This window comes from Hyperoodon ampullatus (assembly GCF_949752795.1).
Source record: "Hyperoodon ampullatus genome assembly, chromosome: 10".
In the NCBI taxonomy this organism is placed as follows: domain Eukaryota; kingdom Metazoa; phylum Chordata; class Mammalia; order Artiodactyla; family Ziphiidae; genus Hyperoodon; species Hyperoodon ampullatus.
The window spans coordinates 97,308,535-97,452,713 of NC_136923.1; the positions used below are offsets into that span (position 1 = coordinate 97,308,535).

The 144,179-nt window shown below is 41.4% G+C and overlaps 1 protein-coding gene and 1 long non-coding RNA gene across 3 annotated transcripts in view; one reads left to right on the top strand and one right to left on the bottom strand.

Annotated features, from left to right (window-relative positions):
* TMEM170B (transmembrane protein 170B) overlaps positions 1 to 3,182 on the bottom strand; it is a gene marked incomplete at both ends in the record, with an annotated part of 26,472 nt that extends 23,290 nt beyond the window's left edge. For both annotated transcript variants that reach the window (XM_079713420.1, XM_079713419.1), the window contains one exon: positions 3,086 to 3,182. In XM_079713420.1, coding sequence (XP_079569546.1) covers positions 3,086 to 3,182 — 97 coding nt within the window. The remainder of the gene's footprint in view (positions 1 to 3,085) is intronic.
* Positions 3,183 to 55,864: 52,682 nt separating this feature from the next.
* Positions 55,865 to 114,504, top strand: LOC307058865. Its single transcript, XR_013811106.1, has 4 exons — positions 55,865 to 55,967; positions 93,034 to 93,084; positions 97,617 to 97,743; positions 114,154 to 114,504. It is a non-coding gene; the product is annotated as an uncharacterized lncRNA (long non-coding RNA).
* The last annotated feature ends 29,675 nt before the right edge of the window (positions 114,505 to 144,179 follow it).

Sequence of the window (144,179 nt, forward strand, 5' to 3'; positions counted from 1 at the left end):
GAAAAATAAGGCAACTAGAATGTTTTAATCATGCAACTGTTAAGTATTGTTTTAAAAGCTCAATTCAGTAAACATGCATTGAGCATATACTACGTGCCAGATACAATATGCTAGGATTCCAGAATTTCATGATTACAACAATGACTCCACCCTCAAAAAGCTCAATCTAGAAGAGACAAATAAAAATTATAATGTAATTGAAAAATATAACAACAAAAGCATGTATAAGGAGCAGAAGGAACAAGATGAAGCACTTAATTCATTAATTCATTCTGTTTACAGAGAACAGAGAAGAAGTAGCTAAAGCAGCTTGGAAGGGGGGAAAGAGTAGTTCTGTAGGCAGAGACGGGTTTCAAGGCTAGCTCAGCCATTTCAAGCTATTTGATGTGGGACAACTTTACCTCTCTGAGCTTCTTTGTAAATCTGCTTTGGAGAGTTACTCTGAAGATTAGAAATAATATATGTAAATTGCCTGATACATAGCAGGCATTCAATAAATAGGAGTTATCTTGTTTTAGAAGTTGTGTGTTTGTTTTTAATAGACTAAGTTCTAAATGGCACTGCAGATGCAAGAGGGAGGGGATATGAGGATATATGTATACATAAAGCTGATCCACTGTGTTATACAGCAGAAACTAACACAACATTGTAAAGCAATTATACTCCAATAAAGATGTTTAAAAAATTAAAAAACAATTTTAACTTACATCTTAATTATGAAGCTGAAAAAAAAATGGCACTGTAGGAGGCATCACTTAACTAATGATCAAGCTGCATATGGGATCGCGAAGGTCACCAGCATGGAGAAGGCCATAATGAACCACATCAGAATGTTACCACTTACGGCGTCTACTTTTTAGCAGTGATGGGGTTCCTAACGTGGTACATTCACCTGCTGGTGAAGCCTATTTCTAATCTATTTTCTCCATTTTTACAGAATTTTGCGTACTCAGACTCTGTTTAAATTTCCTAGAAGAGGTTCCCATGCTCCTCAGTCCCCCCTCAGTCCTGGTTTTGGATGTTCAGCATATCCCATATCCTTTATAAAATGGCAAGTCCAATGAGCAACAGCTGATTATTAAGATTATGTTAGGAGATAATTAGAACTAACCCTGGGTTGAAACTACTATTGTTAGCCTAACGGTTGACCTATGGGAACTGGAAGCCACTATAATGATTCAGAATGTTAAAGTAAATATTTTAAAATATTGTTAAATCTGTCCAAGAGGTAAGTTACATTTACATTTACTCTATGGTTCCCAAAGCTAATTTTCTCTAAATACCCACCGATGAGCTAAGCCAGTCATTAACATATACAAATACACATTCTTAAATCCTTATTTTTCATTTTACTCCAATAAACATAATTCATACAACATTTGAAATATTAACAGTGGAAAACACAGGGAAAGCCATAAGTAAGATAAAGTGGTCTATCTCAAAATTCAATTGAACAATGAAATGGTTCTTATGTCAGTGTAGGTTTTCAGAACTAAAAACATGTTCCTGACCTGCAACCATCATGTAAGGTCAGTGTGCTCCAAGTTAAATAACCACAGATTAAAAGTGAGGGCACCATAAATCAATCCAGAATCCATGTTAATTTTATTTATTTATTTTTTGCGGTACACGGGCCTCTCACTGTTGTGGCCTCTCCCGTTGTGGAGCACAGGCTCCGGACGCGCAGGCTCAGCGGCCATGGCTCAGAGGCCCAGCCGCTCTGTGGCATGTGGGATCTTCCCGGACCGGGGCATGAACCAGTGTCCCCTGCATCGGCAGGCGGACTCTCAACCACTGCGCCACCAGGGAAGCCCCCCCCCCCCATGTTAATTTTATATAGCAGTTTCCACATTCAAGGCACACAGCGTCTTTAAACTCAACCTTGTGGTAAATAATCCCAATTTTTCTCTATGAATATCTGAACTCCATGTAATGCTAGATCTTATAATATCTTGTACCCTATCAAGACAGGTTATATTTGTAAAATACTCTCCATAGTCTTAACCAGTTTAACATAATGCATTTTGAAATGCTAATGCTCTATCAAAATTAGCTGTCTTATACATTTTCAAAAATTAAATCCTGAGTATGTTTTTAAGATTTTTCCCTGAGAAGCACGCACTGAGGAGTCATCAAACTGCAACTGAAATCACTTTCTTGTAAACACTAATCTTTAGCGAGTATTTTTTAATGTCAGGGTATAATACAAGCATTTCTGCATTAACCAAGCCAGAAGTTTCTCCACAAACCAGACCTACAAATTTGATTTTTAAAGTTTATGAGTATTATCGCTCACTTTTACAACCAGAAATTGATGTTAACTACTATAATATATTAAGTCCAATTCCCTCCTGATAGCCTTGACGTATGAAGGGAAATACACAAAATTATCAAATGTCACAGAAGCAGCAGCTTGAGGCCAGAAGGAGACAGACAGACAAAAGGAAATAGGAGAGGGAGGAGATATATGGTTAAAGCAAAAAGTGCTTAGAATTCACTAGACCTTGACCCAGCCCGTGACCTAATATAATCTACTTAATGAGTCATTTATATCGCAAAAAACCCCCAAAATTAACAGTTGAAGCAAATTGATCATTGTGAGCAGGGAATTTAAGTTCTGCATTCGATTTGAGATTTGCAAGAAAGAAATAGAGCTAAACTAGAAAAAGACCTAAAGAGCAAGAAGCGCGCGCACGCGCGTGTGCGTGTGTGTGTGTGTATGGAGGTGGGAAGATAAATAAAGGCTAACTGTACTCAAGTCTCAGCGCTAAAGCTATTCCACGCGTACTACAGAGGCAGGGCGGTCGCCGGCCCTCCCCATGCAGGAAGGGAGGGGAGGCGGGGGTCGTGGATTCTCCCCCAGCGCTTCTGGAGCCGGGGTCTCGGGGGACTGGCGTCGGCGCCCCCAGAACAGGAGCGGAGCAGATCCAATTAACACCTTCCTCGCCAGGACTTGGGACCGCGAGCTCCCGAGCGGGGCGCGCACGGGGGTGGGGCGGCGAGGAGCGCTTCCCCTCCGAGGGAGGGAGAAGGGAGGCGAGGGGCGGCACCGCATCCCGGTCCCCACCCCGGGCGCGTCAATTACCTGTAAGGTTCCTCAGCACCGTCCCATGGGCCCAGAGGCTCAGGACCTGCTGCACCGACAGGTTGATCATGGAGTGGTCGCCCCCCTCCGCCTTCATCTTCCCTGGGGGGAGCCCGCCGCCCTCTCCTCCGGCGCCGGGCGGCGGCGGCGGCGGCTGCGAGGCTCCGGGGGCGGCGGCGGGTGCGCGGCTCCTCCAGGCCGCCGCCGCCGGAGGAGGCTTCGGGTCGCCGGGCTGGTCGCTGCTGCTGCCGCCGACGGGCCTCCGGGGGGGGCCGCTCAGCGCGTCTCCCAGGCAGCCCCCTCCCCGCCGGGGAGACATCGAGGACGGCGGACTGGGGAGGGGAGGGGGCCGGGCGCTCTCCCCGCGCGGCCCCCGAGCGAGGACTCGGGTCGGAGGAGGCCGCTGCCGCTCCCTCTCAGGGGCAGCTCGGAGCCGCGGGGGCCGGGCACGCGAGGAGGCCGAGGTCACGCCGGGAGGTCCGGGGTGATGGGCAGCCGGCAGGTGCAGCCCCCGACGGGGCTCAGCTCATCACCGCGAGAGGACGAGCAGACCCGGGACTCGGAGGAGGCGGAGGCGGAGGCGGCGGCGGCGGCAGTGGCCGCGGCAGCACCTGCCGCCAGCCTGCCAACCCTCCTGCCGCCGACACTCGAGGAACCGCCCCCTCCACCCGCAGCCGCCCCGGGCCGATCGTGCGCGCGCGCACGGGTCCCCACCTCCCCCGCTCTCCCCGGAGCTGCTGCGCATGCTCATTCTCCCCCTTCCCGCGACCCGTCGCCCTTCGACAACCAGCCGGCCCCAAAGCCCTCCTCCTCCTGCTTCTCGCGCGCGCGAGCTCGCGAGGCTGACGGGGCTGAGCCTCGGCCCGCAGTGGGGCGGAGGGAAGCGAGGCCTACGTCACTAGCGCCACCGCCGGGCCTCGCTGCTGACTGGGCGCTCCAGGGGAACCAGCTCCACGCCCTCCCTGCCCCCGGCCCCCCGGCCCCGGGCGCGCGCCCTGGGAGAATCCGGGCGGAGCTGGAGCTCCAGGCTGAGGTGCAGCCGCCACCTTACGTGGCGGGGAGCGAGGTGTCAAACTCCGTCAGGTGGATGCTGTGACAGTTCACATCTTTGGCTTCGAATGAAATACATTGGATAAAAAGGTTTGAGTACAACTTTTACTAACAAGTATAAATATCTCAACATTGTAGATTTGTCAGTTTGTGGGTTTGGGGTTTGGGGGGTTTTTTTGGGGGGGTGAGTCACATGACCTGGGTACGTTACTACTTGGAGAATATATCCGAAAGCCATTAAAACAGAAACAGACCCACTTTACATCCAGTCCTACCCACAGCAAGAACCTGGGCCTCCCGTGGTTCTGGCATCTGAAATCACCTGCAGTCCCGGGGCTGGGCAGGTGTCCTACACCTCAGGGCCATCCTCGGGGTTACCTCTTTTTTCGTTGCAGTACTCTCTTTACCTAAATTGTAAAAGTCGCCGTTATCTGCCCCCCGCCCAGCTCAGGACTTAAACTAGACCTCTCTTCCCGTGGTTTGCTGCCTTTCTCCATATCCACCGTTAGCCCGAGGAACTGTCTAAAATTCAGCCACAACAAAGTGAACTCCTCCTTGAAGTCTGAAACCTTTTATCTTGAAAAATAAGAATTAAGTTTTGGCAGTGACCACATATGCACCAGTCAGCTGCCTCTCCCCATCCTTTTTCAACCGCTTTACTGTCTGAAGAGAAAATCTGCAAAGGACGCCGAAGTTCATGCTGTAGCTAAATCATCAAGTACTTTGGGCAAAACGCAGGAGGGTTGGATCACCTGTAAAGGGTGTTCTTGGGGACCACCTTAAAATATACATATGTATATTTATATACGTATGTATGTGTCAGCGGAAAAAATGTACAGCGCGAGAGGTGTGAGTTAAGTTTTATTGGGGGCAGAACGAAGACTGTAGCTGGGGATACAGGCTTTCAGGCAGCTCTGAGCAGCTGCTCTGGGGAGGTGCGGAGGAGGTCAGTATATATGTGACTTTGGTGAAGGGGGCGTATGTGCCCTTAAGCACACATTTTGGCAGAAAGTTGCTGCTGGTCACAAGAAGGTTGGTGCTGGTCACGAGGAGCAGGTGTCTCTGTTAATGATTTTAGTGCTTTTCTAGATGTGAGAAGATGCAAGAAATTGGGCTCATAAATTCTTCTCCTGAAAATACCTAACTGAAGACCTGTTCTGCCAGTTTTTCCTGGAGCACAGGAGGGCCTCATTCCTGATCTCCACCCTGAACTCCTTTCAGGGTGTGGGGAAGGTTAGCGGCTGCAGTGGCTACTGACTTCATTCTTATAGAACCAGAAGGCAAAAAACAATTTTTAGTTGGCATATGTATTGTCTGTTTGATGTCGCAACACAGGAGGAAAGGGAAGAGTCTGCATCACTAATAAGAACTGAGCCAAAACTCATAATGTGGAGTTATCGTCTTCTGAGGATTTAGAATTAATGAGATCTTAATTTAAGATTATAAAATAATCAGACTTAAAAGAGGCTTTACCTTTGCCAATTCACTTTATTTTACAGATAGGGGAAACTGATTCTGCAGAATTAAGTGCCTTAGAGAGGTGACACCACTTCACAGCCCAGTTTCTGAATTCCTAGTCTGCTCATTCTTTCCAGTAGCCACACCATCTTCCTTACCTCACTATCAACTCCATACCTTTAAGGTTCTGGATGGGGAGATGCAGGTTACCTAATGATTACCAATAAGAGGTTTGACATTATATGATTAGCGGTATTAGAGAATATGACTACATTCAATGAAGGGTTCATATCAAACTCTCTAAGCAGCAGCTGATTAAACTCTCACATCAGGAACTTTTAATTAGTTTACACGGAATCAGTGGGTTTCTTATTATTACACACTACTGTTTACAACATGATAGCATGCATTTAAAACATTCAGAACCTGGGACAATGCCTAGCACATGGTGTTCATCAAATATTTGTTGAATGAATAAATGAATAAACTTCATAGAAAAGTCAGCATTTTTCTTGTTTCACATAATTTTTTTAATGGAACCTAAGTGTTGATTTCTGGAAATGAGAAAGTAAGACACAGCAAGGAAGGCCCAAATCGATAATGCACTTTGATAACCAGTCAATGTTTCCCTTGCTATTCAGCTCAATTCAGTAAGCATTTATTTGGCATCTGTTATCTGTAATAATGTTCTGTGCTAGGCATTATCTACAGGATTTGAAGATTCATAAGGTCTCAGTTCTCTAGGCTAATACCTTGCATTCAACTTGTGTTTGCCTTGATAAAGCTAATGATAAACATAATGATATGTTGGAAGTGTATATTCTTAAGTGAATTGAACATTTCCCAATGGCCAAGGTTATGAAACTCAAAACTGAAATAATGCAGGTGGAAATGTGTAATTTCTTTCCTTGCAGGTTTTCAGTATTGAGTTAATACACCGGTCAAGGAATGGTTTAGTCACATTCCTGCCAGAAATCAGGGAACACCCCAAATAAATCCTAGAGGTCTCTTTTAGCCCCGTGCCCTTGCATGTGAAATAAATAACAATTCACAAAGAGTTCCTAGTTTATTTCTTACACACAAGTAAGGGAACACCCATAAGTCTTAGGAATCCTATTAATTGTCTAGAGAGGGCCCAGAAGAAAGCTTTTAAAGTCAATTAGAATATAAAATGATATTGATCCTTTGAGAAAACCGTTAACTATGAGGACATCTTTCTCCTTTATTATCTTCCTTTCTCGCTGTACGGTACTATATCACAGAGTCACATTACATAGGCAACCTAATTTCATCTCACGACACATTTCAGCAGCTCCAAACTCTGCGTGATGGGGCAGGTTTAAAAGATTCATTATCTGGAAAATATGGTTTGAACACTGGCTGCATCACTTACTAGCTTTAAAATGGGAATAATAATGGTACCTCTTCAGATTTTTGGCGTCATTTAACTAATAGTAATAATCAACACATAGCTCCTTCCTCCTGCCAGACCTTGTGCCAAGTACAACATATTAGCTCATTTAATTTTCACAAGGATGGGTTGAAATTTCGTAACACTAATTTAATAGTGTTAAATTTTATAACACTATTAGACAAATTTTTTTTTCAAAATCTATACACAAAACCTCACTTCTGCCCAAATCTTGTATCTTCTTCTTATACACGTGCGCGCACACACACACACACACACACAAAACGAAAGCACTGTTGGTTTTTTGAAGAAGAATATAAAATTCTGTTGGAAGAAATGACAGAAATAAGAGGAAGAAATGGTCGTGCATATTATTTTAAAATAGGTACTGCACTGAAATTTACTTGTTGAAATGTTTCTCAGAACACCTGTTTAGAGTCAAGAGACATTTCCATCACAGTAAATCAGAAGAACAAGGTATGTCCTATTTTGTCTCTGCAGTAAGATATGGCATACCTAGGGTGCCAGGTCACCATTATGGGGCTGCTGAGGGGTCCAGCCCTGTGCAGAAAAGAGCAGAGAGATGATCCATATTGGCAGTGGGAAATGACATCCACCCACAGTCATGGAGGGTTAGGAGCATGTTTGAGATGGAAGGACAGGCAGGTAACTGCCCGTGCCTCTAGCTCCATTTTCCACCTGATCCTTGTTGTTTTCCCTCCACCTGTGCATACAAACCACCTACCTTCCAATTTCTGCCAGATGCTGCACAGCCCACTCCCCACTGCCTTGTAGCTCCTTGTTTATTATCCTAAGTCTTTAAAAGAGATAATACATGACATTTGAACTCTAAGAATTCATTCTTTGAGGCCTGAATGTGAGTGTAAAGAAAGACTCTGCTAAAATCACACGCATACAAAATCCTGCATTTGGCAATACAGGAGACTCAGTTTCCCCCCTAAAAACCAGTGTCTGAAATTACCCTGCATCCAGTCTGGTCATATTATGGATGGAAGGCCAAATATAAAACACATAAAATGGTGTGTTGATTAAATGCCACTTGTAGATTCATGATGCATAATCCACACTAAACTCAATTCTTAAAGTACTTAATTGTTGAGCTAAACATCATAAAACATTGTATGCCAAGAACAAAATGGTGAAAATGGTATTTCACTGTATTTTATTAGCGATTTTCTGATTTTAAGTGAGGTGACACATTTTATGTGTGTGTGAAGGAACATATCGATTGCCTTTTCGAGGCACTTCTGCCCATTTTTCTTTTGGGTAATTTATCTTTTAAAAACTTACATGTAGGAGCTTTTAAATATTTAACAAATTAACCGTTTGTGATATGTACTGTATACATCTTTTTCAGTTTGTCAGTAGCCTTTTAGCTTTAACAAAACTCTTTGGTCATGTAGAAATTTCTGATACTTATGTTGTCAGCCTTTTCTTTTATGGTATCTAAGTCTTCCGCCATGCTTTAAAATGTCTTCCCTTCTCAGATTTGATTTTTTTAAGTCTCATATCTTTTCTAAAAATTTTATGGGTGTCTTTGTTTACACCTTTGGTCCACTTGGAATTTTTTTAATGTGAAATGTTTAGTAGAGATCTAATTTTGTTTTTCCAGATGGCAACTGAATTGTCCCAAAACATTTATTCAAAAATCCATCATTTTCCCACTGACCTAAAACACCAGCTAAATCATGTGCAAATTTCTATGTATACTTGGATTTATTTCTGGACTTTCATTTTTGTCCTATCTATCTATTCATGTGTCAGCACCACACTATTTTTATTTTCTTTAACTGTACAATATGCTTCAGGTTGTTCTAAGATAGATCTTCCTTTTCTATTCATTTTTCAATTTATTCCTGATTAATCTTGAACGTGTATTATTCTGGAAGAACTTTAAAATCAGTTTCCTAATTCTAAAAATATTACTGGTTATATTTTCACTGAAGTCGTGTTACATTTATAAATAAATTTAGGGGATGTTGAGATATTTTAATGTTTTATTTTATTAAGAAATTTGATTTTGAAAAGTTGTTGAATATGTCTCTTTTTAGCATCTATGGATATGACAATGTGATTCTTCCTTTGATCCTAGATATATGAGGATTATATTAAAATTTTCCTAATACATTTTCTTTGAGTTTCTAGAGTTGATGCCACTTAGTCATGATCTCTCATTCTTTTAATATGCTACTTAATTCCATGTCTTAATCTTTTATTAGAATTATGTCATCAGTATTGTGAGTGAGATTGATCTGTACATTTCTCTTTAAAATTGTGTTTAATTTAGTTTGTGGGTTTTATTTTTATTTTTTATTTTTGCTGATTAATGTTGTGTTGGCTTTATACAAAATATTTAGAAGCTGTCCTTATTTGGATTTTTCTTTTCCTTCGGTGTTTGGTGAAATTCAACTGTAAAACTGCTGTCAATGCTTTAGGGAAGCAGCTCTTTGTCAATTTTTTTCTAGGTATAAGTATTATAATAATACAAGTATTTAACTTTGAATTTGCCCTGAGCACTGCTTAGGTTGTATCCTGTAGCTTTTGAAACATGATGTTCTATTAACATTTTCTGTTGTTATCTTCTAGAAATTCTGCCATCTTACTTTTGATTTCTACTTTGAAGTTATGTAAAAGAGAGATTCTTTTTTAACTATCAACTTTCAAAGGGAGGCGGTTCTATATTTTTTAGCAGTTCATAGTTTAATTACTGTGTAGCCAAAGAATGTTATTTATACCATTTCCACTTTGAGGGATTTACTGATGTTTTCTTTGTAGCCCAGTATATGATTAATTTGGGGAAGTGAGTACACAGTTAAAGAAGGTGTATTCTCTGTTTTTAGGGAATAGTGAGGTCTATATGAATAAGATCTACCATATTTATTATGTTACTAAAGGTCTTCTATAATCTTACTTATTTTTGTCCACTAGATCTGCTTTAGGCTATACCTTAGGTTTCACTAGACCATGCTACATAACAAAGAAACTTAAAATCTCATTGGTTTAAACAACAAATTTTATTTCTTGCTGGTGTTGCATGAGAGCTGCAGCCCTGTTGCGGTTCCCCTGGGATCTACCTGGATAGTAAATATCTGGGGTAACTGGGAATGAAATGAGAACATCTGGCCCACTGTAAAAGTATAAGTTTGAACTGAAGTTAATAATTTTCATCACTTTTCTTTCATTATACTAATCATATGTGTTAAAAAATAAGAAAAACACTGTTCCTTCCCTTAAAGACCCTAGCATTGGTTTAAGAGAATAAAACATGCATTAGAAACAATAGAAGACACTTAACAACAACCTGTGACTGAGTATACACTAACATTGTATAATTATGTATATGTAAATGTATGTTTATTATGTATACATGTATAATGTAATGCATAATATGTGTTATTATACATGTATATAGTATACAATAATATTATTTTAATATGTATTATATATAATGTATAGTAATATGTATAATAATATACATATATGTATTGTATATTGCAGGAATAATATATATTATATATTTTACATATGTTACATAATATATGTGTGTAGTCAGTAAATATATTACATATATGTATATATTTATATATGTAATACAATGTGTATACTCAGTTACGGACATATATATTCACTATATATATATGTATATATATATATATTCCATAAGTGCTGAGGGTATTATAAGAATAAGATAGGATGAATTAGAGCCTTCTTCATAGCCAAGGTCATGTGACCCAGTTCTCAGTTGGGGAAAAGGTTGTATCAAGTAGGGCACTCGGCTCCTTCTCTTAGTTTCTCCATCACTCCTGATGACCAAAGGAATGGAAGACTGTGTCTTAAAATCAAATTAACAGGGGCTTTCCTGGTGGCACAGTGGTTAAGAGTCCGCCTGCCAATGCAGGGGACATGGGTTCGAGCCCTGGTCCAGGAAGATCCTATATGCTGTGGAGCAACTAAGCCCATGCGCCACAACTACTGAGCCTGCTCTCTAGAGCCCGCGAGCCACAACTACTGAGCCTGCGAGCCTAGAGCCCATGCTCCACAACAAGAGAAGCCACCATGATGAGAAGCCCACGCACCGCAACGAAGAGTGACTCCCACTCACCGCAACTGGAGAAAGCCCACACGCAGCAACGAAGACCCAACGCAGCCAAAAATAAATTAAAAAAAATAAATCAAATAAAATTAACAGATGTTGATTGAGCGAGGAGGAAGTTGTGCAATTGTTGAACAGATGTCATCTCTCACGATTAGGCCAAGAGTTCTGCGTAACCAAAAAGTTGTACAACAAAATGCAACTTCCTCTCTGCAACCAGGGCGCATTTCTTGCTTCTCAGAGTCTGGCCTCCAAGGGAGCCTCCTCTTTTATTTCAACCTCCTTATATTTGTCCTGGATTTCCAAGCTCAAATAAAGTGCACGTTAGTATTTCACTGTGAAATATGACACAGAATGCAATAGAAGGATGAATAAAGAATTTAATTTACTCCAGCGTGAAGATGAGGCAGTGAAAAATTTGTGTTTCATGTGAACTAAGAGTCCCATTTAAAAAGATCTCATTTTAAGCAAAGTGACTTTTTATTTATGGAAAGACATTTTATCTTAAATATAGCAGTGCGTACATGTCAATCCCAAACTCCCAATCTATCCCTCCCCCAACCGTTCCTCACAGTAACCGTAAATTCGTTCTCTAGGTCTATGAGTCTGTTTCTGTTTTAAGCAAAGCGACGTTTTGTTAATGATCTTTTTTTCTCTCTGTCTGTAATTTCTGGGAAAGTTAAAGTGGGGGCAAGTTAAAGATGACCCTTTTTCCCTTTGCTTGTCCTTCTTCCTTTCTGAAAATCTGAACATGATATGAATAGATTATTAGGCATTTTGAAATCATAGTTTATTCCTTTCTGTTCTTTGTAAGCCTTTGAAAAACAAGGCCATTTCCTTCTCATGCATATTGAGGTATAAGAAATAAGGAGGAAAAAATAAAGCCATGTATTTAAATGTACTTAGAAATTGCTGAGTGGACCTCAGTTGGAAATTCACCAGTAAAAATACCATCATTGCTTCAGTGAGTAGCCAGTTAGGGCTTAACTGTTGAAGTATCTGGGGAAAAATTGATATATAATATGTACTTTAAAAAACTTTTGTCAAAAGCCTTGCCTGGTTTGAAGTCATCAAGCATATATGCCAACAAGATTGATACTCTATTTGAAATCAGAATGTTTTCTTTCACATTTGGGTATTTAAGACTACTTTGATAAATATTTGGCACACTTTTTAAAAATGCCCTCAATGGTGCTAATGTTTATAATTTAAGGGTGGACTTGGCATTTGGAAATAGTCAGAAGTTGCTTAGTGTAATGTCAGTTGAGTGGCCAGCCTGGCAAGAAACGTCTTTTGAGTAAAAGTGAGGTGTGTCATGAGTGGTGAAACCTTTGTGTAGTTTGGAGCTACCTGGTTTGGAAGAAAATTAAAATGTATTTGAAGTAATGGCAACACCATTAGGATAACAATCTACCTTCCAGAGTGTCTTCTCTGAAGAATTATATCATTTTGGAACTATAAATGGTAGTAAGTCATTAAACATGCAATCTATTACTTTATAGTCACATCTCATGAAATCTTTCATTTACCCTGGATTTGGTCTTTGATGAAGATATATATTATCTCTAAATTCTTTAGTCTGTTCCTCTCTCTGGAGATTTTATTTATTTTCTGTGTTTAAATATGCACACATAACTCCTATTTAAAGAGAAACAATTGGCCCTGAACCAAGATGGTGGAGTAGAAGGACATGGTCTCACTCCCTCTTGTGAGAACACCAGAATCACAACTAGCTGCTGGACAATCATCGACAGGAAGACACTGGAACTCACCAAAAAAGATATCCGACATCCAAAGACAAAGGAGAAGCCACAGTGAGACAGTAGGAGTGGCGCAATCACAGTAAAATCAAATCCCGTAAATGCTGGGTGGGTGACTCACAGACTGGAGAACACTTATACCACAGAAGTGCACCCACCGGAGTGAAGGCTCCAAGCCCCATGTCAGGCTTCCCAACCTGGGGGTCTGGCAATGGAAGGAGGAATTCCTAGAGAATTGACTTTGAAGGCTAGTGGGATTTGATTGCAGGACTTTGACAGGACTTGGGGAAACAGAGACTCCATTCCTGGAGGGCATACACAAAGTAGTGTGCGCATTGGGACCCAGGGGAAGGAGCACTGACCCCAGGGGAGACTGAACCAGACCTACCTGCTAGTGTTGGAGGGCCACCTGCAGAGGTGGGTGGTGGCTGTGGCTCACTGTGGGGACAAGGACACTGGCAGCAGAAGTTCTGGGAAGTACTTCTTGGCATGAGCCCTCCCAGAGTCTACCATTAGCCCCACCAAAGAGCGCAGGTAGGCTCCAGTGTTGGGTTGCCTCAGGCCAAACAACCAATAGGGAGGGAACGAACCCAGCCCCACCCATCAGTAGTCAAGAAGATTAAAGTTTTACTGAGCTCTACCCACTAGAGAAACAGTCAGCTCTACCCACCACCAGTCCCTCCCATGAGGAAAGTTACACAAGCCTCTTAGATAGCTTCATCCACCAGAGGGAAGACAGCAGAAGCAAGAAGAACTACAGTCCTGCAGCCTGTGGAACAAAAACCACATTCACAGAAAGATAGACAAGATGAAAAGGCAGAGAGCTATGTACCAGATGAAGGAACAAGATAAAACCCCAGAAAAACAACTAAATGAAGTGGAGATAGGCAACCTTCCAGAAAAGGAATTCAGAATAATGATAGTGAAGATGATCCAGGACCTCGGAAAAAGAATGGAGGTAAAGATTGAGAAGATGCAAGAAATGTTTAACAAAGACCTAGAAGAATTAAAGAACAAACAAACAGAGATGAACAATCCAATAACTGAAATGAAAACTACACTAGAAGGAATCAATAGCAGAATAACTGAGGCAGAAGAACAGATAAGTGACCTGGAAGACAGAATGGTAGAATTCACTGCTGTGGAACAGAATAAAGAAAAAAGAATGAAAAGAAATGAAGACAGCCTAAGGGACCTCTGGGACAACATTAAACGCAACAACATTCACATTATAGGGGTCCCAGAAGGACAAGAGAGAGAGAAAGGACCAGAGAAAATATTTGAAGAGATTATAGTCAAAAACTTCCCTAACATGGGAAAGGAAATAGCCACCCAAGTCCAGGAAGCACAGAGAGTACCATACAGGATAAACCCAAGAAGAAACACACCGAGACACATATTAATCAAATTGGCAAAAATTAAAGACAAAGAAAAATTATTGAAAGCAGCAAGGGAAAAATAACAAATAATATACAAGGGAACTCCCATAAAGTTAACAGCTGATTTCTCAGCAGAAACTCTACAAGCCAGAAGGGAGTGGCATGATATACTTAAAGTGATGAAAGGGAAGAAACTACAACCAAGATTACTCTACCCATCATATTCGATGGAAAAATCAAAAGCTTTACAGACAAGGAAAAGCTAAGAGAATTCAGCACCACAAAACCAGCTCTACAACAAATGCTAAAGGAACTTCTCTAAGTGGGAAACACAAGAGAAGAAAAGGACCTACAAAAACAAACCCAAAACAATTAAGAAAATGGTCATAGGAATGTACATATCGATAATTACCTTAAACGTGAATGGATTAAATGCTCCAACCAAAAGACACAGGCTTGCTGAATGGGTACAAAAACAAGACCCATATATATGCTGTCTGCAAGAGACCCACTTCAGACCTAGTGACACATACAGACTGAAAGTGAGGGGATGGAAAAAGATATTCCATGCAACTGGAAATCAAAAGAAAGCTGGAGGGCTTCCCTGGTGGCGCAGTGGTTGAGAGTCCACCTGCTGATGCAGGGGACACGGGTTGGTGCCCCGGTCCGGGAACATCCCACATGCCGTGGAGCGGCTGGGCCTGTGAGCCATGGCCGCTGAGCCTGCGCCTCCGTAGCCTGTGCTCCGCAATGGGAGAAGCCACAACAGTGAGAGGCCCGCATACTGCAAAAAAAAAAAAAAAAAAAAGCTGGAATAGCAATACTCATATCAGATAAAATAGACTTTAAAATAATGTTACAAGAGACAAGGAAGGACACTACATAATGATCAAGGGATCAATCCAAGAAGAAGATATAACAATTATAAATATATATGCACCCAACATAGGAACACCTCAATATATAAGGCAACTGCTAACAGGTATAAAAGAGGAAATCGACAGTAACACAATAATAGTGGGGGACTTTAACACCTCACTTACACCAATGGACAGATCATCCAAAATGAAAATAAATAAGGAAACAGAAGCTTTAAATGACACAGTAGACCAGATAGATTTAATTGATATTTATAGGACATTCCATCCAAAAACAGCAGGTTACACTTTCTTCTCAAGTGCACATGGAACATTCTCCAGGATAGATCACATCTTGGGTCATAAATCAAGCCTCAGTAAATTTAAGAAAATTGAAATCATATCAAGCATCTTCTCTGACCACAATGCTATGAGATTAGAAATGAATTACAGGGGAAAAAACATAAAAAACACAAACACATGGAGGCTAAACAATACATTACTAAATAACCAAGAGATCACTGAAGAAATCAAAGAGGAAATCAAAAAATACCTAGAGACAAATGACAATGAAAACACGACGATACAAAACCTATTGGATGCAGCAAAAGCAGTTCTAAGAGGGAATTTTATAGCTATACAAGCCTACCTCAAGAAACAAGGAAAATCTCAAATAATCTAACCTTACACCTAAAGGAACTAGAGAAAGAACAAACAAAACCCAAAGTTAGCAGAAGGAAAGAAATCATAAAGATCAGAGCAGAAATAAATGAAATAGAAACAAAGAAAACAATAGCAAAGATCAATAAAACTAAAAGCTGGTTCTTTGAGAAGATAAACAAAATTGATAAACCATTAGCCAGACTCATCAAGAAAAAGAGGGAGAGGACTCAAATCAATAAAATTCGAAATGAAAAAGGAGAAGTTACAGCAGACACTGCAGAAATACAAAGCATCCTAAGAGACTACTACAAGCAACGCTATGCCAATAAAATGGACCACCTGGAAGAAATGGACAAATTCTTAGAAACGTATAACCTTCCAAGACTGAACCAGGAAGAAATAGAAAATATGAACAGACCAATCACAAGTAATGAAATTGAAACTGTGATTAAAAATCTTCCAACAAACAAAAGTCCAGGACCAGATGGCTTCACAGGTGAATTCTATCAAACATTTAAAGAAGAGCTAACACCCATCCTTCTCAAACTCTTCCAAAAAATTGCAGAGGAAGGAACACTCCCAAACACATTCTATGAGGCCACCATCACCCTGATACCAAAACCAGACAAAGATACTACAAAAAAAGAAAATTACAGACCAATATCACTGATGACTATAGATGCAAAAATCCTCAACAAAATACTAGCAAACAGAATCCAACAGCACATTAAAAGGATCATACACCATGATCAAGTGGGATTTATCCCAGGGATGCAAGGATTCTTCAATATATGCAAATCAATCAATGTGATACACCGGATTAACAAATTGAAGAATAAAAACCATATGATTGTCTCAATAGATGCAGAAAAAGCTTTTGACAAAACTCAACACCGATTTATGATAAAAACTCTCCAGAAAGTGGGCACAGAGGGAACCTACCTCAACATAATAAAGGCCATATACGACAAACCCACAGCAAACATCATTCTCAATGGAGAAAAACTAAAAGCATTTCCTCTAAGGTCAGGAACAAGACAAGGATGTCCACTCTCACCACTATTATTCAACATAGTTTTGGAAGTCCTAGCCACGGCAATTAGAGAAGAAGAAGAAATAAAAGGAATACAAATTGGAAAAGAAGAAGTAAAATTGTCACTGTTTGCAGATGACATGATACTATACATAGAGAATCCTAAAGATGCCACCAGAAAACTACTAGAGCTAATCAATGAATTTGGTAAAGTTTCAGGATACAAAATTAACGCACAGAAATCTCTTGCATTCCTATACACTAATGATGAAAATCTGAAAGAGAAATTAAGGAAACACTCCTATTTACCTTTGCAACACAAAGAATAAAATACCTAGGAATAAACCTACCAAGGGAGACAAAAGACCTTTATGAAGAAAACTATAAGACACTGATGAAAGAAATTAAAGATGATACCAACATATGGAGAGATATACCATGTTCTTGGATTGGAAGAATCGATATTGTGAAAATGACTCTACTACCCAAAGCAATCTACAGATTCAATGCAATCCCTATCAAATTACCAATGGCATTTTTTACGGAACTAGAACAAAAAATCTTAAAATTTGTATGGAGACACAAAAGAACCCGAAGAGCCAAAGCAGTCTTGAGGGAGAAAAACGGAGCTGGAGGAATCAGACTCCTTGACTTCAGACTATACTACAAAACTACAGTAATCAGGGCTTCCCTGGTGGCGCAGTGGTTGGGAGTCCGCCTGCTGATGTAGGGGACACGGGTTCGTGCCCTGGTCCGGGAGGATCCCGCATGCCGCGGAGCAGCTGGGCCCGTGGGCCATGGCCGCTGGGCCTGCGCGTCTGGAGCCTGTGCTCCGCAGCGTGAGAGGCCGCGGCAGTGAGTGGCCCGCGTACCAACAAAAAAAAAAAAAAAACTACAGTAATCAAGACAGTATGGTACTGGCACAAAAACAGAAACATAGATCAGTGGAACAAGATAGAAAGCCCAGAGATAAACCCATGCACCTATGGTCAACTAATCTATGACAAAAGAGACTAGGATATACAATGGAGAAAATACAGTCTCTTCAATAAGTGGTGTTTGGATAACTGGACAGCTACATGTAAAAGAATAAAATTAGAACACTCCCTAACACCATACACAAAAATAAACTCAAAATGGATGCAAGACCTACATGTAAGACTGGACACTATAAAACTCTTAGAGGAAAACATAGGAAGAACACTCTTTGACATAAATCACAACAAGACCTTTTTTGATCCACCTCCTAGAGTAATGGAAATAAAAACAAAAATAAACAAATGGGACCTAATGAAACTTAAAAGCTTTTGCACAGCAAAGGAAACCATAAACAAGATGAAAAGACAACCCTGAGAATGGGAGAAAATATTTGCAAACAAATCAACGGACAAAGGATTAATCTCCAAAATATATATAAATAGCTCATGCAGATCAATATTAAAGAAACAAACAACCCAATCCAAAAATGGGCAGAAGACCTAAATAGACATTTCTCCAAAGAAGACATACAGATGGCCAAGAAGCACATGAAAAGCTGCTCAACCTCACTAATTATTAGAGAAATGCAAATCAAAACTACAATGAGGTATCACCTCACACCAGTTAGAATGGGCATCATAAGAAAATGTACAAACAACAAGTGCTGGAGAGGGTGTGTAGAAAAAGGAACCCTCTTGCACTGTTGGTGGGAATGTAAATTGATACAGCCACTATGGAACACAGTATGGGGGTTCCTTAAAAAACTAAAAATAGGACTACCATATGATCCAGCAATCCCACTACTGGGCATATACCCAGAGAAAACCATAATTCAAAAAGACATATGCACCCCAATGTTCACTGCAGCACTATTTACAATAGCCAGGTCATGGAAGCAACCTAAATGCCCATCGACAGATGAATGGATAAAGAAGATGTGGTACATATACACAATGGAATATTACTCAGCCATAAAAAGGAACAAAGTTGGGTCATTTGTTGAGACACAGATGAATCTAGAGACTGTCATACAGAGTGAAGTAAGTCAGAAAGAGAAAAACAAATATCGTATATTAACGCATATATGTGGAACTTAGAAAAATGGTACAGATGAACTGGTTTGCAGGACAGAAATTGAGGCACAGATGTAGAGAACAAACGTCTGGACACCAAAGGGGGAAAGCCATGGGGGGGGGGTATGGTGGTGTGATGAATTGGGCGATTGGGATTGACATGTATACACTGATGTGTATAAAATGGATGACTAATAAGAACCTGCTGTATAAAAAAAAAGGTGCCTTCTTGATAAAATGTTTAAAATAAAAATGTAAAAAGAAGCAATAACAACATTTACCTCACCATATGTATGGTTTTTCTAGGACCACTTTTTCCTTTCTTCCACACCAAATTGTTCAAAGAAAAAAATAATATATGACAACATATATCTGAGCTCTTCCAGTGGGGCAGACACTGTGCTAAGCATTTTTCATATTATATTGCTAACCCTTCCTATACGGAGAGTGTTAGTATCCTCACTTTAAGGATGAGATTACCAAGAATATTAGTTTACTGGAGCTGCCATAACAAAGTACCACAAAATGGGTGGCTTAAAACAACAGAAATGTTTTTTCTCACAGTTCTGGGGTCTCAAAGTCCAAAATCAGACCTGTTAGCAGGGCTGTACTCTCTCAGGTTTCTAGGAGAGAATCTGTTCTGTGCCTTTCTCCTAACTTCTGGTGTTGCCAGACATCCTGAGTTTTCCTTGGCTTGCAGTTGCATATTAATTCCAGTCTCTGCCTCCCTCCTCACGTGGTCATCTTTCCTGTGTGTGTCCTTTCCTCTTCTTATAAGGACATCAGTCATATTGGACTAAGGGCCCACCCTACAGTAGTATAACCTCATCTTTACTAGTTACATCTGCAACAACCCTATTTTGAAATAAGGTCACATTCCGAGGTTCTGGGAAGGACATGAATTTGGGGGGATGCTATTCAATCCAGCGCGTGGAGACTTAGGTCAACTTCTGTGTGTTAAGTTGCCCAGTCTGGATGGAGCCAGGATTCAGGTAGAGTTGCCATCAGAGCCTGTCCTCCTAACTGCTTCATTATTCTGCACATGTCCACTCGCTCATTACCTCATAGCTCCTTCCCTCCCTTGTCTATGTGATCTGGTTTCCAGTCCCAGATCACTATTAACTCTTCTCCTAAAGTCCTCATCTTCTCGCTCCTTCACCTTCTTCCAGCACTGGTGACAGCATCCTCCTCCTTAACCACTCCGCTGCCTTATTTCTCTGGCAACACTATCTGAGTCTCACCTACATCCCAGGCCACATGTTCCCTCTTGCATTGGCTCATTTTATTTGTCCTATGCCCTAAATGTTGGTGGTTCCCAACTTTCATTTCTCTGTTCTCTCCTCCACATTCCTTCTTTGATGAATCCTCCCTCATTCTCTTGGCTTCAGCTGTCGCTTCTGTATCATTGACTACTACTAAATCTATGTCAATCTACTTCTTCATGCTGTCCTCTTCTCTAAGTTCCAGCCTCATACCTCCCAACTCCTTTAGACAAGAAGTTCTGCCATCATCTCTGACTCAGATTGCTCAAGATCAGGTAGTTTTCTTTTTTGGAAAGCTCTTATTGGTCCTTCGTATTTGTGATGACACTGCCCTCATTGCCTCATGGAAGGATCACTACAGCAACGCCCTGGTTACCTTGACAGATGCCAGTCTCCACCCTTCCCAAGCACCTTTCATAACCTTGCCCAGCTAATCCTCCCAAACCAATTTTCATCCTGTTATCCCTCTGCTCAGCAGTTCCCTATGTTCTTCATGTTTAAAATCCTTTGACTTCTCTTTTTTACCATGCTCACCCAGTATTATTTCCTATGGCTTCCAACGCTAGTAAGGTTAATTGCTCCTCTGCAAACCTGAATGTATTCTCATCTCCATACTTTGGCTTATGTTGTCTACTTAGCCATTTATCCTTTCAAATCCTGTCTCTTCCTTCAGGTCCCAAATCAAATCAACTCTCTAGGAGGTTCTCTCTGACCATTTCAGCTTCAGTTCATTTCAGTGGAGCCCCAAGAAGGGAATGACAGAAAAGTTGTCATAAATGCAAGATATGCTCTCTCTCTGTATCCTCTGTTCTTAGCTTCTTTGTTTACTTTTTTTTTCCATTTCTCTTTCCCCCATCTCAGAACTTCTAAAAATCAGCATACGCATCACTCTACACTGTCTTGTTTTATTACTCTTGCTCTGTATCTCTTCCCAACTACGTTACCAGGTAAAGGAGGGCAAAGGCCACATGTCTTTTTTTTTGTGTGTCTGTAACACCCATATCACCTAGCAAATGTTGAATATTTATTGAATAATTTTTGTTTGATTCACTTAATAAAGTTTTACAATAGTTTGAGAGTGTGAAGAAACCAAGTTTCTAAAACTTAATATGTCCTACAGACTGGTTTTCTAAGCTAAAAGTATTTCACCCAAGTTAGAGTCTGCAATATGAATAGTAAAGATAATTTTCTAAATCGTGTGATGAAAAATTAATATCAGGACATTTTAGGGTTGTGTTAATTCTCTGCTGTCTTTGGTTTTCTAGACATATCCTTAGAGCTACACTAACCAATAGAAATTATATTGGTAATACTGGAACTTTTTTATTAGCAATGTGAGTGAATTTTCCCTCAGTCACTAAAAATATGTCGTGAAAATTTATGCTTCACCCAAGGCAAATTTCTGAAAACAGAACTCATTGACATTCAGAAGCCAAAAAAACTCAAGTGCTTTATTCTCACAGTACTAAAATTATTGACTACCTTGGAAATAACAGTAAGACAAATAAAACTTGATTTCCTTTCTAAGAACAACGCAAAGGAATTAGAATTAAAAACATCTGCAGGAGTCACTGAATATCAAATCCTATGCATTTTCTGACAATGTGCTCTCTCAAATCAGGAAACTATACATAAAAGTTTGACATTGATGTTTCAAAAGAGCAAAGATGATCTAGGTAACTCTACAGTCAGCATCGTAGTGAGTGAGCAGGGAACACTACAAGTTTACATCTAACATGGACCCTCAGATGGAGGGAGTAGATCAGAGAAAGGCCATCATCCATGGGCAAAGCCAAAGGATATACTGATCATGAATATGTTAGTTGTTTAAGGGATAAAACTTCCCATAGTCCATACTCATTTCTGTATTATTTGGGCCTCTTTAACAAAAACTTGATTCAACAAAAAAAAAGTTAGAAGTTGGTATTACAATGATTGAGGGGTTTCACGGAACCCAAAGGCAGGAACGCAACTGGAGTTCTGGAAGGAAGTGAAACCAGCAATTAACAGCTGGCAGAATCCAGGAAATGCTCTTGGTCCATATCTGCTTCTCCTTTTTGCATTTCCTCCTGTCTTCTTTCTCTTTGAAGACTCTGTTTCTCTGGCCTTCAGTCCACAGTGTGCGCTACAATTGCAGGCAAACTTTCCTCTGGACTTAATTTCGGAATTCCTGTGTGAGAGCGTAATTGGCCCGTTTAGTTCAGGTTGCCAGAACTTTAACAATCACTTGTGGCCTTAGAACAGATTATCTACTGTAAATTTGGCTGCCTAGAGATTGCTTCTGTGGTTTTTCTGTAACAAGATACTTAAAAATAATTTTGAAATGCTAAGTTTTGTGACCTGCCCTAAATTTCATCAGGGGCAAGAGAACAACTAAACATATGAAATAAATTTAAAGTAACAGTTTAAATTTAAAATAAAATTTGTTCCATGATTGCTTCCCTGAGTCATGCTTGTTCAATAGTACAGTTACATTTTGGATAGGGGATTGTGAAATGGACAGTTGCCATGGAAGAAGAGTCATTATGAGTTTGGCAGATACTCCAGAGATAGATGTCTGATGGAAGTGCAGTTTGGATGTTGCTTACAGTTAAAATTTATGTCTTCAGGAAATGCAATTACAAGTGTCATAAAAAGATGTTAAAATGAAAGCTAATATCATCATATTACATGCAAACAAAATCTCAGAGTCTTGTAGAAAGAAAATTACATGCAAAATAATATTAGGTTAAAAATGCAATATACAATTTTATGACACTATATACAGAAGATTAGAAAGACCAACCCAAAAGGTAAACTTGGGTGATTTCTGGTTTTCTTGTGTAATCATGGATAATTTTGCTTACTTTATACTTTAACATATGAGTTGTCATAAGTGAAAAACTATTGCTTTTAAACCTTTAAAGTGTTATTTTTATAAAAAGAAAAATAACATTTTTGCAGTAGGAATATTATAATAGTGGGAAAAGTGCTTTGATAGGCTAATGTATAAATAGAAAAGAACAACACATCAGATTAGTGTATTGAACAAGAGTAAAGCTGAAGAACATCCAGGTTCCTTTTTTTTTTTTTTTTTTGCGGTACGCGACGCGCAGGCTCAGCGGCCATGGCTCACAGGCCCAGCCGCTTCGCGGTATGTGGGATCTTCCCGGACCGGGGCACGAACCTGTGTTCCCTGCATCGGCAGGCGGACTCTCAACCACTGCGCCACCAGGGAAGCCCCAGGTTCCTTTTGAATAAACATTTCCCAGTTGAATATCTAATTATTCCAGTAACTTTCATTAGAAAGATTTTCCTTGTCCCCCAGTGTATTGCTTTGGTACCTTTGTTGGAAATTAGTTGATTTTATGAGTGTGAGTCTATTTCTGGGCTCTCTACCCTGTTCCATTGATGTTTCTCAGTCCTTATGCCAGTATCATCACACTGTCTTGATAAATGTAGCCTTAGTAAATTTTGAATTCAGATAGTGTAAATCCTCCAACTTTGTTCTTCTTTTTCAGATTTACTTGTGTCTTCTAATCCATTAACATGGTACATATGTCCATTTATTTGGGTTTTCCTTAATTTCTCTCATCAATGTTTTGTAATTTTTAGTGAAGAGGTCTTGCATGTTTTCTTTAGTTTACTTCTAAATTTTTATGTTTTAGTTGCTATTGTAAATGAAAATTTTTAATTTTATTACCATTAAATCAGTAAGTTATAAAAGAACAATTGATTTTAGAATATTGACAATGTATCCTGCAACATTTTAAAATTTGCTTATTAGTTCTAGTAGTTGCTTATAGGTTCCCTAGAATTTTCATACAAATACATTACGCTCTTTACTTCATTTTCTTGCCCTAGTCCACTGGCTGGGGACTCCATTACAACATTAAGTGGAGATATCTTTGCCCTGTGTCCAGTGTGAGAGGAAAAACTCTTATTCTCTCACCACTGAGCATTATATTAACTGGAAGGTTTTCATAAATATCCTTTTTCTTTTTTTTCTGGCCATACCGCACAGCATGCGGGATCTTAGTTCCCCACCAGGGATCGAACCCATGCCCCCTGTGGTGGAAGCATGGAGTCTTAACCACTGGACCACCAGGGAAGTCCCCCATAAATATCCTTATCAGGTGAAGGAAGTTCCCTTCTATTTCTGGTTTACTTAGAATTTTTTGGTTAATATCATGAGAGTTTTTTTAATTTGTCAAGTACTTTTTACACATCTATTGAGAAGATCCTATGATTTTGTTCCTTTTATCTGTCAATACAATGAGTAATATCGATTGACTTTTAAATGTGAAACCAACCTTGTATTCCTGGGATAAACTCTACTTTGTCATGGTATATCATTCTTTTAATATATTCCTGGATTCCATTGGTGAATATTTCATTAAGGAGTTTTGCATCTATGGTTATAAAGGATTTTCTTTTAATTTTCTTTAAAAAATAAAATTTACATTTTATTTAGATTAAAACACATTGTACAAAATTTTTCTCACCAAAATAACAGCAATAATTTCTGTATTATTTTTATATAAGCAAAAAAATTCCTATTTTTTGCAGGTAATTTTTATAAATCAAAACAAGGCAGGGCTTCCCTGGTGGCGCAGTGGTTGAGAGTCCGCCTGCCGATGCAGGGGACACGGGTTCGTGCCCCAGTCCGGGAAGATCCCACATGCCGCAGAGCGGCTAGGCCCATGAGCCATGGCCGCTGAGCCTGCGCGTCCGGAGCCTGTGCTCCGCAACGGGAGAGTCCACAACAGTGAGAGGCCCACGTACCGCAAAAAAAAAAAAAAAAAAGAAAAGATAAAACAAGGCAGTAGTAGGTATGGTCATGGAGAGAAAAAAAACAGTCAAATAGATGGTCAGTAGCCTTGGCTATCTTGACCATGAGACAAAAGTGTTCAATGTACACCTGCTAGAAGACTATACTCAGCTAAGGAATAAATTCGACAAATGATTGTAAGTAACATCCAGAAGAAGAACCACAGTGGATTGCTTTCTATTTGAACTTCAGTTTTCACTTAATGGAGACAAAATCTACACTGCAATCTCTGCTTAGTGATCTCAAAGTTTATTATACTTGTTGGTAATTTCCTTAACTGCCCATTACAGATTTTTAACCACATACTAAAACACCTACTAGTCAATGGTCAGTCCTGAGCTTTATTGCAGTATTTTATGAAATATATTCCTTCTCCCCACACCTCTCCAACATTTATTTCCTCAAAGAACTGGAAACTAATACCTAATAATTTGATTCATGGCAATAATAATGTTCTATTTCAAGTGACTCAACTAAAATTTCCCCGGAGTACCACCAAGAGACATCACAGAGAAATGAAATGTTCTTTCAATGCTGTGTTCTGAAATGAGAAGTCTTCAGAGAATAAAAGTTCAGACAGCAGCCATTTAACCGGCAGTTTATCAATGTTTAATGCATTCATTGGAAGGCTCAGAAGCAAATAGTCAGTGATTGAATGGCTGACATACACCTTAGAGCTTTTCTTACAAATATCAACTGTAAGGATAAAACCACTTTTTAAAACTTCTCTTAGGTATTTTCAGTGTTCTTTTTAAAGTGCTTGTAGGAAACTCTGGCTTAAATTCATAGTTTGATATATGTGTCTACCATTAAATTAAGATCATATTTTATATCAAGATTTATGTTAAACAAAGTAAAGTTATTTGACCTCTGGTCTGTTGAAATATTTCTTAATTATGCTTAAGATGCTTTCATCTAATTTCATTGCTCTCATTCTCAAACTTCATCAAGGAAGAATACACAGGACCTTCAGCCATGCATAGACATTAAGAAAAAAAATTGAAGTGAGACAGGTAGGGGGCTTTGTACACGGTTAATGGAAGCTCTGTGTCCTTTTCTCTGTGTTTTGTTTGATTCTCCAACAATGAAGGTTGGCAGAGAGTGTGCTGGGAATGGATAAGTCACTTTGGTACATGTTGGCATGGTGTTGAATGTGAGCTGTTCCAGGACTGGTGCTATAAGAGATAAGCATTTAAGAACTGTGAGGTGCCCATACATTTGTTCTCTACATCTGTCTCTATTTCTGCTTTGCAACTAAGATCATCTGTACCATTTTTCTAGATTCCACATATATGCATTATTATACAATATTTTATTTTCTCCTTCTGACTTACTTCACTCTGTATGACACTCTCTAGGTCCATCCACGTCTCTACAAATGATGCGATTTCATTCCTTTTTATGGCTGAGTAATATTCCATTGTACATATGTACCACATCTTCTTCATACATTCCTCTGTTGATGGACATTTAGGTTACTTCCATGTCCTGGCTATTGTAAATAGTGCTGCTATGAACATTGGGGTGCATGTGTTTTTTTGATTTATGGTTTTCTCTGGGTATATGCCCAGTAGTGGGATTGCTGTATATATGGATACCAATGGGGAAAAGGGGGTGGTGGTGGGAGGAATTAGGAGACTGGGATTGACAAATATACATTATTGATACTATGTATAAAATGGACAACTGATGGGAACATGCTGTATAACACAGGGGAACTCACCTAGTGCACTGTGGTAACCTAAATGGAAGGGAAGTCCAGAAGGGAGGAGAGGGGATATCTGTATGCTTATGGCTGATTCATTCTGTTGTGCAGTGGAGGCTAACACAACATGGTAAAGCAACCATACTCCAATAAAAATTAATTTTAAAAAAACCTAAGAAAATTTAGAAAAAAAAGAACTTGTGAGGTGCTATTGTAAGAAAATATCTTTAACGTCCTGAATAATGTGTTTCATTGTTGGGATACTAAGTATATGTTTATACTAATTCTCAATGGTTAGTTGAGATTATCTTGCTGAGCCCAGAGGAAGTTCCAGGAAATTTCATTTAAATATCAAGTTTGGTGCTGAATCATGGCTTTCTCAAATCAAAATTTACAATAAACATAAATATTTTCCATCTCTTCATAGAGTGCAACTCTGCTGCAAAGAAATATTGGAAATGCGGCCCTGGAAAGTTTTTCCAAAGGCTATTTTAAAAACTAGGATATTTTTATGAATAACAATAATAATTAAAACAAAATCTGTTAATGCACTACAGAGAACAAAAGCTCAACCAGCTATAAAGTTATTCTATCTAACATTCGTATCATTATTTATACCATCTAAACACAAAACAAGTATTTACAGGAGTTCTACAAAATTTTCAAAAGCATCATACCCACCTATTCATTGAGACTGGCAAATTTCCTTCAGTTCATGGGCCTTTTATCCTTCACTGTTCTGAAAGAGGACAGATATTACACTGTTAGGTTCTAAAGTAGTTGGTGATCAACAGGAAAAAGAACAAACATCTTTAATTTCTCCCAAAGCAACAGATACTCCCACAGCAGACACTGCTTTTGACAACTACGTATTTAAGGCAGAGGAAGAATAGACTGTGTAGATATTTTGGGGTTGTTTCTCTAAAAGTCTAGTTACCATGAGTTGCGTTTAGGAGAAAGTCCACTAGACATCCTCTAAGCCAGACCACATCAGTGCTCCACGTTTGTCCCCCACTCTTCCATTATCATAGTGTGAAAGTTCATAGCCAGAATTTCTGCATCAACTTCAGAAGGTAGAAAGCTCATATTCCTCTGTCTGGATTGAGATTCACTGATGAACCTCACCAGTACTGGTGATTGATCCTACCCTGCTATGTCCATCTTATTATCAGTGATAATGGAAGAGGTGAGTCTCTCACTTTCCTGTTTCTCTCCAATGGCACTCTTGCAGTGTCCAGCACCTACTTCTGCTGTGTTTTCAAAAGGATGGATGTGTAACTGCTACTGTCTCGAAGCACTTTCTCAGAACTGCCTCACCAGAATATCCTCTGCACTCCAGCAGGAGAAAAGATATCTTTAGGGATTTTGTCAGCTTCGTGTTAATCCAGACTCGTGCTTTATAAACATCCAACTTCAGATGAAGAGTTTAGCTGCTCCTTGTTTTCATTCCCTGCAAAGTTTAAGTATAAAAATGCCTTCATCTTGTTCTTTACCTTCTTCCTCTGCATTGGAGTGGTGAGGATTGCTATGGTTTCTTTATTTCTGAGTTTGTTCCTGTTCAGAAGTTTTACCACTTCTTTTTCTGTTTGTGTTCTTATTTCATGATCACTCAGTTATTTTACTAATTTTCAATGTCTCCTTGTGGATTGTTCAGATGACTGGTGAAATCAACTACTGCTGGCATAGCATAATCTCAAAGAACTCCTTTTTAAGTACTCGTTCTACAAACCATAGGTTCTCTTAAAGCATTTGGCAGTAATGTTTGCTTAGCAGATCAGGTGTTTTATCTTCTAAGTCACATATCTTACATTTCTTCACCCACTTCTGGCTTCTGTCCAGATCTTTCAGGAACCTAAAGAAAGTCAGATTGGACTGCATTATCTTCCATGTTCAGTTGGGGGCTGTGCAAAAGTTTGATATTGTTGCCCACCAGCCAGCCAGCCTGCTCTTCCCTCCCCTCCCCCCAATTCAGGGAAGCTTGTCTGCCTGTTGGTAGTGGAGGAAGGAAACTAAGTTAGGTGGGCAGTTTGACATGACTGGTGTTTTAATTTTCTTTTTTTAAAATGTCGGTGTCAGATTTAGTATCAGGGTCATGCTAGCCTCATAAAACACATTGCAAAATGTTTCCTCCTCTTCTGTTTTGGAAAGCATTTGTGTAAGATTGATCTCTTACCTAAATGTTTAGCAGAGCTCACCAGTGAAACCATCTGACCCCGATGTTGTATTTGAGAAAAGATTTCAATAACAAATTCAATTTACTTAATAGATATAGGGCCAGGAAAATTTCCTATTTCTTCTGTGTCCATTTTGGTAAGTTGTTTTATTCAGAAATTTCATCTAGTTGTTGAATTTATTAACATAAATTTGTTTACAATATCTGTAGCATCTGTAGTATATTCACACATTTATTCCTGATATTGGTAATTTTTCTTATTTTTTTCTTTATCAACCTATGTAGGGCTTATCAACTTTGTTATTCTCTCAAAAAGAAAAATAATTTATGTGTTAATTTTCTCTTTCATTTATCTATTTTCTATTTCATTGATTTCTCCTCTTTACTATTTCCTTCATTCTACTTACTCTGGATTTACAGATCTTCCTCAGCTTACAATGGGCTTATGTCCCAATAAACCCATTGTGAGTTGAAAATATCCTAAGTCGAAAATGCATTTAATATACCTAATCTACCGAACATCATAGGCTAGCCTAGCCTACATTAAACATGCTCAAAACACTTAACAGTAACCTGCAGTTGAGCAAAATCACGTAACACAAAGCCTATTTTATAATAAAGTGTTGAATATCTCATGTAATTTATTGAATACTGTACTGAAAGTGAAAAACAGGATGGTTGTAAGTGTATCAGTTGTCTACCCTGTGATTGTGGCACTGACTGGAAGCTGCAGCTTGCTACTGCTGTCCAGCATCCCAAGAGAGTATCATACTACATATCGCTAGCCTGGCAAAAGACCAAAATTGAAAATTCAAGTCCTACTGAATGCACATTGCTTTTGCACCATTGTAAAGTTCAAAATTCGTAAGTTGACCCATTGTAAGTTGGGGACCGTCTGTACTTTGCTCTACTTTCTCTAGGTCTTACTGTAGACTCTTAGGTCATTGATTTTATACCTTTATCCTTTCCTTATCTAGGCATTTAAAAGCTATAAATTTTCCTTTAGCTGTAGCTCACAAATTTTGATATGCTATATTTTCATTATAATTCAGTTTGAAATATTTTCTAATGTACCTTGTCATTTTTCCTTTACCCATAAATTATTGACAAGTATGTTGTTTAATTTCCAAGTATTTAGGTTTTATCCCTCCTACATATCTTATTGTTGTTGATTTCTAACTAATTGCCTGTGATCGGAAAACATAGTCTATATTATTTCAATCCTTTAAAATATATTAGAACGTGTTTTATGGTCCAGCAAATGGTTTATCTTGGTTAATATGCCATGTGCACTTGAAAAGAATGTTTATCCTGCAATTGTTAGGTGTAGTGTTCTATAAATGTCAATTAGGTTGACAAAAAGCAAGTTTTAGTGTTACTGAGATCTTTTGTCTATTTGTTCTGTCAATTGCTGAGAGAAGACTCCACTGTAATTGTGGATTTGTCTCTTCCTTTAATTATGTTACTTTTTCATCTGATGTATTTGAACCTCTTTTATTAGGCACATACATGTATGATTCTTATGTCTTAATAAATTTATCCTTTTTATTGTTCTAGTTTGTCTCTCTTTATCTCTGGTAATACTCTTTGCCTTGGCATCTGTTATATCTCATGCTAATCTACCTATTCCAACCTTCTTAGGTTTTCTGCTTGCATGACTTATCTTTTAATATCATTTACTTTCAACCTGTTTGTATTTTTATATTTAAAGTTCATCTCTTATGGAGAGATTATGTTGGGTCTTATTTTTTTTATCTATTCTGAGAATTTCTGACTACTGTTTGGAGTGTTTAGTCCATTTACATTTAATCCAATTATTGATATGGTTGAGTTTGGACCAACCATTTTACTAGTTGTTTTCCTTTGGTCCCATCATTTTTGTATTTGTTTTTTGATTCTCTGTTCCTACTTTCTTAATTTCTCTTGATTTAATTGAATCTTTTGGAGAATCCCCTTTCAAGGGATTGTGGCGTTTCAGTTATATCATTTTGCATTATTTCAACTGGTTGCTCTAGGAACCACAATATATACAGTATCCTTAATTTTTCACATTTTTCTTACATTTAATATTGGACCATTTCATACAAAGTGTAATGATCTTTCAAAAAGTATAGATTTTTAAGCCCCTTTCTTTATTTTTTAGCTGTCTATATTTCGTCTACAAATTTTATAAATCAAACAATAAAATGTTATAATTTTTGCTTAAACAGTCATACATATTTCTAAAAAACTACGGAAAAAATCTTTTATATTTAGCCACACATCTATCATGTTTGGTACTTCACTTTCCTCTGAACATTTGAATGTCCCTTTGGCATCAATTTTTCTCAACTGATGAACTTCTGTGGTTTTTTTGTACTGCAAGTCTGCGGATAAAAAGTTCTCTTAGTTTTCATCTATCTTTATTTTGCTTTCATTCTTGAAGGTTATTTTTACTGCACTGAATTGACTTTTTTCTTCTTTCAGCATTTTAGAGATGTCATTCCATTATCTTCTTGTGTCCAGTGTTTCTGACAAAAAATCATTGTTAAATCCTATCATTCCACTGCATGTAATAAATTAATCTGTAGCTAGTCTGCAGTTACTTTCAAGAGTTTCTTTTAAACTATGGCTTTTAGAAGTTTGACTCTGATGTGCCTAGATATGCTTTTCTTTATATTTTTCCTGATTGGGGTTTACTGGACTTGTTAGATGTGTAAATGTATGCCTTTCACCAAATTTGGGGAAATTATCACTATCATTTCTTTATATATATTTTCCTCTCTTATTCTAAGACAGCAAGTACACAAATATTAGACCTTTCTACAGTGCCTGCATAGCTCACTGACACTTTATTTTCTCCAACCTTTTCTTTCAATTTTTCAACTTAGACACTTTCTATTGATCTATTTTCAAATTTACTTACTCTTTTCTCATTTCAGTCTGTGTCAAGCCACTTTGTAAATTTTTAATTGTAAATACTATATTTTCCATTTATAGAATTTTCAATTGGTTCTTTTTTGTGGTTTCAGTTTCTCTGCTAAGATTTTCTATTTGTTAATCATAAGTGTGTTTTCCTCTAAATCCTTGAGATGGTTATAATAGTTGCTTTAAAATCCTTATCTGCTAATTCTAACATCTGGGTCATCTCAAGGTCAGTTTCCACTTATTGCCTTTCTTTTAGATTTAATTGGCCTATTTGAAATTTACCCCATGTGTATGTAGTTCAGGGATTAACCAGAGATTTTGGCCAAGTTTATATACAGAATCCCCCTCTCCCCACCATGTCTATCGCTTTCACCTTTCCAGGATTCCAACCCCCCTCAGGTTCCAGCTGTGTGGTGTCCCCAAACTCTGACCTATGGCTTTCCAAGCCAGTAAGACTATGGATTTCTATTAGAATTTTAGCCACTCAGCAAGCTGAAACTACGGCTTAGCCTCAAACAAAAATCTGTATCAAAACAGGAAAATCACCCTGTGCCATTTACTTCTTTCAAATATAGATTTACTTCGTTTCTTTTAGTTCCTCTGACTGCCTTCAAATTATTATATTTTGTATTTTAGTTAGAGTTTATAGTTGTTCTCTGAGAGTGAGTTGACTGATAGAAGCTACTTTTCCACTACTGGAAATCTATTTGCATTACTTTTTAATTCACTGAGAAATCAGAGATTACTAATTAGTTTTCCCATTACCTCATGTAGCAGTTGCCTGGTGTTGATTGTAAGTAGATTTTCTTCTACTCTACCACTGTAAAATGTTTAATTTATTATTTTTTAAGAGATTCTCTCTTTTTTAAAATTTATTTATTTAATTTATTTTATTTTTGCCTGCATTGGGTCTTCGTTGCTGCTCACGGGCTTTCTCCAGTTGTGGTGAGCGGGGGCTACTCTTCGTTGCAGTGCGCGGGCTTCTCATTGCGGTGGCTTCTCTTGTGGAGCACAGGCTCTAGGCACGCAGGCTTCAGTAGTTGCAGTACGTGGGCTCAGTAGTTGTGGCACACGGGCCCTAGAGCACATGGGCTTCAGTAGTTGTGGTGCGCAGGCTCAGTAGTTGTGGCTTGTGGGCTTAGTTGCTCCATGGCATGTGGTATCTTCCTGGACCAGGGATTGAACCCGTGTCCCCTGCATTGGCAGGCGGATTTTTAACCACTGTGCCACCAGGGAAATCCCTTGATTTATTCTTTGATTGATTGGTTGTGTTTATCCCCACATATTTATCAAGGATCTGCTATGTCCTAGGTACTGGATACATAAAAGTGAATAAGGTACAGTCTCTGCCCTCACAGAGCTCAGAGTCTTGTGCTATACTTTTATTACAGTAGTGACTAGAACACATATAGAACATTTCCATCATCCAGAAAGTTCTAATGGACTGTCTTGGTGTAGTGGAAGAGAATGATATGAAAATGCATCACTAAAATATAGTGTGAGAAAGTATAATAGAGTTGTATATAAGGTATGGCAGTTGAGCAGAGGTGATACTACTTACTTGTTATTACAAGGATACAAAGGGGAAATGATTCTTAAGCTGAATTTTTATTGATTAGAAGGACTTGATCAGTCATCCTAGGAAATATAAACAGCGCATCAATAAGCTCTGAAGACTTGAAACAGATAAGGGAACTACAAGAAAACTCCTGACTCTATGTATCTATTTTAGGGTTAGTTTTACTACATAAAACTATTCTGTAGTACTTTCTCACAGGAATTAAAAACATTTACTTAGTTAATTATATTCAAAAGACTATATATTTTGTTTTTTTTAATAAGAAAAAGAAGAGCAACTACAGACATGACTCTGAAACAACTGCATAATCAAATTTCAATTCATGTAGCCTATCCCTTTGCCAAGATAGTTAGTGATATTGAGGAAATAGCTGTCTGTCAACAGATTTGACTGCCACTGCTTTTAGACAACTGAAAATAGTAAATCTCAGGTGTTAGAATATCAACCAGGAACTCCATAAAAGTTCTTCTCCATTAGGTTTTGGACAGGTAACATATATTTGCTTTTAAATATCTTGTTAAAACTGAAAGTTTTACTGTATAAAAAAAGTGGGAGTAATTTGTATCACCCACCAATTGCAAATGCTGCATGAATGATTAAAAGAGTTTCATGTCTTTGTAAAGAGTTGTAAGAACATAATGATTTATTAGTGTTCCAACTGCTGTCTTTTTTTTTCCTTTTGTGTCTTGACAATTTTTATCATACATTCCTTACTGCTGATTTAGTAGAAGTAGTAAGCAGATCTTAACTTGAAAATTACACAACTCCCTTCTTTAAAGCTGCAGGCTATTTGTTCCAGTTGCCATTTTACTTATTTAGCAAACTTTTATTGATACCTCATTATATGCCAGATATTGTTTGAAACTGGGGGCCCCAAAATGAAGAAGCATAGTCTCTTTCTTTAATGAGTTCATAGTCTAGTGAACATATAGAGAAATATTTGCAGTAAATTTTGTAGTAGAGGGATGTTCAAGTTGCATGTGGTGGCTAGCCTAGGCAGTCTTCATAAAGAGGTTAAATTTCAGTGTGATATTAGGAGTATGTCAATTTTTAAACCTCATTAAATTGAACACTTATAATTTATGCATTTCAATGCATTTAAATTTTACCTGAAAAGACTGTAGAGAGAAATTGAGCTCTAGTTAATAGGATTGCTTTTTACAGGGGTAAGGGTTGGCAATTCTGAGAAGTCCTTCTGTGTATTGTAAGCTTAATTTTTATATATATGAATGATATAGATATAGAAATATGTTCTTAATGTTAAGCATATTGATTGTGATAAATATACTATTGTTTATAAGGAAAAGTCCTCACAAAAATAATCATTAAAGTATTCAGGGTAAAAGATACAATGACTCCAGCCAGTTCTCAAATAATTCATAAGATATATAAATACAGATATAGGTAGATAAATATATATAAAGAGAGAGAAAGGCAGAGAGACAGAGAGAGAATGATAAAGCAAATGAGGCACATGTAGATAACTGATGAATCTGGATAAGGTTTATTTAGGAGTTTCTCATACTATTTTTGCATCATTTATCTAAATTTTAAATTATAACAAAATTAAAAATTATGGTAAGTTTCACTTATCCTTAAGATATAGAAAACTAGGGACTTCCCTGGTGGTCCAGTGGTTAAGACTGCACGGCCAATGCAGGGGGCGCAGCTTTCATCCTTGGTCTGAGAACTAAGATCCCACATGCTGTGCAGCACGGCCAAAAGATTTAAAAAATATATATATATATAGAAAGCTATATTTTAGAAAGAAAACATCACTTCCACAATAATAACAAGAAAGTGCAAGATAAACTATAAAATTATAACTCTTTTTGAACACGTCAGAGAACTAATTTTGCAGGCTAGCCAAGAAGTCTGAAATTTAAAGAAGACAGGCCCTTCTAAGGATATAAGCACTGTCACACCTGGGTCAAAGCATGAGAGGAAGAGAAGTTGATGCCATATAAGGAAAATAAAAGAGAAAGAATAGGACAGACAATATTTGAAGTGCTAACGAAAATAACATAAGGAGAAAGACATCAAAATGCATATCCAGGAAGTACAGGAAACCCCAAGCAGCATAAAAGTGAGAAAAAGACATCCACCTAGACAAATAACAGTTAAACTGCTGGAAACCAAAGATAAAGAGAAAATCTTGAAGGCAGTCCAAATAAAATTACAGCAGATTTCTCATTAGACTATATACAACCCAGAAGATAATGGAGTGACATCTTTAAAATACTGAAAGAAAAAAGAAAAACCTACCAACTCAGAATTCCACATAGATTCCGAGAACTGCCACTTCAGGGAAGTTTTCAGAAGTGCAGTTGTCAGGTGCACACTGGATATCCCCTCCAAAGCCGAAGATGAATCACTGCATCTGGAAGCCCCACCTCAGAGAAGGAAGCACATTACCTCGTAGGCCTCTTTGAGTTCTGGAGGCAATTCCTTCCACAGCTAAGAACACACTGGGTGGCATGATGGCTACCAGCTTTGAGTGGTGCCTGAAGCAGGACGGGGCTCTGCAGTAGATGCAGACCAGGATGCAGGCCTGTTATCTGTGAAAGGTTAGTCGGGAGGCAGAATATGTTAGGAAGGGTCTCAAGTTGCAGTGTTGCCCAGCAAAAGTCTCAGCCAGCCCAACAGGAGCTCCAGGGCAAAGATTGCCTGGTGGAGGGTTTCCACATTGATCAGAAATGGCTTAGGCCCTGGTACCTCTACTGGGCTCATACACTGGCTCGAGACTGCCTCGTAAAAGCACAGCCTCAGCTCAACTGCTGCGGTGGATCCCAGCAGCACTTCAGTCAAGGCTATCGGCTAATTGTACCTCTCACAGCTCATCTGCTAGTTCTTTCTCGAAGGGACACCTGAGTAGCACCTGTGCGTGATGGCCATACCTGCCCTTTGGAAATAATTCTCTCTCTGCTTTCTACCAAGATGCTGGTGTGTGTGTCTGCGTCTCTGTGTGTCTCCACGCTCGTGCAACTGGCAAAGATTTATTTAACACGTTAAAGAAGGAACTAGCATGATGACAATGATAGTTTAAAGAAGGAGAGGAAGAAATATTATATCTAGTCGGTGAATGAAAAGAATGCTGAAATAAAATTACAAATTAGATGGAAACTGATCAATGTCCTATAAAACAATAAAAGCACAATCTGTAGGATTTACTTTTTCTACTGGACAGGAATATACTACAATATATAGATCTTCTATAAGTGAACGTTAACTTTATAGAGCCTGGCCTAATCAATAGTAAATAATCAAACAAAGTTACCTTCCCCTAAAACAGTGGTTCTTAATGGGGCCAAAGTTGCACTCCCCCACCGAGATATTTGACAATCTCTGGAGACATTTTTAGTTATTACAACCGAGGGGAGGGAAGGAGGGGGGGATGCTATTGGCATCAAGTGGGTAGAGGCCGGGGATACTGCTAAACAGCCTACAATACACAGGACAGCTCTTACAACAAGCGATTACCTGGCCCAAAATGTCAGTAGTGCCCAGACTGAGAACCATGTACAGATAACACTTCACATGGCTTATTAGACAATGCTCCAGTATGACATAGAAAGGACATATGAAGCACAGTTCTGATGTCTCTTGACCTCATTCCCTTAACTGTAAAATTGGGATAATGTTAGTAGCAACCTCATGTAGTTTGGGCGAGAATTAAGTAAAACAATTGTTGATTGTATTTTTACACGAATGGCCACCAAATATATATCCCATCCCAGGTGGGGTTTACGTTCCTTCTCCTTGAGCCTGGGTGGCCCTCTGTAACTGTCTCTTTCAGTGGGGCACAGCAGAGGTGATACTGCATGACTTCTGAGGCTGGGTCATAAAAAGCAATGCAGCTTCCTCCTGGCCCTCTTCATTGGGATCCAACCTGAAAGAAGTCTGGCTATTCTGGGGAATCAGAGGAGGGTCTACAGAGAGGGCTCTGTAAAGTTAATGTTCACTTATAGAAGATCTATATATTGCAATTTATTCCTGTCCAGTAGAAAAAATAAATCCTACAGATTGTGCTTTTATTGTTTTATAGGACACTGATCAGTTTCCATCTAATTTGTAATCTTATTTCAGCATTCTTTTCATCCACTGACTAGATATAATAGTTCTTCCTCTCCTTCTGTGAACTATCGTTGTCACCGTGCCAGTTCCTTCTTTAATGCACTAAGTTAATCTGTGCGAGTTGCACAGACATACACACACAGACACACACACCAGCATCTTGGTAGAAAGCAGAGAGAGAATTCTTTCCAAAGGGCAGGTACGGCCATCATGGAGAGACAGGGAGAGGTGCTGGATGTTCCAGCCCCAGCTCTTCCAGTCTCACCAGTTCAGCCACCAGACGTGAACAAACGAGTCTTGGAGATGCCCCAGTCATCATCTGACTGCAGTCTCGTGAGGAACCTCCAGCCAGAGCCATCTAACGGAGCTGCTGTGGAATTCCTGGCTTACAGAAACCGTGGGAGATAATAAACGATCATTATTTTAAACTGCCGTGTTAGTAGGGGACGATGTGTCCCCCTGCAGTGGACAGCCAAAGCACCAATCCTCATCCGGCCCTTAGCGCAACGCTTGGCTCATAGTCCGGGCATAATTGGTCACTTTTTTCCTGTAGTGTTAGTATTTTGTAGTTTTCATTTTTTCATGAGTATTTCATTAGTAATTAGCATTTCATTTGTAGCTTTACTCTGCCTCTATGCACTAGAGGGCACTCTTCTCCGTTGGCAGATGGTCTCAGACATACAGCTGCAGTTCTCCAACCAAGGCACCAGGGGGAGCCAGCCCCCAATTTTTCACTATCCCTTTCGGAAGGTGAGCTTGACGGAATGGAAAAAGGCTTCAGAACCAACGAATTAGCATACATAAGGAAGACGTTTTCGAAAACCGTCGTAAACACAGTCTAAAAAACAAGAAAGCTTATTTCTGATGAATAACGCTGCCCCGAGACTGGATGTGCAGACAAAGGAGAAGAAAATCCCCACCCACACTTCTTTTTTTCCATTTTAAATGTGGTAGAGCAGGTTGCCTTTTCCTTAATCCCTGAAGAGGAGAAGGGATCTGCAAGCCTATGATTTCTAAACAACGTTGTACCGAATCTTTACCACATCTAGAAACATGGCAAAAGCAGTCTCTCTGCCGCAGTTAGCTTCTGATGGCGAGAGGGTAATTCTGAATACTGTTTCACAGTGTCCCAAATAATATTTGTACCAATACTTTAACTTACAGATTTTAAAGTTCCCATTTTTTTCTAGGTCTTTATTTTATATACACAGGATTTGATAGTCTAGTGACTGTGAAAATGGACCATGATTATGATTGCAGGAAATTGGGGAACCCAAACCCTTAAAATGAATTGCCTGAACCAAATACATTGAAAGTCTCCCCCTTTTCCAACAAATTCAAAGCAGACTTTACCCATAATCATTCACAGTAACCTGAGAAGGTTGGCAGCCTGCACCGCTGATGACGGTCTGCCTGTCTCCAAGTACCTCTTGAAGGCTGGCCCTCCCCTGAGGTGGCTCAAGTATAGCTGGGGCTTGAATGGAGCAGGGGTTTTGAGAATAAAGAAAGGTTTATGGTGAGCTTATCTGATTAGAGCCTTATGCTGTGAGGTCAGGACTCTGCAGGCTGGTAGAGTATAAATCAAAGGGGACTAGAGTGGGAGAGAACTGAACTCTGAAGAGCTGATTCTTTGAGGGTGTCCTGTAACTGACTCAACCCCAGCTCTAGCTGACCTACCATCTTGATGATCAACCACAAGAGATCTGGTCAACTCAGATCCTGTTGTTTTGTTTTAATCCCCACCATAGGGATTAAAACAAAGCCAAAACAAACACAAATGTATGGTAAAGGTAGTAGAATGATGTTTCTACCTAACATGTGTCTGTAAATGATGGGATTGCTTTTCGGGTATAACTTATGGCAATGTCTCGTCACTTGGTGTTCAGAGGATGTATATGTAACATATTTATCTATCACACACTAATAATAGCAAACGCTGCCCTCTTTGGCTTAACCACAAATTGTGGACTATGAGAACCTCAGAGTATCTCCAATCTCTCAGCTAGTAGTGGAAATTTCTAGAGCGTTTCATACATGCACTGCTAAGAAGCCCTAAAGCTCCCCCAAACCACCTTGTAGACCCGAAGTAGCAGATGTGACATACCCAGTGTACTCTTTAGAGGCTGCGTGGCTGGGTCCCCAGGTCACTGATTCTGACCGTGAAGAAATGGTGGTGGATGACATTAGGGTGCATCATTTAAAATCCTACGAGAATTCGCAGGACAAGGGAATAACTTTGAGTTGGGAAACTTTAAAGGACTTCATGGAGGACAGCCCCCCAATGAGGCGTAGGGCTGGGCATACAGTGATGGAGTGAAGGGTACTCTGGGCAGGGCTGGGTAAGCTGAGGCATGAAGGCAGAAGTGAGTAGGTATGTTTGGGAACAGTTCAGTCTAACTGGAGCATTCTATGAAGGAAAACAGCAGCAGAAGGGCCTAGAAAGGATAGATTTAAGTCCTAAATCAAAGTCAGAAATTTTTATCTAGTGAGCTAGGCCAGCTCTATCCAATAGAAACTTGTGCAATAATGAAAATGTTCCAGATACAAGCTGTGCAATATGGTGGCCCCTAGATACATGTGGCTATCAAATACTTGAAATAGGCTAGTGCAACTAATGAGCTGAATTTTTAATTTAGTTTAAATTAATTTATTTTTTTATTTTTTTACATTAGGGTTCATTCTTTTTTAAAATGTTAATGGAGTATAGTTGATTTTCAATGTTGTGTTAGTTTCTGCTGTACAGCAAAGTGAATCAGTTTTACGTATACATATATCTACTCTTTTATAGATTCTTAATAGTCATATATGGCTAATGACTACCATATCTAGTAGTGCATTTCCAGACAGTGGAGAAAGGACATGATCAGAAGGGTGCTTCACTTTAAGTGACCTGAAAGCCAACTATAAAGTGGATTGTAAGGGAGGTACTCTGAAGATAGAGTCTTATGATGCAACAGAATCAATACGTGGGCCAGTGGGGTTTTTTTAAAAAAGTAAAATAAAAAAGATTTTTTCCAGGAACAAATAAAACAAAACACATAACTGATCCTGTTTAAATGAGGAGGCAGGAATGGTCCCTGTGAGGGGCCACACCACTTTCTTGCCTTCTATAGGACACCTACAGAAGTCCTTGAGGAATCTCCCTGGGATTTCCAGGAGCTGCTCAGAACTCAGTTTATTAACCACTAAGCCAGGTCAAAGGTAGTGGGGAATTCTACCAGGGTAATAGGGATAAAGAAGAGGAATAAATGTGAACAATATCATGGAGGTGGAATCGATAGATCTTAGTGTCTACTTGGGTATAAGAAGTAAGGCTTAAGTATCTGCACATCTATTTTTTCATTCATCTAAGTCCAAACATTGGTGTTATCTGGAATTCCTCCCCATTACTCAATCATCGCAAATATAATAGGTACACAAAAAGAAATGTATTGAATGGAATAGAATTAACACACACAATGCTGCATAGATGTTGAGTGGGGAGAATCAGGATGCATATCCAGGGCCATTGACTCCAAGGCTTTCCCTACAGCTTGTGGTCCACTTTGCATCCCCTGAATAATGCAGTCACAGAAGCCAAGGCAAGAGGCTTTGCAAGTAAGGGTGGTCAATCAACAGTTTTAAGTGCAGCAGCAAGTTTGAGGAGAAAATGACAAATTGATGTTAAAATTGGAAGGTAATTTCAGTTAGAGTTAAGGAAGGTGGGCTCAGAAGTCAGCATGCAAGAATTTCAAGGATTAGGATAGTAGTGGATGAAGGTGAGAAAGTAAAGGCAATGAATACAAACTACTCTTTAGTTTCTTGGTAAATGGAAGGGAAAAGGTGAGATATACTGCGAATAGTTAGCGAGTTGACTGCTGGCTCTACTTTCTACGTTTTTGAAATCTTAGAGTACCTAGAACACCTAATGTCATCTCAAAGGAAGTCCTCGGCCATTAGTCACCTTACTTAGAGCCATGTGGTCTCATCATGAGGTTGACAGGACCAGACATAGACAGCTGACAGGAGCCAGCCATTGCTAAGCTAACCAATATCCAATGGGGTGGTTTGGTAGAAGAGGTCTATCCAACAGAGGCTGTGCATGCATACTGACTGCTGACTGGCCAGCCACTCATCCTCTGTGTCAAGGAGGTAGAACTAAAAGACATCAGAGAGACTCAGGGAGCAGTAGAGGTAGAGACAGAATGATCACTTTGTCACCCGAAGTCACTCTGAGTAAAGAACAGCAGATATCTTCCCTGAAGAAACGAGCTGTCTAGAACCTTGGAATTTCATAGTATTTTTAAATGTTTCATTCTCTGCAAAGCCTTGCTGAGATTCTGTCTTCCTTACTTGCCCTTGTATCCTTATGGAAAAATAAAACAACTCAACAAATGATTTTAAAAAACCCAAGAACAATTCTGTTTCTTGCAATCTGAAAGAACATAAACAACACATAAGTCTGGAAGGCAGAGTACGGTGGAAGTGTTGGCGTCCTTGCAAAAAATAATTCTAGAAAATTCTCACAGTGCCAGGTCCTTAACGAAGAGTCTCCAATGGCCGTAGGCTCAATGGTCCTGTCTTTAGAAAAAGTGCAGAAAATTCATGTTGACCCACCTACTGTCTGGAATGGTGCCCCCTACCCTACTGAGTAGCTTTAACTTAAACGGACTAAGACTACAGACAGCCTAAAAGTGCAGCCTCAGTTCCTTGCAGTCTATAAAGATAGCAGGCTGAATCTCTCCGTGTTAGAAAAGGGAAGATAAGCTAATGAAAAGGCAGTATTTGAGAGAGAAAAGAAATCAGAGAACTCTGGAATTGAAAGGTACCCTGGAGACTGTTATGAGCTGAATTGTGTTCCCCCAAAATTCATATGTTCCAACTGCCAGTACCTCAGAACGTAACCTCATTTGGAGATGGGACCTTTAAAGAGGTGATTATGAAGTCATATGGGTTGGCCTTAATCCACTCTGACTGGTGTCCTTATAAGAAGAGAAGATTAGGACACAGACGTGACGTGAGGACACGGGGAGAAGACAGCCACCTGCAAGCCAAGGAGAGAGATTTCAGAAGAAACCAAACCTGCCAACGCCTAGATCTTGGACTTCCAGGCTCTAGAACTGTGAGAGCATACACTCTGTTGTTTAAGCCAGGGGTCCCCAACCCCCGGGCCACGGACCGGTACCTGTGCGAGGCCTGTTAGGAGCCGGGCCGCACAGCAGGAGGTGAGTGGCGGGCGAGCGAGTGAAGCTGCATCTGCCGCTCCCCCTCCACTCCCCATCGCTCCCCATCGCTCGCATTACTGCCTGAACCAACCCGCGCCCCCCTGGTCCATGGAAAAACTGTCTTCCACGAAACTGGTCCCTGGTGCCAAAAAGGTTGGTGACCACTGGTTTAAGCCACTCCATCTGTGGTACTTTGTTATGGCAGCCCTATCAAACCATCTGGTCTAACTCTTTCTCTTGACTTCTGAAGTCCGGCGTCACACAGCTCGTATCAGTGGTAGGTCCAGTCTCCAGGGGTCCTCATTCTCAGCCCAGAGGACGTAACACCAGCCACACCCCTGAATTTGACTTGTGCGCATTTCCAGAAAGGAGGGAGAAGGATGATGGAAAGAGCAATGACCAGAGTTGGCGTCTAGTCCATTGTATGAAAGGAATGGATGGGAAAATGATTCGCCGGTTTCATAGCATCTCATAAATCCTATGACGCTTGGGCTACCTTACTGATGACTTTTTGTTGTTTTCTATTCTTATTCCCATTCTTAGCTTTGTTCCTAACTGGGAAAAATGATTGGTTGTAGACATTCCAAAGTGACTTCAGCATGATTTTTAAATACATGAAACCATGTTGGACTAATGGGCCTACATGTAACCAAGGAGATCTTATTCTTTTCTTCGATGTTTACATCTCTGATTTGTTGATTGTATCACAGAACCTCCTTTGATGAGAAAAATCTGGGACAGCTGGGGGATTCGTGGTGGGAGAGTTTAAGTAATTTGTAATTCAATTTTATTTTAGTTTTAGTATCTGTTGTTGTTTTTTAAGCACGTGGACTTTTCAGGTTTTTTTTAAGGCAAGGGCCTCAGAATGCCGACTAATTTTCTCTCTCAACCCTGTGATGGTTTCAGATGGCAAGCTTTTAAAAGCACAGCTCTTGTTAGTTTTAGGGAAGCTTAAGGCTCATTGTCTTGTCACCTTCCTGTCCCCTGCTACACTCTTGTTGTTGCCACATCCCAAGGTGTTCTAAATCTCTGATTTCCCTCTTTGAGTGGTTGTCTCCCATTTATTTTATTTACAGATGAGGCAAAGCTTTTGAATCTGAATAAGACATGGCTAACTGAGCTTAGTCTGTTGGTATCTCTGGATAATCCTGATGTTACAAAAGGGGGAAATGCCTATAGGCTATTTCTCAGAAAACCCATGTTTTCTCCACACTTCTATAGGTGAATTACAAGCTTCCCCACCTGTTTCCACTGATTGGTGTGATTGACGCAGTGCCAGGCATTGTACTGTGAGCCTGGTGGCTGGTGGCCTGGACTGCCTGTCACAAACACCAACATATGAAGCTGAGACTTCTGATCAAGTCTGCACAGACTGTCTGCGATTATTCTGCTCATGGATACTCCAGATCAGAAGCCAGGGGGCCATGGAAACTGTGCTTCACGTTCATTTTCAGCAAATGGAGAGGAAGTAAAAACAGGCCTGATTCGTAAGGACTAGTAAGGGATACAAAAGGTAGTGCTTACTTAAAAACAGGATTCAAAACAAACATTCTAATCAAGGATTTGACTTCGGCACCATAAAGTCGTTGAACTGCCAAAAAAGATGTATTAGGAAACAAAATTCTAGTTTTAATTGGTGTTTTGTTTTGCTTGTTTATTATTTATTTTATTTTTTTTGCAGTACACGGGCCTCTCACTGTTGTGGCCTCTCCCGTTGTGGAGCACAGGCTCCGGACATGCAGGCTCAGCAGCCATGGCTCATGGGCCCAGCCGCTCCGCGGCATGTGGGATCTTCCCGGACCGGGGCACGAACCCGTGTCCCCTGCATTGGCAGGCGGACTCTCAACCACTGCACCACCAGGGAAGCCCTGCTTGTTTATTTTTGACAAAACTATAGAGCACCTTTTAAGTTCTGGTCCCTGAAAATTTTTCTTAGTTATGTGGTTACCAGCAAATCATATGTGAACTAATTAATATTAAGCCTTTCAAATTAGCTTTTTAACAATGATAAACAAATGCATTTTATTCTAATTAAAAATAGAAACTCTTCATACTGAATTTCTTTTATAGTAACTAGGTCCAGATGCAAAACCAATTGCTCCCACTTAATTCCTTATTAATCTACTGCTTTCCCCCCAATAAAGTGAAGTTATAAATTCAAGAAAGAAACTGTCTTCCTTGGATTTTATTAACCACAGGTTTTTTGGGGAAGACAAGCAAAATTCTTATTGCTTCTATTTGCAATCACTTAAACCTCCTTGGAGAAGTTTCTTCAGTGCGTGGCTCAACTATTTGGAACTCTGGAGAACTTTCAAGGAAAGAGAGCAGAAGTGATAAATAGTTTGGAAATGAAGATCAAAACGAAAGCACTGGGAGAACTGGGAATGTTTAGTCTAGAGAAAAGAAGAAGTAGAGTCGTGCTTTTCCTAACTGTCATAAACAGGACGAGGGTCGTTCTTCTTTTGCACCAAAGAGTTAGGAAGAACAAGTGAATATAGGCAGGAGCAAAGGATTTAACTAACATAATTTATTTTAATTTTTTAAAAAATAATAACGGAATGCTTAGGGACTCAGGAAATTATCCTAGAATCATTTCAGAATACTATTCCACAGATCAATCTGGAGATTAAGAACACAGCAAGACCTACCAAGAGGAGTGGAGGATTAATGTTATTCACATAACAGAGTCAGAAATACTTTCCACTGATAATTGAAATAATAGTGATATTTACTTCCAACAGGAATTTAACATTCATCGCACATGGATTAAAGGCCTGTTCGGCCTCGGGCACTGAAAAATTCATCATAGCTAACACTTGCAGAAGGCTTGGTCTATGAGTACTGTCCAAAGTGCTTTGCACACAGGAATTAATTTAATTTTCACAACAGCCGTATGAAGTCAGTGCTATTCTTTTCCTATTTTTGCAAGTGAGGAAACAGAGGCAAAAACAAAAATTAATTATTTGCCCGAAGTCACACCTTGAGGTTATAAAATAAAAGAGCCAAGATTTGAACTTGTATCCTTATAGGTTCTCTGAGAACAAATTCCAGGGTGAGAGTAGACACAGATGAGGCTTACTGGGACAAACACCTATGACGGATAAAGAAGGAAGAGGCAGGAGGAGTGGGCAGGGACAGGCTTCAGACCGAGATGCAGGTGTGATATCTGTGAAAGGCAAGAAGGAAGGAAGGGCCGGGTAGCGAGAGCCTCAGGCTCCCGTGCAGATCTGGGAAAGCCTCAGACAGACTGACGGATGGGGAGGCCCTGGGTCAAAGTGGGAGAGTCCCTCATGCAGCATGAATGGTCGAGGTTCATAGCCTCACGTTGCTCAGTCGCGGCTGGGGGGAGTCTAAGAGAAGTGTGGTCTGCCACCAGTGCTGCAGGGGATCCGAAGCAGCCACTGGGGGCTCTCCTCTCTCTTGAAGGGAGGTCTGCGTGGGAGACTGTGGAACCCAAGCTGTCTGGCACCAGAGTCCATGCTTTTCCTCATTCTGTTATGCTGCCCTCTCATACCTTGAGGGTGTGCAGTGAAGGATGTAACCCTGTAGCAATGAAAGGCCTCAGTAGGAAAAGGGGACGCTTTGTTACAAAGATCTGGGGCCTCCACTCACACAGAGCTCAGTGCCAGCAGTGCCCCGAGGTCGTGCAGAGCAGTGGCTCTAGTAGTGAAGAGCTGAACAGCAATCTTCCAATCCAAACACACTGTAGTTTTACCCTGAATCAGCCACCTTCATGTCATAAAAATCTCGTAAAACTTTTCAGCCAATATTTAAATATTTATTCCATACTTACTAAATACGAGGCATTGTGTTACGTGCAGTAGGAAATATTAAGATCTAAAAGCCTGAACCCTTCCATCCACGGTTTACCCAATAGGGTAAACTAAAAATAACTAAAAATAACCATATATACATGAGAACACGTAAAAAGTGGCACAGATATGGTGCTATGGAAGTTTAGGGAAGAGAGAGATTACTTCCTGCTGGAAAGATTGGGAAAGATTTCATGAAGGAAGAAGCAATGGTATTGCTTCCTCAAATGAAAATATGAAATTAGAAGTTTGAAGCTGTCTTTAAAATTTGTATCTGTCTAGCCCACCACCCTCACCCCAAGCACTGGTCTTTAGGAACTGGTGGGAACATATATCGTAGGTTAGAAAATGGGGTTCAGATCATAAGATTGAGAACAGGGATATTCGGGCCATGGTGGAAGGTTGGAGAGACATCAGAGATGGAAATGGAAACTTAGTGTGACTGTTTATCCCTTTATTTTTGGTAGCAGTGTCTAATCTTTGAATCCATTCCAAGCTCCTAATTACACTTAAAGAAAGTGCCAAGTTTCATATGCACTGTATCCAAGCTGCACCATAAACGTACAATTTTCTGTGTACCATTTAGTCCCCAAGCAACACATTTCCTTTTGTATATTGTCCTGATGGCTCAATGGGATTTTTCCAGATTCAGATCTCACTCTTATCTATATGGTGGAATCATGATTTAAAAGTACACTGTTAATTTGTCAGAAGTTTTTCAATAATTTTTCTAAAACTGTACTCCTTCTGCCTTGCATTTTATTCACTTTTTCTTTTTTGTTTGTTTCCTCAGCTAAGTTAATATTTAATCGCTCTCTAAACTTAGAGTCATTTCATTTGAGAAAATAAAGTCCTTTTATTTTCTGACATTTCCCAAGGTGGCAGGGCATCTGGGATCTGGGGAATGTGTTTCCACCTTTAAGCTGGAGGAAGCTTTGAAAACACTTTAGCAAGTTTTGGATTCTTGTCTGATTAAAAGCTGCCACAAATAATAAGTGGAAGAAACAAAAACAGAAGGTAGGTAGGTATGAATATGAGTGTTAAAGATGCTTCTTTATATCCCTGCTCTGTGATTTTAGGAATTATAGAAAACAAATTGCAACCCTTTTACTCAGACTTTATATTTTTATTACAGAAGGCAAAAGATTTGTCTTAGAATACACGTTTGAGACCTGAACATTTCCTAGGTGTGGTAGTGTCTGCTTTCACTTGGGTAGTATAATTAGCTCCGCCACTGAGGGCTGGCTTCACTCCTGTAAGTACCCTCCTTCCTGCATCAGCAGGCTTGCAGCCCTTCTAGATCATTCCCTCTGGAATACTAATCACTTGTCTGTCTCTCATCTTAAAGCAAAGCATACAAACAAACAAAAACGTCCTTTACCCCCACATCCCCTTCCAGCTTCTGCCTTTTTCTCTTCTCCCTTTTGTAGCAAAATTCTCAACAGAGTCATCTATGGTTTCTGTATCCACTTCCTCACCCCTGCGGATTTTCCTAAGATATTCATGTCTACATCCCGGAAAACTTCCATGTTGCCAAATCCAAGACTCTTTTCAAGGTCCTTCTCTGACCCAATCCCTCAGTATCTTTTACCACAGCTGACCACTTCCTTTACTGGAACCTCTCATGTCTTAGTCTGTATTTACCTAGTTTTCCTCATACCTCTCTGGCAGTTCTTTGTATCTTCACTGATGAAGCCTCCTTTTCAGCTTAGTCTCTAATATGTTGGAGGGCCCCCAGGGCAGAGTTCCAGGCCCTCTTCTCTACCTACATTGTCTTTCTAGGGAAATAATCCTTCCTGTCCTAAGGCTTGAGATGTCATTGATATGCCATGACTCCCAGGTTCTCATTCATTCCTGAGCTCTCCTCTGAGCTCCAGACTTGGATATCCAATTTTGTATTCATTACCTCCATTTGGCTCACTAAGAGGTATGGCACATATAGTTAATTTTCTCCTACCCTCCATCCTTTCCTTCCCAGTCCTCCCAGTCTTTGATAATGGCCTCACTACCTACCCACTCAGGAGTTCAAGCCTTGATTTTTCTTTTTTTTTTCTAATCCGTCAGTGAGTCTGGTAGCTTCATCTTCAAAATAGATCTCAAATCCATCCACCTCACCTTATCTTCATTGCTATCATGCTAATCCAAACCATGATCATCACTTTGATGACTGCAATTGCCTCTGAATGTCTCCCTACTTCTGCTTTTCTGCCACGAATAATCCACTTCCACACAGCAACCAGAGAGATTTTTTAAAAATATAAATCAGAGCATGCCATTTCCATGCTTTAAACCAACCAGGTATTTCCCTTCCAAAAGCACTTAGATAAAATGCACCTCTGTTCCCCAGTTTGCAAGACTCCAGTTAACTTGGCCCCTACCTAACTCCTTGTCACCTTAAACCATTTTTCTACCTCACTTCCTCTCTCCCAGCCATGTTGGCTGTCTTCTTGCTCCTTCAATATGCCAAGATGCTCTCCCTCTATCCCTTTGCTTATCTGGCACCTTCTTATTTGTCTCAATTTATACGTTACTGTTAGCACCTTAGATCAAACCTCCCTGATGACTCCGTTCAAAGGAAGTGCTCTCTCTCGTCAGCACACCCAGTTCATTCCCGGTAAAGCCCTCACTACAGGTTGCAATTATAGGCTCGTTTTCTCATTTGCTGTCATTCATCTCCCACAAAAATCTAAAGTTTTTAGATTATTCAAGCCATTTGGTTTTCCTTGATTGTTTGCCAGTCTACTCCTTGGTAAAGTATCTGAGCATTAGAGTAAGGAACATGTTTCATCTGCAACTTCTGTTCAAAGAGGATATGGAACTTTAATAGATTAGAGGGAGATCCTAAGCTTTTAAGTCTTGGCTTTTCAGCAGTATATTCCTTAACGATGGCAAAAAATCAAAGATTAAGTTATGAGAGCTATCAGAGTTTCACTAGCAAAATTTAATTTTTTCTATTTTCTGTCTGTTTTGTGAATTTTATTTTATCTGAATTTAGAATGTGAGCAAAGCTGTGGAAGGGTTAGGCTTGCTTGTACGTGATTTTCAATCATTGGAATTCTAAAAATGCTACAAAATTAACATTTTTATTTCAAATACATTGATCCCAAGACTATGTGATACTGACTCTTCTTCTTCTCAAGAATTACAAAATAAAGATGCTGCTATGGAACTCATTGCAACAATACCTCAGGATATGAACTTGTATCTATGAAACACTGATGTAATGCTATGAGGTCATCATATAAATGGATGCTAAACCATCTGTGTTTTGTGACACACTGTATCATCAAAAATTTTTTCTGTATAATTCTAAAGTAAAAAATAAAACAAAATTTTCAACTAACAGGTGTGTTGCTTCAAACATACAACTCAGCAATTCTAAATCCCGACTTGAAACAATGCCTGAAAAGCTGAAGGTCAGGTGAAGATATTACATTTAACACTCTTGAAAATGTCAAAGAAGTACCTCTAAAACGTAGGGGAAAAAATGGTAAATTAAATATAAGATGTTGCAGATCAGGATAACAGAGGCAATATAAAATACTTTGTTACTGGAAGAAAAGAAGAAAAAGAGGGAAGAAGGAAGGGCAAGGAAAGGAAGGCAGAGTTTGCTGAAGAGGAGCCATTCCTGAGTTAGTTCAACCACTTGAGCTCGGTCTCTTGGGCTGTGCGATCAAGAAAATGACAGTCAGTATTTACCTGCGTGTACTCGGGGTTTCCATGTTCTGCAGTGTGCCTCTGCTGTGGAAAGTGTGAAACCGTGATGTGGGCTATCAGGGCAGTCAGAGTTCAGCAAGAGGCTCAAGGTCAGTGTGGACTGGAGAAGCAGGAATTACTCTCTGGACTGAGCTGGACTTCAGCTAAATCTTGTTGGATGCAGTGGATTTTGATAGAGACAGATGTGAGCACTGAGGAGAAAGTGTGAAGAGAGACACATGCACAAAAACAAAATAAAAAAGGTAGAAAAAATAAGTTAGACTTCCCTATCCCTAGGAAAAAGTTTTAAAGGGTACCCTGATTGAAACGGAAACATTTAGCATAGTCATAGGAAATGAATGGCATGAAGCGGCTGTGGGATTTAAACTCCAGGCTGCAGGGTGAGAAGGCAGTAAGAGGCTGGAGAAAACCTCAAGCAAGGGCGACATGAAGGAAGTGATGTTTTAGGAAGGGAAAGGATTCATGGCATAAGGCAAGGTGGGTTGCAAGGAGGTAAGCTCGAGGTCTTATCATGATGCCATTTCTGCAATAAGGATGGAAAACGTAATAAATTAAAGATCTGCACTCTGATGATGGTCATTTTATTTTTATTTTATTGAAGTATAGTTGATTTACAATGTTGTGTTAATTTCTCCTGTACAGCAAAGTGATTCAGTTATATGTATATATATTCTTTTTCCTATTTTTTTCCATTATGGTTTATCACAGGATATTGAATATAGTTCCCTGTGCTAAACAGTAGGACCTTGTTGTTTATCCATCCTATTCAACTAGTTTGCATCTGCTAATCTCAAACTCCCAATCCTTCCCTCCCCGCACCCCCTCCCCCTTGGCAACCACAAGTCTGTTCTCTGTAATCTGTGAGTCTGTTTCTATTTTGTAGATATGTTCATTTGTGTCATATTTTAGATTCCACAGATAAGTATGGTATTTGTCTTTTTCTTTCTGACTTACTTCACTTAGTATGATCATCTCTAGGCCCATCCATGTTGCTGCAAATTGTATTATTTCATTCTTTTTTATGGCTGAGTAATATTCCACAGTATGTATATGTGTGTGTGTATATACATATATATACAGCACATTATCTTTATCCATTCATCTGTCAATGGACATTTAGGTTGTTTCCATGTCTTGGCTATTGTAAATACTGCTGCTATGAACATAGGGGTGTATATATCTTTTGGAATTATAGTTTTGTCTGGATATATGCCCAGGAGTGGGATTGCTGGATCATATGACAATTTTAATAGAGATATAGGAGTAATTCCAAGAGGCAGTTTGAAGGTAACGGAAATAGACATTTATCAAGGGTTACGTGCTCTATACTTTACTTAATTCTCACAACCACCCTTCCAAATAGTTATTATTATTCCAATTTAGACATAATTGAGTTCCAGTAACTTATTAAATAACTTACTCAAGGTCAGACAGTGAAACCAGGTGGGAGAACCAGCAGATTGGATGGGTGGTGGACTAGGATGAATCAAAGCATTTTCATTTGTTTGTTTTATAAAAGTTGTATTTCTACTTTATTTTATTTTTTTCTCCTAAGTCTGGGAGCCTCACATGCATTTGTATTTGATTGTATATCAAAGACAAGAGCTGAGTAGGTAATGCCCAAAGCTGAGAGTGATGGCCAGACTGGTTTTAGTTTTGCTTCTTCATCCTTAAAACTAGCATTTGGTTTCAGGTGAGTGAAAGATGAGTTCCTAATAGTAGACAACAGTCTAATAAAGACTTATAATGAGGGATTACCAGCTGGTTAAGGCAAGCAGCCTTCATTAGGTTTGCCCTCAGTGAGTTCCTCTGGGTAGCTGTGACCGAGGAGTCACAAAGCAGAGGTCGCTGGCAAAGGGAGGCTAGCCTGCATGTCTTCCACCCAATATCCTGGTGCTCAGTGGGACCAGGTCACCCACTTGGGCAGCTTTGAAGCAGCGTAAAATAAGCTTGCAACACCAGGGTTAGAGAATAAGATGGGCTGAGAGCTGAGGACACAGCACAAGTTTTAGATTCAGATTTTAAAACCTGGAAAACTCTCTTTTTTCTTTTTTATAAAGAAAAACAGAAGTTCACAGTCTCGTTTCATTACCCATCGGTGCTTTCGAGCCATGAACTTTCCCCCACTTCGGAAACTTCTCTGGAAAATTCATTTCATGCTTGTCTACTCCAGTAAAACCCTTGACTGAACTTGTTACAAAACAGGAGACTTGGCCGAGGGAATGTGAGAAATCACCCGACACGGCAAAGCCAGTTGGCATCCTTGAGAGCTGTGTGCGCTTCCAACTTTTGGTTTACCTGTCTTCTTGGACTGTGACCTTCTCCCAGCAGAGGGGGCGTTCTGATTGTTCCTGTGCCCAGTGACTGAGGGGGGCGGTCACAGCACACGCATCACGTTCCTTGACACACTGAAGAGTGCCTCCTAGGATGAGGGGGGCTGTGGATGTCCTGACTTCAGGGCTCTGCACTCACCAGTGTGTGAGAGGAAGTCTTAGGAGGCTTCTTGGTAACTATCAAATGTCTCTGAAAGCCTCAACTTGGATTTTTGCTCTTACAAGGTAGTGCCTGCATCATTACCTTATTGCTGCTAATGCTGCTCTTCAACTAATGTGATAAAACACCCCTGTCTCCTCTAGAGCAGATTTTTACCCAAGAATCCTTATACGGATCCTTTGCCAGTCACTTCGCCCTTCTCCAGCATGGTTGTTTCTGAACGTAACTTCTTTTCTTAAGTTCTCACCCAGTTCTTACCCCCTTTACTCTCAGAGGGTGATCCAAGTTCTTAAGAAAAGGTAGTATTTTCAATAAGAATTCATTGGGTACCTGCTATGAAGCAGGAATTATGCTAAGTTTTTGGAACATAAAGACAAATAAGTTGTGGTCTCTACCCTGGAGGGGCTTATAGCTGGGTAGAGGGAGATAAATAGACAGGAAAACAAGTAAGGGCAGTCAAACCATGTAGGTGAATTAATGCATAGATGTATAGGGCAAAGGGAGAGTAGGGGAAGAGTCATTAATTCCACTTAGAAAGCAGGACAAGCATCACAAAGACCATCTGGGATGAACTTCCTAAATTCCCTTCCCTCTGCTTCCCAAGTCATCTATAGCTACAGATATTCTTACCATCTTTCTTCCTATCTTAGAAGAGGTGTCTACTCTTTTCTAAGGCTGTTCCTTCAAATGGCTCTTAAAAATAAAGTTCATCTTCCAATATAAAAGTGAGGTAAAAGAACTGCAAAAACATGTAAAACAACGACATAGAAAAATTAAGAAAGAGAAAATATCTCCCATAACCCAGCCGGTTCCTTAACATTGCTGCTGTCATCCATTTTGTGTATTTTAATCTCCTTTCTCGTCCTATGCACATTTTTAAAATAAATTTTATTTTATTTTTATTTTTGGCTGCATTGGGTCTTCGTTGCTGTGCGCGGGCTTTCTCTAGTTATGGTGAGAGGGGGCTCCTCTTCGTTGCTGTGCGCAGGCTTCTCATTGCGATGGCTTCTCTTTGTTGTGGAGCACAGGCCCGAGGCGCACAGGCTTCAGTAGTTGTGGCACTCGGGCTCCATAGTTGTGGCTTGTGGGCTCTAGAGCGCAGGCTCAGTAGCTGTGGCGCACAGGCTTAGTTGCTCCGCGGCATGTGGGATCCTTCCGGACAAGGGCACAAACCCGTGTCCCCTGCATTGGCAGGCGGATTCTTAACCACTGCACCACCAGGGAAGTCCCTGCACATTTAAATAGGTATAATCCTCCCCCTGTAGCCATCTCCATTCCCCTACCCCCTCCTCTGGGACCCGACTCCTTCCAATTCTACACCTTGACTGTCTTTCCCATTGGAAAGTCCCATTCACTTCCCTACTCACTTAAATCTCACCCATCCTGCAACCCTGGAAGCCAAATCACTTCCTTAGCTGAGCTAGAGCTAGACTGTTCTTGCAGATTCTTTAAGGACCCGTTAAGGAGATCAAGTCACTTTTCTTGTTGATCCCTTCCTTCTTTCTGCAACTTTTCCCCCTTGACTCCCTTAGTTGTCCATTTTTGAAGTTATTTTGGGGTTTTTTCCCTTCTTCTCTGATAACTCTTGCCTCCTCCATCTCTACATTAGTTCCTCTCCCTCTGCCTACCCTTTAAAGACTGGCGGTTCCAGGGTCTCACCACTGTCAGTTTCTCATCCCTCACTCCAGACTCTCCTGGGGCCCCTCCTATGATGTCACATAGTCACTGAGTACTTCCAGACCTGTGTCCCCACCCTAGACTTCTTGCCTGAACCTCAGCCCCACTGGTACCTTACTACTGGGCATCCTTACCCTGGCATCTCCAACTCAACAGTTACCAACTGGATTCCTCTTCTTATTTCTTAGCTTGGTCAAAAGTATGACCTCCTACTTCATCCACTGTGTCAGGAAAATGGACACCATCTTCACTTCTTCCTTCTTACTTAGGCACGTGAACTCTTCCTACAAGTGTGTCTCAAATCCATCGCTCATTCTCGCTGCCACTTTTTAAAATCAGACCCTGACTATTTCTTATCTGGTCTATTGGATAGCCTCACTAATGAAGACTCTGTTTTCCATTTCTTTTTACTACACTTTTTCTTCCATGCTATTTCACAAATTATGTTTCTAGAATACAGATTCTTTTTTAAAAAATCATTCCTTAAAAAAGAATTAATTGGGCTTCCCTGGTGGCGCAGTGGTTGAGAGTCCGCCTGCCGATGCAGGGGACACGGGTTCGTGCCCCGGTCCGGGAAGATCCCACATGCCGTGGAGCGGCTGGGCCCGTGAGCCATGGCCACTGAGCCTGCGCGTCCGGAGCCTGTGCTCCGCAGCGGGAGAGGCCACAACAGTGAGAGGCCCGCGTACTGCAAAAAAAAAAAAAAAAAAAAAAGGAATTAATTAATTAATTTTAAAAAGCATTCCTTAAAATAAAAATTGTTGATGATTGTCCACTGCCTGCACCAAAATTCAAATTTCTTACATAACACTCAGCAGAGTGTGTCCTTGGCCCCCAGAGTCTACTGTTCCCACCCTCCCTTCTTTCCTGCTCGATCCCCATGCATCCTCTGATGTAGCCCCATGTGGTTACTGCGTGCTGCCCTGCTTCCCCAAACATGCCGTGAATTCTTACACCTCCCAGGACCTACTGTGGTTTCCCCTCTACCTAGAGAAGCCTCATGCATTTGTTGAAATCATATTCATGCTTCTAAGCCCAGCTTAAATGCCACCTTCTCTGTGAAGTCTTCCCAGACCTTGTTTCTCCTGCCCCCTGGAAAATCAGTGGCTCTCCCCTCTGTGTTCTCATATCAGAGTGGTTCCCAAACCACTAGAATCAACTTTTAAAAGATCCCATTGCCTGAGCCTTAGCTCATATGTTACACCAGAATATTTCAGGGTAAGCTCTGTGCATTCGTAATTTTTGAAATCAGATCTGAGGTGCTCAGAATTTGGCAAGTTCAGATATTTATTCATGATTCAATGCACAGATTATGAAGAGTCATCAAAGAGAACAAGACTTACTTTATTCTGGGATAGCCTGATTCTGGAACAAGGAATTACCTTCCTGATTAGTTAGATTGTCTCCAGGGTCTCTGTCCTTGTCCCAGAAACTGAGGTTCTTTGAAAAACCAAAGAAGACAATGGACGAAGTGATCTGCTGTGGTATTTGCATCTTGAGAAAATTACCAAGGTACTTTGGAATAGAGTTCGGACATCCCATCCTGCTGTTCTTTGGTTGTAACATTTTAAATCTCCTCTCTCCCAGGCAAGTGAATGTATCAGAATCTCTCCAGTTCTACCAACGTACCTACAGAGGAGACTAAGTGAATCAAAATGAAGTGTTCTCTGCACCACTAAACTGGGGTCTGAAGGTAAGTCTGCTGAATACATTTTAAAAAAAAAGATAGTATAACATTTGTAAGTGAAATACTCACAATGAAGTTTTTTATGCTTCAGATGGGAAGTAGTGTAACAACTTACAGTTTGTCTTGGAAAATCGAAAAGGTTCTCATTTGAGAACCACTGCAATAAGTTTGCTATTACTGGGATGGACAGGAACTAAACAAGTTAATAGAAATGTTTTCTTGGAAGTTTAAACTTATTAAATAACATTTAACTATGATTTGTAGGAATTTTTAAATTCTAAAATTCTTTCCTGTGTCACCGAGCCCAGCCATCATCCTGATCCTCAGGGATGTTAAATGATAAAGTATTTGTATGTTTCATGAGTTGGGTGGTGCCAGAGCTCTCCACTTCTCCCCCACACACCTGCACACACCACACACGTGTGTACAGGGACGGATGTCCACGCCCACAACAGCTGGCCTGTCTACAGCCTGGGTCTAGAAGAAACCTGACTTTTAAGGTTGCTGTTTTTTTTCTTTTAAATCATGATCTTACTGTTGAATCCAAAACTCAAACAAACATGATATCAGGGAAAGTCACAGCAGGGTAGTTTACGGAGATTAGATTTCTTTAAATTACCAAAACAGTGAGAGCAGGAGGTCCTTAAAATCAACATTTTATAACCTGAATCATGCTCATGTTTTTGCTCCTTTGCTTAGAAAAACAGTATCGCAGAGTTGACCTAACACTGGCTAGCAGTGCATGGCACAGTTGGAGAGAAGCCTGCAAACACTAAGTAGCATCCGAGGAAGGCTCCTCCTGCCCTTTGGATCTGTGCCAGGCTGAAGTTCTGAGACGCTGGAGAAGAATCCTTTTCTTCACTCACAGAAAAACATTTATATGAGAACAGTGTATTAAATAATATTTTTATTTAAAGGTTTATTTTAAGTTTCACTGTTCTGAAACCTAAAAATGAGCATAGGTGAATAGACCTGCCACCAATCCCCTACTGGCAAAACTGTCTCTTTACTATTCGAAGTTCAGTTGAATACAGTGGTTCTCAGAACGCAGTCCCCAGACCTGCAGCAGCACTCCAGAACTTGTTAGAGAAACAGATCTCAGGCCCCACCCCAGACTTGCTGAATCAGAAACTCTGGTGTGTAGGACCCAGAAATGGGGGCTTTAACTGGCCTTCTAGCTGATTCTGATGCAGGCTCAAGTTGAGGACTACTGAATTCATACAATTCACTCTGTGAAAAACCAACTGGTGTTGAATATAAGCCAACCATATGCCATTGCTTACTGATAACATAGAAAAACCAATAGTCTCTAGAGCACTTGAGCCTTATTCCTAACATTTTTCTCATGTCAAAGAAAAGGGAGTAATACAGGGATGAAGAAAAAACATGTTTTTCAACCAAGTCCCACTGATGTAAAAAGTAAAAAAATTAATTTAGTGTCACATAAAGGTACAAAAAATAAGCCCACTTAGATTATCTTTTTGTTCCTTCCAATAAGAAATAGAACATGTTCAATTTGCCTTTTTTTCCAGTTAACTATGAGGAACAAAAGACAAAGCCAGGAAAAATAACTGTTTTTTATTGTGGTTAATTAAAGGAGAGATACCAGATTCTACAGAAGAGCTTATTTTCTTGAAGGGCAAAGTCTTTCCCTATATTTCCTTATGCACTTAGCACACTCCTTAGTCTGAAATAGGTATCTAATAAACATTCATTAAAATTGACAGAAAAGGCAAATAGGGGAAAAGGAAAAGAAGCAAAAAGAGAAAAACAGAAAAATACCAAGGGAGAAATATAAACCTGAGAGACAGAGAAAAAGATAGAAGCATCTACAAGAGAAGGAAGACACCAGGCAGAAAATAGAAGAAAATGACAGAGGTAAAAAGAAAAGAGATGATACCCTGAGAAACAGAGAACTAACCTGATTTATCAATTATACGAATAAAGCTCATGAACTTCAAATACAATGATGTAGCTACTCAGGCGTGCAACCGTTTCCCTTTTAAAAATTATTTCTGAAACTCTTTGTCCCAAAATGCTGGCCAAGTTTCAAGGACCAAGAAGCAGACTCTTAGGGACACAGGATTCTACCTAAAGAAGGAACACTTTGGGCTTCCCTGGTGGTGCAGTGGTTGGGAGTCCACCTGCCGATGCAGGGGACACGGGTTCGTGCCCCGGTCCGGGAAGATCCCACATGCCGCGGAGCGGCTGGGCCCGTGAGCCATGGCTGCTGGGCCTGCGCGTCCGGAGCCTGTGCTCCGCAGCGGGAGAGGCCACAACGGTGAGAGGCCCGCGTACTGCAGGAAAAAAAAAAAAAAAAAAAAAAGAAGGAACACCTTTTGTCAAGAAGAGATACTTGGATCTGAGATGAGTTGCTTGTGAGACAGCGAGCACCCCGTCACAAGGTATTCAAGCCAAGGAGGACAGGTGACAGATGCTACGAGGAGTGTAAGAGATGCTATATCAAAAGAAAAGGGGGAAGGGGGAGGTTGGTTCTTTTAAAATCTTCAACTTTACTGAGAATGTTTCTCAGAGTTTCAACTCATAGCTGCTGTTTCACAGATATGTAAGCATGGGAAACATGGCTCAATGGACCAAAGCCTGTGAATTCTCACCTTGAACCAAAATTCACCTTAACCTCTGAAACAGTCACTACCCTATCTCATGCTTGGTTTCATCTCTGCAGTGAGAATATGACCTCACAGCAGACAGTGCAGATCACTAAGAAAAGTGGTCCTGAGAACCTAAAAAATGCAAATGCTCAGTGATTACCCTTTAGAATTTGTGAATAGTGCTTTATAGCAATAACTGAATAGTTCCAGAACAGTTGTCAGCAGAGTTGGCCTAAGGGAAAAACATGATCTGACTTAAGTGTTGGCAGGAGACATTCTATTCACTCCCAAGGAGGGACCTACTTGTTCGAGAAGCGACATCAGAAATCATGAACTACCGCAGCACACAAAAACAGAGCTGGTGGCCACATCTTAAAAGTCAGAAATGATGATCCAACTCTGGAACATGGTAGTTTTTCCAGTTAGTTCTTCCATTCAGGAAAGCACTAGCCCCTCCATACAGCTTAACTGGATACTGGCCTTTCAACTTTTCATCTCAGGCAATAAACAAGAGAGAGCAGTGAGGAAAGACAACCCACACTTCCACTGTCATTAGACATTATACATTCACGTCATTATATAGTTGTTCAAACCCATAGAATGTACAACACCAAAGGTGAACCCTAATGCAAACCTTGGTCTTTGGGTGATAATGATGTGTCAGTGTAGCTTCATCGGCAGTAACAAATGTAGCTCTCTGGTGGAGGATGCTGATAGTGGGGGAGTCTGAGCACGTGTGGGTTATAGGGGATACCTCCATATCTTCCTCTCAGTTTTGCTGTGAACCTTAAAGTGCTCTAAAATAATAGAGATAGTGAGAAACTACATGAGACATATATTTGTTTCATATGCATGTGTAAAGATGCAAGTATGTCCACATGGGGACATATGCTATCTTTCAGTCTCTATGAAGAAACCCCTTCTCTGCTGTCTGGAAAGTCTTCCTTTGAGAGGGGCGGGCCTGGACGTGTGTGCATCTCGTTGGTCTCCTTAGTGCCTCGCTGCATGTCTTCAAAGCAAAGCAATTTGAAGAAATCTTTCCTTGTGCAGCACTATCCTACCAAGTATTTTCATTCTTGAATCAACTGAGCTAAGTGGACAAATAATATCTTAGCTTCCATGTGAGTATTGTTTTATCAATAAAATAATGGATTTTATAGCATTTTCTACTAATCAAATTGTTACACCATTAAAAAAAATCAAATCAAGGGAAGAGGCAAGAATTTGATTATAAGGCTGTGAAGACATGATTACACAATTATGGCCTTGGGTCAAGGCCGGGAGGCAGTTCTTTCTGTGCTGGCAGTGAAGGCTGATTTATGATGAGTGCTCAAAGTCGTGGTATTCTGGAGCAAAGGGAAGGAGGATACAAGTACAGCCCATTAACTGTGCCCCTGACCCTGGAATTTGGAGTTCCTTCTCCACTTGAAGAAAATACAGGGTTGATTTTTAACAGGACCTACCGTTAGGTATCCAACATAGCATGTCTCTTGTATTTCTGAACAGACTCTGGCAGAATGCAAAAGAGAGAAGAAGCCATCTAATTAAGTACCTTGTACATAGAAAAATAAAGTGGTAATTAATGTGTTTATGCAGTGCAGGTTGTTATGAAAACATATATCACTTTTTTGAGATCACATTCTTCTCTTGCCTCATAAAAGTTAAGAGAACTAGCATTTATTGAGTACCTACCAGGAGCTAATTATTTTATAGACATTATTTCCTTAAATGTTGACAACTAAGCCAAGTAGATATTATATTGCTCCCATTTCCAGGTGAGGAAACTAAAGTCAAGAGGATAAAACACTTGGTCAATGTTATCAGACAGTTGATGGGAGAGCTAGGATTCAAAGTTGTGTTCAGTTACAAAACCAGAGTATTTTTTATCACATGTTGTTGCACCATTTTCTAGAATTATCATTTTGGAGTTCTAAGGGGCCTTCTTTCATTGCTGGTTGTCAAACAAATAACAATTATAGACATACACACACACACACCTATTCATATATGTGAAAAAATGAGATACAGTGTAGTGTGGTGGTAAAGTGCATGAATTCTGGAGCAAAACTACTGGGGTTTAAATATCTGACTAGCTGTGTACCTCTGGGCCAGGTGCTTTGCCACTCTCTGACTCATTTCCTATTTGTACAACAGGGATACTGAGAGTGTAATAGTTAAGAATGGTGTTTGGAACATTTTAAGCACTTTGCAAGTATTAGCCAATACTGTTGTACCAACAAGGGTAGAACTCTTGAGTAATATTTCTCATTCAGTGCATCTTGCTGGAACAATGAAATTTAGTGCTAAGGAGCTGAAGATTAAAACTGAGATAGGGCTCCCCTGGTGGCGCAGTGGTTGAGAGTCCGCCTGCCGATGCAGGGGACGTGGGTTCGTGCCTGGGTCCGGGAGGATCCCACATGCCGTGGAGCGGCTGGGCCCGTGAGCCATGGCCGCTGAGCCTGCATGTCCGGAGCCTGTGCTCCGCAATGGGAGAGGTCACAACAGTGAGAGGCCCACGTACCGCAAAAAAAAAAAAAAAAAAGGAAAAAAAACTGAGATAGATTTATAGACCAATTAGCTTCATTTCTGCTCCGTGCCCACCGATTTCCTAACACCCCTCAGCCATGTCAGTGAGGATCATGGGCCAAAAGGGCTTCCTGAAATAGAGTGATCTTACACTCTCTACAAAACACCATTTCTTGAGGATCAGACAGTAAGTTAGTCATGAAATGGAATTTGAGCCTTTTACCATTGTAATTAAAATGCTGATTTCATAGGCCAATGTTTATAGCAGCATTATTCACAACAGCCAAAAGATAGAAGCAATCCAGGTGTTCATTGGCAGATCAATGGATAATCAAGATGTGGTATATGCATAAATGGAATACTATTTAGCCTTTACAAGGAAGGAAATTCTAAGACATACTATAACACAGATGAACCTTGAGGACATTATGCTAAGTTAAATAAGCCAATCACAAAAGGACAAATACTGTATGATTCCGCTTATGTAAGATACCTAGAGTAGTCACCTTCAGAGACAGAAAATAGAATGGTGGTTTCCAGGGGCTGGGGGAGAGAGGAAATGGGGAGTTATTATTTAATGGGTACAGAGTTTCAGTTTTGCAAATGAAGAGAGTTCTGGAGATTGCTTGCACAACAATGTGAGTGTACTTAAAACTACTGAACTGTATACTTAAAAATGATTAAGACGGTAAATTTTATGTTCCATGTATTTTACCACATTAAAATTTTTTTTTTAAATACTGATTTCAATCAAACCAACTGTAGCTACCACAGTGGCCACCAGTTAGGGGAAGGGTGTTCCGTTGTTACTGATCTATAAGATCTGATGAAATTGTTAATGCTTTTTCCTGTCAGCAGCCAATCTCAACGACAGGCTGCAGCTGCTGTCTGTGCTCTCCAGTCCAAACAAGGGTCCAGGTCACCCACTCTTGGCCTTTGATTCTTTCCTAGGGGAGCTACAAATATGAATGCACGCATGTATCCCTAGGTGGTCACCCTGTTGAACCCCTTTACATAAGGGAGAATAAGGGGCAGCGCTAAAATCTTCCATATAGGTCAGCTGTGTCATATCACACGGCGGTCAGATGTAATGTTTGTGTTTCCGATGCCATCGGTGGAGCTCTAGGCAACATCCCATGGTCTCTGTGTTTGAACTCTGTGTCTTTGCACGCTATATGAACATCAAGTCTGCATTTGGAACTTGGGCTATTCCCCCCAAGCAGGGAAGGCTTGAGTCCCTTCATTAATCAGGACCACTTAGATTTCTCTGACCAGTGGTTTCAATGTGAGTATTTTAGATTAGATTTGCTGCCTATCGATTCTTTTAAAATGTGTTTGAGTTTCACAAGTATGTGTGAATCTTGGATCTTTTATTATTCCCAGTTGGAAAGGAGGAGGGGTGGAGGACAAACATTTCATGTTTCAGCATAAGTTGGAGCCACTTTCAAGTCCAGCATATTAATTAACTAACAGATGATTGTCCTTCATAACAGTCGTATAGTATAAATAAGATTCTACTTATTTTACTCATAATTACAATAAATTCTTTCTGCTTCCTTCTCTGACTGCTTCCACACTTCCACATGTGTGTGTAAGGCTGTGTGAGACAAAGTGTGTGTGTGTGGTGTATCTGTTATGTGGCATCCTGAAATTTGAAACAAGGGCAACTCATACTATTGAACTCATACTTTTGTTTCTGAGACCTATGACACTCCTACAAGCTTATGTCAAAAAGCCAGCTGTCAAATAGCTTATAGAAAATAAGGTTTACAGAAAATTAAAAGCAACGTGACAGTGTTTCACCCTGAATGTCTCTTGATTCAAACTCTCTTGAAAATTAGAGGCCAAGTGCCACCTGTTACTGAAAGGAGGCCATATGACCTCCGACCAGACTGCTGCCAGGGAGGTGTGGACACATCTGTGCTTTCCATCAGCATCCACCTTCTTTGGCTCGTGAAGAGACTGGGGCAGAACTTGGTTATGGAGCGGAAGTTGCTTTCAAAAGACTGAGATGAAAGAACTGCTGGGATCAAATGGTTATAACAATGACTGATTCTCTTCCGCACAATCCTAAGAACTGACCCGTCCTTGACCTTCCAGAATATCAACCTGTCAGGACCGTGGAGAGAAGCCACAGCAAATGGTGAGACCACTGGGCGTGATCTGTGGGTCTTGGTGGTAAAAACAAAGTGACTCTTCCTCTCTTTCAGTCCCCAGACTCTCAGGTACAGTAGGACACTGTCAGGACTGAGCCTGTGCCCTGAGAGAACTTGGATGGCCTGACTCAGAAACCAAAAGTGGCCTTGGCAGGAACTATCTTAGCAGGGATCACAGACTTTTAAAAGAAGGGGGAGCAAGAGCTTTAAACCAAGTTTCCCTTTGCGTTCCGCCAAGGACAGGTGTTTGCTTTGCTCAAAGAGAGATTTCACGCATAGCAAAGAGCAGTAGTAGGATTTTTCGGCTATCATAGCTGGGACTGACTGACACCATCAGGGCATTATCACTCCAGTGGCTTTCTACGAATATGCTATTAAACATGTACGTGTGTGTGTGTGTGTACACAATGCCTGAATCAGGTAAAACCACCACCCACCATTTCCCCAGCATTCTTGGGTATATTTGCAATATTAGGGCAACTCTCTTATCCTCTGGTTATTAACTATTAACACAAGTACTTTATTCACAACATCTCCTTTGATTTTCATTACAATGCTATGAGATAGGCATTATGTCTCCACTATATAGATGGGAAAACTGATGCTTAAAGAGGTTGAAGAACATGCTAAGGTGGCATAGCCAGGAAGTGGCAGAGGTGGGATCTGAGCTGAGGAAGTCCAGAGCTTTGCTCTCAATCCTGCTCCCACAAGATAAGTAGCACACGTTGTATCAGCTGCACAAAGTCACTAGAGAATCCCAGGTGAACATCTGCAAAGCCCATTCACTAATCTTCCTCTCCTTTGCAGAGCTGACCCACAAGCACGAAATGTGGCATTCCCTCCCCTGCCACCTCGGCCAGTGTCCCTCTGCTTATGCTGATTTCATTCCTTTCCAGTATTAACATTGGACCTACCTTCTTTCCATGACCCCGATGGCCAACCCTCCCAACAGCATGTCCTGCATAATAGACTCAGGTGAAAAGTCCTCGCCCATCATTCCTAGCAGAACTGCTGTCCCTCTGTGGAATTCTCAGGAGGCACCGTCTGTGCAGCCAGAACTAACTGCCCAGCCTCCTCTTTAACCAGGGTTCCCAAATACCACATCCTCTTGACGGCTACACACAAAGGAGGCAAAGTCAGTTTTTTAGCTGGTGATCATCAGCTTACTCTTTCTACTGTCTCCTGGATTTCTTTATCCTTTCTCTTCTAGCTCTTCAATTGTCTGGATTCTTTAAGAAGCTGCGCTGTGTTGCTGTGTTCAAGATGATAGATCGATAGATAGTTAGGATCTAAATAGATAGAACAGGGGATGGATAAGTCTTGTATGTGTATGTATATTATTGATTTGGGTTCACCCAGAAGCAGACCCTGAGATAAGGATCCACATGCAGGTAGGAAACACTAGTAGGAGAATAAAGATATGAGAAACAGGGAAGAGAAGAAAACTAAAGGAGAATAATCAACTTCCCATTGAAGGCAAGTGGAACTTAATTCCCCTGGGGGATTCTGGGAGACTGTAAAACTTCTACTCCAAGTGGATTATCACTATTATCTCAAGCTCCACCCCAAATCTACTGAATCAGAATGTGAATTTTTAACAGTATCCCCTAGTGATAAAGTTTATAGAGTACTGGAGCAGAAAATGTTTCAAAGTTAAGCTAATGAAGGGGTAAGAAAGTTGTGACATTTATCCCTCAGCATCCCCATTTGATACAGGTTTTGGGCCATTTCTGAGGGTATTAATTCTCTGGCACTTCTGGCTTAACCTTTGTATTGTTGGAACAATCAGGCTCCAGTGGCCAGAAAGAAAGTCCTCAAACAGAATATTAAAGGTATTAGCAGTAAGCAGCTCTTGGCACATACAGCTATAATAAGTTCAGCTATGATTCAGCTACATATAAATATGATATTAAAGCTGAGATTGAGGGGCTTCCCTGGTGGCGCAGTGGTTGAGAATCTGCCTGCTAATGCAGGGGACACGGGTTCGAGCCCTGGTCTGGGAGGATCCCACATGCCGCGGAGCAACTAGGCCCGTGAGCCACAGCTACTGAGCCTGTGCGTCTGGAGCCCGTGCTCCACAACGAGAGAGGCCATGATAGTGAGAGGCCCGCGCACCGCGATGAAGAGTGGCCCCTGCTTGCCACAACTAGAGAAAGCCCTTGCACAGAAACGAAGACCCAACACAGCAAAAATAAATAAATTAATTAATAAAACTCCAACCCCCAACATCTCCTTAAAAAAAAAAAAAAGCTGAGATTGAATTGCAATAATAATAACTACCATGACTGTAATACTGATTCAATGTTAACGGTACATTCGGTAGATTGAAATAATAGGATTTCATCTGGGCTTTTATTCTAAATAAAGTAGTTAATTTAACTAACAGAGAAATACCATTATCACAATTAACTTTAGAAGCACTAAAATAAATATATATATAGTTTTTTCTCAGTAGTTATTTCAGGCTCTCTCAAGTAGGCCATGAGGGAGGTCAGGAAACGGGCTCCATATTTCATTTACTTATTATAATTCCTAGTATTAACCTCAGGAGGGGTTGGGAGGCAGGCAACCAGTGTTCTTCACTGCAGTGTCAAACAGTGCACCATACATATTCTGGAGTTCGTTCAAGAGCTGAAATTATAGTGGAAAAAAAAAAAGAGACTCCTATTATAATGCTAAACACGGTAAAGACATTTGGATGACATCCAGAAAAATCCATCACTGCTCCCAGACACAATAAACTAACTACAATAAAGCAATTTCAAGGAAAATGTTAGTTCTGTTACCCATCGCTTGCATTTTAAGGGGGTATTAGGGTATTTCATATCACACATGGAAAAATTCAAAAAAAATTCAAGATGCATCAAAAGTTTCTAAATCAGCTTGGAAAAAAATTAGAATAGTAACCTCTTAGAAACATCAAACTTAAACAAAAATCCTAAATAAGATTTTAATGTTTAAATAATAGGGTTATAGAAAGGTGGGAATCCAAAATTTTTGTTCCTCACAGGATGTATTAATTAGGAGCTCCAATTACAAGTTCAACATGAACTTCATTAAATAAAATTTACAATAAAAATGAATGAGCTATATATCCTGTTCTACATTTTTTGCTCAATACAACACCAAATGAATTTTAAAATACCGTAAAATTACACTTATTATTTATTAACCAAGTACAAAATAGAAAAACCTTTCATTTAGAAAATAAAAAATTAACACATGGAGTATATTCTTAACATTCTTAAGTAATGAAATCCTACAGCATATATTCTTATGCCTCCTTCTCTCCCCTGTCTCCCTTCTCTCTGCCCTTTAGCTTCCAGCAGCAAAATCAATCCTGTATCTATTAAATAAGTCTCACCTGAATCCACTGAGCACAGTGTTTTCTGTGCACTTCCTCACACTACGAATTAGCTGCCTTCTTTAGAATAAAGTCTAGGGAAATCCTGCTTTTGCTGACGTCTTCTCTTTCTCTTTATGAGTAGCTGCTGCTCCGGCCAAGACACTGAGGAAGATATCCGTGGCTTTAAATCATGTATTTATTTATAGTACAGTTGACAGGCTCATTGGTGTTAGAAAGAAACGTCCTGCCAAATTTGACAGTTCAACTCCTTGCTCTGATCCAAATTTCAGCTTAAAAAGCCCCACAGTGTGGAATGTCAGTTTGGATTGAGGAGGGGGGTATTTTCTTCAAAGAAATAAAATGATTTCCCCTTTCCCCGAAGTCTGTGTAGGAAATAACTTGTAGAGGGACCAAGGTACATCTGCTGAGGGTAGGTTGGGCCCACTCACCAGCAAAGGACTCACTTCTGAGATTAGAGTTAAGAAGAGTGCAAACTGTGATGGGTCTTTGGGATGAGAACATATCTGTGAACACCAAAGGTCCAAAGCCAAATGGGTTGGTATCAAAAACTAACTGGGTTCCAGACCAGTGCTGTCTAATAGAGATAGAGCCACGAAAGCGATTCTAAGTGGTCTGTAGCCCCATTAAAAAAGTAGAAAGAAACAAAGTTCATTTAAATAGTATATTTTTAACCCAATATGTACAAAATGCTATCATTCTTAAGGCTGGTGATATATGTAAGTGCTTTTTTCATACTAAGTCTTCAAAATCAAGTGTGAATGTTACCCTCACAGCACATTTCAAGGGTCCCAAAGCCACCTGTGACTAGTTGCCACTGTGCTGGCCAGCCCACGTCCAGACAATATGAACCAGATTACTTCTAAAATACTTGCAGGATCTTTAAGAACCAGATCAAAAGCACTAGCTGAAATCATGAAGCCAGACTTTATTCTTATTATTGTGAGGTCTGACCTCTTTCATTTATACTTGGAACTCCAGCTACCTAAGAGACTTTTCTCTAAGGATTATTTTGTCATCCCAAATATTTTGTCATTATTTTGTCATCAATTTCACATACTCTCATTCACCCGAAACACATGTTATGAGCAGCACCCCTCCACCACACATATAACCCTGCAGTAGCCTATCCTCCAACCCTTGGGAATTGCTTTAAATTAGGAAAGTACTTTAATTCTGATTTGCTTTTTAGTACAAAAAGCAGCGTCAGTATGTTTTGTTTAAAAATGTGTTCTGCCTAAGGTACAGAAGAACCCTTATGTCAAAGCTTCATCCAGGTTTTTATGTGGCCAGAGGAAGGACATCAAGAAGCAAATAGTTGTTATTTGAAAAAGTTATATATGCTAGGGCTCATTTTTAATGTCCTGTGGGCCTCTGGTCAAGTTGTGGAATTAGGAAGGAGACAAAGGCCAACCTGTCACTTCAGTACATCATAATGTATATTGCCATCCCCTTGAGGAGCAGTCTGAGCACAGTTTCCTGTAATTAGAAAAATGTTTCTTATCCTCAATATGGATCTTGATTGTGATGTTTCTGAAACTTAATGTCTCTTCTGAGACAAGAGTTACTTCTGAGATGACTCAGAAATAATAAGGCATATTTTCACATTATACTACCAGGGAAATCTCAAAGAGCACTGAACTTGGAGAGCCAACATTTATCCTGGACTGTCTTCAGGAAGCCCCCTACCTCCCAGTGAGAGTCTAGCTTAACTTGAGAAATGTTTTGCTGCAAGTGGTTGTCCTAGGAATTGCACTGGTTGAGGCATAGAAATGAGTAGGAAGGGAATTCTAGGACGTAACTGCTACCAGTGAGTAGGGGACAGGTTTCTCCAAGGGGAGATGAAGATTCACATTCTATTGGTTTGAAGAAGGAAGCCCTCCTTGCAGAGAGGTAAAACCTGAGGATCAGGAGCCAGGGCTGGGTACTCTGTGTATCTGTGAAGGGTTTAACTTTCTGAGTGATTTTTCTGTTGGACTATTGGAATAGTTTTGTGGAGGACACACTATTCATTTCTCCTCCTATATTCTTTTACGGCTTTTTGATAAAAGTTTTCTGTGATAGAATAAAAGCAGAGTTAGCCACATAATTGTAGGGCAAGTGCAAAATGAAAATGCAGGAACCCTTGTTCAAAAATTATTAAGAAGTTCAACAGAATGTGGTATACACTTATAATGGAATATTAGTCTTAAAAATGAAGGAAGTTCTGAGACATGGTCACTAGCAAGCAGCAGGATACTAAAGACAAAAGAAAAATTTTAAAACAGTCAGAATAAAAAGTAAACTACTTACAAAGGAACAATAATTGACTAACAGCAAAATTCTCATTAGCATTACTAGAGGCCAGAAAACAGTAGAGTATTGGGAGAACATAGTTGTCAATCTGGAAGGTCCTATCTAGCTAAATTATTATTCAAGAGTAAAAGTGAAATAAAGACATTTCACACAGGGGCTTCCCTGGTGGCACAGTGGTTGAGAATCCGCCTGCCAATGCAGGGGACAAGGGTTCGATCCCTGGTCCGGGAAGATCCCACATGCTCTAGAGCAACTAAGCTCATGTGCCACAACTACTGAGCCTGCGCTCTAGAGCCCGCGTGCCGCAACTACTGAAGCCAGCATGCCACAACTAGTGAAGCCCGCATGCCTAGAGCCCGTTCTCCACACAAGAGAAGCCACCGCAATGAGAAGCCCACACACTGCAATGAAGAGTAACCCCCACTCACTGCAACTAGAGAAAGCCTGCGCGCAGCAACGAAGACCCAACACAGCCCAAAATATGTAAATAAAATAAATAAATTTATTTAAAAAAACAATTTCAAACAAATTGAGCCTTAGAGAGTTTATAACTCACGGTCTTTCCATCATTGAAAAAAACTACAAGAGGATGTACATCAGTAGGAAGAAAACTAAACCCAGTAGGAAGGACTGGCACACAAGAAGTATTTTGCAGTTTCTCATTCTATCCCTATGTCTCTTATAACTTTTCATATTTTCTATTTCTTTTTTTTCTCTGTTTCATTCTGAATAATTTATTCAAATTTTTCTACTTTACTATTTCTCTATTTATCAAGTTGCTAATAATTTTCTGTGATTGTTAGGATTAAGTTCCAGTAAAGGAATAGAAAAACCCAATATAGCCGTGGCTTTAAAAAAAAAAAGGAGAAATTCAATTTTCAGTCAAGATGGAGGAACAGGGCCTGGATTTCTTCTCCTATTTGAGAAAAAAAGAAGAACAAATATAAGAAGCAACAGTTTTTAAGACACTGGACATCAAGTAACAGAGGATAGTGATCCTAATGAGAAACAAATAAGTCCTATAATTGCCCCAGCTTGCTGCCTTTCATTTGGAGGCTGTGTCACTAGGAGAGGGAGCACAGGTGGAGCCTCCTGATCTCCTTGAGTTGAGGAGATGGAGCTGAGAGTCTCAGAAGAGCAAGACAGAGTTCATAGGACACAATCCTGAAAAGAGGAGAGCTGCGCGGAGAGAAAAACCCGGAGATCTGCAGCAGGGTCTCCGTCAGGAATCAGTTGAGTAATCATCAGTGTATGTGTATGAGGAAACGATCTGAAGCTAGAGAAAGAACCACCCAAAATGATTAGAGGAAACAGTACCTGAGCTCACACAGGAATAGCGCCCATTCATTTGTTGGTGGACACTTAGGTTGTTTTCATGTCTTGTCTATTGTAAACAATGCTACAGTGAACATGGGGGGGTGCATATATCTTCTCAAGTCAGTGTTTTCTTTTTCTGTGGATAAATACCCAGAAGTGGAATTGCTGGATCATATGGCAGTTCTATTTTTAATTTTTTGAGGAAACCCCATACTGTTTTCCTTAGTGGCTGCACCAGTTTATGTTCCCTTCAACAGTGCACACGAGCTCCCTTTTCTCTGCATCCTCGCCAGCCCTGTTATCTGTTGTCTTTTTGATAATAGCCATTCTGACAGGTGTGAGGTAATATCTCACGGTGGTTCTGATTTGCATTTACATAATGATTGGCGATGTTGATCACCTTTTCACGTACCCTTTGGCCATCTGTATATCTTCTTTGGAAAAATGTCTATTCGTATCCTCTGCCCATTTTTTAATTGGATTGTTTTTTGTTTGTTTGGGGCTTCTTTGCTATTGAGTTGTATGACTTCTTTATATATTTTGGATATTAGCTCCTTATTAGATATATGAATTGCAAATATTTCCTCTCATTTAGCAGGTTGCATTTTCATTTTGTTGATGGTTTCCTTTTCTCTGCAGAAGCTTTTTAGTTTGATGTAGTCCCATTTGTTTATTTCTACTTTTATTTCCTTTGCTTTTCATGTCAAATCTAAAAAAGCATCACCAAGACTGATGTCAGGGAGCTTAGCTTATCGCTTGTGTTTTCTTCTAGGAATTCTGGTTTCAGGTTTTACATTCATGTCTTTAATCCATTGTGAGTTCACTTTGTGTATGGTATAAGATAGGGGTCCACTTTCATTCTTTTACATGTGGCTGTCCAGTTTTCCCAGTACCATTTATTGAAGACCCAGCTACTTCTTTTTTATTTTTTTAATAAATTTATTTATATTTATTTTTGGCTGCGTTGGGTCTTCGTTGCTGAGCGTGAGCTTTCTCTAGTTGCAGCGAGCGGGGGCTACTCTTCGTTGCGGCGCGCGGGCTTCTCATTGCCGTGGCTTCTCTTGTTTCAGAGCATGGGCTCTAGGTGTGCGGGCTTCAGTAGTTGCGGTGCACAGGCTTAGTTGCTCTGCAGCATGTGGGATCTTCCCGGACCAGGGATCGAACCCTTGTCCCCTGCATTGGCAGGCGGATTCTTAACCACTGCACCACCAGGGAAGCCCAAGACCTAGCTACTTCTTTAAAAGACTTGAAGTAGCTACTAATTACCTAGGAAAATAGCCAAAGATTTATTACCTGACATATATTTTATACCCTTGTGTACTTCCCCAGTTTTCCTTCAATTAGAGGGAGATGATTGAGTGACTTACACTCCACAGTACTACATAATGGGGAAAGAAACCATAGATCTTATATATGGTTTCCACTGTCTAGACTTGCTTGTTTTAGATCCATCTAATGCATGAAGGATAATGGGACATTTTCCAAGACTAGGAAGAGCAACATGTAAGTGGAGCTGACGTCATAGTCCTTCTTGTGTTAGGAAATTTCCCATCATTGTTCCAAGAAAGCAAACACTTGGGAACCACACTGCAGGAAATGAATGGTTTCACATCAATGGTCATTTGCCATGTAGTCTGCAGTGTCATAAAATGTCTTATAATGATGGCATCTCCTACTCAACCTTCCCTTCCTGAGGAAAGTTTGATTCTTTCTAGAGAATAAATTGCTGACTGAGGATTTACATTTTCTCTTGGAGAGAAGTTTTTCTCCATGTTCATGAAAAATTATACTAAGAATAAATGATGCTGAACGTTAGGCTTTAGGTTGATATTTCCAATGCGCTTACTACTTTTGATAGGAATCAGGAAAGTCTTATATGTGTGATGAAGACACTCTATGCTGAGGACGGGGAGTTTCTAAGTCCATGAGTCTTCAGTATGCTTCTTTGGGCTAGTGAAAAGGACTTTCCATTTACATTTTTAAAAAAAATTTTATTGGAGTATAGTTGATTTACAATGTTGTGTTAGTTTTAGGTGTACAGCAAAGTAAATCAGTTATACATACACATATATCCACCCTTTTTTAAGAGTCTTTTCCATATAGGCCATTGCAGAGTACTGATCAGAGGACCTACTGTATAACACAGGGAACTCTACTCGTTAACATTTTAAAAATAATAATAAAGGAGACAAGCACCATGCGCTTTCATCCAAACAGGCGAGATAAACATCCTATTTTTTCCAGAGTCTAGGTTTTGGAAAATTACAGGCTGCCTGCATTTGAATTCTGTTCTCATTTTTATGCTGCCTGTAGTGGCCTTTCTATATACAGACAACATTTCTTTTCACTTCCCATTAACTATTGTTCAAACTCCCTTGTATGTTTCCCCAGAATCTTCATGATCTGGCCCTTGCTTACCTCTCCAGCTTCATTTTTTATCCTCCATAACACACACATATACACATGCTAACTTCCCTCCAAAAGCTCTATCCCATCCTCCATGACGGGGCACCACACTCACACACTGCAAAGCAGCCATGTGAAAATTATCTCAGTTCCATGTATGGCTACGTTCCCACCAGCCTCTGGGCCTTTGCCCATGCTTTTTTTTTTTTTTTTTTTTTTGTGGTATGCGGGCCTCTCACTGTTGTGGCCTCTCCCGTTGCGGAGCACAGGCTCCGGATGCGCAGGCTCAGCAGCCATGGCTCACGGGCCCAGCCGCTCCGCGGCATATGGGATCCTCCCAGACCGGGGCACGAACCCGTATCCCCTGCATCGGCAGGAGGACTCTCAACCACTGCGCCACCAGGGAGGCCCGCCCATGCTTTTTTATTTGCTTAAAATACTGCTTTACACATAGTCTTTGTTTCGGACTTTGCATGTTTGAACACTCCCAAATTCATATGTTTAAACCCTAACCCCCAAATGGATGGTATTAGGAGACAGGGCCTCTGGAAGGTGATTAGGTTATGAGGGTAGAACTTCCATATGGATTTAGTGTCCTCATAAGATGTGGAAGAGAGTAGATCTCTCTCTCTGCTGTGAGGATACAAAGAGAAGGTCTGTAAACCGGGAAGAAGACCCTCATCAGAACCTGATCATGCTGGTGCCCTGACCTTAGACTTCCAGCCCCCAGTACTGTGAGAAATAAGTGTTTATTGTTTAAGCCATCCAGCCTATGATAATTTGTTTTAGCAGCCTGAACTAAGACAGTCTTTAGCTAACTTCCACTGAGCCTCCCTTTCAGCTTAGTAGGCACTTCCTTTGAAAAATTATTGGTTAACGCTACCAGCCAAGATTAGGTCCCCTTATATGTTCTCCTGTCCTCCCTACCATAGCGCTTATTTCACTGTATTTTTGGCATATTTATTTTCTAAAGATGGCCACAACTCTATCTCCTGTCCCACACAGTCTTACCTTGTTCTCCTTCATCAAGAGGTTGGGGCCAGAGGTTGGAGGAGTCTGATTCTCCTTCCCTGGGATCTAGGCTGGCCTTAGTAACCAGTAGAAGGTGGTGGAAGTGATGGCCCATGATTTCTAAGGCTGGTTCAGAAAAGGCCCTGAAGCTTTAGTCTGATTTTGTTGAGACACTTGCTCTGGGGGAGGCTAGTTGCCACGTGAGAAGTCTCCCTTAAGACGGTCTCCCTTAAGATAGTCATGGTGGAGATGACTCATGTAGGTGTTCCAGACAATAGCTCCCAGATGACAGCTCAGCAAGGACTGTCCGCCAAGTGAGTGAAGACATCTTCAGATAATTCTAGCCCCCAGCCCTTAAGTCACCCTCAACCATGAGTCTTCTCAGCTGAGGCCCAGACATCATGGAATCCTGTACCCTATTCAAATTCCTAAGCTGCAGAGCCATGAACATAAGAAAGTGGTTGGTTTAAACTGCTAGATTTGGGGGTGATTTGTTACTGAGCACTAGTAAGTGAAACATTATTGTGTAAATGAATGTTCACTTATCTAGGCTGTAAGATCCCACACCAGATTCTACAAGCATGAGGGGGCGTCTATATCTGATTTGTTTGCTATTATAACCTTAACTTTTAGCTCAACGCCTGGCATATAACAGGTATTTGGTAAATAATCTTAACTAAATAAATAGGTGACTGGATTGGTGCCTTCTTTCTCTGGCTTTGTGTTTATCCACCTCTTTCTCACACCTTAAGTTTGGTCATCTAGTTACTGACAGCTGGTTTGCCCAAGACACTGTTTTTCTTGCCTGTCAAGTTCTACGTCATTGATTCCTACTGTGTTCCTCTTGACTATTCCTTGTCCCAATGTTTGGGATAACAAAGCAGCCGAGTGAAAGGCCTTGTACCTTGTGGGTCACTAACAAGTCAATAGAAAGCAATTCCTGTCTCGCTTCCCCAGCCTCTCTCTGGCTTTCTTTTCTATCACCTGAATGCCTCATCACAGCCAGAAGAGAGGCTTTATGTTCCCCATCTGTCTTCAGAGCAAACGAGGCTGGACACAGCAAGAAAGGGCTCTCAGGCTCCTGCCTGGACGGGTTGGCTCAGTGCGCTCATCCCTGGCTCCATTCCAGTTCAGTGGAGTCTTGCTCTGGACTATTCGCCCCCGTCCTTTGCAGGCTATAGGACTGGCCGAGCGGTGAGCAGCCGCTGCTGTGCGCAGCCGCTGCTGTGCAAACGTGAAAGAGAGGCAGCACTCAAGCCTTTAGCAGCCCATGTTCAGCTCAGGCCACGTGCACATTGACATTTGATAATGTTTTGATGAAAAAGCTTCTGAGTAGCCCTGCTTTCACCAAAAGGTGACTGGAGTGAAGGGAAGGGTGACTGGAGGCCAGCAACCCTCTGAATCCCGTCAACTTGGGGGTGGTCTTCGTGAGGGTGCGGAACCATCCATTAGAAAGATACTGCCTCTCTCTTTCCACACACCCTCTAGGACATGGGGATTGGAGAGCCTGCAGAGTTAGCAATCATATCAAAACAGCACGTCATCCGCTCTGGCTCAAGGAGCCTAAGCTGGGAAGGAGGTGGGTGGGGAATTCAGGCACTGGGCTGTATGAGATAACACCCTTGCCTTAGAAAGTCTGTCACCTTCTCCCTCCACCCAAAACCCTTTCCCTGCTCTTACACATGCGTGCATACACACACACACACACACACACACAAGGCCGGGAGGAGGCCCAGCATCCTGAATCACACCTGGTTCTATGCACGATGGTTGCAGCCTTCTGTGTTGAGTATTTGCTCCAGTTACAGAGACAGAATAAAAATAAGAAGAAGAAAAATAGGAAGGATAAGAAGAGCAGGCGGAGAGGAGGAAGGGCTATCTTTTATTTGGTATTTGCTGCATGCCATGAATTGTAGTAAGAACTTTTTTGGGTATCATTTCATTTAATCTGAAATAACAACTTAAAATATAGGAATACTTTCTAATTTGTAGAGGAGGAAACTAATGCTGCTCAAAGAGTTTAAGTAATTTACCCAAGATCACACAGTAAATGTTGGAGCCAGAATTTTTAGCCACATTGGGCTGCCTCTAAATGCCATGTTCTTTTCACCCAGCTAGGCTATAGTTGGTTCTATTATCGCCTAAATGTCTCCAAATAGCCTACAGGGATGAGTGTTCAAACAGGATCATGACGTGGGGATCACTTTGGCTCTGCACAGAATTGGACACCCCAGTGTAACATCTGTCTGAATTCCACTGCCTCTCACATGACTACCTGGACGCCTAAGCACTGCCAGGAATTCCTAACTGACCTGGAGTTCAGTGTCCTGGCCATGCCTTGAGGATCAAGAATTCAAGCTATGGGGTTCCAACACAGTGCACTACACCATAGAGAAGACGGTTGAGAAATCCAGTTGATGGCCTTAAGCCATACATTGATTTATGCCCAAGAATGCATTTCTGTTTCTGGCGAAAGGAAAGCAACCCTCTAAGATTTATTCTGGTTGACCACATTAGCTGTTCTGATCACAGCAGCCACTGTGAATTGAGCTGGTTTTGTTAATTCCCCACTATACAGTGCATTTACAAGCTCTGTCTGCTAAGGCAACACAGAATCAGTAATTTCTTCAAAGTTTACAGTCAGTGATAAGAAAATGAAAGACTAGAATCAAGTGCTTAGGCTCTGAATCAAGTTACTCAAAGATTACAAGGAATTCCCCAGAATTCAAGGGAAGGAGAGAAAAGCCTATTCTAACAGGCAGCTGCAGATTTGATTCTGATCAAGGGTTTACTCCTTTAGTTTGATTCACTTTGACCTTTGAAGCCTTACTGTGAGCTAGACGTTAAGCTACAGAGCAGAAATAAATGGTCCCACATCCTGAGTTTAACTAGCTCACTATACCTGGTGATTATAGAAAAGAAGTTACATATTTTGACAGATTGCTTTGTCATTTACTGCTCTTTGGTGGGTCAGAAAAGAATTGCTCATAACATATGCATGCTGATTTTTGGTTCTCAAAGTCAGAATATATGGTCCAATATGTAATTATAACAGACGATAACTTACATATAAGTTACGGTGCCAATAAGTGGTATCTACATCCTTCAGTTTTAATATACTTCACGTGACCACTTAATCCTACATTGGAGGGAAAAAAAGAGCTTCTCTCTACCAATCCTACTTTTTAGAATATGATTAAGAAGTTGAATTTTACCTACTTGGCTGAGCAAGTAGGTAATTCAGACCTACTTGGCTGAGCAGCATTTATCCTCAGGATGGAAAACTGCAGACTTCTCAGTGGTGATGGTTTACATTAACTCCAGAAGAAAAAAGGGAAAAGTTAGAGCAAGTGAGAAAGAAATAAACAAAAGGAAACAAAACTTTAGCTCCAGAAGAAAAGACAGAGGAAGTTCAGGAATTCAGAAAGACGAAAGAAGGCAAAAGAAAAGATAGACCAAACACTGTTAGGAAGAACATTCTTTTTAATCTGAATAGCAGGCCAATTTACTATAATCCTTCATCTCTTTGCTTACATACCCAAAATAGGATGCAACTTAGCTTCAAGTAAATGACATCAAACACCAAAAGCACCAAACAAATGACTCATAACTTAGAAAATCAGTTGAATGAGCTATAAAAATGGATCCAAGTTTATTTTTAGAATTTAATAGAGCGGTTTCGTTTTCCTCTAATAACATGTCAGAATATACAGTGGCATTCTCTAGGGTCTAGAAAACATATTTAAAGACATCGTCAATTCTATTTTAACAGGGTACTCTCCTCGTTTAATTTTTTTTTTTTTTTAGTTAAGTGAGTAGAACATTACAAAAGCACTCACAAAGCTATCTAACCATGATGCTTGAGAAAGACAAATGAGGAATGATTGTGTACGATAGTAGGATGACTTATAGAACTGGAGCAGTAAAAACGGTATTAGAGATGGTGCTTCTCACCTCAGGACCTTAGTATTTTCCCAGTCTTCAAGAGTTCATTGCCAACACCCCCAATTGTGGTCCATTGTCATGGTGGTCACATTCTTTAATGGGCCCTATTTTACGGAGTCTGTGTTTTATTTCTCCACCAGTGCCTTTCTCACTTGACTTTTAGCTTGTAGTCATTCACCACATAAAAATAAGATGATTGGATGAAAATGCAGAATAATAACCACGTAATATGAAATATGCCATAAATGCGGTGTATACATATTATATATTATGGCAAAACCTTGGTAATTGCCTGTCTGGTTTAATTTTCAGCTGAGTAAAGGGAAAAAATTCTGAGGTTGTGCTATCTTTTGCTCTATTATTATTATTATTACAAATATCTGTATTGGTCAGGGAACCACATAAATCCATCACTCCAGCTTTATAGTTTTCAAAGTTTCTGGAATTGGAAGCTAACCTAAGGTAAAACATTTACTCAAGCACAGCTTTCCAGAGTTTTCTTACTTTTCTCATCAGAAATGAATTTCAAGTTAACCTTTAAATAATAAGAAACAAGAGTTTCCTATGCAATTGTGGGGTAGCTAAACCCCAGGGTAGGAATGGGGGCAGGACCCAGGGTGAGGACATCGTGTTCTCACTCATCCTCGTTAGTGATGGCTCTAAACACAAACGGCCTTCTTGGATCTTGGAGTCCTGCTGGGGTCTCTGTATCGAGAAGGTGTCATGATTTGGGGGTGGAGGGTGGGTAGTGACAGTAAAAGCTTGGGCAAAATTCTGGTGTGTACCAATTCCAGCCTCTCATGTTTCTACCCTTTTTAGCCTCTTTTCCTCCAACTTAAAGTCTGAGGAAAGCTTGCCTTAGAGGCACTCCAAGCCTCTGTCATGGCGAATTAATCCTCAGATTTCTGCAAACATCGCGTGAATATGCCAGGTGCTAGAGATTCCAGGATAAATTACCCCAATTCAGAGTCTGGTGGAGAAGTTTATACTAGTTTCCTAGGGCTGTCGTTAACAAAGTACCACAAACAGGGTGGCTTCAACGACAGAAATTTATTTCCTCACAGTTCTGGAGTCTGGAACACTGAGATCAAGGTGTCTGCAGAGTTGGTTCCCCCTAAGGGCTGGGAGGGAGAATCTGTTCCATCATTTTCTCCTGCCTCTGGCAGCCCCAGGCATTCCTTGGCTTATTGACAGCATTCTCCCATGTCTTCACATCATCTCCCTTCATGTGTTTCTGTCTCTGTGTCCAAATTTTCCCTTTTTATAAGGACACCATTCATACTGGATTAGGGCCCAACCTAGTGACCTCATCTTACCTTGATCATCTGCAAAGACCCTATCTCCAAATAAGGTCACATTCACAGGTACTAGGGGTTAGGACTTCAACATCTTTTGAGCAATTTAACCCATGACAGTTGTTCAAATGGGTAAAAATTCTGGAGTCTCTGACCCTCCATACTGATCTTCATCACTTCCTGAGATACCGCATTATGGGCTTCTACAACCCGGTTCCATTACAGACTCCTCTGTTACTTCACTGCTTTTGTCTCAACAATTTCAGCAACACTTGAGGCCCCATTTTGACTTGGAAGTTCCTACCTAACCCCAGGCGGCTCCCTAGTCTTTGCCCAGCACATCTCCCCCATGTCCTTCCCTGCGCACTGACCCTAATTTGTTTCAAAGACTTAACTCTCTGTTCCAAGGATTTCACTGAAAAACATCTTTCACTCAATAAGCACTTTCTATGCCTATTGCTCTAGGCTCTGCTCCTGGAGCTCAGCACACACACTTGCCTTCAATGAGAAACTCAGTCTAGTGAAGGACATTAAAGAGTAAAACACAGAGGAATAGAGGTTCTGGTAGGAGCTACCACGGGGTGCTATGGGAGTGCTGAATCCAGGCTGGGGTGAAGGAGAAGAGAACAGGGAAGGCTTCATGTCGGAGGGGACACCTGAGCTGAGTCTTGACATACATGCACTAGGATTTATCCAGGTAATTATGTAAAAGCAGAAAAGATAAGCAGTGAGGTGGAAAAGGATACTGGGACAGATAAAAAGATAAAGGAGAGTACATAAAAAGATGCTAATTAAATGCTACAATTATTAGGTGAATAAAGAGAAAAGAGGGTAGTGTGCTTAAAAGAGTTGGGTGTGAGCAATTTTCTTTTCAACAAGTACAAACAGCTTGTCTTGGTCAGCTTGGGTTGCTATAACAAAATACCATAGACTGGGCAGCTTAGGCAATAGACATTTATTTCTCACAGTTCTGGAGGCTAGGAAGTCCAAGATCAAGTTGCTGGCATATTTGGTGTCTAGTGGGGCTCTCTTCCTGGCTTGCAGATGGCTGCCATCTCGCTGTGTCCTCATGTGATGGAGAAGTTGTCTCTTCTTGTAAGGGCACTAATCCTATCACAGGAGCTCCACCCTCAGGACCTCATCCAAACCACACTACCTCTTAAGACCCCACTTCCAAATACCGTCTCTTTGGGGATCAGAGATTCAACGTATAAATTTGGAGGCACACATTTAGTTCATAGCCTAGCTTTTGCTGACATTAAGAGGAGAAAGGAATGCATGTTGAAGAAGAACTGACTGACAAGTTCTTCTGGCCCACTCCCAACGCCCATGGACTTGATTGCTGAAAACCATAAGACTCCTCTGTAGTCAGTCAAAAGTATGATCAGTTAGCAGGACTCTAATAATGGTTCATCACTCAGTATAAGCGTAGGCCCATCTAAGACAGTCTTTTTTTATTTAGCCATACAAACAGAGGCTTCTCCAGAAACCCACAGGTTTGCCCAGCTCAGGGCCACAGAAGGGTGACACAGCTCTTCCCCAGCCTGGGCGTTAGGAATCTCAGCTAGACAGGAGACTTGTTCAGTTTCCTCCCCAGCCAGCATGTGATTCATGGACTCCTGTTGCTCCACCACTCTGGTCACCTGATGTCATGGGGTCCCCCAGAAGCCTATGACCTAATGGCTAATTTAAGACAGGAAGCCTATTCCATTTAGCCTCCTTCACCTCAGCATAGAACTCCTTATGCTCTGACACCTTAAAGTGCACAACCAACCCTCAGGTAAGTGTGAAGTTTCACCAGATTGTCAAGTAAACCACAAAGCTTAAGGAAGATTACATGAGGGCTGAAATTTTTAATAGAGTCTGTAATAAACAAAATATGGTGAGAATATAGATCTCATTGGTTGTGTAATCATCAGTGTATTTTTATAAACAAAACTTCAGTGTTCCTTTAAAGTAGTGTAGTTATCAGGAAGGAAATAGCTGATGTCATTTGTTTTTCTTTTAAGGCATCAGGAGTCTTGACTGGGTCTTAAGCTGTAGAAGAATGCCAGTATACGTGCCATTTGCCATCTTTTAGTATGTTGGTGTTGGTGGGAAGGAGGAACTGGTTAGAAAAAGACGCAGTGTACACATGAGAATGTATGTATCAAAGAACAAGGTCAACAGTGAAGCAATGTGTCTAACCATAATGAGGCTTCTAGGATCCAGATTGTGGGTCACTGAGCAATTGTGTTCCTTTCCTCCGAGTTCCGTCTGTCTTTTTTCAACCCCTCTGCTAGTGGTCTGTGGGCTGAGCTAACTCCCAGTCCTGTGGTAGGCATCACCCAGAGAGGGTCTAAACACGCAAATACCCTCGGGGCTTAGCTTCCACCCTGGGGAGGGAGAAGAGAACTGGTATTTCACAGGTCAGGCTCTGGAATTCCAGTCTCTGAGTAGGAAGAGGAGATGTTTACAACCGCCGTCTGTCTTGGGGGCCAGGGTGTTCCTCTGAGATATGTTTGATAAAATCGGAATTCTACATTTGATACAGAAAACAATCGCACGCTGTTTTTAATAAGAGTGAAATGTATTCCTCTTCTTTCCACACTCAGCTTTGGTTATTCAGAAGGGTTATTTACAGTGTTGACTCAAACTCTGTATGGCATTGCACAAAAGAAAGAATGACTTCATTGGTTAATCAGTTCAGTAAATTCGACTGAATTCTTACTACCTTCTGGGGGGTACAAGGAAGTGTTACACCCAGTCTTCCTGTACAAAGAACCTACAAGCAGTCTGGGCACCAACAATAGGACAGAAAGCTTTGTGTTTCATCCATCGCTGTATCTCCCACAAGGAGCGTGATGTTTATTTAGTGCATACTAGCTGTTTAACAAATATTTGTCAAATAAATGAATGAGAGCAGCACCACTTGAGCACAGAAAATCCTCTCCAAGTTGAGAAGTGAGCTGTCCTGGCTCAGTTGATTCGGGCAGGCTTCATGAAGAAGGTGGAATTTCAGCAATGCTTTCAGGAAGGGGTAGGACTCAATGCAGCGGATGGAGGGATGACAGGAAGAGGTTACTCTTGCAGGTCAGGGGGCAAAGGTGAGTCAAGCCAGGAGAGTGGGAGGCCCAAAGCATTTTCAGGAGGGGAAATGACTGAAGTGCGGAGGCCGGGCAGTGGGAGAACAGCCTGAGAAGGATGAGTTAAGCGTGGGGGTGAGGAGGGCATCTGAAATCACCTCCGAGTTGACTCCCCATGTAGTTGAGGAAGGTGAACCGTGGGTAAAACGGGAAAGATACACAGACAACCCATCCCAGCCGAGCCCAGTGGAGTGATGTTCTGCTCCTTCCTGCCTTAAGTTTAACCTTTTAGAAAAAGCAAATTTTAAAAAAACAACCTGACTTCCTGTGTCCTTTCAAGCAAGTCATAAGGATTATTATGGCCCTAGTCAATTCTGACATAAAGGTATGAATAGGAACAAGAACAGATCCCAGACACTCCCAGGAGGCTGCTCTTAGCCATAAACTGCCTTAGGGGGAGAAAGAGCTGCCCAGTGTCCCCTCTCCCCGCGGCCATGTTATGCGACGGAAGACTGCAAGGCACCTGGTAAGCCCAGGTCACTGCATTTTAGGACATCCCAACACAAAGGGGTGTGTGTGTGTGGTGTACGTGGTATGTGGTGTGTATGTAGTGTGTGTGGTGTCGTGTGGTGTGTATAGTGATGTGGGGGGCATTGAAAGGGTTTAAGGAAGAGTAAAAGTGACATGGGGTTCAGGCTAAGCCAAGGCCCCATGTATGGCAATCTCAGTGACAGTTACACACACACAGACACACACACACACACAGACACACACACACACACACACACACACACCAGAAAAACAAATTAGTCAGGAAAGGGACCAAAAAAAAAAAAAAATCCCTCATGAGATTAGATTTCTCCATAAAAGAATTACAGGAAATTGTTTCTACTCCAGGAGAGAGTAATTCTTTCTAGAATTCACTTCACATCAGTGTTTAATCATCTTACTCATCTAAATTGGGCTATCAGCCTCCCCCTGCCACCTCTCTGTGTACCCTCTGCCTTTGTCTCCTCTGGCCTCCTGGCAGGCTGTGATCTCCTGGGGGGTGGGAACTGGTTCATTTACATAGAACATTACTTGGCACAGAGTAGGTGCTCAATGAATTTTTTGACTGTATGGGATCTGGGAGGGGCTTTGAAGTACAGTCTCCTTGGGGGTCTCCAGGGTGGGTCACTGAAGGAGGGCTTGCTGATTACACACACACCATGCACACTTACCACCTGCAAAAATAACCACTACTTTTTAACATCATGGGATGTACTTCAATATCCAGGAATAAGCATGTTTTTTGAATACAGCATAACCCATTCCACGCTAATACAGTGTAATTCTAGCCTGTGGAATTCATACTTTATATCAATGTACTGAAAAGCATCAAGTGTCGTCGCCCCCCGCCCCGCCGGCTCTGCTTATCCTCAGAGGGACTCCAGGCTGCCCCTGGACCCCTGACCCCTGCTTTAGAAACCCCAGATAAGTCAGGACCCGCTAATCATAGACGGCTGCAGGAAGCCCTGCAGAAGCTCTGAAATGCTACTTTTCTGTCCATTGGGTCACCTCCCTGTCCTAGGGAGGCCTCTCAGAGACCTTGCATCAGAGGAAGAGGGAGTGTGAAGATTTATGACCCTCTGAACAAGAAGCACACCCCGTAACCTCTACCTTGTTCGAGGTGGTCGGCGGTGTGGGGAGGGGAGTGAAGGGAGTGGTTTATTCCACTCTTCCAGTTACAAAAACAAATTTCCAATTACAGAAACGGGACAACACAAACATGTGACAGACATGTAGAGCAAGTAGAATGTGGATCACCGTGAAAGGCCTAGGGAAGAATTCTCCAGGCTCTGGGATTGGAGCCCATGATTTTGGTAGGTGGGCTGGCATGGGGGCAGGGAGGGGGAGGGAGGGCATTCTTAGCATTCCTGCGGGGAGTCAGCTGAGGTGGGAGCTGGGAGTGGGCACAGTGTGTAGGGTCAGGGCTCCTCATGACCACTTTCTATCCAGAAGTCAGAGAGAACGAGTACCTTGCAAAGACAGTGTACGTGCACATGTGTGCGTGTGCATGTGTACAAGCACACCCATGCATGCGCATACGTGTTTTAGTAGAAATCTTTATTTGCACACCCTGTTTCTTAAATCCTTTTACCTCCCTTTTCTTCATCTGAAACAGACAATCTGTGTATTAGTAATGATAACAATAGCTCACATGCGTAAAAGTGCCAACAGCTCCAAAGTGGCTTTTCACATCTCTGTCTCACTTATTACACTGTATTATTCGCTTGCTTGACGTGATCCTACCTCTACCCACTCCTGGAGCTTTCAGGAATGCGTATCAGCTTAACATTGCATTTTTGCAATGCCACTTATTTCAAATGATTGGTAAAGTATTCCTTCTGTGCTTTGAGAAGCAGATAAGATTATGCACTTAACCCTCACTTGCTTTCAGAGGCATGCCTCCTCCAGGAGGGCCCAGGAGGAGAAGCAGGACCGCCCAGGTATCTCTCTTTCCAAAGATGAGGGTTTGGGCTGTGAGTCAGCTGTCGCCACACTGACGCTGCTGTCTCAGCACTAGCTCCCAGCTAGGGCTGACGATCAGGAGTCTAGGAGAGACCCCACCCCAGACCTTCTTGCCTCCCATCACCACTTCTCACCCCGTCCAAATAAGGACAAAGCACCCTTTAGCAAAGCCAGCTTGATAACCCCCAGCCAGAGGGGGCTGAACCAAACCTTTACCCTTCTGTTTGTTGAAAGCCACATGCTGTGGGGTATCACGAGCCCCTCCCCTTCTCAGCAGCTGTCCCCACTGGGCTGGGGTGCAAAGCCGGCCAATGGCCCCAGCGCGCGGAACAAGGTATTCCTGAAGACTGTGTTGAAATTCGCTGGAAAACCCCTAAGCACATTCTGCTGCCTTAAAGACTCTGGGACCCGTGACAGGCCCAGGTCTTTGCCCAGATTCTTGAAGGAATGTGACTTAAGCCCTGAGGCTTAAACCTCTGTGGTTGAAGTGAAGGTTCTGAATTCTAACAACTGGTCCTGAGTGCTAACAACTTTCTGGGGGAGGCACCACTGGACTAGTGAAACATTTTTTCCCAATAGCCGCCCTTTGTGGAGTGCTGACTGCAGGCCAGGTCCTGAGCTTGCCTGAGCATTTGACATCATCTAATCCGCAGTTGACCTATAAAGTACATATTATTGCTCCATTTCACACCTGAGACACCTGAAAGCCAGAGAACTTGCTGAAGATCTCACAGCTCACAAACCAGAGCGCTGGGATCTCAATCTAGGCTTCCCCAACTCCACTTCACTATTTGAAAGAAGGCAGGATTCTTGCGTGTAAATTCATTCTTTCATTCAATAAAGCTTTACTGGGCTCCTACTAAGCGCCTGAGGCAGGAAACACACCTGTGAACAAAACAGACAAAGCTAGGGATTTCATGGAGGTTACATGCTAATGAGGAGAGGCAGAAAGTTAACGAGTATGTAACATGTTACGTGGTGACAAGTGCCATAGGGAACAATAAGCCATGGCAACTGAGATAGAAAGAGCTGGGGGTGCAGCAGTACTGTTACTCCTTACATAGGAAATGACGCATGCCTGATGCTCAGACAGAAATATGTTTCCCATCATGTCAAGAACAATTTCTGAGTTCCTGGAACCTGTCATATCCAGCTGTGATGACAACATGATGGTTCCCCAGCCAGCATAAGAGGAGTCCCTGCCAAATAGGTGCATCTCAGCTCATTGGAACATTCAGTCAGGATGGAAATGTTACAGCACAGATGGACTGAACAACATGGGTAACGATTCAATTTTGTCCGGAGCCTCATCCCCACTACCTTGATTAGGAACTAATCCCCTCCCCTTCTTTCTTCACAAGGAGCTTTTGAAAACCAACCCCTTACCAATCTGGAAACCATTTAGAGATTCCAAAGAGAAAAGGGCTATGTACCAATGTGATTACTGGTATTGTTCTCATTAAATATAACATGATTGGGAATTACTGGGGGAAACCACTCCCCATGAAGGAAGGGGTTTCAAAATACGTGACAAATTAGCATGTCTCAAGATTGGCCATAAAATCAAGAGGTTGATGAACTATCAATGTTTCTAAGCTGTAGAAATAAACAATCTTATAAAGGAGTGTGATTTCGAGATCTTGAGAGAAAGTAGTCCCATGGTTTAGAAAACAAGTGATTTGACAATGTAACCAAGTATCTCGAAAGGATTACTTTCCCCGGAAGTAACGAGGTTTGTTAATGCCACACAGGGGCAAGGAGTTCTTGCACCCAACAGATCTACCTAGGTGTCTGAGATACCTGAGATGTTAGACTGTAAACAGCCTTTCAAAATCATTGTTAGAACACTCAGAAAAACCAAATATCCTATGTCTAGGGGGAATTGAAAATTAATCCTAACTGAAAGAAAATCCATATAAACTCATAAAACTCCATCATACTTTACACTTCTGACTCCTTTCTAATTGTTACTAGCACCTTCAAATGCTTTTTGGTAGTAAATGGAGTTTAACTTCTTAATTAATTCATTAAGTAATTAACGTAATGACCATTTCAAACCCTATATATCTCATTTCCGTCACTCAGAAAAAAACAAAAACTTTGATTTTTCAGAAACCAGTTTTTCAAGATTGAAAGCCTAAATGGTCTTATTTCTGTCGTAAATTTGTACACACAAGACTTTCACTATCTTTCCTGAGTTTAGAAAAAAGCAGCTAAGGAAAGTTCTCCAAATATACTAGCATTGTGATGACAAGTATAATATAGAGGACCATACAACTGTTGCGGCCATCTAAATTTTGCTCTGTGTGTCTTAATTACTTAATGAAATTCTTGGAACAAAAGAAGTTTAAAAAGTCCAAACTGGTGATAGTGGTGATCAGATTTACTATTATTTTATAAATACTTTAAATTTGCATCATCCAATATGGAAGCCACGAGCCACATGTGGCTATTGAGCAATAGAAACGTGGCTCTTCTGAATTGAGATGTGCCGTAAGTACAAAATACATGCTAGATTTCATAGAATTAGTGTGAAAAGAAGAATAACGATATCTCATTAATAATTTCATATTGATTTTATTTTAAAATGATAATATGTTGGATATATTGGGTTAACTAAAATATGAGAGTTCATTTCACCTGTTTTTTAAAAATATTTTTACTGTAGCTGCTAGAAAATGTAAAAGTATATATGTGGCTTGCATTTCATTGCTATTGGACAGCACTGCTCTAAAGTTTAAGAAAGCATTAAGAAAGTGTTTATTTCAGTTGGGCTCAAATTATTTTTAAAGCAATTTGGAAATTGTATTTAAGCAAGAATCACCCTAAGCAGGTATTAAGATTATATTTAGTAAGTATATGCTTTTTATACTCAATCCCCCCTTCAAATAAGTACAATGATAGGTGAAGTATAAATAAAACAGTAAAATGATATAAGTAGGTTCAAAACACAATAAGCACCTACATGGACTAGGTATGCGTACCAGAAAAGCAAAGCAATCAGTAGCTTATGACACAAAGATCTGGGCCTGCTTCTGGGGCAGGAAGCAAGCAAAGATATCTGGGAGTTTTGTTCATCTGAGATTACAGTAATTAAAATTACTCAGTATGAAGTGGCAACAGGACTCAAGCTGGAGACTGGGGTGGAACTTCCCCTTATTAAAAAAAAAAACAAAAAACAGTAGTATTATTAGTAGTAATAATAAAGGTTGAGAAAAGCTCTGCTAATTGTTGCCTGGGAATATTGCCTCTTTGAATTGGTAGGACATAAAAACAGCCTCATTTCCAGGAACCAAAAGGAGCTAACTTCTGGCTCTATGACCAGATTGACCATAAACCTTAATCTTTGAGGCCATAATCCTTAAGGTATGTAAGCTCCAAACCTGTTAACATAAGACTTGTTTGGTCAGCAAGCCCCAAGAAGCCAAATGGAGGCAATTGTAAAAACTAGAGAGGGATAAGCAGAGAAGGAAAACAACAAAAAGAAAACTTAATTCCTTCTCAAAATGAGCCTAGAAACCATGATACCAAAAACAAAGAAAAGAATGCTAAGACATAGCCAATATAAATCAATATAAAAAAGGGTATACATTTAGCCAAACAAAATTAAAAAGTACAAGAATAGCCTGACAGAGACTTTCAGGATGATAAAGGAGATAAGTGAAAGAATAACATCCACTAAAACTAGAACACATAATTGACAAGCAAAATCAGGAAGAAATTAAACAAAATAGGTAGATCTAAAAGAAACAATGTAAAAAATTTAGACATGAAAAAAATATTTCTTGAAAAAAATTTTGATAAACAACTAGACAGTACGAAACCAGGGAATTGGAAGATAGCCCTGAGGGTTTTACTAGACTGCATCACAAAAAGATAAAGAACGAAAAATATGACAAAACAGTTAAAGGTCTTAGAGGATAAATGGAAATGTCTAATTTATTTAATACAATTTCCCAGAAAGGTAGAAAAGCAATATTTGAAGAGAGATTTGCTAATGTTTTTACAGAACTGAAAAAAGACATGAGTCCTCAGATTCAAAATTAAATCTAAGGACCCAGAGGGATAAATAAATATTAATTACTACAAGGTAACAAATGTACTGAGACTACAAATCATTGAGAACAAAGGGAGGGGAAAAAATCTTTAAAATGACTAGAGTAAAAAGACAGATTACTTACAAAGGACTGACAAATTGATAGCAAGAGTAGATACGAGGTGATAAAAGAATAATATCTCGGGCTTCCCTGGTGGCGCAGTGGTTGAGAATCTGCCTGACAATGCAGGGGACACGGGTTCGAGCCCTGGTGTGGGAAGGTCCCACATGCTGCGGAGCAACTGGGCCCGTGAGCCACAATTACTGAGCCTGTGCGTCTGGAGCCTGTGCTCCACAACAAGAGAGGCCACGATAGTGAGAGGCCCGCACACTGCGATGAAGAGTGGCCCCTGCTTGCCACAGCTAGAGAAAACCCTCGCACAGAAACAAAGACCCAACACAGCCATAAATAAATAAATAAATAAAATTAAAAAGAATAATATCCTCAAAATACTAAGTGAAGTTATCTAAGTCTAGACTTTCATACCCAGACAAACTATCATTAAAAAAAAACAAAAAGAAGAGAAATAAAGGTGTTGTTAGATTCATAAAGAAAGAGCAAGAGAGTTTACCACCAATTGATGCTTATGAGCACAAATATTAGAGGATATATTTAAGTTAAAAAAAAATGGACCCAGAGGGAGGGTATGGGATACAAGAAATGGTGATAAACATAATATTAACAAAACATGTTGATTAATTTAATAAAATATCAACAATTTTAAAAGCTATTTTAGCATTTTGGGGGGAAAGTTTGAAAACTCCAGGAAGTAGTTGTTTAATGAGTAGTTAAATATGCCCAGAGAGTTTGTAACATTCCAAAATTTCTTGAATAAATTTAGACTTTGGAAAAAATATCATGGTCAAAGATTGGAGATGGTAATTAAAGTAATAGAAATAATAAAATTAAAATAATAGAAATACTTCCAAACCAACAGAGTAGAGAGAAAAGATGTGTGGAGAGTATTTAAAACAATAGCAACAATAACAAAAACAAAAACACAGCAACTGGGACTTTGCTGGTGGCTCAGTGGTTAAGAATCCACCTGCCAATGCAGGGGACATGAGTTCAATCCCTGGTCTGGGAAGATCCCACATGCCGCAGAACAACTAAGCCCATGTACCACAACTACTGAGTCTTCACTCTAGAGCCCGTGAGCCACAGCTACTGAGCCTGTGTGCCACAGCTACTGAAGCCTGCGTGCCTGGAGCCCGTGCTCCACCACAAGAGAAGCCACTGCAATGAGAAGCCCACACACCGCAACAAAGAGTAATCCCCGCTTGCCGCAACTAGAGAAAGCCCACGCACAGCAACAAAGACCCAATGCAGTCAAAAATAAATAAATAAAATAAATAAAAAATTTTTAAAAAGACCTTTCTAAAAAAATAAAACTCAGCAACTTTATCCAAAAAGAGCATAGAAGTATATATATATATATACACACACACACATATATATATATATTTAAATCCAATAAAAATATAGTAAAAAAACATAAGGAGGTAGAAATGAGTGCAAATATATCAGTGATTGTAACAATGAAAATGGAATGAATTTGATAAATGACAGAGATAAACAGATTGAATTTTTTAATACAGTTATTTGCTGTTTATAAGAAACACTAAACAAAATTGCATGATCACACAGAAAGATCGAAAGTTATGGGAAAAGTGGTGTCATTCAATTAATAACCAAAGAAATTTTGTGTAACAATATCAGTATTAGACAAAATAGAATTTCAGGCACAACACACATATCTTTTTTATTAAAAAATAAATTTGGGTACTACATAATAATGAAAATAAAAGTCCATTAAGAGATAGTAAACACAGACACATATTTTAAAAACTTTTACATGTGCTCCTGAATAACTCATGGGGAAAAACAGAAATCACAGTAGACATTGCAAAATATTCATATATTTTATGTATTTGGAAGCTATAATTTTAGGGGCATAGAACTGTATGACAATTACAAAATATTTACAACAGAATAAAAGTATTACTTTAAAAATTGTTAGATGCAGCTAAAATGTTTTTAAAGGTTAATATATAACTTTAAGTAAACTAATTAAAAATTGAAAATGAATGAATTAAATTTGCAACTTAAGCGAGAAAAACAGGGCAAACCTAAAGAAATTTAAAAGAAGAAAAAAGCAGAAATGAATAATATACTGAAAAAAGAAATAGTAGAGACGATGAACAGAATCAATACCTGTTTTTTAAACAGCTTTACCAAAATATAATTCACATACCATAGAGTTCACTCACTCAAAGTGAACAATTCAGTGTTTTTAGTATATTCACATAGTTGTGCAACCATCACCACAAACTAATTTTAGAATATTTTCGTCACCCTCAAAAAACAAACCCTCAGCCCCTCAGCAGTTACTAGGCAATCAACCACTACCAGGTGGTCATCAGAAAACCACTAATCTACTTTCTTTTTCTCTACAATGTAGTAATCAAATAACTTTCCAGAAGGAAAAGCCCGGGTCCAATGGTATCACTGGTGCATTCTATCAAATGTTTAAAGAAAAATACCAATCCTTCATAAACTTTCCCAAAAACAAAAAGATAAGGGGACACTTTCCAACTCATTATACTAAAGCTAGTAGTATCCTGTTAGGAAAACCAGACAAAGACATCTCAAGAAAAGAAAACTGTAGGTGCAAACTCTATGACTTGACAGGAAGTTTTTGCATCACTCCTTTTCAAGAGTCAAATCTGTGATCAGAAGCAAGAAAGTTAGCCATAAAGAATGTGTGATGGATATAAATGCCTAAGATTTCTGAAAAGAAGTCATTTTGATTTGCCCACATTGACATAGATGGTGATGCCCACGGATGGGGCCTCCAGAGATGGGAGCTGGCCTTAGATTCCATTCCTAGTTACAGAAAGGTTTGGAAGCTCCTCCTTTTGGAGGAATTGTGCTAGTTTCCTGACTGAGAGCAAGTTCATCTCATGCACAACTGTTGAATTAAGCAAAGTCAGGATTGATTCATTTCCACCCTCAGTGAATCTTTCCTCATTATCACCCAATAGCACCCAGTAACCCCAGCTCTCCCCTCCACTCTAAGTCACAACTTCTCAGGATCTTCATTTACATTAAAGTCGGAATGAATGATAACAATATAAAGAATGTTTCAATCAGACAATGTGCATTTTATCAGAGATTTGAGCTTACACATGAAGACTGGAAATTGATTGTTTCTGTCATCAGACAATTTTTTAGGGAATAATTTAAAGGGCAAGGTCATGTGAGTACAGAGGGCCTGTGGATTTTCCTAGCCCCTGAAAGCAATACATATACTAAGAATGTACTTTAACTGTGATGTCAAATTCTAGGTTGCTAGAAACATAAAGAAGGAAGCACTATAAGTATGCCTGTTTGCATAGAGTTCATGAAGTTTGTCCCGGATATACACAGTAGAGGTTCTGTAAGCAAAGTAAACAGGACACACTAAGGAAACATATCTATATCCATGTCATGCTTTCTTGAAGAATTAAATTTGTCTTTCCTTCCAGTGATATATATGACCAAGATGATTGAATACCTCTGTAGATGCAGCTTCAGAAATATAATAAATGACTTTAAAACTCATTAATTTTAGTAACATGGGACCATCAAGCAGACCTTTAAATCCTTTAATGATTTAGAAGATGTGTCTAGTATCTGATAACCAGTCACTTTGAATCATGAGTATTTGGTAGTATAATCACTGGGGAATGTGTGGCCAAGGCCTCAGAAAGCCCTATTTCCCTCATTTACCTCGGAGATTAAGAGCATCCAAAAGACAGGCATTGTGTTTGCTCCGGGACCATACAGTTCCTTAATTCCCATTGGCACCATCTGGACTAATTCCATCTTAAGACCAAGTAGGTGAAATATTCTAATCATTGGCAGATCTCTTATCACTAAGCCAGATCTCTGTAACTACCAGTGGCTTAATCCTTCCCTTGCAATGCCATATAAAGTGTTAGTCCCCCACTTTTTCATTAGAAAAAGGACAGAGGGCTGAAATGTAGGAAATCTGATGGATCATAAGGATGAGCTCATGGGTTAAAAATGGGGACAACTGAAATACTAAATGAATGGTGGAAAGAACTTAAATTTCTATCAATATCTTTAGGTTACAAAAGTAGGGCATATGAAAAAAGGAAGGGGGCTCATAGGAAGGTAAACATGAAGATGGAAGCAGAAAAAAGACATTTCAGCCGAGGAATGCTTCTAAGAGAAGGCACTGGGAGACAGCTCATTTTATTTTATTATGTAATAAAAAGGAAAAAATGGAGATTTTTTTAAAGGATCAGGCCAAAGGAGTTTTTAGCATGTGTTATGAACTCATTTACAGAGGCACCAACATATTTTAGGGCAAAATTGTCTAAAAATAACTTGCTTCATCAGTCTGGGACATTTTTTTCAGTCTTTTGCCAAGAATCCAATTAATGTGTGTTTTTTTTTTCTTTCAGGCAATTTTATGTGGCTTTTATACGCCGAAGTTGATGCGAATCCTATGATATGTGAGTAGCTAAGATGCTAAGGCTCATAATGCAATTACTTGATTCCCGCTGGCACGGGACATTTATAAAGATCAACTAACTCAGTTTAAGCTACTCTTAAAGCTCCCTTCCTCTCTATCCCAGGTTCTACCATATTTCACTTGGGCAGAGAGCTGACACTCAGACTCTCTGCCTCTATGAAGCTGGTAGTGAGTGGGCAAGTGAGGAAAGACTAGGAAATAGAAGCCAGCCAGGGACGTTCAGCCTTGCTCAGAGCTTATGCATATAACTATGTGGAAATATTTAAATCTAAAGGGCGTAGCTGGCCTATCTTCCTGGGGCATCAGTGAATAATAGAACAGTTTAATAGTACTCATGTCAAATATATTAAGAAATAGGATGCACATGAACCTTTAAGGTAAAACACAGTAGACTTCAAAGATATTTCATGATTATTTTTTTTCTAAGGGGACCACTTTAAGCTGAGCCTCCAACCTCCTGGAAGCTTCACAATATAAAGCATAATTTCAGAAAACAGCTGTGGTGGCATATTCATTTGGGGGAGTATTGCTATCAGTCTAACAAAACATTCAAGACAGATCACCATTAGCTATGGATTTTAATATTGGTACAGACTTTAAAGATAATCTGGTCTAACCAATTATTTTAAAGATGAAATTGAGAACAAAGATAAAAGGTAGAAAAAGTCTTGGATGGGTTTTCCTTTCTTCTAACAGGGTCCAGGACTAAAATTTTCCATGCTCTAAGCTGTTGACCATTCTTTAAATGCAGCATTGTGTGTTGGCTTACAATCTCCTTTTGCATGCAATGCCATCTTCCTCTGGAAAAGTTTTACTCTTTCTTCAAAACCCAGCTCACAGTTATCTCCACAGGGAGACCTTCTTCTACTCACCCAAGCAGAGTTACCTGCTTTCTCTGTGCTCTAATAGATCTTTAAATATAATTTGATTTTAGTGCCTCTCATCTTTAAAAAAATAAATACAATAAACAATATCCCCCTTTGATCTCCCTCTCCAGTGCCATCCTACCCATTCCTCCCCTTTACAGCCAGGATTCTCAAAAGAATTGTTTGCAAACTCAGGCTTTCTTTACTTCTTCACCCCCATCTCCCCCTCAATCCACTCCACCTGGCTCCTGACCTCTCACTTCACTAAATTTTTCTTGGTAAAGGCACCAAGGACATCTGTGCTGCCCAATCCCATGGCTGCCTTTCAGTTCTTGTCATATTTGCCCTCTCTGGAACATTCTATGTAGTCGATCACCACCTCTTTAAAACACCCTTAGTATCTGGGACACCACATTCTGCTGGTTTTCCTCCAATGACTTAGGACGTTTCTCTCAACCTCCTTGGGAATTCATCCTCCTCTCCTGGATCTTTAGTGTTAGAGTTCATCAGAGCTTAGACCTCAGTACTCTGTGTCTTTCCTTTCTTTCTTGGTGACCTTGTCCACTTCCTGTCTCAAATGCTATATCAACAAGTGTCAACAATATATCTACAGCCAAAATCTCGCTGTATGAGTTCTAGCTAATAAATCCAACTGTATATATTGCTAGCATTGTCATGATTATTAGTGACAAAATCCCACCCCAAACTAGCTTAACATAAAAAAACAGACAAACATCCAAAAAAAAAAAGGAAAGAGAGACAGAGAAACAGAAAGAGTCAGAGAGAGAGTGCAAGATCAGTAGACACATACTGACTCCTAATTCATGTCACCAAACCAGGGGCACAAGCAAGAGGGCTCTGTTATTCTCAGGATCCATTCTCTCCGACTCCTGTCTCTCTGCGCATTATTTTCATTTTTCTAAGCCAGTATAATCCCCATAATCATTAAGAGCTCTGAACATACATCCTCACAGCTCTGCAACCAGAGTGTAAAGATCTCTCTTCTGTCCACTCAGACTAAGAGAAGGAATTTGATTGGTCCACTGATGTTCACATGACTTCTCTATGAATCAATCCCTGTGGCCTGGGAGTCAAGATATTACGATTGCCTTAGATTGGGTCACATGCACACCTCATAATTATGCTAGAGGAAGAACGCTGGGCCAGGCAGTCACACAATATGTATCCATTAAACTGTTTAAAATTTCCATTTGGATCTCACACAGGTATCTCAAGGTGATGGTATCCAAAACCTAACTAGGTTAGGAACCTAATGTTCCTCCAAAACACGTGATTCTCCTCCAGTATTTTCAATCTCAGAAAATGACACCAACATTGATGGGATTGACCAGAGTTATGCTTGACAACCTCTCTCCTTTACTGTCACCACCACCCACCCACAATCCAATGATCATGTTGTATTGATTTTACAATCAAGATATATTTTGGATCCATCCACTTTTTTCTGTCTCCCATATCACCCTACTAGTTCAAGTCAATGTCACCTCATACCTAGATTACTGCAATAGCCTCCTAATTGGTCTCCTACTGTCCATTCTTGATCTCTTCCCATTCTTTATCTTCAAAGCAGAGTGATTTTCTAAAAATTAAAACCCATCATATCTTGCTCTTAAAATCTTAGAAAAGCTTCTCACTGCTCTCAAGATAAGCACTGAACCCTTAACTTGCCCTCACATCTGGGGATCTCGCCTTAACACCGTGGGGATCCAATCTCTGCTTTTCTTCCTAACCTTGCTCTTTCCACTCTCTCCTTTCCCCCACTCAAAATGTTTCAACCATATTAATCTTTCAGTTTTTCAAAAGTAATCTGAGCTTTATTGAGTTATAGGGCTTTCTCATGAGCCGGGTAAACATATCATATTTTATGCTCTCTAGACCCTACACTTCTTCACATTACTTATCATAACTCCAATACTTCTTTGTGCAGATTTTTAACTGTAGGGTTCATAAGGGCAAGGACAGCATGTGTCTTGTTTGACATGTTATGTAACACTTGGAGATATTCAATCAATATGTATTGAATGAATGGTCATCCTACCTTATTACGGTTCTTTATATATCTGTCTTTTCAGCCAAAATATGAATTCATTCTTATATTTCACAGATATTTATTGAGTTCCCACCTTGTGCTAAATATTGGGGACAGGGTCATGAAGAAGATAGATGGGGGTCCTTTCCTTTGGAAATTTTTATTTTTTTTTACTATGCAGAAAATGTGTTTTTCCTTTCCATCCATATACCTCAATTCCTGGCAGATACCAGCTATGTAATGCTTGCTAAATGAATTAATGAATTAATTAATGGATACTCTGAAGTTGATCATCAACTATTCCCTGTTCTTGACACTGTTCCTAATTTTGTGTGTTTAAAATGACCAAAAGACTCATGGCAGATCAAAATGGGTCACAAGCCATGGGTTTTCTGGCTGGCAGTGAGCGGACCAAATGTAATAATCACCCACTAGGCAAAAGTGAGATAGAAAAGTCCAAGATGGGATATTGGCACAAGGGTGGAAGGAAGGTTCTGGATACATGGCATCTGGGAGCCTTGGGGCAAAAGGATGGGAGAAAAATTATAATGTCAGTGGAGTAAGAAAGGAAGAGGAGGAAAAGGACCAATGGGAGATGAAATATGCCCATTTTTCATTGAAATTTCTTACTTAATGTCTGTCTCCTACTCTGCATTGTGAACTCTGTGGCAACAGGAACAATGTCTGTCTGGGTTATCAGAGCATCCCCGGTGCCATTCGAAGTGACCGTGCTTACTTGATGAATGAATGAATAAATGAATGCCCAGGCAGAGTAGGCTCAGTGTCTCAGAATCACAGGTCCCGGAGCTAATGAGGCCAGGACACCTGTTCCTCTAACTCACATCACTCAGAGAACACACTTCCTGTGACTGGTTCTGAAGCTCACCCTCTCCAGATAAGCAGGAAACCCTTGAGAGGAAGTTCTTACACCTAGATATTCCAACCAGTCACCAGCCGAAGACATCCCCAGACCATAGTAGAGACAAATGGATCATTTATCCCTGAGTTGATAGCTGAAAATTCTCAGAAAAACAAAAAACAAAAAACACCTCTTTATAGTTAGAGATAAAAAATTTTTAAATGCACTTATGCCTAGAAGGCATAGATAGCATCAGTGTAAATGAGTGAATTATACTAGGTAATTTTTTCAGAAAAGAGGTGGTACTGTAGTGAGGTATACAATATAGGAGGGCTGTAGGTACCTTAAGTGAAGAGAGGATGCCTTTAGGGAGAAAAAGGAGACAAAAATTAAGGGACCTAAAGACCTCAAAGATAAACCTACAGGCAAGTTATACCCAGAGCAGGTATAATTTTATGACTTTACTGTCTCAGTGAAATGTGATATCCCATAACAACTAAACATGTGATCTTAAGAATCTGGTGGCCTGGGTTTGAATCACAGCACCGTTGATTTTGGACAAGTCACTTAGAATCTCTAGGGTTCAGTTAGTTTATCTGGAAATGAATATATGAATGAGAACCATCTCCTAAGATGTTGAGAGTACTAAATGAAGGAATCCCTGTAAAGCACCTGGCATGCATTATATGCTTGATAAATATTAGTTATTACTAATACTCATATAAATGACTTGGCAGGAGGTGTGTTCACCATTTGGGCTCATCTCTAATACTGGAGATTCCGAGAACCAGAGGAAATGAGGCGGCCCTGAGAGAACCTTCGCGAGATGTGTCCAAGCAGACCCGGGCACACAGTTGGCACTCAGTAAGTGATGACTTTCCTTCCTTCCACTTTTGTCATCTCCCTGTTTCTATGAAGTTGAATGTCAAGTGTGCAGTTCGCCCTGCCCTACCTTGTAGCTCCCCTGTGCCCATGAGACCTTTTCTGGTTTGGAGATGGCTGAACACAGCCCAGCAGCAACACCAAGGGAAAGTGGTCAAAATGCAGATCAGAGTTTTCTTTTTAAAGAAATGCATATTTTAAGGTAACCATCCAGATGCACGGTTCACATGAGAATCTAAACAAGCACAGCTAATGCAAAGTTATAAAACCAGATTATTTTTTCTTCTTCAGCAAACATTTGAAGAGCCTTCGGGCTCAGGAAGGAGATGGGTGGTTGTTTCCTGGCTCCACGCAAACGCGGGAAGGAAGTGAAGTTGAGTGCCCTGTGCCACCTCCTTCCCCATTCTACTCCCCAAGCCTTTCGCCCCCAACTCTGGGCACAGAACTGTCCATAGTTTCCCAGCCAAAATTTTCTCTCAAGAAGGATCTGAAACTCATTTACATGAAAATACAAATGAGGACTGCCACTGAGAGCATTACATCAAGGTTTCCCTTTACCTCATAACCCCAGCAAAGATTCACACCAACCCCAGCAAGGAGCAGAGACTTCTTTAGCAAGCTCCAGAAGCTTACGTGTTGCTATTTTCATTGTGGATTCATCCTGGAATCCTGAAATCTCACCACTTAGGTTGTAAGTTAATCAGCAGAGTTTTAAGAAAAGCAGGAAGGGTTAGAGAGAGCGATTGGTACTTACGAAATGGTAACCACCTTCAGTCTTTTTGACAGAAGGAGGTGGAGACACAGCAAATCAACCTCCCCTGAATTTAAAATTACCTGAAGCATTTATGTACATTTATGTACTGACAACCAGATGCCCTTGAATCTCTCTTTCAATAGGCCCGGGTTAAAACCTCAGAAACTGATTTTTGTAACCAGCATTGTGGGGTTGTAGAAAGGATTAAATGAGGGAGTTAATGAGAAGGTCCTAGCTTAAGAGCATTGAGTACTATTTGAATCTCTCATCTTGCTTCCTGTAGCCTCATTTGGAAGTGTGAGTCTGATTTCCCCAGTTCATGCTGTCCTTAACTCTCAATTGTACACATTTCTGAAGAGCTTCTCTTCTCTGAGCTATTTTATAAGTTGTTGGCAGATTCATCTTTCTAAAGTACAGTTCTGAGCATGTCCAAGGAATCCATGTTCCACCGGACCTAACAAACATACGGACAATACAATCTTCACAGAGTAGCAAAAATTATCTTTTAAAAATTGGATTATTTCATTCCCACATTAAAATGAAATGCAAACTCTTTAGCGCAGCTTTCAAATCCCTCACGTGACCTGGCCCCTGCTCATCTTCCCTACCCCATCTCATACCACTTCCCTTTGTTCGCTAGGCTCCAGTCACTCTGACCTGCCTCAAGGCCACCACCTTGCTGTTCCTTCTGCCCAGAATGCTTTTCCCCCAGATCCTTGCAGGACTGACTGGTTCCACTGCGTGGTTACCTCTTGGCTCAACAACTGCTCCCACTAGAGCAGTCCCCCCAGGCTCAATCACGTGAATCCTTTTTATTTTCTTTACAGCACTTCTACAATCTAAAATGTCCTTGTTTATTTATTGGTTTGCTTACTATGAGCTCCCTAACCCCTCCAGGATGCAAGATCCCCGGTTTCCCTGTTCACAAGCGTTATCACCGCTGTTGAGGTAGCAATTGACACATGGTTGACCTTCAATGAGCATTTTGTAATAGAACCACGTTATGCTCTGTTCAAATCCTTGCATGGTTCTACATACTTCTCAGAACTGAGGACACATTCCTTGGCCTGCCAGGGAACAGTCTCCATGGTTTTGCCTAATTCTTATGCTGAACTATGTCCATGTAGTTCCCTTTTTATTATAACTCTGAACACATTAAATTGAAATGATCTGCATGGGTTTCTTTCTCCTAACCTTTACCCCTCAAAGTGAGGTTTGTGAACTTGTATTGTTGGCATCATCTGGAAATTTCTTAGAACTACAGACTCTGAAGCTTAGCATTAAATCTACTGAATCACCATCTGCATTTTAACAGGAGCCCCAGGCGAACTGTGGCCTTATGCACACCTCCTAATTACTAAAGGAATAATCAGTCAGCCACCCAATGTGTATCAGCTGAACTACTCACCACTTCCAATTGGATCTCTCACTGATATCTCAAGTTGATAATGTTCAAACTGAACTAATAATGGTCCTTCCAAACTATGATTCTCTTCCAGTGTTCTCAACCTCAGAAAATAAGAAATATTTTCCTACACTAGTTTATGAGTTATTCAAAGGCTTTATTATTCTGCTTTGGAAACGGGGGGCGGGGGGCATGGGAGTGACAGTCACTGAAATAGGGAGCATAGGAGGATTGGCTGGAGGTGGGCAGAGAGAGAACGGCTTTAATTTTCCCATGAGAAAGCCAGGGGACAAATACCAGTAGATAGCTGGATATATGAGTTTGCAGCTCAGGAGCGATACCAGTGTTCAAAAACAGATATGGGAGCCAACACGCAGTAGCCAGTGTTGATTCAGTGACCCTACCACGTTTCCCTAATTCATTCACTCTTCAAGATGACTATCTCACATCCTATCCTTTCTCCTTAAACCTCCATCACCTCCTCCCCAGACTTCAGACCTGGCTGATAACCTTATTTTCTATTTCACAGGAAAAAATAGAAGGGTCAGCATCGGTCATGCACCCACTCACACCCCTATATCTGTAGTCTGGCCTTCCTCTTCAGGAGAAGCTGTTAACAACTTTGTTAGCATTTGTTAAGGAAAGCACAGGGTGTGAGATGGTGAATGATGTTCAGCAAAAGACCACAAGAAACACTGAAATAGGTTCATTACTCATCAGTCCTGGAGGGAGTACTGGGCAGGCCGCCAGGGGCCATGAGGGGAGGTCAAGACAGGGTACAGGCTGTGAGAGTGACAGGTCCTGGGGCATGTGCCTTTATTAAGGTCATGGAGGGAGTGCCTTGAGTTTCCCAGGCTAAGGCCAGATTGGTCAATTCAAACCAAAATGAGTGTGGTTTTGGTAAGCTCCATGGGGTCTTATCTAAGGGGCACACAAAGGGAAGGCCCTGGGAGATAGGGAAGCCTGTTTGATCACAAGGGCTGCTGGGGAAGTCATATCAGGAACTTACATTTGCTTGTGACTCTGTGGGCTATTCTTTAGGCCATGGGCTGGTATGAGGGGCTGGTGTCCGTTTAAGGCCCCTGCAGGTCACTTGGCCAAACAACTGGAGTGCTGAGGCAGAAATGCCACGGAGTAGTTTAACTAAACTCTTGACAGAAGCCAACCCCTCCACTATTTCCTATATCCTACCCCCTTACCCTTTTCAAGGACCTCACTCCAACAATTCACTCCTCTTTCCCCTGTGTCATAAAATTTTTCCTATTAGATTGTCTATTATTCGAGCATATTAAATCTCCTATCATAAAACCAAACCAAACCAAAAAAAAAAAAAAGCCTCCCTTGACCCTCTACTGTCTTTCCACTAACACCCCATTCTTCTGCTTTACAGCAAAGCTCTTGGAGAAGTTGTCTACACTGCAGCCTCCAACTTCTCCCATTCCCTCCCACCCACAACTGAATCTGCTTTGTCAAGGTCATCGGTGGCCTCCGCATCCCCAAATCCATCGGGCAGTTCTCAGCCCCCATCGTACTTCCTCTTTCAGCAGTTGACACACTTCATGTCCCCCTGGACACTCTTTGCTGGCCTTTCAGGGCGCCACACACTGGCGGCAGTCCTTTGTCTCAGGCCACTTCTCAGTCTCCTCTCCTGGTGACTGTCCTCTCCCAGCCTCTCCATGTCACACGCCCAACGCTCACTCGTCAGTTTGCTTCCCTTTTTCGAAAACACACCCTTGGTGATCTCACCCAGTGTCACTGCTTCAAATGTCACGCTACATGCTGGTGACTCCCAAAGGTCTATCTCCAGACCTCTCCCCTGGTGTCCACATTCATATATCCTACTTCCTTCTCAACAGCTACACAGGGTCTACGAACCGTGTAGAACTTAGCCTGCCCCTAATCTAACTCTCCCCTCCCCACCAGGTCCCCCACAGCCTTCCTTATCTCTGAAAATGACCACTCCTTCTTCCACTTTCCAGAGCCCAAACCTTTGGGCTTAACCTTGGTTTCTTTCCTTCACTCCCACATCTAACAGAAAGTCCTATTGATCTCACCTCAAATTAGAGCCAAAATTCATCCATTTCTCAACACTGCATTGCTACCATCCTGATCCAAGCCCTCATCGTCTCTTGCTTTGATTATTGCAGTTGTCTCCTAACAGAAATTCCTGCCTCTGCTCTGGCCTCCAGGGTCTCTTCTTAACAGAGACACCAAAGTGATCCTCTAGGGGTGTAAGTCAAATCCTATCACTCTTCTTAAAATCCAGTGGCTCGGGCTTCCCTGGTGGCACAGTGGTTAAGAATCCGCCTGCCAATGCAGGGGACACGGGCTCGAGCCCTGGTCCGGGAAGATCCCACATGCCGCGGAGCAACTAAGGCCATGTGCCACAACTACTGAGCTCGCATGCTACAACTACCAAAGCCCGTGTGCCCTAGAGCCCATGCTCCACAACAAGAGAAGCCACCACAATGAGAAGCCGCGCACCGCAACGAGGAGTGGGCCCTGCTCTCTGCAGCTAGAGAAAGCCCGAGCGCAGCAACAAAGACCCAACACAGCCAGAAATAAATTTTAAAAATTAAAAAAAAACAAAACAAAAAACCCATGGCTCTCCATTTCCCTCAAAGGCGAGGCCAAAGCCCTGACATTGCCCGTGAAACCCTTCCCACTGCCCCCTGATCTGTTTCCTTCCTCTTTCCCCTGGATCACTTCATTCTAGCCCCTTGAGGGTTTCTTGACAATGCCAAGTTCGATCCCACTGCAGGGCACTTGTGTTCTTTGTTCCCGCTGCCATGCCTCATGTCTTGGTCAATCACACCTTTCAGGTCTGTGTGTAAATGTCTTATCAAAGAAGCATTCCTAGGCACCCTGTAAAGGAGCTGTCTCTCCCTCCTGACCTTCCTTCCCTACGTACCCAGCATGATATTTTCCATGGCACTTACTTCATCTCTAACAGGAAATGTTTGCTTATTCATTATCTGTCTCTTCATTAGTATGTAAGTTCGCAAGAGCAGGGTTTGGTCTGTTTTATTTATTGCTATATCTCCAGCATGAAGAACAGCAATGGGCATATAGTACCAGGCCTTCAATAAATACTTGTTGAATACATGATTGACTAAAAATGGATGAAAGAAATATGTGTCATAAATATATAACTAGGAATTGAGGCTATAAGACAGGATGAAATCTCACGTCGGGGATCGACGGGTGAGATTGCAGCAGGGATGGAGAACACAGTTGTGGAGAAGGCCATAAAGAGGACCTTTTAAGGGAGCATGGAAAGGAGATGCTAGAGAGGAAGGCGGTAAACCCAGATAAAATCGTCACAGAACACAAGGGAAGATAGAGTTCCAAAGGAAAGGGGATTGACAAGAGTAGCAAGGCTGCAGAAAGATAAAGTAATAGGAAAAAATGGAAAGGACCCATTGGAGGTAGCAAAAGCGTTTTGGGGACCTTAATGGTTCCTGGCAACTGTGATAGTAATACCTCCCCCAGGAAGCCTCTGTAAATCCTAATATCCCTGTGCTTATCAATCAGAATACCGGCTCATTGGCTTGTCAGTTATCCAGCCATTTAGACTTGAGCAGCCTGAGGGCCTTGAAGAAGGAAATGGCATGTTTTGGGCAATTCCTATGGGCCAGGCACAGTGCTAGGTATTTTGCAAGTACTAATATATTTGATCCTCAGAGCAACCCAGTGAGATAGATATGATTTCCCATTTTACATATTCAGAAATTGAGGTTCCAGGAGGCTAACCCAAGATCTTGTAACTACTAACAGATACTGGAACCTCTGTCTTTTGGACTCCTTATGAAAAACGTGTATGTTGGGGAGTGTTTTTCCCGTCCCTCCTATGTCATCTGGAAGTTCCACAGAGGCAGACGTGCTGGTTTCTTATCCAATAGCTAATCCTATCTTCCTGCTGACAGAGCTGGATTTTCTTTGTGTATGGGGTAACCCTGTGCTTCAGCAAAGACTGAGCCCTTTCCTAATCCCCGGAGCCAAAATTTGACTAGTCTAAGCAAATTATGGCCATTTCATTTGTCTTGCTGTTGATCAGCTCAGGAACAGGCTTGTGATGCAGTTCTGCCTCCTAAGACGTGAGGGCATTTCTGCTGGGGAGTGGGACCCAAAAAAGGGAGTGTCTTCATTTTGGCTTTATTTATTTATGTATTTATTTGCATTTGGATGTGGTTGAGAAGGTACTACCTAAAGCTATTGCAGCCACTTTGCAACTGTGAGGGAACCAACCACCTGAGAATAAAACTGACATGAAGATATTCATTGATCTACCCCCGGACTTCTTGCTTGGTGAGGCAACAGGTACTTATTGTTCAAGCCACTTTAAGTTCTATTTTTACATTATTTGTAGCCAAAGCATCCAATATACACAATATACTGTGTACGTTTTTACCCACTGGTTTATTCCCAGCTCCTAACACAGTGGTAACTGCTCAAAAAAAAAAAATGTTTTGATTGCCAGCATGAAGAATGTTGTGTATTTCAGAGTAAAGATGAATGAATTCAATGAATTATTACAGAATATAGAAAATTGAGGTGACAACATGCCATTGGCGTTCTCTCTAAAAGCACAAGAGGAGGAGAAAAAAAGAGCACACCACATGGAAAAAACCCTGGTTGTGTGTAACATGGCAGCATCTCAGTACTCTGTCACCAGGGAAAAATATTTATGTTAAGACCTCTGTCTATCAGACGGCCATTTCCTCCCATGTAATTAATTGAAATTTAAAATCAATTTGTGTCCCCGGTTACTGAGGTCCAGACTAAAGAACAGCCTAGATTGTGTTTTCAGTCAGGAGGTGGCTGTGTTCGAGATTTGTGTTGGCATCTTTGAGCTGCGACCACAGCTCACATTTTTGTGGGAACTATCAGATGGAAGTTTTATGGCAACATTCTTCCATCAGGAAGGGCGGGGGGGCGGTGGGGGGACGGGCTTCAGCATGCCCACGAGAGTTTTTCTCCTTCTGAAACATGTTTAGACTCATTCTTTCCAAATTAATGAGGCCACTTTCCCCTTTCAGAGCAAATGCAGATAGAGGAACAAATGGGTGAAAATTTAGAAACATCAGGGTCCCCTTTCCAAAGCCTCATTTCACAAGGCCCTATGTGGTTTGTGGAAGCAAGTTGAGGTCCTGGTAACTGATAAATACGATATAATTTTAGAACTTTCATAAGCCTGTGTGGCCTTTTTGTTGAAGATCAGCAATTAGGGCCTTAAAGTACTGAAAACAATTACCTAAATCGTTTTCAAAATGTCCATATTCAGTATTAGTTCTGGGCACTGTCTCTTCCTCTTGTTCAGCCCCTGCTTATACTCTTTCATTCAGCTAGATTATTCCAGTTGTGGTTCCCAGATATGGTTCAGCTGCAGTGTATGCAGGGGTGCGTGGGGAAGACATTCTGGCCGAGGCTTTGGAGAAGAGTCTCTTTGTGCTCACTTGCTCATGGCCCTGTTCTGAGGGAAGGGACCCTAAGTGATTTCTTACAAACAGATCATCACATTTGACCCCCTGATCCTGGCTGATGGAACCAGGAAGGGGCAGTTGTTTTTGAAGATGGCCATCCGTAAGCTGACCAACAGCCAATGAGATAATCCAGTGGGAGCCCTCTATAGGACAGGGGTGTCCAGTGCCCTGTAGTGGCCAATGGATTCTATCAGATCCTTTCTCTTAAGAAGTATGAAGGTGACACAGAGAGAAAAATACAAGTGACAGAAGGGTTCAAAAACCAAGAGACTCATGGAGAGGAGACAGTGGGCTAAAGCCATGAATCAGTAGAATTTAAGATTAAGAAGCTAAGTGGGACCTTGGAGGGAGCTAAAAAGGGTATGAGAAGCATTAAGAGACAGGCAGTGGCCTCGTGTGGTGCTGTGAGTGGCCGCTGCTGAGAGTCAGCAAGATCCTGGGGTCTGTGGACTGAGGATGGAGTGCCCGTTCCTGGGAGGCTCGGTCCTACATTTATGCCAACTCCCTACCGTTGTTCCTTACATGCCTTCATCATAAATCTCCATTTGCTGAGAATCTGATTGGGTCAAACTCTTGCAATCTGAAAGAATTTAACTACTAGGTTCAATATTTACAAACTTGGTGATCTTGGGTAAGTCACTTAACCTCCGTGAACATTAGATGTTCAATCTCTACCTGCGATAGGCAGAATAATGACCCCAGCATGTCCATGTCCTAATTCTAGGAATCTAAGAATATGTTACTTTACACGGCAAAAGGGATTTTGCAAGTGTGATGAAGTTAGAGACCTTGAATTGGGCTCCTATATTATCCGTGAGAGTCCAAGCTAGTCACGTGGGTTCTTAAAATCAAATAGGAGAACTTTTCCCAGCTGAGGTTGTGGGAGATGTAACTATAGAGGAACAGTCATAGAGGTTCAACATTACTGACTTTGAAGATGAAAGAAGAGGCCAGGAGCCAAGGAATATGGGCAACCTCTAGAAGAGAAAAAGACAAGGAAACAGACTCTCCCCTAGCCCCTCCAAAAGAATGCAGCCACACCTATACACTAACTAGCCCAGGAGACCTGTGTGGGACTTCTAACCTACAGAACTGTAAGATGATAAATGTCTTTTGTCTTAAGCCATTAATTCTGTGGTAACTTGTTACTGCAACAATAGTAAACTAATCCACTATAATATCACTCTACATATATATGGGAAAACATTTAAATGAATACACACTCCAATGTAATATTGGTTATGTTGTCTTTTTGAATTCCTTACTTTGTCTGGTTTCAACAATGAGTATATGTTACTTGTGTAATAAAGAAGTTGTTATGTGTACTTTTGGTAAGATTTATTTGGTAAATATTAAGTCCAGCAAACATTTGTTGAAGGTACTTTGTGTAGTCCTGTGGTCATTTAGATACTGCACGTTTTTTAGTCTTTGTTAGGCCTGGTATGGTGCGTTGTGACAGATCTCAAGGTCATGTTGATGGAGCTCAAAAATCTACTGAAGAAATTTTAAAAGGACATTTTAGAGACCCTGTGGCTTCACAAGTCCATCAGCCTCACCCAAAGTCTAAAAACTCTTCGACTCATTCACAGCTCACCCAATGTCAATAGGGGAGGACTATTAACTGATATTAGAGTTACCAATACTGGTGATAAGCACAGCAAATGAGACAGCGAGGCTCCTTTGAAGGTACTTCTGAACCACTTAAGGTTAAGAACTTGGCTTTGGTGGGTTAAAATCGCAGAGCATGCCCGAAATACCAGTTCTCACTTGAGCAAGAATTTGTTAGCTCTTATCACGACCAACCATCTTCAGGGCTTTGAATGGCCCTAAACCTAATTTCGCATTTAGACAGGACAATAGGTGCTTTGCATGACCTGATTAGAGAATAATGCAAAGCTGTTTCCCATTAGGTCACTTTGACCTGCGGCCGAGCCAAATTCTCTGGACCTGTCTCCAGCCAAACTACACCCCAGGGGAATGAAGGAAATAGAGCAGATTTTCAGGAGTAGAGATCTTAGCACTTTTCATCATGTCTTTATTCATCAAATGTTTGTTGGATGTTGTAACTGTGTCCCCAAATGTTCGTGTGCATAAGAATTAGCTGGGAGGGTTCCACTCCCCAGAGAAACTGATTCAGCAATTCAAGGGTGGGACCTGGGGATCTATATTCAACCACCTTGTGGGTGATTTTCATACAAGACCTCTACAGACCACTTTGTAAAATGTTTAGTTTGGTCTAAACAAAATGAATAAGCAACAGTTCCTTGCCATCTGGAGCCTTGAAGTCCAAGGAAACAGACACACTATTATGATACTATGTGATGAGCACAATAATAGAAGTTTTGGTGACAGTGAAAGGGGGAAAAGATTCTCTGTCCAGGGGAGTGCAGTGTTGAAGCATGTCACTGAAAAGAGAAGAAGGAATGGCATTCTAGGTAGGGGAACAGCCTTTACAATCCCCAAATCATGAGAAGACATGAAATACTAGGGAAGAGTGAGCAGTGCAGGGTGATGGGAAGGTGAGAGGAACTCTAGGTGTGGATGAGCAGGAGAGAATCGAAGAAGAGAGCATGGATCCTGATTCACCAACTAAGTCATTTCACTTTGTTTTGTAGGCAACAGGGAGTTGGTGGAAGATTTTAAACAGACAGTGACATGAGGAGATTTGAAATTTTTCTATGAGAACATCTAGTATTGTGGAGATGCTCATTCAACTAATGTCTCCTGAGGACCCACCTTGTGCCCTGTCACAGTTAGAAATTGTTGTGACAGTCCAAGCAATGAAAGTCTAAACTAAGGTAGCAGCAGTGGGCATGTATTGAATTGGTCAACAAGATTTAAGATTTAATTTTTTAAATAACAGGATTTGGTGACATGTTAGATTTAAGAAGCAAGGAGATGTTTGTAATGTTTTAGGGCAGAGAGAGACTGCTATGGACTAAATGTTTATGTCCCCCCCCCCCACAAGATTCTTATGTTGAAGCCTAATCCCCAGTGTGATGGCATTAGGAGATTGACGTTGGGGAGGTACGTAGGTCATGAGGATGGAGCCCTCATGAATGGGATTAGTGTCCTTATAAGAAGAGACAAAGAAGGATCATCTCTCTCCCCCATGTGAGGATACAGCAAGAAGAGAGCCATTTACAAACCAGGACTATGTTGGCACCCTTGGTTTCAGACTTCTGGCCTCCAGAACTGTGAAAAATAAATATTTGGTTGTTTGAACCATCCAGCCCATGGAATTTCGTTAAAGCAGCTAGAACTGACTAAGAGACTGAAGGGATGATAATGACATTAGTGGAGAGTCAGGAGGAGAAGACTTGCCCCAGACCTAAATGGGAGTAGAGAAGCCCATCCAGAGGGAGAAGTAGAGTGAAAATATGTGAGGTCCAGCGGTGGAGCATGAGTAGCAATAAGCGGGGGGGATGTAGTGAACTGTGAAGGAAGTGAACTGAGCTGAGCGGGATCCCCCAGAGAAAGAAAGAGGGGTCTGAGAGGAAAGAAGTGATTAGTCATGTAAAATGCAACAGAGGAAAGCCATTGTGATGTCTTTTGGTTTCACCATTTAGGATGCCATGGGTGACATTAACAGAGACTACTGCATGCAGAGCTGGGGGTGGGAGCCAGAGGTCAGGATGGAGGGAACGCAGTGAGGAAGAAGGGAGCGGAAGGTGTGGCCATGGGAGCACACAGTGTAGACGAAACAACTCTTTCAGGAAAGCTGAGCATGAAAGGAAGGAGGCAGAGTAAGAAGAAGAGTGGATAGAATTAAGGCACTAAGTATTAGGGTTCCCGTGAACCTGTGGGTACAGGGCTTTTCGCTTATACGATAGAAAAAGTTGTGGTGAAAATAGAGGAGGGATAAGTTGGATTTCTTTTTAGAATTTCTATTGTCTTAGAGTAAAATACTTATTTAAAAACTAAAGGGAACAAGTGTGCTGGGGCTTTAAGTACCAGGAATCAGTAAAAAAATATTTCTAAGTCTTTAGAGTAGGAATCTGTCAATATGGGCTTGTGAAATGGAGGCTGCTCTGAGAATCAGGAGGAGGACGTGCTCAAGGGAAAGGAAAGCTAAAGAACCAGCCATGGCAGAGCAAAAAGGGGCTGTAAATTATCATGATACTTGGCAGTACCTCCCTGGGACTGGGTCACTGTCAGGGCAGCAAACCTACCTGGGGAGAGGCATGATTTGACTTGATTTTTTGGTTCAGTGATTGTGTAGGCATAAAGGAACATCCAGAAAAATCACCTTATCAAATGACTAATCAACCTTTGGTATTTGATCTGGGAATCTCTACTCAGGGGCAAACCAGTTGGATGCAAATCCACATTTTTATATATTTAGAAAACAAATGGTCAAAAGTCAGATAGATGGAGGAGTCTAATCTCTTCAACCATCGAAAACAACAGTGTAATTTTATTTTGTATATTCTTATGAATAAGGTGTTGCTTTCAAGTTCCTATTTCATGTGAAACCAGAACAGCAGTTTGTACAGTTCCCTCAGAAACTGAGCATAATATGATGGTTTCAGTCTTGTGTTCTGTTTGTTCACAAGGGCGTGCTCAAGGGCAAGGTTGCAGTCGTGCACGTTGCACATTGACAGTGGTTACATATATTCGTGTAAATGCCTAGCAAATGTCTTCGAAGAATACATACCAAACAGGTAGCAGGGGTTCCCTTTGGGCAAAGCAGAGGCAAGACCTGAAATTAGGGTTGATGGTTGGAAAGCACTTTAATTTTACCTTCAACGTTAGTTTTTTTACAATATAAATTTATTAGTTGTATATATAAAAAATTAATTTAAAAATTATGGTGAAATCAACACTGACAAGATTTTGCTAATTATTCTTTGGGAAGTCAAAGGTGGTTATCATTTAGTAGAGGGATAGGTGATCGAGATATAAGTAATGGAGAAATCAGTGCTTGGTGTTTGCCAGATGCTTAAATGCAATGAATGCCTCCAATAAATCAAAACCCTTTATGTGTGTCATCAGTTCTGTCTTAAAAAGAATTCAGTCTTTCTTCTTTTCGCTCTCCTTGGAACCCATGTTTCTTCAAACAGCTATTCTGTGAGCTAGAAGAATGGTTTCATCTATGAAAATGTCATTTTCCTCCTAATGATAAACATCAAAAATGGTAGCGGGCTTCCCTGGTGGTGCAGTTGTTGAAAGTCCGCCTGCCGATGGGGACATGGGTTCATGTCCCGGTCCGGGAAGATCCCACATGCTGCGGAGCGGCTGGGCCCGTGAGCCATGGCCGCTGAGCCTGCGCGTCCGCAGCCTGTGATCCGCAACGGGAGAGGCCACAACAGTGAGAGGCCCGCGTACTGCAAAAAAAAAAAAAAAAAAAAAAAAGTAGCTATTACTATTTTTATTAATCCAATGATAATGATTGAAACTATAATTCAAAGGATTGAAGAATGAGCAGAGAGTGAGGATCTGGATGGATGAAAGAGTGAAATTCTGCAGAGATCATGAGGGACGCTGAAAGAGCTCACGTTGGCATCTTACCTCGGCATGGTGTGAGCTCAGGGCTGGGCTCAGGGCTTCTGGAGAGAGAGGAAAGTTTGGAAAGAAGACCTGACAGAAAGTAGGAAATGAGTGAGAAGATTCCTGAGCAGCAGAAGGGCCTCAGTTGAGGTTATTGAGAGAGAGATGCCAGGAAACAATTTGGCCTTTGTTAACTTTTCCCAGTGAGTCTGGGTTGCTCTGAAGCATGAGAGAAAGTAGACTGAACTTCCACTTAGGGCTGGGAATGGGTGAACACCCAGAAGAACAAGAACAAGGAAATCGACATTAACATGTTACTGAAATAGCTTTCCATGGGGTTCTGGCAATGTAAGAGTGCGACACTCTAGGACCTGGTTGATGGACGGGAGAACAGAAGAGATGGAAGACAAAGACGTCCTGTTACAAGAGAGGGAACAGGAGGGTTGTAAGCAGCAAGAGAACAAAAGAGGAAGGTGAATAAGGTTCATTTTGTCATGCCTACTAGACTGTAATTTCTCTTAGGAGCTGATTTTCATTCATTTTTTATTTATCACAGCACTTGTTCAATAAATGCTTTTAATATCGTGAGTGAACCCATTAAGGGGAATCATGATCTCACTAGATAATCTACCAACTAAGCTATGAGTTTCTTGAGTGCAGGCCCTGAGTCTTGTGAACTGATATATCAAAAATGTGTGGGAAAGATCAGAGGAGTTTGCAGGTCCACAATAGTTATCGAATGGACAAATGAGCTGGAGCTTTTTGAACTCTGATTTCTTCATCTAAAAATGAAAACCACAAGACCAACTCACAGTCCCGAGAAGGGAGGAGGCATACGTTATAACACTAGACAACTCTGCTCGTAAAACGTGCCAGACCAATGCTTGAGCATATTCATTTAAATTCCTTAGTGGGCAGCTGATTCCCCAGGGCTAATACTGTCTTCAGTCGTGGAGAGAAATGAGTCAAGCAAATGGAATCATAAATACACACACACACACACACACACACACACACACACACACACGGACACAACTTGGCCATAGACTTTTTAAACTTTTTATCTTCTCAAATTCTCCTCACTTCTTTCTCCTTCACCCCTCAGCCCCCACTTCGTACAGCTGGCCCTGCTTGGACCAAGTATCCATGACAGATTCAAAACTGTTGCCTGGAGGTTGGCTACTGCTTAACAGGTAGTTATAAACCAGTCTGTGGTGCTGAGATTCCAGCAATCTGAGATGGCATGAAGAAGCTAATTAAAGCAGTCAAGAAGACTGTGTAAATAAAGATGAAAATGTAAACACAGTCTTCATTGGATACAGTGATTACAAATTACACTTGTTTGTTTTTTGTCAGAACCATCTGTGGTTTGTCAGAATTTTGATATGTGGCATAACCTGCCACTAATCAAAAGAAGAAAACAAACCACACACACACACACACACACACACACAAAAGAAGAAGGAAATCTAAGACTGTAAGTAGGAAAACAGACATAGGAAACTTCCATCTTTCCAAGTGGGAAAAATATTCAACTTGTTTTTTGCAAACAAATCTGATCTGTTTTTGGACAAAATCTGAGCTCCTTAGTTTGCCTTGACAGATGTGCCCTCTCTCCATCCCGAAGAGCTCAGCAGTGGGAGGTCCAGGCAGCTCAAAGTGGGGAAAGAAGCCATGAGGCTGTAGATGAAATAACAGAGTTAAGGATAATCAAGTTGCCAAACTCAAGGACTTTATTTCAAAGAAGCCCAAGCTTAGTTTTTAAAAAATATCTAGGGTATCATTGACTTATGGAAACAACTAGATAGCATGAATCTTCAAGTTACACTATATAACTGTAAACTATTTTTCCTAAAATTTAGCATTTACATTTATACTGCATAAACATCTAATGAAGCAAATAATATTTTACTGATGGGAAAAGCAGAAGAGCATTTTGAAACAATTATTTACTGTCTGTACTTCTCCTCGACCTCTATTGATTTATCATGAATAAATACTCTGCACTATAAAATGAAAACTTAGAATAACTCCACCTCAAGTCTGGACCAGTTCCTGATATATAGCATGTACTCAAGAACAGTTTTTTAAGGAGAGGGAAGAGAATGAAAAAAAAACGGAGTACCTTAATGGTATTTGTACCATGAAGTTTGCTAATTATGTACGTGTATAAAGATTAATGTAGATCTTCTTACTGTTGATGTATTTGTAAGTCCCAATGGCACAAGGCATTGAGCTGAGTTCTTGTTTCTTTGTTTAAAGGTAGCATCTGTTTACGGACAGAGTATTTCTTAGCATGATTCAGGCCAGCTCGACATTTAAAAATAAATAACGTGGATCTGAGTTTCAGAGAAGTATTTCAGGAAATTAAAACTAAACAAAGCAAAACAACAAGAAAACAGAAGTCACAAGAGTGCAACAGACAACATGAGCAGAGTGTAAAGATGAGGGGAAGGCCAAGGACAGCCGTGTCCTTGTCTCGGGGATGGAGCAGGCAGGAGCAGAAACATCAGTCACCACCACATCATTTCGGAATATCAGTCATTCAAACCATCTCCCTCTTCCCTCAATCCTCTATGCCCTCAGTCATTTCCTAGGCACCAGCAAGGGGTGGGAAGTGGGGCAAAAAAGGAAAAAAAACCCAAGGACTGAAGTTATGTATAATTTGCCACTAATAATAATGGTAAGCACACATATGCTGTTTACTTATTTATTGTGCCAGGTGCTCTTTGAATACATATACTAACTCATTCAATTCTCACAGCAGCCCTTTTATTATTCCCATTTTACAGATGAGGAAGTTGAGGCACGGAAGGATCAAAGGTGTGTAAAGAGTAGAGCCATGATTCAAACCCAGGTGGTCAGTCTCAGAGTACATCCCCTTGTCTGCTACTCAAATGCCCAGCTGGAAGAAGACAAGGGTTTGGGATGAAATACTTTCAAATTCCCTTTCACATAATCAAATCTAGGCTTCTATATCACGTTGTACATAGAAATGATCTGTTTGGGTACCTAGCCCCCAGCACACAGAGTACAGGCTCAATAAATACTTGTCCAATGAAAGGATGTTTCGTGTCCATTTATAGTAGAACTCTTTAGAACATATTGAGCTCATAAAACCACAAAATCCTAAGTTGATTGGTCTTGAAAAACCTAATTTTTGCCTCCGTGCAGCGTAGAAAGGTGCTTGTGCCACTTCCAAAGTACATCCCACAGCATTTCATGGTGATCCTAATCTAAAGGTCTCTTTCTCAAAATAGCAAACAGTGCCGATCAGAACGAGATGGCTCTCCTGTCCCTGAACAACCAGTGGTCCTCAGTGTATCAGGAGGTCTGACAGAGGGAAAAAAAAAAAAAAGATGCACAGAGAGGAAATGAACTGAGACAACATCACTTCACAGCAACCGGAAGGAAAAACAGCCACAAGGTCACCATTCACAGTCTGCGTGTGCAGTTGCTCCGTGGGGAAATGCTCACAGCTGCCTTCAGCAGCAAGTCTAGTGGCTGCAGCAACACAGAAGCACGGCCATGAGGCAGGACTGAGCCACCACCTCCTGCCTGCCTGCCCAGAGGGAGGGCAAGGACCCAACCAGAGGAGCCCGCAGCAGCCATTCGCCCTGGGTGAGTTCCCAGACACTTGCTGTGGCCCGAGGGGAAGGTGGGGGGCTCACTCAGACTCTGACTTCCTGAGCTGGTGTCAGACAACCAGCTGTGTTCCCTGCTGGGGGCACCCTTATCTGCAGCTGCTGGGAGGGACCCAACAGGCCTCAGGAGGAAAGAGTCTCCCCCTTCAGGTTGACCTGGAGGCACTGCTTTAGTGCAACTTAAAACCTACGTGATTCTAGTTGCATATCTTCCTGGGTAGGTGCTTCCTGGTGTGTAAAGTACATGGCTCCTCCCACTTCCTACCGGCCTCGGAGAGCTTACCTGAAATGACCCTGAGCTTTTACTTTTCCTAATTATTTCAGAACCTCTAAGTGTGCGCTGTCACTTACAATTTATGGTGGATTAGAGTCATTTATAATGTTTTCAGCCTCTATGGGAATGACGGAGGGGCAAGAAATGGTGATGAGAATCAGACTCTGTGTGTGTCCAGGCTCTGCAGAGAATGGGTCATTCGTATCCCCTCTAAGGGGTTGGGGACAAATTACACTGTTCTCTGTGTCCACCCTGGGCCACCCGAACAGCTCCACCCTTACTTTTCTCCGTATTTATTAATCCATTTAATGTGTTCATTCATTCAATTGCCTTTCTTCCGCAAAAGACTTGAGGCAACTTTTTATCTTGCTGAAATTACTTCAAAATGAAGTAAACCTCCAGCTTTAAAGAGGAAAAGCCCTTCTAGAAGGGTCAGATGCTATCTCAAGCTGCCAGGAGGTCGGAGAGCAGGCTAGTCCCTGAGCTAGTGACCAGAGGTGAGGGCGGGGGCTCTGGTCTTTCAGCTCCTGCCTGGAGAGCCCCTCCCTTCCCCCCAGCAGCTGGTTTCCCACCCAGAAGTGGGTGTGAAGAACTATCCTCCAGACAGAACCCTGGGAACCAGCCAAGCGGTTTTCCTCCGTGTTTCTGTTTGCTCCAAGTTTGCTTATTTTTAAGGACATTTCTGTTCTAAGAATGGAGCAAAGGGGAGCAGTGGAAAGGGCGGGGTATGAAATCAGTTTCATGTTAGAGCTCCACCGCTTCTCGTGAATTAGGTCACTAAATTATTGTACAAGTCTCTAGTGAGTATTCACGGTGTGGAAGCCACTTTTAAGTCAAAACTTAAGTAAGATGGAGCAAAACTGACATCGCCCTGCCCCCCAAAAGCTTGTAGTCCGTTGATTAATCATTACCCAAGTGCAATGAGGACCAGGGCACATCGCGGGGGACCCTGATCTGTCTGGGCATCCGCGAGGTTTCCATAGCACAGGGGCCGTGACAGCTGGAGAAGAACAGGTATGAACAAGGCAAAGGGCTGGCTAGTGCCAGGTGTAAGGAGCAGCTTATGGCGCTCCCTGAGGCGGGAGGCCCGAATTGTCCAGCTAAGTTAAGGCCAGTGTGGCCAGAGGGAAGAGAAGAGTGGCTCAAGACGAGGCTAGAGAAGGAGGAGCGTTGAAGATGCTGCTTATTCTAAAACTGGTGGAGAAGCTGCTTGGGGTGTCATGGTCTGATCTGCATTTTTAATAAATCCCTGTTGCTACCGTGTGGAGAATGGATGGGACGGGCCCCACCTGCTGACAGGGAGACTGGTTAGAAGGCTGAGGAAGTCAGCCAAGCAAGGATATCAGTGGGAGTACAGACAAGACAAGGATGGTAGCAGTAGAGGCGGAACTAGACAGATAGAGAGTCATCGAGAAAGGAAAATCAACAGGACTTGGGGGTAAATAGGAAAGGAGATCCCAGGGGAAGTGTTGAGATGGTCCCCAGTTTTCTGGTTGGGGCATCTTTGTGGATGTTGATGCTGCTCGCCGCTCACAGAGACTAGAGTAGTTGGTGAACGACCAGGCCTGGGGTGAGTTCCGTTCTGGAATGGATGATTTTGGAGGGCCTTGAACACATCCAAAGGCAGATGTCAGCCAGGCAGTTGACATGCTGGTCTAGAGCTCAGAGCAGGGTCCTGGGGATCCTGAACATATAGATGCTGACTGATGCCATGGGTATGGATGAAACATCCTTGAGAGAGAATATCAAGTGAGAAATGAGGGGGGTGGCTTAGGATGGAACCTCAAGAAATCCTAACATTTAAATAGAGGGAGAGGAGAATGAGCTCTCTAAGAAGACTAGGTAGTTTCTTGAAAAGTTAAACACAGAATTACCACATGACACAGCAATTCCACTCCTAGCTATATACCCCAAAGAATTGAAAACCGGGGCTCATGCTTTCATTACCAGCACGATTTCACAATCGCGAAAAAGTAGAAACAGCTTAAATGTCCATCAGCAGATGAATGGATAAATAAATACTGGTATAACCATACGATGGAATATTATTCAGCCACAAAAAGGAATGAAGGTTCTGGGGCTTCCCTGGTGGCGCAGTGGTTGGGAGTCCACCTGCCAATGCAGGGAACACGAGTTCGATGCCTGGTCCAGGAGGATCCCACATGCGGCGGAGCAACTAATCCCATGCGCCACAACTACTGAGCCTGCACGCCACAGCTACTGAAGCCTACACACCTAGAGCCCGTGCTCCACAACAGGAGAGGCCACCGCAGTGAGAAGCCCGCACACCACTGCGAAGAGTAGCTCCTGCTCGCCACAACTAGAGAAAGGCTGCACGCAGCAATGAAGACCCAAAGCAGCCAAAAATAAATTAAAAAAAAAAAAAGGAATGAAGGTCTGATACATGCTACAACATGTATGAACCTCAAAAAACCAGGCCCCCAAAGTGTATGATTCCATTTAAATGAAATGTCCGTAATAGGTAAATCAATAGAAACAGAATGTAGATTGGGGTCTGGGAGCAGGGAAATATGGGGGACAACTGCTTAATGGGTATGGGGCCTCTTTTTGGGGTGACACAAATGTTTTGGAACTAGATAGAGGGGGTGGTTGCACAGCATTGTGAATATATTGAATGTTACTGAATTGTTCCCTTTACATTGGCTAATTTACATTATGTGAGTTTCACCTCAATATTTTTTTAAAAAAGAAAGGAAAAAGAAGACTAGAAAGGTATAACCAGAGGTGCAGGAGAACACAGACTGTATGACTTTGGTCAAATGACGTAACTCCTGGTGCCTCTTCCTTTATATGTAAATAAGGGGAAATTAATCACTATCAGGAAGGGCTGTGGGTAAGGATTAAACGTGGTAACAATTTTTAAAGTATCTAGCAGGGAAGGGGCGTAGTAGAAGCAGTCAGAGTCCTGCCTACATCCTTCAGGCCTCAGCAAGACTGGGCTGACTTCTAACAGCCTGCATCTTTCTCTCTTGACCTGAGGGCTTTCTCCAGGCCAGGTAGGGTCACTGTAATTGCCCAAAGACAAATGAAAATGTCCAGAAATTAACTCTCTAATGGGCTGTAAATATCCCAGCTCCCTTGGGCCCGAGTGGAATAACTCTAAGACTGTCTTTCACCTTTTCTCAAAATTTCCACCTGGACTTGTACTTCAGTTGCCCACAGTGGTAGCTGGCTTGGTAATGTGCCCTTTATGGCTTTCCTCTCCTCTTTTCACCCTTCCCTCCCTGCAACACACCTCATATCCGCTCAAGGGCCCTGGGGGAGGGGGAGGGTCCTTCTCATTCCCTTGTGAGGTCCCACTTGGAGAAAGGACCCAGGTACCAGCATGGGGAAGCTCCTTTAGACTTATACCCTGTCCTGTACGAAACTACACCACGTGAAGACACATCCTACTGCAAACCGCCTCCACTTTCCCTCTGCTTCTCTGTCTCCCCATAAACTCATTTGATCAAAAGTTCCAAAGTGTGGGACACAATATGATAATTTGATATGGTACTTGGTACCCACATATGACATTTAATCACATTGAGTCATAGACTTTGTCATACAGAGAAATCTTTTCCATTTCTCTCTTTTGATCCTCTGTTGTAGGCCTGATCTAAAGACCCCTCTAACCTGTGGCCATTTACCTTTGGCACAAAGCGAAAGTAGACCTCAGGCTATAAGCCATCAGCAGGCAATGGTAGCTAGCTAAAATTTAGTATCATGGTTTCGTCTTCCTGCATTTATTTTTTTAATGACTACCTTCTAGTAACAACAATGGCAATGTGTTTTTATTTGCAGGAGTGACATGAAAGTTGTTTTTTTTTTTAATTTACATGTCTCTAATTTTTTTTAAAGTGTCTATTTATTTTTCTTTTTCTATTTTTGTTTTCTTCCAGTTTTATTGAGATATGGTTGATATATGGCACTGTTTAAGTTTAAGGTATACAACATAACGATTTGACTTACATACATCATGAAATGATTATCATAGTAGAACATTCATCATCTCATATAGATACAACATTAAAGACATTAGAAAAAATTATGTTTTCCTTGTGACAAAAATTCTTAGGATTTACTCTCTTAAAAACTTTGCTATATAATGTAGAGCAGTGTTTATTATATTTATCATGTTGCACATGACATCCCTAGTATTTATTTATCTTATAAGTGGAAGTTTGTGCCTTTTGACCACCTTCCTCCAATTCACCATCCCCCACCACCCTAAAAGTGAGTCAGTTTAAAGAAAAGAATCATGTTACTCATTGTACTGGCGGCACACTTGATGTGGAAACCCTGCAGGGCCAGGAATGGCATGGACGTCCTCGGAAGGGAGTGTCCAAGCCACCGTGTGTGCTCCAGGCTTTTTGGTCATCAAAATAAGCAACTTCACTGTGACCGCAATGGCTCCCAAATGTCCAGGCAGTGATGGGAAGGACTGCTTGAAATCGACACAGCCCCAGGCTCCAATGCAGGGTAGTTCTGCCCTAAGGACAAACCCTGAGTAACTCCGCAGAGGTGAGATAAGGTAACAGGCAGAGATGCCAATGCGTCCACATTCCTCTTCACGTTCACTTCAGATTAGAAGCTTTGATTAAAGGAGGTCTATAACTCAACTCTATTTAATTCCTATAGGCAGCTGTTCTCCCCCAAGGCCCTCCCTCCACTTTCCAAGGAAGGTGGTAAACGAGGGTTGATAATCCAGATAAGTTTCATTTTAGAAAAATTTTTAAATAATGCGAAACATTTCATACTACAAAGAGGTGCATATAATGTGTACATACATTCCAAATAATAGTAGAAATAAGAAAACAAATACACGTGTACCCACTGCCCACCTTCCCAACCCCTGAAAGGAACTGCGGTCTTAAGTTTTGTGTTAATCACATTCCGTTACTTTTCAGATTAGCCTCATGTGCCTATATGTATACATATATGCATATGTGTATGTGCAATTTATATATACATTAATTTATACATAGTTTATGTGTATATGCAGTTGATTTCTGCCTGTTTGGGAACTTTAAACACACGTCATCATACCATATGCATTCCTCCATAACTGGCTCTGTGGCTCAACGTTGTTTTGGAGGGTTATCCATGTCGATGTAGATACGTGCTGACAACTCATTTTCAAGGCTGTAGAGCATTCTGTTGTGTAAACAAGTGACAATGTATTTATCGTCTCTATCAGTTGACAGTGCTAGGTCATTGCCAAAGATGAAGACTTGGAGTATGATTGCAGGAAGGCACAATGTTTCCCAGATTTCTCCGTCTCTCATGCATGTCTCTAAACATGTTAGAAACAGGTTTTAACTGGGGATAAAAGGTGAATGAATTAGGCACTTGAGAGCCAAAAGGAAAAAAACATCAAAGGAGGAAAGGGGCCTTAAATGGAGGAAAAGAAGAAATAAAAAGGACTCCTGGGTGGAGAAATGTGCTGGTTGTGGGCACATTAAGGACAGCTTTCACTCTCACTGTCCACTTCCCCTACTGCATAAACCCTTGGTGCAAGGATCTGTGTGAAACTTAGTTTTCAAAAGCATCCTCCGCCCAATCAGCAAATGACCACCAGGAGTACTAACCACATTGCTAGATCCTGAAGAGTCCACATTTCATACAAAACTCCTCTGGTGCCTTCCCACTGATGTATTTTTAGATTCATCTTTTCCTTAGAGTATATGGGACTAATTAGCACATAGTCATCAAATGGTACCATGTCCGTGAACCTTTCATAACCTTTGGACTAGTTCCGTGACTCTGAAATTCCCCACCCACAGCTTCACTTGTAAAGAGTGGAAATATTTAGAGGAAGTGATACTATCAGTGGCTCAGCATCACCAAGGCAAGTATTTTCCCCGAAAAACACAGTAGTAAGCCTGTGCCTTCTCACATAACAGCATCGCAGCATGGCTGTATCAAGTTCCATGTTCTCTTAGCACCTGTTTCTCTAGAGGGAAAATGTGCAAGGGCTTTACATCCCAAGAGAGACAGAATGTTGAGGAGGTAATGCTGTCTGTCCTTCCACCAGAGTGGAGAAGTTGAGGTCAATGGCTAGTGTCAGGGGTTGTGTCACTGGTCTGGCTTCGGTGACTGTAGGGTCTTGGTGGGTGAGGATACGTCCTGGTAAATTACATTTACATATTGACTAATTCACTGAAAGAGTAAAAGTCTAAGGGATACTGCAGGGAAACAGAACCAGTAAGATGTGTGTATATATGTACATATAAAGAGAGATGTATTTTAAAGAAATGACTCATGCATTCATGGAAGCTGGCAAGTTCAAAATCTACAGAGTAGACTGGCAGGCTGGAGGCCCAGGGAAGATTTGAGGTTGCAGTTGAGTGCAGAGTCAGTCTGCTGGCAGAACTCTTGCTCAAAGCGGAAGTCGGTCTTTTTTCTCTTAAGGCCTTCATCTGATTAGATGAGGCCCTCCCAGAGTATGGAGGGTGATCACTTTGCTCTGAGTCTACTGACTTACAAATGTTAATCCTACTTAAAAAAATAACTTCACAGCAACATCTGAAATAATGTTTGACCAAATATCCGGGTATGTTTTTTTAACTTGATTTTTTTTTTAACTGAAGTATAGTTGATTTACAATGTGGTTCCAAATTCTGCTGTACAGCAAAGTGACTCAGTTATACACATACAGACATTCTTTTTTTTTATTTCTTTTCCACTATGGTTTACCACAGGATATTGAATATAGTTCCCTGTGCTCTACAGTAGGACCTTGTTGTTTATCCATCCTATATATGATAGTTTACATCTGCTCATCCCAAACTCCCGGCCCTTCCCTCTCCCCCAACCCCCTCCCCTTGGCAACCACAAGTCTGTTGTTCTCCATGTCTGTGAGTCTGTTTCTGTTTTGTAGATAGGTTCGTTTGTGCCATATTTTAGATTCCACATATAAGTGATACCATATGGTATTATATTTGTCTTTCTCTTTCTGACTTACTTCACTTAGTATGATAATCTCTAGTTGCATCCATGTTGCTTCAAATGCATTATTTCATCCTTTTTTATGGCTGAGTAATATTCCACTGTATATACATACCACATCTTCTTTATCCATTCATCTGTTGATGGACATTTAGGTTGTTTCCATGTTTGGGCTATTGTGAATAGCGCTGCTTATCCGGGTATCTTAGGCCGACCAAGGTAACACATGAAATTAACCATCACAGATAACATATCTCCTTTTAGAAAATAATTTAACAGTTATTTATTCAACAATTGTCAAGAACCCCATTTGGACCAGGCACTGTGCACGGTGTTGAGGATCTTGTAGTGAAGCCAAGCAGATAAAGTCCCCATCCTCAAGGAGCTCATATGTAGGAAGTGGTCAAGGAATTAAAACCACTTACAGTAGGTTTCATGCCTTCAAGAAACACTGCAAATATGACTCGAGTCAATCAAATCCAGTTCTCCTTATAATATAGTATTGGATTTAGTGAGGTTGTGTCTTCATGGACCTTATGGTTGACAAGGGACCTCAGATGTGAATTATATGATGACCATAAACACATTTCAACAACTGTACACCACATGCTCTCCATTATACAGCTTTCAAAAGCACATATAATTCAGTTATGAATGGCAGTGAGGATTAACAAATTGCATACAATTGTATTTAAAATAAAATAGCCAAGGTATTTAGTACATAGTTGTTTAATTTTCTCAAAATTTCTTCATTTTTATGGCAAGACAGATAAAGGAACCACTGAATGAAAGTGTTATGATTTTGGAAGGATTGATTTGGGAAGACTTAAGACCACTAGATGGTATTTGTTTGTTTCTTTGGTTGCTTTAAGTTGTTTACTTTCTTGGTTTCTTTTTTCCTTGCATTTTTGTTTTTTTGCCTGAAGCAAAGATAGGCATTAAATAAGACATTACTTCATATTGCTTAGAACTGAGAATCCATTTTCTTAAAATGATGAGATTATCTGTGCTGGCTTGCTAAGTGCTGTACGTGGCCACAGGCATAGGAGTCTCACACACCTGACCTCCACTCTAAGAACATTAGTATTTTATTAGGATATTTGAGCTGCCAAAAGCTAGGGGTAGTAATCCAATCAAAGTTTTAGGTAAGTGCTGGAGAGGGCCCAAGGATGTATACTACAAAGTGGTGTACCTCAAAGAGTAGAATTTTACTGAAGAAAGCATCGTCAAAATGTGTCACCTATTGTCTCCAACATAAAGCCCCATTCTCAAGAATCTTACATTTGAGTTGAGGAGAGAGCAGACATTTGTAAAACAAAAATCACGTTTAACAAGTAGCTAAATGGCCTCCTTGATGTTCCCCCAAAGGCCAAGCATGTGCCCAACTCAGGACTTTTGAACTAGAAGGACCTTCCAGGAGATATGTGCAAGGTTCCTCTCTTTTCTCATTAGGCCCCTCCCTCTCCTCATTCAGCTCTTTAGTCACATGTCACCTTACCATGCCACCCTCCCCTTCCATGCTTTACAAAATAGCCCCATCCCCATCTCACACACCCACTCCACTACCTGCACTTATTGTCACCTAACATAGGAGTACCTGTGTATTTGCTTATTGTCTGTTTCCTCCCCTGGAATGCCAGCTCCGTGGGTGCAGGACTTGTTTTGTTCACTGTTATATCTCTAGCACTCGGTAGGTGCTCAATAAATATCTGTTGAATGAATGAGTGAATGACCTAGTGAGTGTTAGGAATGAGCCTACTGTGTAGGGGAAGAAAAACCATTCAAGCCAGGAAGCCTGCTCAGCAGAGGTAGACTCAGGATGGTCTTTGTAGAATAGGAAGGATATAGAAAAGCATGAGGAGATTGTGATGGGAAGAAAAAGTGGCCTGAGCAAAGAAGCAAGGCATCTGGGCACCAATGCACTTCTGGGGACCTGTGAGCTGATCCCTTTGACCCAAGTGCAGGTCATGGGAGGGCAGAAGGGGAAGTCATCCCATCCCCTCCCAAGCCCCGGTGGGAACTGCCACCAGACGAGTGGGCAGCAGGCCTGGCAATCCTTTGTGAAAGCAAGAAGCCCACCCTCTTGGGCTGCACACACTGTAGGCAAAACAGACTTTCCGCAGGAAAGCAAATTTGAATTTGCTCTAGTATTTTAATCACAGCTTGACTGAAAAACAGAGTTCTACTTAATATAGCAGAGCAAAGGATACTTTTGCCCTGAGCATTTTTTCAGAGAAAATGTTGCTGGCTGTTTGCTTTAGCTATAGGAAAACTTCAGTCATGCTTTTGTGTAATATCTTACTCTAAGCAGGCCTCTGATGCAGGGATTGGCCCTCCTGGGTTCCTGCCAGGATGATTTAGCAGAGAGATATGTCTATTTCATAGTTAAACAAAGTATTGCATACACCAATTAACATCCCCAACAATAGCATTCCTTGAATACCCAGTTAGAGAAGTGTTGGTCTGTTCTGTGTCATATTTTCTCTCTGATGAATAACTTATTTCTTAATAGCATAGATGATCTTCTTGGCCTAACACTCTCAAGTTGACGTTGAGCTCAACCTAGCACAGGTTTCTTTTCTTTTGAGGCTGAGATGAAATTGTGCATGTTACTGAAAATGTGAACACCATCAGAATGTCCATCAGTGACGTCCTTATTATAATTTGGCAATCTGCACTTTGAAATACTATGTAACTGTTAGAAAAAGAATAAAGATGATCTACACACCAAGACATGAAAAGATGTGAACTAAATTCAAAACAACAAATACAATGGAATGTATAGTATAAGCCCATTTTTAATGAAATGGTCATTATTATCTATACTGTAAAAAAAAAAAAAAGTGATCATTGGAATTCAGAAAATGGGCAGATCCAGGAGGGCTGAAGTAACTGGTGGAGTCTTTAAGAGGGCAGCTGTGGAGCCACCCGCTTGGGTTAGAATCCCTCCTCTACTACCCAGCCGCTGTGTGCTCTTGAGCAATTTACTTTACCTTTCTGTTTCTCAGTGTCTCATCTGCAGAAAGGAGGTAATAACAGTCCTACCTCACTGGTTGGTTTTGAACGTTCTGAGTCAATACATGGCTTTGAGTGTTCAATATACACCAAGTATCTAAAGCAGTATTTGACACATTAAATACTCGATACTTATTAGCTGGTAGGAGGAAGAGGAGAGAGAATAAGGTTTCAAAAATGAGAAAGAACCTAAAGAATGAGTAGGGTTTGACAAGAAAAGAGAATTCCAGAAGAGGGGAGTGTGGAAATATATATATAGAAAAGTCTTCTAGGATGAATGGAACAATCCAATTTAATTCAATTCAACCTCCGTAAAGAAAGTCAAAATGGTATATATCTCATTATCTAGGTGACAGACAGGATCACAGAGGTACTATTATTGAAAGGAAATGCAAGAAGGATTTTTTAAAGTTAGCTTTCCTTCGTTATCATGTCGACCAACCTGTGTATCAGTCATCAGTCAGCAAATATTGATGGAGTCCCTACAGGGTGCTGGGCGCTGAGGGGAACAAGACCAACAGTCCCTGCCAGCATGAAACTTTTTTTCAGGCGAGTTTAAAGTCGGAAAACTACTGGGATCATTTGTTTCATTTGTGTTGATTTGTAAGGTGCCCAAGTGGTCGAGTAGTTACCTCAGAGTGACTCATTAATAAATAGAAAAAAAATCATTTTATTACCCTTTTTTTTGGCCACACCGTGTGGCTTGCAGGATCTTAGTTCCTTGACCAGGGATTGAACCCACACCCTCTGCAGTGAAAGCCTGGAGTTCTAATCACTGGACCACCAGGGAATTCCCTGTATTAGCCTTTAAAGCATAGACAACTCTTGATTTTCTGTGCTAATGAGAAATCACAGGAATAAATATAGTTGATAGATTAAATTATGTTTATTTTATCTGTAAGTTAAATAAATCATCATTGTTTGCCTTTTAAGTTCAAAGCCTTCCTCCATCTGTTTGGATTTCTGATTATCCTCCATCCCCATCTGTCCTTCTCAATTTTGCAAAGGGCCATGTGGGCCCAGGGGAGACGGGAAAAGCAGCTGTGGTTATCCACGGTAAGTTTTAAGCAGCCCCTAGGTCACTGAACGGGGTGACCTTGGCAAACACCTTATCACTTTCTCCCAGTAAATAAATGCAAGTGGGTCCCTGAAACACTGAAGCTTTTGCTTACTACCCCTGACCACACTGAAGAGGCCTTGTGAGAGCCAAGATCCTGTCTTGTAAATCTCTGATTGTTCACACAGAAAAGCCAGACGTTTCATAGTTCGGCAGGATTAATTTGCAAGGGATACTGTGTGGAAGACGCCAAAACAGCTAGTAGCTAAATTTAAGAAATTACAGCAATTAGTTGGTCCCAAAGGGTACGGTATCATTCACTCTTAGAATCGCATTGCCAAGGACTGAGCTGGGGAGTTTGGTCTCCAGGGAAGAGTTAAAAAACCAGACAGGAACATTACAAAAATTTCCACTGAAAAATAAGTTCCTTGGGAGACAAGCTGAGAGACTTGCTAATTGCAGCTTACGCCGAGCCTAATGACGGTCAGCTGCATTCTGGGAGCGAGCACAGGCTGTTACCATGATGGTGACAGGAGAGGGGAGTCCAAGCAGATGGACCGGAATCCAACAGGGCCAAATGAGTCCTTTAGAACAGTGATCCATTTTAGAGTGAACTGCACTGGGAGGTGAGTCAAATTTGCTTTCTCCAAGATTCTTACCAACAGGAAAGATTGATAAAACACATTTGTGCCGCTGTGTTTTTCAAAAGTTCAACCATATAATAACTTTAGCAGGCACATCATCCTACACTGCCTAAATTTCAAACATTTCCTTGATGTAGGATGATCACATAGAAAGGAATGTTATTCTTATCCAGCCATTGGTAAGATTTTTGTCTTCCTTAATCCCAGAAACTAAATCACTGGCTACTTCAGAGGCTCTGACCTAAATCTTAATTGATGCCATTGCCTCTTTAGACCACTGTGTGTGATTTCAACCAGACAGACCCAGGAGGAAGGATTAAGGTGGCTGCAATGGGGAAAGGCTAGTATTCTGACCAGTCATGTAGTGAGTTTACTGCAGCACCCTTTCCATTTGTAATCTAGCTCTATAAGGCTCTCCTCCTGAGGTGACCTTCCTTTCCTGATGTCCAGCACAGTGAAAACTAGGTCATTGTCTTATGTTTGGTTTTCCTCTTCAGTCTTGAAGCTGGTTCACATCATTGGATCAAAATGTTAATAGCTAACATTTTGGTGCTAACTTACAATTCCATCAGAACATTGACCCACATCAACCAACTTATTTAGTGTTCAAAGCAGTACCGGGGAGTATTATTATATCCTCCACTCTACAGATAATGAAACTGAGGAGACCATATGAAGTCAGGCAAATGATCATATGACACCTGCTAGAACTGAAACCCCCGTCTTTTAACTAAGTCATTTGCTTAAAGACATTCATCTAATGACTAAGAAACTCCTTGTGGTGGACCCTTACAGCATAGATGCCTTCGGTGTGAAGACATTGATTTTTCTTAGATGAAAAATGCATTTACTTGAAACTAGGAGGCTTTTAATTTTATTTCCATCTCTCCTCTATTGCTTTTAAAGTGCTAACCACCAAAAGCCAAGACTTCCCATGGAAAAATCTGCTGTATTCGTGAAGTGATCCTTGGGTACCACCACCAGTTTTTCTTCCTAAATCCCATTTCCTTTTTCTGGCACTTGTTATGACAAAGTCCTCTTTTCAAATACCTGATATCCATGGTCTCCTTCCAATTTTACTTTTATCAAAATGTGCTTGTAAGGAAGGACTTGATCTCATTGATTTCAGTTGGTGGAACGCCAAGCCATTACTTTCCTGCTAGTTACGTTTTAAGTCATATTCCTTCCTATGAAATAAGAAGTTTGCTTCTCTAGTAAAGGGGATTTGGGGGAGTAGATGGAGATGAGGTTTTAAAACAGGGGCATCTTCCTTTACCCTCCAGATTCTACCATGTAGATATACTGTGCTTTAGCCAATTCCAGCGCTAACTAGGACATCTTGATCCACCAACTAAGCCATCATAGAAACTTGCCATTCATTTGCTGTGATGCAGAGAAAACAGGCATTTAGCAGAAAGTTGTTTCTCTTTGAAAGCAGTGCAAGAATAGGTCTGTGGAATGCTGGGGTCGTTTAGTTTCCTCAATGGAAATAAACAGGATGTTCCTGCATTAATTAGAAGGTTTGAAAGGTAAGAAAGAGTGAGGGCGATTGAGAAGTAATTTCAGCAAACAGAATGTTAAGTGTTCTGTTGTAAGACAATGTGTTCCATTTGGGGAACGGTTGGTAGAAAATACGGTTACCATAATGAAGGGGGCTCAGCTAAAACCACCCATCCCTGTCCCACTCTGCCCAGTTCTTCTAAACACTCAGCCTGCTGTACTAATTCCATCACTGTCAGCACAGTGTCCAGTCTCCATTGTCCAGTGGACCCGAGGAGACCACAGAAGAGGTGAAGAAAGAGGAGGGAAGGTGTCAAGGCTCCAATTAGCTCGTAAGGAACAAGTATTATAATAAATATTATTGTTAAAAAAAAAAAGAGTGGGATGAGTGTCATACCATTCCCCTCCCTTTTTTCTCCTCATAGATGTTTCAACTTCTTGAAGACATTCTACTTGTCATTGAGCTGTGGGAAATGTATGGTAGATTTCCTGATTAGCAGGTGGAAGGGATAGCTGGCTGTGGCATAACAAAATAATAGTAGTTTTATTGAGCATTTAGTATGTTCTAGGCAAACACTCCTCCTTTGATTCACAATCACCCAACGAAGGAGGTATTGCTACTATAATTCTAGAGTCTCCGTAGGGGTTAGAAGCAAGGGCTCTGGAACCAGACTGCCTGGGTTCAAATCCTGGTTGTGCCTGCTGTGTGACCTTAAGACAGATACTTAACCTCTCCATGAATCAGCTTTCTCACCTTTAAAGCTGAGGTAATAACAATGTCACACATCTCTGTCAGGGTCCCCAAGCCCACCCCCGGATTCAGTGTCTCACTAGGATGATTCACAGGATGAATCATCCTAGTGAGACATGATGTATGTACATGTACATACATGTACATCATCCTAGTATGATGTCACAGCATACAATCGTACCCACAGCTAAGATCTATTACATCAAATGGATACAAATTAAAATCAGCAAAAGGTGATTATCGATATGTATGTTCCCATTACCATTTTCTTAATTGTTTTGGGTTTGTTTTTGTAGGTCTTTTCCTTCTCTTGTGTTTCCTGCCTAGAGAAGTTCCTTTAGCATTTGTTGTAAAGCTGGATGGACCTAGAGTCTGTCATACAGAGTGAAGTAAGTCAGAAAGAGAAAAACAAACACCGAATGCTAACACATATATATGGAAGCTAAAAAAAAAAAAAAAGTTCTGAAGAACCTAGGGGCAGGACAGGACTAAAGACACAGACGTAGAGAATGGACTTGAGGATGCAGGAAGGGGGAAGGGTAAGCTGGGACGAAGTGAGAGAGTGGCATGGACATATATACACTACCAAATGTAAAATAGATAGCTAGTGGGAAGCAGCTGCATAGCACAGGGAGATCAGCTTGGTGTTTTGTGACCACCTAGAGGGGTGGGATAAGGAGGGTGGGAGGGAGACGCAAGAGGAAGGGGATATGGGGATATATGTATATGTATAGCTGATTCACTTTTTTATACAGCAGAAACTAACACACCATTGTAAAGCAATTATACTCGAATAAAGATGTGAAAAAAAATATCAGCAGAAGGAAAAGTACACAGGGCAAAGTCTGGAGGAAACCAGGCAGAAGCTGCCAAGATTCATCTCCCAGGGAGTCACACAAGACATGCTCGATTCCTCCTGCAATGAGTTATGACTGGTGTGAGGTATTGTCTACCAGGGAAGCTCACTGGAGACTCAGTGCTAGAGTTTTGACTGAGGGCCGGTCACTTGGGTACCCTCTGTGTGGCACATACCAAAATTCCGGCCTCCCGGGAGGGAGCAGGTGTTCAGCATGAACCCCATTGTTTGTACAAATGGTTAGGTACAGTGAGTAATTCTTCTCAGGGGATGGTGGGAACCCTCTTGAAACCCAAGTTCCCAGATGCCTGCTCAGGGTCAACCATGTAAGCAAGGCTTTTTAAGGATAGCAGCCTCAGGCCAGCTGTGTTAACTCTTTTTTGCACATTGCCTCATTGGATTATTGTGAAATTAGATGAAGTAAAATATATCCACTGCTTACAACAGTGCTTTACACTTAGGAAGCCCTAAAAAAATTTTAGCCATTATTATTAAATGGAAAAAAACTACTGAGGTTTAGAATGACTACAGAGCTAAGAATCTAAATTCACATCTACCTGACTTAAAAACATCCATGTGTTTATTCACTTCATGCAAGCAGAAACAAAAGAGTATTCTTCAGACCTCTGCTAGGAACGGAGATCCCTCCCTTCTCAGACTTGTAGCTGATGGAGCCTTTAAGTGTAGCTGTTTTGAAGACATAGCTTCCTCCAGCTACAAGTAGTATCACACTATGGTGCAGAATCCTCATTGATTAAACCTACTTCTAGAGTGTAGACATGGTCTAGTACTTTAATGCCCTAAATGAGCATATTTTGGATTTACCACAATCTTTCCCTCCTACTCAGTTAGGCATGCTTTGTTGATGTCTCTCATTTTTCAGAATATGTATCTAAATGCCCTAAGAATTTTATTATATAAGATCTAGATAGTGAATCTTCACTTGATACTTGAAATCATCTAATTGTAAATCATTTTTAGGCTTCAAAAACTTCTGACAAAGGCATTTCTCCTGCCCACCTCCTCCCAGTGCAAACCTGTTCATCAATCTCCTTAAATCACAGAATTCCCTCTACTTCATCTTTCGCCAGGTTTTTGTGTCTTTGGCTTTGTCAGTGGGATGGGTAGCAGATGTATCCATCAGCTACCTGTGAAGGTGCTGTAGACAATTGTGGCACACTTTTATTAGGCTGAACCAAAGGAATCTCTGTATTGAGTTGGAGTCCTTGACTGCAGCTGACTGAGAGGGATCTTTTAGTTAAAAAAAAAAAAAAAAAAAAGATTTAGAAATGGAATAGGCCTAGCAGAATCCTTTGAATGTTGCATCAGTAGTTTGATTCTAAAAGAGAAACTTTGCAAGGAAAGAAATTTAAGTTAAAAAATAATGCATTATCCATGGCGATTGCAATATGGTCATACAGTATGATGAAAGGAAGAGTCTTGGAGCAATAATTTATTTCCACATTAGCTTAGTTCATTGTTATGCATCTGCCTCTTCTAATAAATGAAGCTTTTTGTAAACTTCTTAGTCATTTCTGTTCCCCCATAGAGCCTCGTATGGAATTTACACATGGTAACTAGTCAGTAAAGGTCTGTTCCTTTACCATTCAATTCCTAATGTATTGCCATTTAATAAAAGAGATTCACCTTTGGGCTTGGTGGTTTATCACTTAGCCTGCATGTGTAGGTGGGTATTTCCTGCATGGCTATAGTCAACCCAGTGCCAGATTTTTGCACCTACACAAATCTTTTCCTCCAGTGAGAAAAGCAAACTGAGAAGGGAATTAAATGAAAGAATAATGTGACTGGGGTTGTTTAATAGTATAATTTGAGAAATAAATAACGGAGTCTAGAAAAAAATAAGAAATGAAGCTCATAGAATATGGAGGTCAAAGTATTCGTTTGTGGCTCTTGTTGCTAGTAACTGGGCCCAAGGGTGCTACTGAAAGGCTTAAGACATGCAGAGGAGAAGCAAGAGGCAGAACACACAAAAGAGGGAGGGAGAAAAAGAGAAAGACGAAAAGGGAAGAAAGCTAGCATAACACCACTCATTAAGACTTTATTTTTTTCCTATGCAATTTCCCGAATATTCCTTGAGTATCTGTGCCTCTGCCACTGTTCAGACTAATTTCTCCTCCTGCCCATGTGCCAGGGTCACATTTAGATTTTACACACACACACACACACACACACACACAAACACACACAACATATCTACAAGAGAAATACCCATTTTCCCCCTAGAGTAACTTAATTCTCCAAATGGAGAGTTAAAACTTAAAAAAAAAAATCCTCAGTTTTATTTATTATCTAACATGATATTTTCCTGTCAGCCAGGGAGAGACGTTTCCTGAAGCACAAATGTCATGAGCACAGCATCAAAAAGTTCTGGAACCTTCCAAACCTCCCAGACCACTTTGCACTAGAGAACAGTTCTTCACTGGCTGGCATTTCTGCCATGGATGGCATCAGACAGGCATTGCCCCTGTCATGCTGCTGACATTATGAAATAGCAGAGTGGTTGCTCCTTTAGTTGTTGACTAGTTAGCTCTGGAGGCGGGACCCACAGTGACTGGGTAATGAATGGCTTTTGCTCATTGCCACAGACTTGGCCATTCAGCTAGGCTGATGTAGAACTGATCTAGAAGGGATTATTTCTCCCATGTATAGACTCTGATCAGAACCAAACCCTCTTATCAGGGAGGAAAGTTAGGAAGGCTCTCTGTTTCCTGCCCATTTGGACACTCATTTTCTCAAGGGTAACGAGACAGTATACCAACTAAGCAGCTGTTTGTAATATCATTATGGTAGCAGGAATCTGAAATAAATAGGAAATCTTTAAATTCTATTATTAGTATTATTACTGTTTTTCTGGGTGCTGTTTCTTATTTCAAGCACTTACATAAAAGTTGCAAAGCCACTTAAACACCATCTGAATGTTCCTGCAGAACTTGGACAGGATGCTCCCCTATTTAGTGGCTAATAATGGTCAGTGGCTTTCTCTTCCTTTCTAACTTTGTTTGGGGCGTGTCTGGGTTGAGGTCTGGGTTGCAGCCATGCATAGATCTCTGTAGTCCAAGAAACATTCCTTTAACTGGTGAAGATGCGTGGGAAGACAGTGCCGGGGTGCCCACAGCTGTGCCGGCACCAACAGAGAACAAACAGGCCAGAGGATGCAGGGATCGTTAGGGGTCCTGCACAGCCTGAGCAGAGATTGGAATAGCCATTCTTAGGCTTCCAGAGAGATAATGACAAGTTTACCCACAGGAATAAAAAATCATTGCAACCAGAATATGCTTGGGTAATGTCCCAGCAAATCAATTTAAAAACGTAAATGTGACAACAAGCTAAAGAAAGCCAGAAAGGAGTTAGTGGGTGAAAAATAAACCTACCAGCCTTAGATAGTGACAAACAAGCAAAATGGAGTCTTTGAGAGAGTCCAGTGGGTGTGGCTGGAGGCCCCAGGATAGAGGCAGCCCTCACTCCATTGTATTCAGCACAAAGCCCCTAAAGCTGAGAGCAGGAAATCCTGTTGTTCCCACTCATGTCCTCAGCTGAGGTCCTATAATACTATCAGTATTCCTTAGATAACCAGCAGAAACCTTTCTGACATGCTAAGGGGTGTAGGACACAATATTCTTCAGAAAGTTGGTGGAAAAGTCACTGTCTTTGAGGCCCGTAAAACATTTATCCACGTGTTCATTTATCAACAATTTACAGACTACCATCCTAGGGGGAGATGAGAGAGTAATAATGATAACAAAGATTCAGGAGACCCGACTAGACACTCAGCTGAGCTTACAGTCTGCAACGGTGCTACTCAAGGTAGTTGATGGCCTCCTGGGAGCGTCTTGGAAGGGCAAATTCCCTGTCACTCCAGCCCCACAGAAGTAGAAAGCCTGAGGGTGGGGACCAGTGAGCTGTGTTTTCACAAGCCCTCCCAGTGCCCAGAAAGTTTAAGCTGAACTGGAACATGGTGTCTCAAACAATGGTATGTCGTAGCCATCGGTGAGGTGTGTGGAAAGTGATTTATTACTAACGATTGTTAACATACCGACATTTGTGAATAATTTATATGTATATGTCACTTGCAAAGATTTTTAAAAATATAGACCTCTGGCTCCACCCGATTCCACCTGAGTCAGAACCTCCAGGTGTGGCAGCCAGGAACCTATATCATTTTAAAGTTTCCCAGGTGACTTAGGATCAGCTGGGTGCGGGAACTACTGGTCTATAAGAGCCAATTTGTCCTCTAACAAAAATAAATAAATCATGGAATTCTAGAGGGAGGTCCCTCGGAGAGCAGGTTTCCCTCCCCCCGATGAAATCTCCAACTTTTAAAACATACCGAAGAGAAACCTGAAGAGGTTTCTTGGCACCCCGCCCCCCTCTGCAGGGGCCACTGTGATGCTTTATAAAAACCTGGAGCTCCCCAAAACATGGCATGACTCACCGTCCAGGGACTAAGGGAGTCCAGAGAATGGGGGACTTGCAGTTTTCAAACAGGGAGAGTTCCACTGGACAAACCTGGATGGGTCGGTTGCCCTAGGTCAGAGCCTAGACAAAACCCACACTTCTTGCCTTTGGGATGGAATGATGAGGATGGTGATGATGCCATATTACGGCAAGGATTCAGATGATCATGTTTTCTTGAACTTTGTCTTTATTCCCTAATTCCAGAAGGGTTTAAAGAAATAACACCATCGTTTTGTGTTTTAAAATACTCTTGTAACCATTCCTGTGTTTATACCCTCTCTATTTTACAAGCCCTCAGGTCCAATATGCCATGTGCATACAGGTTGTATCTTCTGTCTGGCTTCTATATACTTCTGTGGTATGTGCTGTGGTCCTATTGTGTCTTGCTGAGGTCTGCGTATTAGTCAGAACTCTTTAGGTTGCCAGTAAAAGAAACCTAACTGCTAATGGCTTAAGAAAATAAAAGGATGGAGCGTATTGGCTCATGTAACAGAAAAGAGCTTTGGGCACAGCTGGACACAGGGGCTCAGTCTCATCAGGACTGAGTCTCTCTGTCCATCCCTGAGCTCACTCAAGCTGACTCTTCCGACAGTAACAAGCTGCCCCCAGCAGCTCCGGGAGCACACTGTTCTCTCAGCCACCCGTCTGACTGCATCTCATTCCCGATAGAGTTTGTGTAAAAGTCCCTAGATTGACTCTCTTTGGGCTGACGTGTGCCCTGTGCCCGTTCCTAAGCCAATTCTGTGGCCAGGACAATGGAGAGTTCTGATTGGCCGGCGGTGGGCACGTGCCCGTCCCCATCAGATCTGATCATGCCTTCAACAGTGTGTACCCCAGTTTTCTCCTCCATCCCCACCCCTGAGCTCTAAGTACTATTTTTTCCCTGAAACATGAGGCTGTGTGAGTCCAAGGCCATTACCATTCATTCTAACTTTCAAGACATACACACATCTGGCTGAAGCTCGCAGCAGCCCCAGAACCAAGAGGGCTCCATTAGAATCATGATGAGCCTTTGCTGGGCTCCCAAATATGGAGCTCCTGAAAGCGGGATGCTGGTGACTCACACCCCTTCAGCCCCATCTGGCCCCATGTTTTCCTGCTGGGTCTGTGACATGAGACTCGATCTTTTCTTCAGCATGTCCCACAGAAAAGGAATAAATAGCCTTAGAGCTCAGTTTCTTCCTTCCTTTCTTCCTGTAATTCATACGCAGGCCAACTCGGTTTTGTTCAAACCACAGCATCTCATGCTGGCCTGCAAGTTCTGACAAGCTGCTTGCTTCATTCTTTCAGTCTTCTGTTAAGCCAGGAGTAAAGTTTTACCTTGTGGCTAATTTTTAGTCTGTAAATCTCATCTCTTCATAAGCTGGAATCTTAGATCAAATCAGCATGAAAATGCCAGCTCCCCAGAGACATCTGAATCATGACCTATTACTCTTCCCGCCCTTCCAGCTCTTACAGAAAGTGGCTGTCTCTTATCCATCAGTAAGGTAGTGTTTTGAGTCTTCTTAAGCAGTTTTTTTCCCCTTCCTCATCAGCCTAAATTTACTCCATTTGATCTATTTTATGTTATACATAATTGCATAATACATCCCTAATTTGGATAAACAACTAATTAATCCTAAAGGTGGGCTTACGAATGTTTGTTTCACAAATGAATAAACCTCTCAGTCATGTGAACTCAAGCTAGTAATGGAGCCAGTGTGTTTGTTTCCTAGGGCTGCATAACAAAGTACCACAAACTGATTGCTTCGAAATTACAAAAATGTATTCTCTCACAGTTCTGGAGACCAGAAGTCTAAAATCAAGGTGTTGGTGAGGCCATGAGCTCTCTGAAGCGTCTAGGGGAGGAGCCTTGCTTGTCTCTTCCAACTTCTGGCAGCCCCAGGTGTTCCTTGCCTTGTGGTGACAAAACTCCAGTCTCCCTCCGTCTTCACACTGCTGTCTCCTCGCTGTGTGCCTCTAGCTCCACGTGGCTTCGCTTGTCTTCTTATCAGGACAACAGTCATATTGGATTAGAGCCCACCCTGATGACCTCATCTTAACTTGATTAAATCTGCAGACCCTGTTTCCAAATAAGGTCACATTCAGAGGTACTGGGCCTTAGGAATGCAAGGTACCTTTTTTGGGGAGAGAGTGAGGGACACAATTCAACCTATAACAGGCAAGAGAGAACAAGAGAGAAACAAGGGACAGAAAAAAAATGACTCTTTGATCTTGGGCAACCCAAAAAGGAGAACCTCATCTCAGAGGCCGTTTGCCTAGAAAGTGCTTGAGACCCCTGCCAGGAGCATCTCAGGATGGAGGGAAAGGGCCTAGTGATGGATGTGACAGCGAAAAGGGGAAGGATGCCCTGGAAGGCAAGGAGGCAGTGATATACCCATGCTCCAAGAGCCCACTGTGTGTCTGACACATTTTTATCACATTGGATCCCCAAATAACTCTACCAAATAATTGCTATTATCCTCACTTAATAGATGGGAAAACTGAAATTCTAAGTCAGTAGATCCAGGTCCGTGAGTAGAAGTACCAGATCATCATCATGAGTACTACTGTTGTTTTTATTATTAATAACCATCCATACTCCCATGTCTACTGTGTACCAAGGACATTACCTAAATTAGCTAAGCTCTTCACAGCTCTAAAGAACAGATATTGTCAGCATTACACAGATGAGGAAATTGAAGCTCAGACAGGTTACGTCACTTGCCTGAAGTCACACAGTTCATCACTAGCTGAGCCAAGATTCAAACTCAGATCTTTCTGACTCTGAAGACTCTTCTTACCATTGTGCCCTGTTGCCTGGGGGAAGGGGGACGTTAAGACTCCCAAATTAACATTGACCTAGGTTCAGAGAATGAAGCTGCAGGAAGGAGCTGAGTAGTTATACCTGAGGCATAAGGAAGCAAAGCAACATGAAAAGAGCATGTTCCTGGGGAACAGGCAAGAGTGAAGAGGAAGTGGTCGGTGGCAGAATTAGTTACTCCACGAAACAAATGCCAGACGTCGATTGTTATAAAGCACAGCCAGCTGGGCTCAGTGCTGTGTAAACGTCTATGCTGCCCACCCGGACAGGATTCACCTGCTCCATCTGTGCTTGGATGGCTGTGGTGTAGACCTGCAGTCCCCAACCTTATTGGCACCAGGGGCCGGTTCCGAGGAATACAATTTTTCCTCAGATGGGGCCGCTGGGGGAATGATTCAGGCGGTAATGCACGCAATGGGGTTGATGGGGAGCGATGGGGAGTGGAGGGGGAGCGGCAGATGAAGCTTCTCTCGCTCACCCGCCGCTCACCCCCTGCTGTGCGGCCCGGCTCCTAACAGGCCGCAGACTGATACCGGTCTGCGGTCTGGGGGTTGGGGACCCGTGGTGTAGACAACTCACTTGTCTAGAGGAGAGATAAGAGGAGGAAAGCTGGGGTTTTCAAGCCCCATACTTCTGGGGAGAAACCCTCCTGTGTCCTATGCGAAGCAGCAGAAGGGACTGGGCTTGTTAACGCTGCCTCGCCTCATCTCCCTCCGCCCCTGACCTTGAACTGGCGGCTCCCCAGACGTGCGAGAGCTCAGCAACATCCCCCGACCCTGGTCCTGCCTCACTCCTTCACTTCGCCCTCTGGGTCTCCCTTGCTTTCTTCCCACCTCTTTTCCTTTCTGGCCTCTGTACCCTGCACAGGCTGTAAACTCCACTTAGAATGACTTTCCATCCACCCCTTTGATCATCTTCGGGCTCACTCCTTCCTTCAAGACTCCACCTCTCCCCCAAAACCTTTTCTTTTTTTCTTTTTAATTAATTTTATTTATTTATTTTTGGCTGCGTTGGGTGTTCGTTGCTGCACGCGGGCTTTCTCTAGTTGCGGTTAGCGAGGGCTACTCTTCATTGCGGTGCGCGGGCTTCTCATTGCGGTGGCTTCTCTTGTTGCGGAGCACAGGCTCTAGGTGCGCGGCCTTCAGTAGTTGTGGCACGTGGGCTCAGTAGTTGTGGTTCGCAGGCTCTAGAGCGCAGGCTCAGTAGTTGTGGCGCACGGGCTTAGTTGCTCCGCGGCATGTGGGATCTTCCCGGACCAGGGCTTGAACCCATGTCCCCTGCATTGGCAAGCAGATTCTTAACCACTGTGGCACCAGGGAAGCCCCCCACAAAACCTTTTCTGATTCTCCCAAGCCTGGCTGACATCCCATCCCCTCCACGAGCCGCCGAGGGTACAACTACACTCTGTTTATCCGAGCATCCCAACTGCTTGTCTCCTTGCCTGCCGCCCTCCCTCGGGGTTAGCAATTGGTCGTGTTCAGCATCTTGGTCGTATCCCCTCCAGCCCTCACTATAGCATCTGGCACAGAGTAGGTGCTCAATAAGCACGTTCACTTGCTGGTGACACTGAGGGCGGTCAGGCCTGCCGACATCTGAGTTCCCATCTACTCTGAGAGTCTGTGAGTCTCTATTTCTGCCCCCACAGTTTGTCACAGAGGACAGGAAGTTGCCAAAGCCAGATGATAAGACGTCTGTTTGGGGTTGCCCAGGTCTGCTTGGTCTTTGCAATTTGTAATCAGGGTATTTAAAAGAGAAACTGAACCAAGAGAAAAAACGTGGTTTTGATGAGACAAGAGTTGCAAAATAACTGGTTGTGTATTAGTGACGGTGGCATCCCAACCAGCTGTGGCCCTATCCAAATTATATGAGGCTCTGTGGGGGTCGGCTTTGTGTATGAGCCAAAAGGACAATCGTCAAAACTATGATCTGAGTGTTTCAAAGCCCCTTCTCTCTCAAGGCAGTGCCTCTAGAGGTCAGCCTGAAACCTGAAATCCTCACCTTAAATGATTTCTCCTTAAGTCTGGATAGATAGGAAGAGATTGGACAGAAATGAAAATATGTTACCCAAATGGTATAACCCTTGAAGCCACTTTTGGCCATTAAGGGCCAATTGTAAATTAGTTTATTTTTTACTAGATCAAACTGTATTGCCCAGGCTAGCTCCTGAAAAACTGTGAACTGTGAACTTCTCAGTTCAGAAGGTTGAATAAGACCCTGTACACTGTCTGTCATCTCCTTTGAACCTAAAGATACTCTGAGCCAGATAGATTGGGCATTTTTATCACAGATTTACAAGGAAAGAAACTGAGTCTCGGAGTGAAGTGACTTGCCCAAAGTTGCAGCTCATAAAGTGGAAGAGAAGTGGCCGGGCACCCCAGTCTTCATGCCCCGGTGACCCCCCCTCACGTGCACCTCCTGGCTCTGTTCCTTTGGCGGAGAGGTGGGCTGAGGGCTGGGCAAAGCAGGCTGGCTACACTGTGGCCACAGCAGCCCCTTTGCCCACATGGAGACCCGTGAAGGGCAAAGGAGAAGGGGCTGGGGGGTGGAAAGGCAGAGGTGAGATGGGGCAACCGGGAAGACTGGCTGACCTTTCACAACTCAGCTTCAGGGCAGCCCTGACTCAGTAGCTCTGGGCCGAAGCTGGCTGTTTGGGCTCCCACAGACAGAAGAGGTTTTCACACCCTCTCTCGGGGTGGGGGGGGCCCTGAGCACAGACTCAGGGCTGCAGCAGTTACTGGTTGAGTGATCAAAGCAAGTCAGGGAGCCGTGAAAAGCTGAGCGGGTGGCTGCTCCGTCAGCAGCCAGCCTGGATCCTCTCTGCAATGCCGGTGCCCCCCAGCCCTAGCCTCGTCCCCAGCAAGAGTCCACACCAGCCTCAGACAGAAACTCTGGAGAGAAGTCAAAGAGAGGGCCAAGCCCTCCCTGCCTGCGAGTTCTGGTGTGTGCCTCATAGTAAGATTTATTCTACCCAGCAAGCAGAGGGGACTTTGAACTCACCTGGGGGCCTCTGAGCCTTCTCATGACCACATAACAAAAGTGAACTACAGATACTTGCTTCCTCAACAAAGAGCATTGCTCTTCCGGGTGAGTCTTTAACACCTAACACTGGTCTCCTGTCTTTTAAAGACTGTCCTCATCATTGTATGAAACTGTAGGGCTGCTGAATCAGTACCTAGTGCAGAAAAATGCCTCTACGTAGCATAAGAGATACAAATACTCTATCAACGGGCATGTGTACTCATTCAGTGAGCCCTTATGAGTACTTCTGTGTGCCAGACACTGTCCTCGGTGCAGGAGAGGGTAGACAAAGTCCCTGTGGCTCATGGAGCTTATATTCCAAAGGTGGGGACACAGATAAGCCAAGTAAATAAACAGAGACACTAGACTGTGCTAGAGAGTGCTAAGTGCCACCAAAAAGCAAAAGTGGGCGATGTGGCCTAGGAGACCCTTCAGATAGAGAGGGCTCAGGAGCTGTGACCCTGGAGGTCAGGGATCAGAGCCTTTGGCAGAGAGAGCGGGGGCAGAGGTCGTATTTAAGGAGCAGCGAGAGGCCTGTGGGCTGGAGGGCCTGAGCTGGAGAAAGCAGCACGAGGTGAGCTTGGGAGTTGGTTACACCCCCTTCTATCACGTGGAGTCAGCCTTTTGATCTCAGCCTAAAATACCTTTCACTAATGCTGTTATGCGGACTTCCATATATTGGTATTTACAACCAATGCATGATGTTGTGTACTTTCAACTTGGGGATAAGCCCTCTACAGGTGTTTATGGGGTTGAAAAGAAGACCATCCGTCCTCCAGAAAGTCTCTTTGGAAACTTGGGGTAGGAGACAGGGGACTAAGGGCAGATTCAGGCTTGGGCAATCTGAGTTTCCCCTGGAAATGAAGCCGTGACAGCAGGGGAGGAGGCGGGTTCTTGCTCCACAGACTGAGCTAAAGTGCGGCGCACACACACTCTCACACACACACTCTCACACTCTCACACTCACACACTCACTCACATGCTCTCACACACACTCATATGTTCTCACACACACTCTCACTCACACACACACTCACACCTGCTACTTTGGTTTCACTTTTCCATCTCTTCCACTGCAGTCCAGCACACCAAGATAACCAAGATAACATCATAAGTAACTTGAAGCCCCCAGATTCCTTCACACTGCCCCAAACTGTTGAAATAAGTCATAAGTGTCATGGTGTCTTGTTACAAAAGACAAGTTTCCTCGACTTGGTTCAAAGCACCAGTCAGCACATCTTCTCCATCTCCCATCCTCCACTCCCAGCAACTCCCTGTGACATCTTAGATATTCCCTTGGGTGGACTTCTTGTCCCTCTTTCTTCTCTCAGAACCTTTAAGTTTACTTCATTCTCACTCCCATCCCCTCTCCATCCTGCCTCACCCTGGTCCCTCTTTCCAGTCTCCTTATTCCAGACAAGAAGATCTTTTACCCGACACCTTTCTTTTTTGATATCTTCTCTACTTTTACAGGAATGCTCCCAGATTCCTTTTCTTGCCATTGGAAGGGCTGACTCCTGGCACTTATAACTCTAACACTCAGAAGGTCATGGAATCCTTGAGTCTCAGTCTCCAGTTTCTTTAAATACTACCTCTCTAATGGGGTTTGGGGACAGGAGTCGGGGAAAGGAGAGGGATGAAAAAGAAGAGAAGAAAGTTGTTGTTGTTTAATGATAAGAATAAACAAAGGTATCTGGTTTCTGAACTTTGGAGCTGGAGAGGCTGATAGTCACGAGGGAGGGTGGGGAGCGGTCAAGCTGGCTGACAACCAGGGATGTTACCCAGCAGAATGTGGCCCCTGGAATGTGTGCTATGTAATCTAAGTGCAGTAGACGTCAAAGTGAGGTTGCCGTGTGCCTTGGAGGAGGCGACAATGAGGGCACATACTTCAGAGCCATCCAGATGGCTCCGCAGGTACAAATCTTATCTTACCAACTATGACCTGGAGTCAACATGCCCTTGCCTGAAACCTGGAATCCAGTTTGCTCTTTTCATTGGAAGGGTGTGACACTTAGGACAGGAGCACAAAGGATGCTGTTGGATATTTTGCACACATGCCCCTTCTAAACGTTCCCCTACTTTGAATGACTTCCCTCTCTTCACGGTAAATATCTTCAATAGGGTGGACCTTCCCATAGGATGGACTAGGTGGATTTTTCTCAATTGTCTGGAATTGGATGCTAAATGAGGGGCCTAACTCTTAGGAGTTGAGGCCACACATATTCTAATATTATGTCCATCACAAGTGCTTATCAGTACTTTTTGTCACCAGAGATGTGTCAGGCCTAGGTGTCACGATGTCTATACCTTTAAGAGAGTTTATTCTTTTTTTTTTTTTTTTTCCTGGCTGCACCACGGGCATGCGGGATCTTAGTTCCCTGACCAGGGATCAAACCCATACCCCCTGCAGTGGAAGCGCAGAGTCCTAACCACTGGACCACCAGGGAATTCCCAAGAGAGTTTATTCTTACTAATTTTCTAAAAGAACCAAAAAGGGGCCTCCAGGTGCTATTTATCTGCCTTCTCAGGAAGATAAATAGCAGCCTACCCACCTCTGTCTCTTACCAACTACAACCCCACTTCCCTCCCCCTTATTATCCTAACTCCCAAGTTACACCTCTATTTTCTAGTGGGTAAAGTACAAAAAAAAAAAAAAAAAGGCTGAGGTAATATTTATCGTAAACATCCATAGTTCACCTGAGAGCCTGGGTAAAGTATCTCATATGATGTGCCAATGGTTTGTTTATGTATTTAGTCCATGTTACTTTTTTACTCAGGTTCCTTGCCTTTTAACTTTGAGTTAGACTAAAATATAGTGTCTCGAGTTTCATGATATTTCAGTGTATCTTTATTTTAGCCTCTCTACTCAATCTTACATTTGATAGCAGTAAAGGATTCAGTAATTCATTCACTCATATATTCATCCATTCATTCATCCATTCAACATTTATTAAGTGTAATGTGCCAACTACTGTTCTTGGCACTGTTCACAGAAATGAAAGAAATGGGCAAAAGTCCTTGCCCACATGGAAGTTACATTCTAGAAGGGAAGATAAAACAAGATAAATAACAGTGTGTTAGACAGTGATATGTACTAGGGAGAAAACTGAAAATAAGTAGTATCGGGGTGCAGCTTTAAATAGGAGGGAAAGCCTCCCTGAGACAGTAGCTTAAAAAAACTTTTACCCACCTTATTAATTTATCTGCTGTAAAATTCACACATTTTAGTGTGCAGATTGATGACTTTTGACCAACATATACACCCACTACCCTAATCAAGCTATAGAAAATTCCCATCTCCCCAGAAAGTTTCGCCTCGCTCTTTTATAGTCATTCTCCTAGCCCTACCCCAAGATACAACGGATTTTATTTATATCACGATAGATTAGTTTTTCCTGTTTTACAATGTCACGTAAATGGAACATATAGCACAAAGTCTTTTGTATGTGGCTTCTTTTTGTCAGCTTAATCCATGTTATTGCATTTATTAATAGTTACTGCTCTTTATTACTGAGTATTAATCCATTGGATGAATATACCACAATTTGTGTATTTGATTATTTCTCCTCCTTTTCATCCCTTTTGTAATTTCCATCTGGTATTATTTCCCTTTGGACTGGAGGACATCCTTTGGCATGGTCTGCTGGTGATGAATTTTCTCAGATTTTGTTTATCTAAGAATGTCTTTATTTCACCTTCAATTTTGAAGAATATTTTTGTTCCATATATAATTCTGGGTGGACAGGATTTTTCATGCAATACTCGAAAAATGTCGTTTCATTGTCTTCTAGCCTCTATTGTTTGTGATGAAAAATTAGCAATCATTTTTAACTTTGTTCCCCTGTATATAATTTGTCTTTTTTCTCTGGCTGCTTTCAAAATTTTGTCTTTATGTTCAGTGTTCAGTTGTTTGACTATGATGTTCCTATGTAGGATTTTCTTTATCTTTATTCTTGAGCTTGGATTTGTAAATCATTTTAAAAAAAAATCCGGAACTTCTTGGCAACTGTTACTTCAGATATTTTTTTCTGTCCTCACTCTCTTCTCTTTCTGGGACACCAATCACACATGTGTTAAACTGTTTGATACTGTTCTATGGGTCCATTACCCTCTGTTCATTTTTCCTTAATATTTTTTCTCTCTTTGGTAATTTCTACTGATGTGTTTCCAGCTTCACTGAGTCTTCTACCATCTTCACTCCAGGCCCCTCCAGTGAATGACTCACTTCAGGTATTGCACAATTCTAGAATTTCCATGTGATTCTTTTTATGATATCCATTTCTCTATGAAGATCCTT